At 44.3% G+C, this 144,179-nt stretch overlaps 7 protein-coding genes across 9 annotated transcripts in view; all 7 read left to right on the top strand.

Moving 5' to 3' along the window:
- Window positions 1–48,343, top strand: part of LOC124035683 (RNA-binding Raly-like protein) — an 80,555-nt gene extending 32,212 nt beyond the window's left edge. The window contains exons 2-7 of the mRNA XM_046349265.1: window positions 650–725; window positions 32,185–32,235; window positions 45,948–46,117; window positions 46,447–46,560; window positions 47,201–47,352; window positions 47,949–48,343. Coding sequence (XP_046205221.1) covers window positions 650–725; window positions 32,185–32,235; window positions 45,948–46,117; window positions 46,447–46,560; window positions 47,201–47,352; window positions 47,949–47,987 — 602 coding nt within the window. The 3' untranslated portion in view covers window positions 47,988–48,343. The remainder of the gene's footprint in view (window positions 1–649; window positions 726–32,184; window positions 32,236–45,947; window positions 46,118–46,446; window positions 46,561–47,200; window positions 47,353–47,948) is intronic.
- Window positions 48,344–50,621: 2,278 nt separating this feature from the next.
- LOC124035682 (5-hydroxyisourate hydrolase-like) lies at window positions 50,622–52,846 on the top strand. Its single transcript, XM_046349264.1, has 4 exons — window positions 50,622–50,834; window positions 51,057–51,196; window positions 51,489–51,624; window positions 51,809–52,846. Exons 1-4 carry the CDS (start codon window positions 50,760–50,762, stop codon window positions 51,896–51,898), a joined length of 441 nt encoding a protein of 146 aa, XP_046205220.1. The 5' UTR covers window positions 50,622–50,759; the 3' UTR covers window positions 51,899–52,846.
- A 148-nt stretch (window positions 52,847–52,994) lies between these two features.
- Window positions 52,995–62,524, top strand: LOC124035680 (programmed cell death protein 5-like). Of its 3 annotated transcripts, none has more exons than XM_046349263.1 (7): window positions 52,995–53,184; window positions 58,592–58,621; window positions 59,368–59,411; window positions 59,720–59,781; window positions 59,906–60,043; window positions 61,759–61,830; window positions 61,904–62,524. In XM_046349263.1, exons 1-6 carry the CDS (start codon window positions 53,119–53,121, stop codon window positions 61,797–61,799), a joined length of 381 nt encoding a protein of 126 aa, XP_046205219.1. In that variant the 5' UTR covers window positions 52,995–53,118; the 3' UTR covers window positions 61,800–61,830; window positions 61,904–62,524. The 3 variants fall into 3 exon arrangements, with proteins under 3 accessions (XP_046205219.1, XP_046205217.1, XP_046205218.1); XM_046349261.1 differs by having other exon boundaries at window positions 52,999–53,184; window positions 59,906–59,997; XM_046349262.1 differs by lacking the exon at window positions 58,592–58,621 and having other exon boundaries at window positions 53,000–53,184; window positions 59,906–59,997.
- An 814-nt stretch (window positions 62,525–63,338) lies between these two features.
- LOC124035037 (diphosphomevalonate decarboxylase-like) lies at window positions 63,339–69,236 on the top strand. Its single transcript, XM_046348442.1, has 10 exons — window positions 63,339–63,521; window positions 63,803–63,873; window positions 63,983–64,097; window positions 64,212–64,358; window positions 64,503–64,702; window positions 64,825–64,899; window positions 65,107–65,325; window positions 66,190–66,305; window positions 66,380–66,488; window positions 68,583–69,236. Exons 1-10 carry the CDS (start codon window positions 63,452–63,454, stop codon window positions 68,661–68,663), a joined length of 1,203 nt encoding a protein of 400 aa, XP_046204398.1. The 5' UTR covers window positions 63,339–63,451; the 3' UTR covers window positions 68,664–69,236.
- Window positions 69,237–73,549: 4,313 nt separating this feature from the next.
- LOC124035679 (cytochrome b-245 light chain-like) lies at window positions 73,550–76,720 on the top strand. The gene is made up of 6 exons (XM_046349260.1): window positions 73,550–73,822; window positions 74,326–74,395; window positions 74,652–74,726; window positions 74,885–74,968; window positions 75,163–75,244; window positions 75,710–76,720. The coding sequence occupies exons 1-6, from the start codon at window positions 73,765–73,767 to the stop codon at window positions 75,905–75,907; spliced, it is 567 nt and encodes a 188-aa protein (XP_046205216.1). The 5' UTR covers window positions 73,550–73,764; the 3' UTR covers window positions 75,908–76,720.
- A 773-nt stretch (window positions 76,721–77,493) lies between these two features.
- On the top strand, window positions 77,494–116,378 carry LOC124035678 (transcription factor 25-like). The gene is made up of 18 exons (XM_046349259.1): window positions 77,494–77,867; window positions 78,300–78,437; window positions 78,591–78,659; window positions 81,347–81,468; window positions 81,604–81,669; window positions 81,808–81,890; window positions 89,495–89,625; window positions 90,273–90,372; window positions 90,880–90,973; window positions 91,109–91,201; window positions 94,812–94,917; window positions 95,164–95,323; window positions 95,674–95,761; window positions 95,938–96,096; window positions 102,352–102,442; window positions 103,117–103,196; window positions 108,570–108,645; window positions 114,946–116,378. Exons 1-18 carry the CDS (start codon window positions 77,655–77,657, stop codon window positions 115,111–115,113), a joined length of 2,037 nt encoding a protein of 678 aa, XP_046205215.1. The 5' UTR covers window positions 77,494–77,654; the 3' UTR covers window positions 115,114–116,378.
- A 6,567-nt stretch (window positions 116,379–122,945) lies between these two features.
- On the top strand, window positions 122,946–127,449 carry LOC124035036 (melanocyte-stimulating hormone receptor-like). The gene has a single exon (XM_046348441.1). The coding sequence runs from the start codon at window positions 123,472–123,474 to the stop codon at window positions 124,486–124,488; it is 1,017 nt and encodes a 338-aa protein (XP_046204397.1). The 5' UTR covers window positions 122,946–123,471; the 3' UTR covers window positions 124,489–127,449.
- Window positions 127,450–144,179: the final 16,730 nt, after the last annotated feature.

Raw genomic sequence — 144,179 nt, 5'->3', positions numbered from 1 at the left:
CTCCCCCGTCACATCTCTCTCTGCAGCCGACTCAGTCACGCTTTAGTCCCCTCTCCCATCTGTCCATATTAGAATGGCCTCTCTTCTCTTCCCTCTTCTCTGAACCACCATCCCCTCTCACACGCCATAGAGGCAGAGTGGCTCTGGCATGTGCAATAATCAAGATGGCTCCTGTATAATTGAGCCACGGGGATGGTGTGTTATTGTGAGTGTGTATTTGTTTGTGTGTGTGAGTGTGTATTTGTTTGTTTGTGTGTGTGTGCGTGCGTGCGTGCGTGCGTGCGTGCGCAAATATGTGTGCAAGTCGGAATGACCAGTGCCATGTGTCTCAACGCCAGTGAGCTAATGTGCTGTGACAAGAGTCTCTTGATGTACCGACATGTTTGTTTCTGATGCTAAGTTGGTGCCAACAGAGACACAGTTAGTGTCCGTGTGTAGATAGACGGCATGGGTGCCAGTCTGTTTCTGCCAACCACTGTCGTTTTCATTGCCACATGAAGACAACAACCAAGTCAATTGCTAGAGTAAAAACAGAAAAGATATGGTTGCTTAAAGCAGAAACAGCCTGGTATTCGTAGTGCTGGAGCAAGTTATGCCATACTGTGCCATACCTTTTCACACCTGACTATGGTTGTGTTGTTCTTTACAGACATTAGCATGAGTGGAGAGCTGAAGTCCAGCCGTTCCAGGACCAGCAGCAAGAGACCCAGCAGCAATCCATACGGGTGAGTCTCATATCAGTTTATACACGTTCACATCACTTTAGACTGCCAACCTGCGTGTCACACACACACACACACACACTCTTCTCTCTGTTATGTGTGCCCTACAGCAGCACCCCTGTTGCCGTGGTAAATATCCCAGCTGGTGATTGGTTGTGGGTAAAGTATTAAGGTTGCTGCTGGGTGTGTATGCCCCTGTTGAAAAATGGGGATAAACCAGAGAAACACACACACACACACACACACACACACACACACACACACACACACACACACACACACACACACACACACACACACACACACACACACACACACACACACACACACACACACACACACACACACACACACACACACACACACACACATTTGCCAATGCAATATCTGTTATCCTATATAATCATTTATACCACTCGTTTCTGATTGGCTTGAAGGATATTTTAGAGCGTGCATTATTTCCCTATAAGGCATGGTATATTTGCACGGGAGAATTAAATGGCTTTAGTTCATTCTTACATGTTCTATGTTTGAAAGCAAAAGTCGCTTTGAAAACATTATTGGCATTGTTGATTTCGATTTTCCCAATAGCAAGCTAGGACTGATGGTTTAGTTGTAGCAGAATTTGGGGTGAGCTGTTGTAACTTCTCAAGGAACAGTTTCTGTTTTGAACTGTGATGTTATGCCTTGCGTAGACTCCTGTTATGTCGACACCCCAACACAAGGCCATTGTGTTCTGGAACTGTTGCTCTTAGAAAAGATCTGTTGCGTAAACGGTATGATTGTATTATGACCTCTCACTATATAAGGGGCATGAAACCATTTATTCTTTGAGTTGTTCCCTGTGGAATCAGAGATAGATCTCATTTTACATTTACATTTAAGTCATTTAGCAGACGCTCTTATCCAGAGCGACTTACAAATTGGTGCATTCACCTTATGACATCCAGTGGAACAACCACTTTACAATAGTGCATCTAAATATTTTAAGGGGGGGGGGGGGTGAGAAGGATTACTTTATCCTATCCTAGGTATTCCTTAAAGAGGTGGGGTTTCAGGTGTCTCCGGAAGGTGGTGATTGACTCCGCTGTCCTGGCGTCATGAGGGAGTTTGTTCCACCATTGGGGAGCCAGAGCAGCGAACAGTTTTGACTGAGCTGAGCGGGAACTGTACTTCCTCAGTGGTAGGGAGGCGAGCAGGCCAGAGGTGGATGAACGCAGTGCCCTTATTTGGGTGTAGGGCCTGATCAGAGCCTGGAGGTACTGAGGTGCCGTTCCCCTCACAGCTCCGTAGGCAAGCACCATGGTCTTGTAGCGGATGCGAGCTTCAACTGGAAGCCAGTGGAGAGAGCGGAGGAGCGGGGTGACGTGAGAGAACTTGGGAAGGTTGAACACTAGTCGGGCTGCGGCGTTCTGGATGAGTTGTAGGGGTTTAATGGCACAGGCAGGGAGCCCAGCCAACAGCGAGTTGCAGTAATCCAGACGGGAGATGACAAGTGCCTGGATTAGGACCTGCGCCGCTTCCTGTGTGAGGCAGGGTCGTACTCTGCGGATGTTGTAGAGCATGAACCTACAGGAACGGGCCACCGCCTTGATGTTAGTTGAGAACGACAGTTTGTTGTCCAGGATCACGCCAAGGTTCTTAGCGCTCTGGGAGGAGGACACAATGGAGTTGTCAACCGTGATGGCGAGATCATGGAACGGGCAGTCCTTCCCCGGGAGGAAGAGCAGCTCCGTCTTGCCGAAGTTCAGCATGAGGTGGTGATCCGTCATCCACACTGATATGTCTGCCAGACATGCAGAGATGCGATTCGCCACCTGGTCATCAGAAGGGGGAAAGGAGAAGATTAATTGTGTGTCGTCTGCATAGCAATGATAGGAGAGACCATGTGAGGTTATGACAGAGCCAAGTGACTTGGTGTATAGCGAGAATAGGAGAGGGCCTAGAACAGAGCCCTGGGGGACACCAGTGGTGAGAGCGCGTGGTGAGGAGACAGATTCTCGCCACGCCACCTGGTAGGAGCGACCTGTCAGGTAGGACGCAATCCAAGCGTGGGCCGCGCCGGAGATGCCCAACTCGGAGAGGGTGGAGAGGAGGATCTGATGATTCACAGTATCGAAGGCAGCCGATAGGTCTAGAAGGATGAGAGCAGAGGAGAGAGAGTTAGCTTTAGCGGTACGGAGCGCCTCCGTGATACAGAGAAGAGCAGTCTCAGTTGAATGACTAGTCTTGAAACCTGACTGATTTGGATCAAGAAGGTCATTCTGAGAGAGATAGCGGGAGAGCTGACCAAGGACGGCACGTTCAAGAGTTTTGGAGAGAAAAGAAAGAAGGGATACTGGTCTGTAGTTGTTGACATCGGAGGGATCGAGTGTAGGTTTTTTCAGAAGGGGTGCAACTCTCGCTCTCTTGAAGACGGAAGGGACGTAGCCAGCGGTCAGGGATAAGTTGATGAGCGAGGTGAGGTAAGGGAGAAGGTCTCCGGAAATGGTCTGGAGAAGAGAGGAGGGGATAGGGTCGAGCGGGCAGGTTGTTGGGCGGCCGGCCGTCACAAGACGCGAGATTTCATCTGGAGAGATCTCCCATGCAGCTGCTTGATTGAAGATTTTTCTATTATACAATTAATAAATAGTCTCTACCTTAATCTTTGGATCAAATTTTCCACAAAAGTTGAGTTAGATAAACTAGCAAGTCTGTTTGTTTGGTTACCAAGGCAACTACTGTAGCTATCTAGTAAACGTGCTACCTACTGCAGTGGAGATTGAACACATTTCTACCTGCAAATGAACACATTTTTAGCAGCAAATGTGTTAAATTATAGTCATGGTATAAAAGTGATAATCAAAGAGGGGCTATGCGTTCTCTGGAAAAGCATGCAACTCTGTGGAAGGTCAGTTCCACTCCGCTAACACGTTGTGGAGCACACCTTCCATGTCATTCACTATTTTCCATAGAACGTATAGCCCCTCATTGGTTATCCCTTACATACTGTGTGTTCTATCTGGGCTGTCTTAGTCAATGTTTTAATCAATCTGTTGATAAAGTGCATGCATGGGATTGGATCTGATTATGGTTAACTGTTAGCCATTGGATAGGCAGCGCTGCAGCTACACCAGAGTTACTGTGCTGAGATAGCTGGAGGAATATATGTCATATCAGCAATAGTATACAGTCATGGTCAAATACTGTATATTGCCACCCTTCACAATTGAGTGAAATGAAGCAGGATGTTCTGTTTTCTCTTTTTAAAACTGTATGGTTACTATGGTGATGCCAGTATTCCCTGTCCATCCCAGGGAGCTCCAGGGATCTCCCCAAGGATGGAAATCACCCTGGTGTATCGTTTGTGGTTATAGCAGGAATGTTCCGCCCACACCCCGCCCTTCAGGTGCCTTTAATCTGCATCACACCTCCCTCTTTCTGCTCTCTACCACACCCTCTCTGTCTGACCAGCCCTGACCCCAAACCCCTAACACTAGATTCAAGTCCACATCCCAGTTCAACCCTAGCCTCAACCACAACTCTAACCGTAACCGTAGCTTCTTGTCCAACTCCCCGTGCAACCTTAACCCTCAACCAAAACCCTAACCCTAGCTTCATGTTCACATCCTGGATTCAACCCTAACCATAGCCTCAATCACAACCCTAACCCTCAACCCGCTGTCCTCTCATACCAAAGGAACCCCTTTTCTTCCCATGCCCACCCCCTCCTACACTACCCCAGTCCCCTCCCCCCTGCACATGTCACCCTCACCTCTCTCCAACAGAGTGGTCTCCATTGATATGGACAAGACATGTAACACACCTGGGATAACAGACATAGATATGGCTTTGAACACAGCACAGGCACACATCAGTGATGGAATGTAGAAGAGAGTAAGATAGCAGAGAGACACCTGACATTCAGGCAGGCAGCATTCCCACCATGACACAGCTCATACATGTAGTCCAGTGTGACACTTCAAATAGAATGGACATCAAACACCTAGCAACACACCTGGTCACGCACATCACATCATATTATAGCCTCTCTCTTTCTCCATCTCTCTCTTTTAATTAAATTCAAGGGCTGTATTGGCAAAGCAATGGCTCTCTGTCTCTCTCTCTCTTGCTCTCCCTCTCTCTCTCTCATCTGTCTCACTGAGGACGGTGCTCTTGAATGACCCTGACAGTGGATGGGTTTTGTCATCGTTTGTTTCCTCCAGGGCTGCAGGCGGTGACAGGGGCTGTGTGGCTCGGCGTGGCCCAGCTGTGGGATGAGGGATGGGGGCACAGTTTCACACTGTTTGAGGCAGAGATACAGCTGCCATTGCCCGTTCGCACCAGTGCACTGCTACAAAAGCTCACTGTACTGTTTGTCCTGTACAAAGAGACTCAGGTGCTATGAAAGGCCAACAGTCTCTCTCTCTCTACACACATACACGCGCGCGCGCACACACACACACACACACACACATTCCCATGGCACACCGAGCTGGAGGTTTGAGGCAGCGCAGGGAGCATGTAAGCAGTAAATTATTGTATGAGCAAACAGCTCTTCTCTCTAATTGTGCTTTTATGGAACAGCAGATGATTTAGTTAGTGAGTTTATAAAGGCTGAGGAATGTGGAGAGTATAATAAGACATCTCTGTAGTTCAGAGCCCTGAATCACTAGGATGAAACAACTGCCCAGGGGAGTGAAGACTAACTACACTCCAAATGTGTCCTTGTTTTTTGCATAGAGCCACAAATGTTGCTTATTACCTCTCCCTACTGGAAATTCACACAATGAAAATTTTCCATTTGCAATTCTAACATGTTCCATGGCATGTAACATGACTTGATAACTTGTTTCCAATACATTTGTAACGTCTTTAGGAACCACAAATGCTCCAAACTATAGCTTCTCATGTGTTTGGGAAAGCAAAGATGAGTGGAATCAATTTGTATTACAATCACATTTGTTATTGTGTAATTATTGTACATGCTATGAGTTTTAACATGGACATTTACAGTAATAATTCCCTGCCTTTTCATCTGAGGGAGTCACTGCAACTCTAAACCCTCAACACTCATCAGCACTGTTCTGTGGCCATGTAAGCATTCACTTGTAAATATAAAGGTCCAGCTTGGACCCTGGAATTACACCGGCCATTACTGTCTGCTCCATTTTCCCTCAGTGGGGAGAATGAGATGAGGCAGGAGAGGAGGGTCTGACTGAACTCAGGGCAGTGTGTGCTAGGCATCTGATCCTATATATTTTCACTCTGCTCTCCCTCTATGCGTTCCATTCCTCTACTGTGGCATCATCTGTGTTCATTACTGGGGGGCTGGCCTTTGGATGGGGGGGGGGGTAATAATAGATCAGACCCATCTTTCACAGGCTCGGAAAGGGGAAGGGGATCAGGGTGGTGCGAGCAAGGAGGGCATAGGGGCAGCTGCTGGGGCCGATGGCCCACTAAAATACTACAGCTCCCTATTAGACTGGCTTGTTAGGGCCAGAGCTCTCTGGGAGGGCAGGGAGGGGGCACGGGGTAGGAAGGTTCCATGGGGGATTAGCGAGTGTGTTATTTGGGGATGAGGGTGGCCACTCTTGGCAAAAAAGGGAAGTAGAGGGGGCAGAGGAGGGTAGGCATGTGGTGGGTATAATATAATATAATATAATATAATATAATATAATATCTAGTGTGATATTAGGGAGGTGAGTGTGGTCACTCCCGGGATGAGAGAGAATAAAACCTTTAGTGTAATGAGGTGTCACATAGCGCTGGGTCCTGTTACTGTTCCACCCAGGCCTGGTGTCCAGGTTACAGTCTGATTAATAGAGTGGTGACAGGCTCTTATAGAGGCACCCAGGTGTGGAGGCTCCATTTCCCTGCAGGGACTCTGGCTGCATGGGCAACCCAGCCAAGGGCACACGCACTGGGCTACGGCTCATGAAATCAGCCCCATTCCCTGGTGGTCCACAAGCCAGGGGTGTAAGGTTAATCTCTGGGATTTGTTGTCTCAGTTTGTCTAGATTATGTATGGTCCTGACTGCTAACAGGGTCACGTTAATAGGTAAGTGAGGCCTCTCTGAGATCAGACAAGTGAACCATATCAGGTGGCCCAAACATTGTACACTACACTGCTCGGACACTGGTCTTCCTCCTCCTCTGTTCCATAGATGCAGCCTTCCTACTGTAATGTTCCACATCCTTAGACTGAGGGTAAAGGTCAGTGTTGTCTACAGTAACAGTCCCAGTCAGTTTTGTGGGTTCCAGAGGTGGTATGGAGATAAGGTCAGATAGAGGGTCTAGTTAGAGATAAGGTCAGGGTCGAGTTAGAGATAAGGTCAGGGTCTAGTTAGAGATAAGGTCAGGGTCTAGATAGAGATAAGGTCAGGGTCTAGTTGGAGATAAGGTCAGGGTCTAGATAGAGATAAGGTCAGGGTCTAGTTAGAGATAAGGTCAGGGTCTAGTTAGAGATAAGGTCAGGATCTAGATATAGATAAGGTCAGGGTCAAGTTAGAGATAAGGTCAGGGTCTAGTTGGAGATAAGGTCAGGGTCTAGATAGAGATAAGGTCAGGGTCTAGATAGAGATAAGGTCAGGGTCTAGATAGAGATAAGATCAGTATGTAGATAGAGATAAGGTCAGGATGTAGAAAGAGATAAGGTCAGGGTCTAGTTAGAGATAAGGTCAGGATCTAGATATAGATAAGGTCAGGGTCAAGTTAGAGATAAGGTCAGGGTCTAGTTAGAGACAAGGTCAGGGTCTAGTTAGAGATAAGGTCAGGGTCTAGATAGAGATAAGGTCAGGGTCTAGATAGTGATCAGGTCAGGGTCTAGATAGAGATACGGTCAGGGGCTAGTTAGAGATATAGGACGGAGGTTTCCATATGGTAATAACACTGGCCACTGGGCCAGAGAGTAGAGGCAGAGAGAGGGAATTAGAGGAACGGATGGGGTGAATGGATGGTGGGGTGGTAGGATGCAGAGATGGATGGGATGTATTGGTGGAAAGGATGGAGGAGTGGATATGGGGTGAAGGGAAGGAGGGATAAAGGGATGGAGATCGGTCTGTCCTGGGCCTGATGACTTAAGATAAGTTCAGAATGCAGTTGGGGTGACAGGCTAGGAGGTTGGCTGACCATGGTCACTTGGCTGGAGAGAATGGAACTGGCCTAAGCTATGTGTGTGTGTTTCCTTGTGCGTGTGTTTGTGAGGCCAGGGGGGTATCCATTCGTATTCTCTGTGGTCTGTGTGTGTGTACATTACCAAGCCAGATGAGTTATCTGTGGTGGCCTGAGGCTTATCACTCACAGGAGCTGGCCCTGAGCTAATGGAGTCATTCCTACCCCTACTGCTCCTCAGTCTGCCTGACACACACATACACACCCCGGAAGAGGGAGGGAGAGAGAGAGAGAGAGAGAGAGAGAGAGGGAGAGGGAGAGGGAGAGGGAGAGGGAGAGGGAGAGGGAGAGGAGAGGGAGAGGGAGAGAAGAGCAATGTAGGAAATGGGGAGAGTGATAGAGGATGAGAAAAAGATAGACCAGAAGGGAGGGAGAGAGGGATGAGGAGAAAGGGGGGAGTGTGACGGGAGGTAAAGAAAGCAAGTAAGGGAGAGGGAGAGAGAGAGCTGTGTGCCGTTTGCCCCCTGGCATGAACAATCCATCTCAAATTGATCTCCCAGCTCGGCCCAGCAGGGCATTCCGAATCAATCTCAAATTGATCTCTGTGCCAGAGGTCTGGAAAACTGTCAGCGGAGCTTATCAGAAATATAGTGGTGCTGGGAGGATCTGACAGAGAAACTTATCACACTGCACAATGGGAAATGGGCTCTAAAGCCCCAGGGCGGCAAGGGGACCCAACCAGCTCCCTGCTACACACACACACACTACACTGCATGCACACACACACACACTTAAGTCAACGCGAGCGCACACACATGATACACGTTGCTAAATGTTTCTCCATACATACAGATGTATATCTTGGCCCCAAATACAAAACACAAACACACACACAAACACACAGTACACTACACACTATAACCCAAAAACGCACACACCCAGGCGAAACAGACACAGAATCTCTCTCACGCACACTCCCTTTCCAACTCCACAAACCAACAGGCACATACACAACCCTGTCATCTGTACCCAACCAAAGACTACTTCCTGACAAGTTAGCAGGAGCGCTACATATGGATTTATGATGAGTCAGTTAGGTGTGATTTGAGACCTGCGGGCCTTAGTGTTGCTCTGAGAGAGGCCCGGGGTGCTTCTATTGTAGTATAACATGGAAAATCAAGGGAAGGCATTGAATATCAAGGGAAGGCATTGCACATAAAAGCCTGAAGATGAATACGCTCATACATCTCTCATCGTTATGTCAAGGACAAGAAAAGGAGAGAAAAGACACAGTCTAACCTTCCTGGGTTATAACAGCTTCAGGAGACTACTTCTGCTCCTGTTTGAACACTGTGGCAACAGCACCAGAGGAGGCTGGAGGAGCTAGAGGAGGAGGAGGAGCTAGAGCTTGTTTTGTCTTTGTTGTCAGATGTGCTTAGGTCACCAGAGTGGAGCTGACATGCTTTTTAAGAGTGCATGATCAGAAACGATAACACACTGAAAATAATGTCCAGTTCAATCCAGTGAGGGAGAGAGTGATGGAGGAATTGAGTAAAAGGGCAATAGAGGGAGGGAGAGAGTGAGACAGAGGGAGTTTGAGTGTGTCAGCGTTTGAGCGGCCTGTCCTGTAAAAGCTCCCAGTCAGCACTGTGGGGTAATGGGGGTGAATGTATGTGTGTGTGTTGTTGTGTGGTGCCAGTGACCCCATCAGAGATGTCAGGACTACAGTACTGACACCAGGGAAAAATCTAACCCTACATGCAGGCACACACACACTCACATGCTCACACACACACACACACACACACACACACACACACACACACACACACACACACACACACACACACACACACACACACACACACACACACACACACACACACACACACACACACACACACACACACACACACACACACACACACACACACGCACACACACACACACACACACACACGTCTGGTAATTGTGTGTGCATCTGGTAATTAATTCTGCAGGAAAATTAGGTTTGACCCCAGGTGATCTTTGGCCACCACAAAGGACACACACACACACTCTCTGTCTTCTCAAAGGCCCCCCCCGCTCTTCTGCTTCACACTCCATTTATTCCCACTTACAGACCTGAGGTGCCTACCAATGAACACATAGATGTCCTTCAGATAACACACACACTATGCACACTATCTGTATACCACTTGTACCCCCCGCAAAACCCCAAACACACACACTCATACACTCATATTTCTTCACAGTACATTTCCATATACAAAGGAAGAGCTGCAGTAGGGGTGGGCCATATCTGTGCCTTTAGTTCTGCTGCATTAGCCCTGAGACACTGTGCAGCTCTCTGTTAATGGCTGTTATTTGTTATCTGGCTCTGATAGCAGCAGGCCTCCTTGCTCCTCTGTATTCACAGCAGCTCTGTCTTTAAACCCACCCACCCCTTCTCTCTGTTGCTTTTTAGTCAGACTTCTCAGTGAAGGTGTGTTAGGACGTTTTGGCATTCAGTGAGTTTCTCTTAGCTCTAGGACTGCTTTTTCTCTTAGTTCTAGGACAGACTTGTGGTGTGTGTGTGTGTGTGTGTGTGTGTGTGTGTGTGTGTGTGTGTGTGTGTGTGTGTGTGTGTGTGTGTGTGTGTGTGTGTGTGTGTGTGTGTGTGTGTGTGTGTGTGTGTGTGTGTGTGTGACGGACGGACGGACGGACGGACGGACGGACGGACGGACGGACGGACGGACGGACGGACGGACACGGACAGACGGACGGACGGACGGACGGACACGGACAGACGGACGGACGGACAGACAGACAGACAGACAGACAGACAGACAGACAGACAGACACGGACAGACAGACAGACAGACAGACAGACAGACAGACAGACAGACAGACAGACAGACAGACAGACAGACAGACAGACAGACAGACAGACAGACAGACAGACAGACAGACAGACAGACAGACAGACAGAAGCAGCTTGAGCCCCACCCTATCAACAAATTGGCGCGGGCACTAGAACAGTCTGCTGCACCCAGCCTCAACATACTAGAATCTGAAGTCAAATGTCTGCTGTTTGCTGATGATCTGGTGCTTCTGTCTCCAACCAAGGAGGGCCTACAACAGCACCTAGATCTTCTGCACAGATTCTGTCAGACCTGGGCCCTGACAGTAAATCTCAGTAAGACCAAAATAATGGTGTTCCAAAAAAATGTTTAGTTCCCAGGACCACATACAAATTCCATCTAGACAACATCTAGACACCATTGCCCTAGAACACACAAACATCAGCGCCACAGGTAACAGCTACCCGTCTGCCCAGCAACATCAGAGTCGCCAGTCTGCCCAGCTCCACCTGAGCCACCGGTCTGCCCAGTGCCGCCAGTGCCACCAGTCTACAAGGAGCCGCCAGTGCCGCCAGTCTGCCAGGAGCCGCCAATGCCGCCAATCAGCCAGGAGCTGCCAGTGCCGCCAGTCAGCCAGGAGCTGCCAGTGCCGCCAGTCAGCCAGGAGCCGCCAGTGCCGCCAGTCAGCCAGGAGCCGCCAGTGCCGCCAGTCAGCCAGGAGCCGCCAGTCAGCCAGGAGCCGCCAGTCAGCCAGGATCTGGGCTGACTGGCGGCACTGGCGGCTCCTGGCTGACTGTCTCTGATTGGAAACCATATTTAGGTAGCCTGTTTTGTGTTGGGTTTTGTGGGTGGTTGTCTCCTGTGTCAGTGTTTGTACCACACGGGACTGTTTCGGGTTTTCATGTTTTCTTGTTTTGTAGTCTATTTCATGTACAGTTTCATTATTTAAAAAAACATGAATTATAACTACGCTGCGTCTTGGTCCGATCCCTGCTACACCTCTTCTTCAGAGGAAGAAGAGAACCGTTACACAACCTGTTTTTATGTTTATTTATTTTCCTTTTGTACTTGAACTATTTACACATCATTCCAACACTGTATATAGACATAACATGTCATTATGGGGTTCTGTAGCTCAGTTGGTAGAGCATGGCGCTTGTAACGCCAGGGTAGTGGGTTTGATCCCCGGGACCACCCATACGTAGAATGTATGCACACATGACTGTAAGTCGCTTTGGATAAAAGCGTCTGCTAAATGGCATATATTATTATTATTATTATTATTCTTTTGGAACTGTGTAATGTTTACTGTACATTTTTTATTGTTTATTTCACTTTTGTTTATTATGTATTTCACTTGCTTAGGAAATGTAAACATATGTTTCCCAGGCCAATAAAGCCCCTGAAATTAAATTAGAGAGAGAGAGAGAGAGAGAGAGAGAGAGAGAGAGAGAGAGAGAGAGAGAGAGAGAGAGAGAGAGAGAGAGAGAGAGAGAGAGAGAGAGAGAGAGAGAGAGAGAGAGAGAGAGAGAGAGAGAGAGAGAGAGAGAGAGAGAGAGAGAGAGAGAGAGAGAGAGGGAGAGGGAGAGGGAGAGGGAGAGGGAGAGAGAGAGAGAGAGAGTGTGTCAATACGTTTTGGGGAGCTCTTAGCCCAGGTGGATGTCTCCTCCTGTGAGGATCTCAGACTGCAGTGTGGGGTCGACTCAGCAAATGTCACACCTGTCAATCACAGCTAAACCCCTGACAGCTCTCCTGAGGTTGCTCTGATTGACAGCTTATTATTTGCTCTAGATGTTTTTTCCCACCTTTTTCTCCTCTAGTGTTGAGCTGATGCTTTACTGTCCTTCTTAAAGGGTCAGGAACGGAAGGAGCCGGGCTGGTTTCTGTCTTAAATAGGACGTGTCCTGTGTAGAGGGGTTCACAGATGGGCTCTCACCCTCAGCAGTTCACAGTTTTCATTCTGTGTGTGGTTAGTAAGTCAAGTTAGGAAGAGTTTTTCACTTTTCAAGTAGTGCTTTCATATTTTTGACTTGTAATTCACTGTGACAGATTTGGACATGGTCATAGACTAGGGTTGCCAGATCATTTGAGAACAATTTAGAGTGACATGAAAAAGATAAACTCTCCTTTGTCTGGGTATGCCATATTAAAAGGGCTAGTTGGATTAATTACAGACGCCAGTTTCTGACAACCTTTTCATTTAGCTTTTTTACTTTTACAGTGACATTTTAAGGTATCTCTAACAGAGAACATCCTGATCTCCCTGAACAGTATCCTCTGCTAGAGACAGAGATGTGGTGGGGGGGAAGGACACACACACACACACACCCCCCACTGCCACCCCCACTGTCACTCGTCACCTTACTACTGTCTAATGCTCCTAATTAACACTAACCATCCTAATGAATGCTGTTCATCTTTGAAATGTGCAATTACTGTTCTGTCCCTTGTTCCTGGGCTCAGACAGACCATAAAGGGACAAAGCTGTGACTGGGACTGGAGAGGAGGCTCACACACACACACACACACACACACACACACACTCATAATCTTCGCTGAAAATGACGAGGGTCATGCGTCACCATGGTTACAGCGGGGTCATACTATACCTGATTATTAAAAGTCAGTTGAATGTATGATGGTTTTGGACTGAGAAAGTGGTGGTTTGGAGAGAGAGGTGGGTTGTGGTGGGGTTCTCGGGAACAAAGACCTTTAGGATGCCATCTTAGGTACATTGTTTAGGACAGACAAGCAGTCAGAGATGTTGTAGACTGTGCTCCTCTTCCAGACATAGGGGGTGTTTTAGTGAGATGAATCTGGGGCTTTATCATTGTCAAATACAGTAATCATTCCACTTTCTCTCTCAGTGGAAGAGGGTACCGAAGCTCTGAGTGGCCAAAAAGCTCTCCTTCTTTGAATAAAGACGTCAACAAAGAGACTATAACTGGTTCGCTCTCTAGATTTAACAGTCCCTCTTCTGTGGCAATGAGCAAAAAAAAATGGATTCTTTGCCAAAGTTAGATGGCAATGAGCAAAGTTAGATGAAAAAAATGGAAATTCAAAGTTAGATTTGCCAAAGTTAGATGAAATGTGAAATTAGCTCAAAGTTATGAAATAGAAAGTTAGATGAAATGTAGCTCAAAGTTAGAAATGAAAGTTAGATGAAATGTAGCTCAAAGTTAGATGAAATGTAGCTCAAAGTTAGATGAAATGTAGCTCAAAGTTAGATGAAATGTAGCTCAAAGTTAGATGAAATGTAGCTCAAAGTTAGATGAAATGTAGCTCAAAGTTAGATGAAATGTAGCTCAAAGTTAGATGAAATGTAGCTCAAAGTTAGCCCGAGGATGTTGTGGGTTCTGTCTGCAGATGTCCAGATGGTCTCTAGCCATGCAGTCTATACTGGCCCATCCCACACCAAACGGCCCTCCGCCTCCAGAAAGATGAATCTAGTCTGTGAAAAACCAAAAGAGGAATGTCTCTGATACAAACAAACACACACACACACACACACACACACACGCCTTAAGATGTACTTCCTTTGTTGCGAGTGTTTAGAGTAAAGCACCCTCTTGTTTGCAGCCTCCTGTCATTCTCTCCTGTTTCACAAAGAGATTTGTTCAATCTATCATTTAATCTGATTACCTGCAGGTGTTTCCACCAGGAAAAGGCAGGATGGTATGCATATATCCCCCCCAGCCTCTCTCTTTCTCTTTCTCTTCCTCTCTCTCCTCCTCTGTCTCTCTCTCTCTCTCTCTGCCAGGAGCCTAAGTGAGTAATTATAATAATAGCGTTTGGTTGGTAATCACAGTAAACACCTGTAACCTGGGCTGATTTGAAAGGCAGATTAATGCTAATCTGTTGTTTAAACATGCCAGAGCTGTTGTTGCCCAGCATTCGTTCTCTCTCTCTCTAAAATATACTGTCATACACTGGACCACACTACTGCTTTGATACACACTATGGAGGGAGTCATTTGGACCTCTTGTTTCCTCTTCTTCTCTCCTTTTTGATTGAATTGTTTCTCTCTTTTCTTCTCTTATGTCCTCCTCTCTTCCTCGTCTCCTGTTTTCTTTTTCTATTCCCCCGTCCTCTTAATATTTTACCTCTGTAAAAAGCATTTGTTACATTGATATCTCACAAATCATATTTTATTCTAATACAATTGCCCAGAGGAAGAGATTTTGTCTAACAAGTAATATGTTTTTTTTTCCTCAAAAAGACATGGGTGAAAATGATTGCCACCCCTGTTCCAATACCTTTCAATACCTCACCTTGCGGGGATAACGATACTGTTGTATGAGATTGGAGTACACATTGGGAGGGATCTTAGACCATTCCTCCATGCAGAATCTTTACACATCCTTCATATCCTTTGCTCTTATGGACTGCCAGTTCAAACCACAGGTTTCCAATGGGGTTCATGTCCGGAGACTGAGATGGCCATTGTAAAATGTTGATTTTACTTCGTAAAGTTCATGATAGCGTTGACCTTAACAGGGGCCCCAGGACCAGTGGAAGCAAAATAGTCCCATAACATCAAAGATGAACCACCATATTTTACAGTAGGTACTGGTGTACATGGCCAAAGAGATGTATTTTTATGTCGTCTGACCATAGCACCGGTTCCAAGTGCCAATCTCGTTTAGCAAACTCTAGACATTTGTTTGATTACATGAAAATAGAGCCCTTTGGCCGCGCACACCAGTGGTGGGTTTTACGTGGAAATAAGGATGCAGAAGCAGTAATAGTCCTGCTCCCTCACAACACAGTAGAGTACAGCATTGAACGGGGAGTGACTGGTGAGATAGTAGCAGGTGAATGTCAGAGGAGCAGGGGGCAGGAGCTCCCACTGTTGACCATCAATACTCATACAGAGAGAGTGGACAATCTGACTCTCTGCACAAACACACACCCACACCACACTGGATGGTCAATCTCAGTTGGTTTGTCAGCTCATTCTCAGGAAACAGCAATAACCCCCCAAGGGGTTCGCGTGTGCGTAGGTGTGTCATGTGTCCCTGCTTGCTTACCTGTATTCTATGTTTAAGACCAAAACCCTACCGACAAATCTCTTATCCTAAACTCTTTCCTTTGTTCCTATGTGTTCTGTCTGTCTTTCTGTCCCAGTCTCCTGTGTTCCAGTGCACAGCTGTCGGCCCTATCTGTGCTGCTCCAGGCCCAGCGTTTACTCTAGCTCCAATGCCTTATCAATGCAGCACACTCTCATTTCACTCTATCAACCTCTTTAACTTCTCTTTTAGTTGTGCTCTTCTAGTCAAACTGTGAAGAGGCATCAGTCAGGCCTACTCAGTACAGAGCAGCAGACACAGGGTGCCTTGAGGTTTCATTTCATTCACTCAGTCTGGCTCTGAGTAGCTAATGATGAATACTGCATTTATCCTGAATGAATACATCACTTGCCTCTTGTGGTGCACTCCCTTACTCTCTCAGGGACAAATCGTCTCTTCAGATCCATATCCGTGTCTCAGTCTTTTGCATCAATCATGCACTGATGTAACAGGGAGATTTGCACCATGTACTAGAAGATGCTGCTGTGATCGTCCAGAGCCGATGTTCAGCAGCCTGACCACCCTGTGTCCCTCTGCTGCTGACCAGTGGGTCGGTCAGTAATGGATGTTGAGCACTAGATTACATGGCTCCCAAGTGGCGCAGCGGTCTAAGGCACCACATCTCAGTGCTAGAGGCATCATTACAGACCCTGGTTCGATTCCAGGCTGTATCACAACCAGCCATGATTGGGAGTCCCATAGGGCGGCGCACAATTGGCCCAGCGTCTTCCGGGTTAGGGTTTGGCTGGGGTAGGCCGTCATTGTCAATAAGTATTTGTTCTTAACTGACTTGTCTAGTTAAACAAAGGTTAAATAAATAAAAACATTGTGGCGTGTTATTGATTAGGCTCTGTAGAGGAGGTTCCATTGCTGTTTGTTTAAGTAGTGCCTCTCTCACTGGGAGTGGCTCAGACAGAGAGATTGAAAGATCTAAGGTTATGTCTCTCTCGGGACCTAATGTCTAGAATTGTAGACGTGCTGTGTCTCTGACTGTTCTCCTCAATATGGTGGGAAAATGTGTGTCTGGAGGAGGGAGGGATGAGAGAGAGTAAAGGAGAGAAGATGAGAGCGGGAGAGAGAGAGTGATTGAATGAGGGAGAGAGTAGATTAGCCTTGTCCGGAGGGTCTCCCCAGAGTGTGTCTGAAATCCCTTGCCTCACTGCTCTTTCCCTCCTCCTCCACCCACGCCTCTCCACCTATGTCTGGGTCATACTGACCTGTAGCTACCAGTATTTCATTTTCAGTATTTAGTTTTTTCTCCTTTTTTTATTTCTTTCCTTCCTTCTTTCTTTCGTGTTTAGTTCACATAATGTACCAGCCTTTCTCCAGCAGCATGTTTAGTTCACATAATGTACCAGCCTTTCTCCAGCAGCATGTTTACTTCACATAATGTACCAGCCTTTCTCCATAATGTACCAGCCTTTCTCCAGCAGCATGTTTAGTTCACATAATGTACCAGCCTTTCTCCAGCAGCATGTTTACTTCACATAATGTACCAGCCTTTTCTTTCTCCAGCAGCATGTTTAGCCTTTTCACATAATGTACCAGCCTTTCTCCAGCAGCATGTTTAGTTCACATAATGTACCAGCCTTTCTCCAGCAGCATGTTTAGCATGTTTCACATAATGTACCAGCCTTTCTCCAGCAGCATGTTTACTTCACATAATGTACCAGCCTTTCTCCAGCAGCATGTTTACTTCACATAATGTACCAGCCTTTCTCCAGCAGCATGTTTACTTCACATAATGTACCAGCCTTTCTCCAGCAGCATGTTTACTTCACATAATGTACCAGCCTTTCTCCAGCAGCATGTTTAGTTCACATAATGTACCAGCCTTTCTCCAGCAGCATGTTTAGTTCACATAATGTACCAGCCTTTCTCCAGCAGCATGTTTAGTTCACATAATGTACCAGCCTTTCTCTCCAGCAGCATGTTTAGTTCACATAATGTACCAGCCTTTCTCCAGCAGCATGTTTAGTTCACATAATGTACCAGCCTTTCTCCAGCAGCATGTTTAGTTCACATAATGTACCAGCCTTTCTCCAGCAGCATGTTTAGTTCACATAATGTACCAGCCTTTCTCCAGCAGCATGTTTACTTCACATAATGTACCAGCCTTTCTCCAGCAGCATGTTTACTTCACATAATGTACCAGCCTTTCTCCAGCAGCATGTTTACTTCACATAATGTACCAGCCTTTCTCCAGCAGCATGTTTAGTTCCATCTCCTTTTATCCATTTCATTCTTCATTCTATTTCATCCTTCATTGAAATAAATATCTAATTATTTCCTAAAGAGGGGACATTTATGTTCGCTTTGAGCAGGGACATCTCTTGGGTTATGTCCACAATCCGTACTTGCATTCTAAATAGTAGGGTGATTCGGTGTTTGAAAATATTATGTTTTATTCTATGTCACATTTCGATTGAATATGCTTTAAATACCAGGATGCCATACTCCTTTCAGATTTGTATCTAGAATAAATTGCCTGCATGTTATTTAGGAAGAGAATCGTCTTTTCAGACCCACGTGTGTTTGACAACAGCTGATGATCAGGTAAGGGGAGTGAAAACCAAAATGAACATATGGCGATAAAACAATGTAACTGTACATTAGAATACACATTCGAAGTATAGATGAAGCTAGTAAGTTGATATTTATTGCTTACTACATATATTTTTATTAAAGAGTACATTCTAAACACTATTTAGTACGATTAGTACAGTTTTAGTAAGTACAGTAGTAGGTAAAACAGATTTTGGACACGGACTGAAGTCACTCTGCAACTCAGACACAGTCAGACAGAAGCATTGAGGTTAGTGTAGTATTTAAGGGGGAATTCTTTATCCCTTAGCATGCACAGTACACACTGATGTTCATCTTTCTGTCTGTGTTAGAGAAAGACTCTGTGAGAGACTCTGTGAGAGAGACTCTGTGAGAGAGACTCAGTGAGAGAGACTCAGTGAGAGAGACTCAGTGAGAAAGACTCTGTGAGAGACTCTGTGAGAGAGACTCTGTGAGACAGACTCCGTGAGAGAGACTCAGTGAGAGAGACTCAGTGAGAGACTCTGTGAGAGAGACTCCGTGAGAGAGACTCAGTGAGAGAGACTCAGTGAGAGAGACTCAGTGAGAGACTCAGTGAGAGACTCTGTGAGAGAGACTCAGTGAGAGAGACTCAGTGAGAGAGACTCAGTGAGAGACTCAGTGAGAGAGACTCAGTGAGAGACTCTGTGAGAGAGACTCAGTGAGAGAGACTCAGTGAGAGACTCAGTGAGAGAGACTCAGTGAGAGAGACTCAGTGAGAGAGACTCAGTGAGAGAGACTCAGTGAGAGAGTCTCAGTGAGAGAGACTCTGTGAGAGAGACTCCGTGAGAAAGACTCTGTGAGAGAGACTCAGTGAGAGAGACTCAGTGAGAGAGACTCAGTGAGAGAGACTCCGTGAGAGAGACTCAGTGAGAGAGACTCAGTGAGAGAAACTCAGTGAGAGAGACTCCGTGAGAGAGACTCCATGAGAGAGACTCAGTGAGAGAGACTCCGTGAGAGAGACTCAGTGAGAGAGACTCAGTGAGAGAGACTGTGAGAGAGACTCAGTGAGAGAGACTCTGTGAGAGTGACTCTGTGAGAGAGACAGTGCATATTACTATGATGACTATTTGAGATTCAGAGCCTCTCTGGGAGGTTTTTCTCTCTTACCATTATCAGTACATTTCCCTTGTGGTTTGATGTATGGTGTTGGACGAGATGATGGAGATGGATAGAGGCTGAGGATATGACTGATAGAGAGAGAGAGCCAGGGGCAGATATACCATCTGAAAGAAGGCAGGAGAAATTGTAAGCTGCACTGGCAGCGCATGGATTCCTTTATGCTTTTTCTCTGAAATGGCAAAATAAGAGAGATATAGAGATAGAACGATGAAAACAGAGATTGGAGGAAAGCCGAGAGAAAGGGGCATATGAGGTGGGATGGGGGAGGGGAGATAGTGGTAGAGTTTAGAGAAAAACATTGAGTTGTAAAGAGGGAGAAAAATGGAGAGCATGGCAAAAAGGAGAGAATTACACAGAAAGCCTAGACTGAAAACACCTGGCCTTGTATAGCTCTGCAGCTGCATGCTTAGTTTAGTTGCAGCATGGTACTGATAATAATAGTGCTGGGCAGGGTGCACAGCCAGCACCACACAGAGCACTACCAGCCTGGGCCGGTCTCTTTCCCAATGCTCACAGTGGGGGATCAGGGGCTTACGAGGGACCATTCTTGGGCACATGGTGGAAAGTTGGAAAGGCCACAGCAGCAAAACAACAACTTTAGTCCTCTGGCTGTGGCTGATGATGTGGAGCTGTGCAGCTGTCTGTCTCTGTGTGTATCTGTCTGTTTGCCTGGAGTCTCTGGCTAGAATCAACAGATTATCAGATGAGTCAGTGTGAAATAGTTTGACTCTATTAAATGTTCTGCTAATCCAACTAGTGTCCATTAGGCCTGTCCCACAGATAGATATGCTGCAGAGACCATACTTGGGGAGAGGACGGGAGCAGAGGAGAGGGGGACGGAATGAAAGGGGGATAGGAGAGGGAAAAGTAGGGAGAGAATAGGAAAGGGGAGGATTGAGAGGAGATCACAGAGAAGGGATAAGAGAGGGGAGATTCGTGGATGGGGTGCGGTGTTGGAGAGAGAAGGGTAGGGAGAAACAAACAGAGTGGAGAGCTCTTATCTTTGAGCCCAACTCCGTATAGCTCTCACTGTGCTAAATTTGTCTTTTATCATACACAGAAAACGTGTGGGTGTTAAAAAATCTTGGTTTAAAAAAAAGTGGTCAAAAGTGTTGTGAGTGTTATATATGAGGGTGTTGATTCTGGTGAGGTTAACACCAGTGGGATTGAAATTGACACCACCTGCGGTGAATAAATTAAGTGTTATTTGAATCACAGTGGAATCAACACACGTTACTTGAATGTGTTTACTTAATTTCCGTTAACTCTCTCAGAGTGAAAAAGACATTGGAAGGGCCTCATTATCTTAATTCCCAGCATGCTTTGTTGCAGATAGATTTTTTTGAATATTTTGTCATAACATCAATGTTTCTGCATGCACATTGATTGATTAGTTGATCTTATACTACACACACATAAATAATATACATTTTTATAAACTTTTCCAATCTGTAAGTGGTTGGACTTATTTCACCCGTTATTGAGATGGTTCTTCCAGTTTCGATAGTTTAGGTAGTTGTCATGACGTTGGCCTGGGGGATAGGTTTATGACAGTCATAAATACCTCTTCCCCCTTTTTTCCTCTCTCTACCCTACTAAGGTTACATTTGCAAAACCCTTGGTTAACATAGAGATTCTGGGAACGTCAGAAGGTGGGGAGGGGGGGGGGTGAACTCTGAACAATTGAACATAGGTACTTAATGAATATGATATCAGTTCGGTTGTCATCTGAGACATTCTCATCAATGATAAGATGACATAAACTCCACAGTGGAAAGTCTATACATCAGAGTTTTCAGATTCACATGGAATTGTTGTTCAATTTAAATGTTTGAATTTGAAATTAATTGTGATGGGATGAAATGTGATTTTAGCTTCTAAAATGTGAGATTTGGATTTTCATCAAATAGGGCTGCTCAATTAGTGGCCCTCCCCTGTGAAGGGACAAAGGCTATAAAACTTATAAAACTTTTCAAACACACCCCCTCTTCCTTCCTATATAAGCTCTTGACTACAACATAACTATCTGTTCCCATGAGGTAGGATGACGATCCTATGTCCGAATGGTTCAGATAAAACTACAAGAACAAAGCCAACATCAGCATGAGCTTTGGTTGCGAATGGTATGAACTTTGAACTCTTATTCGCGACAGAAATTATACCTCCTAGCCGTTGAGTTAGCGATCGCAGCTGTAAACGCAGGTTAGGAAAGAACAGGCAGAGTATCCCATCTACTACACAACGACGTTACTACAATTTATCCAAGTGAACACCAGAGACATTCTTCAAAAGACAGAGGACTCGGTTTGGCAACACGGTCTCCCATCTACCACCAACCTACTGAAGCGTAACTCAGAGTAAATATTTATTGCATTTTCCTTTTCCAAATGGGCGGTAATTTTAGAATGCATAAGACACTGTATTTACGATAGCACAGCTTCGCCTCTGTTCCAGTGTCCTGCTCTTTCACTCAAACCCCGCCCCTTTCCCTTTGTGTAACAAGCTGTCATATCTGTTCCGCCCGCTAGGGACGTTTCCTATGACGTAAAGAATTATCCCGGTATAATTAATTCTTTGTGTTTGTTATTCTGTGTGATTCTGTAGTTAGATATTTAGTAAATAAATAATTAAACCCAATTTTGTATTGCTGATTCAACTTGTTAGACAGGATTCTTGCAGATAACCAAGAATTTACAACTTTCAGAATATGAGACTGAAGTCAGATGACAATTAATGTTGACTGCTGTTGATGTAAAATATTCGTAAGATAACAGCTCTATAAATATTATTTCGTGGTGCCGGACTCTCTCGTTAATTACAATTACATTTACCTGATTAGCTCAATCAGGTGATATTAATTACGGATAAAGTATTTTATAGAATAGCATGTCATAGCAATTAATCTGGCAGAGCCAAAGACACGACATAGTCTAATTTAAGAATCTTCCTTGACGACATAGTCTAATTTAAGAATCTTCCTTGGCAGTCATTCTAATGGCAGATTGTGGGTGATTAAAAGTTCCAATTGTTGGATATCTGAACTGGCTGGATTTCAATAGGAATTACAGTGCCTTCAGAAAGTGTTCATTCCCCTTGACTTATTCCACATTTTGTTGTGTTACAGCCTTTTTTTAAATCATCCATCTACACACAATAACCCATAATGACAAAGTGAGAGAATGTTTTTCCAAAATAAAATACAGAAATATCTCATTTACACACCCCTGAGTCAATACTTTGTAGAAGCACTTTCTGAAGGCACTGTGAATTACACAGCATAATATAACTTGCCAATGTGGCCTGCAAACCAGTAGTCTCAGACCACTGTGTTAGGGTAAAACTAGGCTGTCAAAGTATGATATTGTCAAAAAAAGTAATGTATTCTCATGAATAATAACATTTTTATGATCAAATATTAACTTAGGCACTCACCTGGTGAAGGCTACACGACTGAAAGCAATCAAATGCTAAAATGATGTCTCTGTCACTAGCAAACACTGTCATGGGTGGTACTGGTCCCTAGAAAATTCACTTAATAGGCAGCCGGTGAAATTATTATACAAATAAGGCATAACCACAGGTGTTAGAATCAGCTCTTATAAAGTGTTATATTTCAGTTGGAATTTGCAACACCCGTGGTGTTAGGGATCGAACACCCTCCAGGTGTTAGTTTATCAACACTCTGAAAAGTGTTACATTAAAACTATTTTTGTGGGTTACATATACACACTAAGAAAGTGTTAAATGGAACACTGTGGGTGTTTAAAATTCTGATCTCAAATATTCTGTGTAGGAGCCTATAGAATGCACCCACTTGGACTGTGTTCAGTACTAAACTGTATACAGTGCAAACATGTCAGTGTACCGTGCTTCACTGTGTGTACTGTGCTTCACTGCTTCACATGATACTCTGCCCCCTGCTGTGCGCAGTCTAATCTCAAAGTGTACAGTACAGATAGTTGTGCCCCAGCCAGAGCGCAGAGGAGCCCTACTAAATCCCTCGTTTATCAACGCAGGAGCAGTCAGCACTTTTCTTTAATAGCCCTCTAAACACAGCCCCAGTGGAGAGAGAGAGAGACATGGGGTGGGTGGAGAACACTCTCCCTGGTCTCTGAGGTAGTACTCAGGTAAACAGTCCCACCTGCCCCCCCCTGCCTTCTGGATTGGCACTGAGTTGAGCCTTGACCACGCTTCTACTCTGAGATGCGCGCTTCTACTCTCAGATGCCTTGACCACGCTTCTACACCCTTCTACTCTGAGATGCCTTGACCATGCTTCTACTCTGAGATGCCTTGACCACCCTTCTACTCTGAGATGCCTTGACCACCCTTCTACTAATGTAGGAGTTTTTCCCCCCTTAAACAGCCAGCTGTAGTGTTTCCCCCAACTCTATAACTTAGCCTGCCCGTACAGCACTGGACAAGCCACGGCAGTGAGATTGATGTCTCTTACCTCCACTACATCCACGTTAGTAGCAAGAAGCGGAAATGTCCTGCACGGCCAGCAGGAAAGGCTCAGTACATCAAAGAGAAATGTGGAGCTGGCAGAGAGCAGTGTGGAGCTACAAGCTCAGTAAGACACACCTGAGTTAAGGTTTCAGAGTGTTCCATTCCTCTATCACACTCTCCTTTCTGTGTCAGACTAGAGACTTGGACTGGGCTCTCTGGACGTTCTCTTGTAAGAGTTGAGTGTGAGCATGATTGTACGACTCTCTGACCGTTGGCAGTCATAACTCAGGGCTGATGCTCCTCCCCTGCGTTTAAGAGGCTAGTTTCATTCCCCTGCATTAGACTGATATGATTTACACCAGCACAGCACGGCTCAGGTCGGAGTGGGAACTTTATCAGAACATAAATCACCTGATACCTGCCTACTAGGGCCTCCGGGAGGAGAGGGACGGAGACAGCACTTCACAACTAATACACCGGGGAGGGAGGGGAGAGTGGGAATGAGAGAAGTGGAAGGAGGGAGGGAGGGAGGGAGGGAGGAAGTGGAAGGAGAAAGGGAGGAGGAGGTTGAAAGAGAGAGGGAGGAGGTGGTGGAAGGTGGGGGGGGGTGGAAGGAGGGAGGGATGGAGGGAGGGAGGGAGCAAACAGTGGAAGTTCTAAGAAATTAGTCCCTTTTGGGTAGTGTCACTTGGTGGGGGTAAATTTGTGTCACAATACAAATGAAATTGTTAAAACATTTCTAGCCTGTCTATGGGTAACAGGGTTGACGTGTTATGCTCGACCCACTCAGTTTTCCACCACAGAACACCAGAAAATGGCCCAAAAGAGTAGAACCAGCTCACCTGATTTTACACTAGGATCTGACTATTAGATGTTCAATGTTTCTTTCGATTTTGTTTTTAGGAATAGTTTCACCATGTTAAAACATATAATTTCATGCAACTGTAAGGACCGACGCTGGAGATGAGAAGCAGGTACAGAGAGTCAACATTTAATATAGCACAGACATTAAACAGGACAGGAACAGCATCGGCACTGTGTAACATAACGACATACGAACATTAACCTTGAAGCATTTGTATTGTGTAGAGGGATGTGTGAGTATATGCTGTGTGTCAACAGGGGGAAGTCTCAATGCTTACCACAGACAACACCGCCACCTTCCACATCTGCACGCACACACACACACATGCTATGCGACCAGCAAGGGGAGATGATTTGTAGCTAGCCATGTCTAATGGATTGCCGGGGCACTCAAGAAATAATGAAAAGAAATGAATCAGCCTTCAGTGACCCTGCACTGCCTTTTAACACACAGCTGTAACGATGTACAGTACAATGAGAGTCGGGAAGCAAGTTCAGGACATGAATACATTTCATAAATAAACAAACCCAACAAGAAACACAAACAGGCGCCAACATGACAGAGGGAGTGACATATAAAGGGCAGGTAATCAAGGAGGTGATGGAGTCCAGGTGAGTGTCATTATGCGTAGATGTGCGTAACGATGATGACAGGTGTGTGCGCCATAACTAGAGGCTGGAGAGGGAGCACACTGACAACAGCCCCATTCACTGAGCTTCCTCTCTCTCTCTTTCTCTCATGTTTCCACTCACAAACTCAGAGACCATTATGTCATTAAAGAGAACCAGTGTGTGATTGGTTTACTCAAGGTGGTTGTGTTGCTGTTGAACTAGGAAAAGAGAGCCTTAATCTTAGACTTGGGACCACACAGCCACTCCACTGTGTAGCAGGCTAATGATTGCTTTGCAATACTTGCAGTTAGCCACTTATTCCTTCCAAACCACTTATTGTTGAATTAGCGATTTCCAACTTGTTGTGTAATGTTTATGCCCAATGGCTGATGAGCACCGATATGTTGTATCTATAATTTCTCTTCATTATTTATCTTCATATGACAAGGATTAAAAAGGATTAAAAATGATTTGGCAGTACTTTGTCGACTTGATTCATGATGATGACTGCTAGCTAAGATCAGTCCAATCAAAGCCACTGTAGAAATAACGTGATTTGACGTCATTTTATCTGTGGCCAATGACCTTGAGCCTTCTTGAATGGGCGAGCTCTCCCTTTAGACTTGGTGGTGACATAGTGTCCTCCATGAGTGACAGAACACTGAGCCAATCACGGCGCAACGCTCTGTATTTTTTGTTGGCTTGCCCCACCACCACAGAAAGCACTGAGCTAGGCTGAAACACCTGCATTTTAGAGCTGCCTCACTCAAGAAAACAAAAAAGAGACCATGTTTGTTTTGTGGCTTTAGTAACTAAATGATATATTTTTTGATGCTGCATTGTTGGCAAACTAATATGTGACACGTATTAAAGCCAAAATCACATGCAAAACAGGGAAGCCTGTTTTTTAAAAATTTTTGCTAAATATGTGAGGTTCAAAACAGCCCCACCTGCCCTGAATGACGGGTCACCACTGTATGGGTAACAGGGTTGACGTGTTATGCTCGACCCATTCAGTTTTCACAAAACACCCCAAAATGTCCAAAAAGAGTGGAACCAGCTCACTTGCTTTTAAACTAGGATTTGACTATTAGATGTTCAATGTTTCTTTTGATTAAATTATTTAGAAAGGAATAGTTTCATCATACAGTATTAAAACAAGAGTTCAGTTCACATAACAGGGTTGACATTTTTTACATTTTTTACATGAACAAGAATCACTAATCACATGAAATAAATAATATTTTTCAGAAGGGACTTTGTCAGTGCAACAAAGCTTCCATTCCAGAGACCATCATGTCACTATAGAGACAATCCAGAGCGTGATTGGTTTACTCCAGTTGGTTTTGTTGCTGGATGAGTAGCGCTGAGCAATTAACCAACATTTTGCTAGGTATCTCTTTCTGAAAATACATGTTATAAGTGAGTGATAGCTGGTATTCAGCAGTCATAAAAGTATGCCTTATTTACTTTGAAAAACTCCAAAATAGTGCTTTTGTCAGACAGCATAGGCAGCAGCTCTATGGAGATGAGAGGATGACTTGGAATTAAATAATAAAGTCATCAAATAAAACAAAAGTAATATGCACAACTGAAATATTTTATTAAAGTAATGTGAATAAATGATGGTTAATAAGTGATAAGCAGTAATTGGCCCTCACTACCATCAGGGACTTGTTTTATTATCTATTGTTACAGCATTCAACCCACATAACGCATAGTGCAATTAATGAAAAAATATATCATTTGAAACCGAAATCAAAAACGGTAATTTTTTTCTTCTTCATAGAATCGAACCAAAACTAAACCGACCTCAAAAAGCACTAATCGCTCAACATTATGGTTCAGCGGGGACCCCATTTTTCAGCCAGAATTTCTGGGGACCCCATTTTTCCCTCCCAAAATGCCTAGTGAACCCACCCCATGCCAAATATATCCTTAAACATTAAAACCTTCAAATTGGTACATTTAAAAGTTTACATCAACAAATAACCTTCAATTCATTGCATTAAAAAAATATATAAAAAATTGGCTACCCCATTGAAGTTCCCCCGTGACCCCACTAGGAGAATAGCACTGATTTATGGTCTCCCAGCAGTCATTCTGGTCATGGTGACCATTCTGGAGCAGGGAATCTGTCTTTTCACCAGGCAGGTGGTGTTGCAGTCACAATGCCTCTCCGGAGTGCTCGGCTAAAAGGATGATGACACTGTAATGCACTATGTGGTCTCCTATGTTTTCAAACTGCAGAAAGGCACTAATACCTGACATATCTGTCTGTTTGTCTCAGACTTGGTAGAAGAGTTTAGCCACTCTAATAACAGAAGATGGCTTGGATAATGGAAGAGGAAATGGAAATTGTTTTCTGTCCTGACTCTCTCTCTCTCTCCTCCCAGTGCTAAATGACACAGATTACCAACTAGAACATTGCTGCAGGGAGAGAAAATGATCGAGAAAAAGAGGGAGAAAGAGAGTTAGAGTGAGTCAGTCTGTCTTAGTTTTCCTGCTGTGAGAGTTTGGCAAATAGTTGTTATTCTCTTCCGCTCGAGTTCCCCATTAGGACACAGAGCCCCTCATCTGTGCCGGGGCCCGTGGCGCTGTTCTCTCTCCCGATTGCTCACGCCGTCTCTCCTCCCTGCCTGAGCACAGAACTTCTGTTGGCCGCCAGATCTGTTAGCTCATGGTGTTCTGCTGAGTACAGGGAATCTGCGGGTAGAGGTTGAGAGGTTGTGTTGTGTTCAGGTGGGTCCTATTAGCAGACTGAGTGGAAAGGTTCTGTTTGAGTTCAGTTTCAATGGTGGCTAAGTAGAACGGTTTTGTCAGGGTCTTGGAACTGGCTAAGTAGAGTGGTTTTGTTTTGGTTCAGTAGTACAACGCACATGAACCCTAATCCACACAGCCAACCCTGGACTGTGCAGACCCACACACACATTTGGACATGGAAAGAAACCTACAACCAGAGTGTGCTCCCCTGCAGGAGATTGAGTTTCCATCATGTTGTTGTGTCTTTGGCTATGCCGGATCAAGTGATATGACATGCTATTCTATAAAATAATTTATCCGTAATTGATATTACCTGATTGAGCTAATCATGTAAATGTAATTAACTAGAGAGTCGGGGCACCACAAAATAATATTTATAGAGCTGTTATCTTCCGAATAAACTCTTAAAGACCTAGTAATATTTTACATCAATAGCAGTCAATATTAATCGTTATCTTAATTCAGTCTCATCTGAAAGTTGTAAATTCTTGGTTATCTGCACGAACCCTGGCTAACAAGTTGAATCAGCAATGCAAAATTGGGTTTAATTATTTATTTACTAAATACCTAACTAATCACACAGAATTACACATACACATAATTACATCATAACTTGATTACAAATTACGTCATAAAAGAAAACGTCCCTAGCAGGCGGAACAGATATGACAGCGTGTTACACAAAAGAAAATACAGTATCTTTTTTGTTGTTGTTGAATTTTACCACTTTTTCTCCCCAATGTCGTGGTATCCAATTGTTGTAGTAGCTACTATCTTGTCTCATCGCTACAACTCCCGTACGGGCTCAGGAGAGACGAAGGTTGAAAGTCATGCATCCTCCGATACACAACCCAACCAGCTGTACTGCTCCTTAAGACGGCGCGCATCCAACCCGGAAGCCAGCCGCACCAATGTGTCAGAGGGTACACCGTGCACCTGGCAACCTTGGTTAGCGTGCACTGCACCCGGCCCGCCACAGGAGTCGCTGGTGCGCGATGAGACAAGGACATCCCTACGGACCAAGCCCTCCCTAACCCGGACGACGCTAGGCCAATTGTGCGTTGCCCCACGGACCTCCCGGTCGCAGCCGGTTACGACAGAGCCTGGGCGTGAACCCAGGGACTCTGATGGCACAGCTGGCGCTGCAGTACAGCACCCTTAACCACTGAGCCTCCCGGGATAAATACAGTATCTTATGCATTCTAAATTACCGCCCATTTGGAAAAGGAAAATGCAATAAATATTTACTCTGAGCTGCGCTTCGGTAGGTTGGTGGTCGATGGAAGGCCGTGTTGCCCAACCGAGTCCTTTGTCCTTTGAAGAATGCCTCTGGTTGTCAATTGGATACATTGTAATAACGTCGTTGTGTGATAGACGGAATACTCTGTCTGTCCCTTCCTAACCCTCATTTGCAACGGCTATTGCTAACTCAATGGCTAGGAGGTATCACATCTGTAGTGAATAAAAGTTCAAAGTTCATACCATTCGCAACCAAAGCTCACGCTCACGCTCACATCCTCGGAACAGGAGGTTATATTGTCATCAAGGCTTTATATAAGAGGGAGAGGAGGGCGTGCTTGAAAAGTTTTATAGCAGATGTCCCTTCACAGGGGTGGGCCACTGATTGAGCAGAGCCCTACCGTATGAAAACCCAAATCTCTCATTTTAGAAGCTAAAATCACATTTCATCCCATCACAAATAATTTCGTATTCAAACATTTAAATTGAACAACAATTCCATGTGAATCCGATAACTCTGATGTGTAGACTTTCCACTATAGAGTTTATGTTATCTTATCATTGATGAGAATGTCTCAGATGACAACCGAACTGACATCATATTCATTAAGTACCACCACATATGTTCAATTGGTCGGATTACCAGAATATAGTTAATTTCCCCCCACCTTCTGATGTTCCCAGAATCTCTATGTTAACCAAGGGTTTTGCAAATGTAACATCAGTAGGGTAGAGAGAGGAAAAAGGGGGGAAGAGGTATTTATGACTGTCATAAACCAACCCCCAGGCCAACGTCATGACAATGTTAAATAGGGATAGCTGGAAACATAGATGTCTTCCATTTCACATGAAAGGCCTACCGGTATTTAGAATAATAGAAGTCTTTCTGCAAATTGATCAGACCTCGAGCTAAATCATAAAACACAGTTGGGGAAGAGCGTGATGAGATGTAAATGTTGACACTTATTACAGATTATTTGAAGATGGCAGAATATGGAGCTCAGAAAATCCAACTGTCTTCAGACGAGGGGAGAAAACCAGAAACAGTTTGGCTGCGGGTAGCTGGAGGAGAATTCATTAGGAATTCACACACATCTCAGGTACACAAACACACACTTTTATACCAACACTGCTAGCTATCTCAACACTTCAGAGACAGGGTTGCTACATTCTGAATCACATTTACATACAGAGTGAGCAATAGAAAGTGTGTGTGTGCAGCACATCTGTCTGTGTGTAATGTATGTTTTTAGCTGTGAAAAAGTGTTACGTTTAGTCTCCTGCTGTACTTCCTGACATGTTTACTGATACATCACTTTCCTCCAGTCAACAGCATGATTACAGCACTGAGACTCAGCCCCCTGCTGAGACAGATAGGACAGAGGGGCTTTAGGTGTGTGTGTGTGTGTGATGAGAGTGTGTTATGTGTCTGTCATTCATCTCTGTGTGTACGTGGGTGTGATTTTGTTTGTGTGTGTCATGTGTATGTCATGCATCTGTGTGTCTGTGTGTGTCTGGTTTGATCCATCTGTTTGAGAGAACGATGAACCATGCTGATACCATCTGTATCGCCCACGTACTGTATGCTACTCACCTTGAGGTGATCATGTATTACATTTAGTAGAAGCTATGCTGATCGTTCTATTTATACAGTGTATTAATATACGTGTAATAAATAGGAATTGGTATGGGTACATGAGTCACCTTTCAGGCACCTATAAATACAGTTCTTCTCTGGTTGAAAGTTTTACAGAAAGCATAAGTGGAGGGTATTTGCTGTGTGTGTGTGTGTGTGTGTGTGCGTAGACTTCAGGGCTGGGGTATCAGTGGTCAGGCAGGGATTAAACACACAGAGAAATGCTGAGCTCTATTTAACTACACACCAGCGTATGAGCTACTTACCATCAGGCTTAGTGTCACTCCTCTCTCTGCCCTGGTCTGCTCTACACACCAAACCGTATAGGGTAATCTATAAACTACAACCTACAGCAAACTCTGCCCATATATTGTAGGCAAAGGTGTGAGCAATTTGAGTCTAATCAAACACACACAGAGATGCACACACACACACACACACACACACACACACACACACACACACACACACACACACACACACACACACACACACACACACACACACACACACACACACACACACACACACACACACACACACACACACACACACACACACACACACCGACACAGGCACATACACAGGTGGGTGCATACACACCAACAACTGACAGTCCAACTTCACAGTAAATGAGCTGGAATATGTAGAAGCACATAGAGTGCGCAGCCTGTGGTCATTGGTGCATAACACAGGACAATTTCGATGGATTTTCCACCTTGGGTGCTGTGGCACAACAATTCCAATGTCTTTTTCCAGCTGGCTAGAAATCATGAATAGCATATTCCTTCCAGTTGCCAGAGCCCTGCTCTAACTATGTACACACTATTCCAGCAGCCTGCTTACAGAGTGGAATATCTCTGATGGCACAGTATATTTAGCTCACCTAATAAGGAACAGATCTGAAAGGCTGCTTGTATCATAGATAGATGTTGTTTGATCTCTCAGTTTTTCATCAGCCTGTCTTAACGTTCTGCTCTCACAGGGGATGGATGACTTTGTGTGTGTGTGTGTGTGTGTCGTGCGTGCGTGTGCCATGCATGCGTGTGCGTGCATGTGTGTCAGTAACACCTCTGTCAGTCAGCTGTGAAGATAGTTGTGAGCCTTTGTGTCAGGCCACTGTCAACTCACTGTCTCTCTCACTCTCTCCATCCCCCCCCCTCCTCTCTCTATCACCCTCTCTCTCTGCAGATCTGACTATGACCTGGACTATGAGTGCTATCAGGAGGACCTCTATGACAGGTACTGTCAGCCCGCTCTGCACAGCGCCTCTCACACAAAACCTGAATGTTCCGAGTCGGACAGAGGAAAAGTCTAAAACACACACTTAACCCTCCTTGTCTCCCCTGTCTCCTGCTGGCCCTCTCCCTCCTCCCCCTCCCCCTGTCTGTCACTGAGCTGTCAGTCATGTGTCTCTGCTAACAGAGCTGCCTGTTACTGCCCACTAATCGTACCTTGGTAAATCTTCATTCCACTCGGCCTGGCAGGCGTTTGAGGCACACGTATATGAACGAACAAACACACACACACATACACTACCATTCAAAAGTTTGGGGTCACTTAGAAATGTCCTTGTTTTTGAAAGAAAATGTAAAAGATTGTCCATTAAAATAACATGAAACTGATCAGAAATACAGTATAGACATCGTTAATGTTGTAAATGACTATTGGAGCTGGAAACGGCTGATTTTTAATGGAATATCTACATAGGCGTACAGAGGCCCATTATCAGTAACCATCACTTCTGTGTTCCAATGGCACGTTGTGTTAGCTAATCAAAGTTTATCATTGTAAAAGGTTAATTGATCATTAGAAAACCCTTTTGCAATTATGTTAGCACAGCTGAAAACTGTTGTTCTGATTAAAGAAGCAATAAAACTGGCTTTCTTTAGACTAGTTGAGTATTTGGAGCATCAGCATTTGTAGATTCTATTACAGGCTCAAAATGGCCAGAAACAAAGAACTTCCTTCTGGAACTCGTCAGTCGATTCTTGTTTTGAGAAATGAAGGCTACTATATGCAAGAAATTACCAAGAAACTGAAGATCTCATACAACGCTGTGTACTACTCCATTCACAGAACAGCGCAAACTGGCACTTACTTACCAGAATAGAAGGAGGAGTGGGAGGCCCCGGTGCACAACTGAGCAAGAGCACAAGTACATTAGAGTGTCTAGTTTGAGAAACAGACTCCTCCCAAGTCCTCAACTGGCAGCTTCATTAAATAGTACCCGCAAAACACCAGTCTCAATGTCAACAGTGAAGAGTCGACTCCGGGATGCTGACCTTCTAGGCAGATTTCTGTCCAGTGTCTGTGTTATTTTGCCCATCTTAATCCTTTCTTTTTATCGGCCAGTCTGAGATATGGCTTTTTCTATGCAACTCTGCCTCAACGAGGGTCCCCAGTCTGGGGCCCGCTACGAGGATCCCCAGTCTGGGGTCGGCGGCAAGGGTCCCCGCACCAGAGGTGCCACCAAAGTGGGGTGAGCCAGCGGTGGAGCGGGGTCTGTGTCCCGCACCTGAGCCGCTGCCGCGGATAGATGCCCACCCAGACCCTCCACGATAGGTTTAGGTTTTGCGGCCAGAGTCCGCACCTTTGGGGGGGGGGGGGGTACTGTCACACCCTGATCATAGAGATCCTTTTCATGTCTCTATTTTGGTTTGGTCAGGGTGTGAGATGGGGGGGGGCATTCTATGTTTTGTGTTTCTATGATTTTCTATTTCTATGTTTTGGCCGGGGATGGTTCTCATTCAGGGACAGCTGTCTATCGTTGTCTCTGATTGGGAACCATACTTAGGTACCCTTTTTCCCACCTGTGCTTGTGGGAAGTTGACTTTGTTTAGGGCACATAGCCTTTGAGCTTGACAATTTGTTTTTGTATGGTTTATTGTTTTTTGTCGGCATCATTTTTATAATAAAAGAAAATGTACGCTCACCACGCTGCACCTTGGTCCTCCTCCTTCAACATCCGTGACACACACAGAGAGTTGCTGTGTGGCCTCTATAATGAAACCAGTCAGGTTGTAAGCCACTCTAACCCTAGCTGAATCTCTAATAATTATGAGTCAGCTTAAACTGTTCTAAGTGCAGCAGCTTATATTACAAGTTCCATTAAAGCTCAGGTTAGTTTTCTGTGGCTCACAGCAGATGTTGGGCCATGGGTCAGGGTGGCTACATTACAGTAACTGAAGCATATAGAGAATTAACTGTAGGCTGGAAAACTGCCATTAAGTTCACTTTCCAGCGGTACAGTACTGTAGATGGTACTGTGTTTTGACATGGAGCTGTGGGGTGTTTTCACTACAGCTCCAGCCAAGAGATCATGACCTCAGTTCAGATTCCAAGCCAGAATTTGACAGTCAGTAACCCTAACCCTAACCCTTCAATACAATTAATTCAAGTTTAGTGCGGCCCTACCCATTTCACAGTTGAATCCTGTTTCAGTCTAATGATCTCTGATCCCGTCGGATTCTGTCCATATCAGTCCGGTTTAGTCCAGTTCCGCATGGCTTAACCCAGGTTAGTCCTGTTCAGTCTGACTCAGTTTTGCCAAGCCGAGTCCGGTTCTGTCTGGTTCGTCACCCAGGTCAGTCACTCAGGTAATTGCTGTGGGAGCTCTCCACCTCCCTCAGGCACACTGAAGGTGACATGGCTCATTCATAAACACAGCACTCAGCACATCTGAATAAAGAGTGCTCTCTCTCACACACACAAACACACACTGAACAACCTCGTTGTCCTCTGTGTGAATGCACTCTGTGTGAGGCACTCCGATGCTGTAGATGTGAGCATGCACTGAAGAGTTGAGGACATCCTCTGTGTTTGTGTTTCTATCTTCAGTTTAAACAAACATGCAGAAGGAAAATAAGAGGGTGTAAGGATGATGGTTAGAGAAACAGGCTGTCCAACATACAGATTACACATCCACCTCTCTCTCACTCACACAGTATTGTACAGCTAACCTTGTGGGGACACACAATTCAGTCCCAATCCTACTTTCCCTAACCCCTATCTCTAAACCTAACCATAACCCTAACCTGTACTCTTACCCTAACCCAAAAACCTAACCTTAATCCTAACCCTAAACCTTAGCTCCTGACCCTAAAACTAACCATAGCTCCTAACCCTAATCCTTAACGTAATTCTAACCCTAACTCTAATTCTAACCTTAACCCTCAACCCCCTAGAAATAGCATTTGACCTCATGGACGAACAAGGGACGAACAAAATGTCCCAAGTTGGTAAAATATTTGTTTGTTTACTATTCTTGTGGGGACTTCAAGTTAACACACATGTATGTACACACACACACACACACACAAACACGCACGCACACACACACACACACACACACACACACACACACACACACACACACACACACACACACACAAACACGCACGCGCACACACACACACACACACACACACACACACACACACACACACACACACACACACACACACACACACACACACACACACACACACACACACACACACACACACACACACACACACACACACACACACACACACACACACACACACACACACACACACACACACAGTACTGTAGCTGTGAGTTGACGCTGTCATCTTTTCCTTGCATTTTATTGTTTTGCCACGCTCTGCATTTTTCTGTCTTCACAAAGGAAAAAACCCTCACCACTGATTTTCAATTTGCTTCAAACACGGTACATGATTTTGCCCTACGTGGCTGGCTAGCTCCATCGACAGCTTGTGTGTGTGTGTGTGTCTGCATCTGTTTGTGTGCATATGAGAAAATGTCTGCCTCTACACACACAGATAACAGCTCTAGCAGAGACAAAGCCTCTCTTATAATATCTCTTCTAATCCACACACCAACACACGCACACGCACACACACTTACACAAACACTTAAACACACTCTCGCTCTGTTTTCTCTAATCCTCACACATCCACAGTCTCTCGTTGTCTGTTTCACGAGCTCCTATTCTCTGAAACTACACTTCAAAGTAGTTGTAGCAGCACACTGTCTATCTCCCTCTGCAAACTCCACTAAAGGACTTTAAACTCCCATAAGTCTTTAGTCTCCCAGCGTCTCTGCTGAAAGGCAACGGTCCCAGCCCTCTCACTACATTGGTGGCCAGTTGATATACTTCATGCACAGCGAGGTGGCTGTATCTGGTTAAATACTGGTAATACATTCTCCTGAGACAGGGGAACTGAAGTGTGAGATAGATTTCAGTAAAGGGGTAACACACGTTCCTCAACTGAACACTAAAGTATTGTCTCTCTCAGCGACTTACAGCTCAATCACTGAACCCAAACTGACATCACACCTCAAGGCTTCCCGACTGGCATCCTGTTTGCAGGTGGATTAAAGTGTGTTTCTCTCTCCTCAGCAGTCTGCCTGGAGCCTTACTGCAGAGACGGTGGCTATCTCCACACAGCCCTGCATGTGTAAAGGCCATTCAGGCTTACTTAGACCTGTAAATAAACACTAACCAATCTGTTCATGAGTCTCTGAGCCCTGCTCCGCTGTAGGCTACACTCAGGGCACAGGAGAACAGGGCTATGGTTCCTGGGGTGGGTTTTTGGAGGTGCAGGATCTTCTTGGTGTGTATGGAGGGTGATGTGTCCTTCTCTCTCTCTTGCTTTCTTTCTTACTTTTTTTCTCAGAACCTCCTTTCCCCTTCCTCCTCCCTCCTCTCTCTGTTTTTAAGAGCTGGAGCCAGTGCCCAGGTCTCTGTCTGTCTGGCTCTCAGCCCTAATTGCTCTCTGATGCTATAAGCAGATGCCATGTGAAAGGCATTCAGGTTGGAATGTGACTCAGTCAGTCCCGCAGGATTGAATTAGGTGGCAGAGCTTATTAAGAGGTTAGGATGAAAGCCCTTAAATACTGCAGACAGTAGCCAGGTAGGCAGTCCTTAAATACTGCAGACAGGAGCCAGGTAGGCAGTCCTTTAATACTGCAGACAGGAGCCAGGTAGGCAGTCCTTAAATACTGCAGACAGGAGCCAGGTAGGCAGTCCTTAAATACTGCAGACAGTAGCCAGGTAGGCAGTCCTTTAATACTGCAGACAGGAGCCAGGTAGGCAGTCCTTTAATACTGCAGACAGGAGCCAGGTAGGCAGTCCTTAAATACTGCAGACAGTAGCCAGGTAGGCAGTCCTTAAATACTGCAGACAGGAGCCAGGTAGGGAGTCCTTAAATACTGCAGACAGGAGCCAGGTAGGCAGTCCTTAAATACTGCAGACAGGAGCCAGGTAGGGAGTCCTTAAATACTGCAGACAGGAGCCAGGTAGGCAGTCCTTAAATACTGCAGACAGGAGCCAGGTAGGCAGTCCTTAAATACTGCAGACAGGAGCCAGGTAGGCAGTCCTTAAATACTGCAGACAGTAGCCAGATAGGCAGTCATTTAATACTGCAGACAGGAGCCAGGTAGGCAGTCCTTAAATACTGCAGACAGGAGCCAGGTAGGCAGTCCTTAAATACTGCAGACAGTAGCCAGGTAGGCAGTCCTTAAATACTGCAGACAGGAGCCAGGTAGGCAGTCCATGTATAAAGGTTCCTGTACTTCATTTCAGAGTGGAAGACTTTCATTAAAGCTGTGGTTATAGGGCCTACAGGTTAACATAGGTCCCAGTCAAGCCGAGACTAAATTGACGTATGGTTGTTATCTGATTGGAGTGCTGACTCCTGTAAGGTGTGTGGTGTGTGTGATTGGCTAGCTCTGACCCCTCGGAGGAATCTGATTGGCTGACTGTGCTCCGGTGACCCTTTTCGGGGTTCTTATTTGTTAGTTTTTAGCATTTACCAGTAGGTTGACATGTGTCCTTCCCCCTGGCTGATGATGGATGACCAGTGAGTGGTCAGGTCTCTCCAGGGAGGTAGTGGGGGAGGAGATCAATGACTCTCTTAATCAACATGATTAAAACACCACCTCTCACCACCTCACAGCCTCTGGCTGTGACACCCCCCACACACACACACACACACTCATAACATACACACACATAACACACACACACACACACACACACACACACACACACACACACACACACATAATATACACTCTCCCATTTTTCTGTAACTGCTATAAAGCAAGTGTGTGATACACTCTCTCCTGTCACCTGCTCCACTGTGCTGCCAGAGAGCTTTTGATTGGCCCTGACAGAACCAATTAGATTTATCTGTTGATAGGGATATGGAGCTAGGCGATGGGGGAACGAGGGAGGAGAGGGGGGGACTGACAGTGGAGACTGATCCAAATCTAACTTCTGTCACATAGTAGATCTCTCCCCTCCTCCTCATCTCCTCTCCTTCAATCCCTCCATACCTCTCCTCTCCTTCCAACCTCCACAACTCCCCTCTCCTTCAATCCCTCCATACCTCTCCTCTCCTTCAATCCCTCCATACCTATCCTCTCCTTCAATCCCTCCATACCTCTCCTCTCCTTCAATCCCTCCATACCTCTCCTCTCCTTCAATCCCTCCATACCTCTCCTCTCCTTCAATCCCTCCATACCTCTCCTCTCCTTCAATCCCTCCATACCTCTCCTCTCCTTCAATCCCTCCATACCTCTCCTCTCCTTCAATCCCTCCATACCTCTCCTCTCCTTCAATCCCTCCATACCTCTCCTCTCCTTCCATTCCTCGATACCATTCCTTTCCTTCAATCCCTTCGTACCTCTCCTCTTCTTCAAACCCTCTGTACCTCTCCTCTCCTTCAGTATGTTCAGTCATTAGTAGTTATTACACTCATTAGTCATTTGCAGTTTGTTTGTGTTTTGTCACATGATGTGGTGAGACTTCTTGTAGGGTAATACTATAATGGTTGTGTGAGGAGTACCAGGGGTCTACAACCTGTAGGGTAATACTATAATGGTTGTGTGAGGAGTACCAGGGGTCTACAACCTGTAGGGTAATACTATAATGGTTGTGTGAGGAGTACCAGGGGTCTTCAACCTGTAGGGTAATACTATAATGGTTGTGTGAGGAGTACCAGGGGTCTACAACCTGTAGGGTAATACTATAATGGTTGTGTGATGAGTACCAGGGGTCTTCAACCTGTAGGGTAATACTATAATGGTTGTGTGAGGAGTATCAGGGGTCTACAACCTGTAGGGTAATACTATAATGGTTGTGTGAGGAGTACCAGGGGCCTACAACCTGTAGGGTAATACTATAATGGTTGTGTGAGGAGTACCAGGGGTCTTCAACCTGTAGGGTAATACTATAATGGTTGTGTGAGGAGTACCAGGGGTCTACAACCTGTAGGGTAATACTATAATGGTTGTGTGAGGAGTACCAGGGGTCTACAACCTGTAGGGTAATACTATAATGGTTGTGTGAGGAGTACCAGGGGTCTTCAACCTGTAGGGTAATACTATAATGGTTGTGTGAGGAGTACCAGGGGTCTTCAACCTGTAGGGTAATACTATAATGGTTGTGTGAGGAGTACCAGGGGTCTTCAACCTGTAGGGTAATACTATAATGACAATAAGGGTACCAGGGGTCTACGACCTGTAGACCCCTGGTACTATAATGGTTGTGTGAGGAGTACCAGGGGTCTACAACCTGTAGGGTAATACTATAATGGTTGTGTGAGGAGTACCAGGGGTCTTCAACCTGTAGGGTAATACTATAATGACTATAATGGTTGTGTGAGGAGTACCAGGGGTCTTCAACCTGTAGGATAATACTATAATGACTATAATGGTTGTGTGAGGAGTACCAGGGGTCTACAACCTGTAGGGTAATACTATAATGGTTGTGTGAGGAGTACCAGGGGTCTTCAACCTGTAGGGTAATACTATAATGACTATAATGGTTGTGTGAGGAGTACCAGGGGTCTACAACCTGTAGGCTAATACTATAATGGTTGTGTGAGGAGTACCAGGGGTCTACGACCTGTAGGGTAATACTATAATGGTTGTGTGATGAGTACCAGGGGTCTTCAACCTGTAGGGTAATACTATAATGGTTGTGTGAGGAGTACTAGGGGTCTACAACCTGTAGGGTAATACTATAATGACTATAATGGTTGTGTGAGGAGAACCAGGGGTCTTCAACCTGTAGGGTAATACTATAATGGTTGTGTGAGGAGTACCAGGGGTCTTCAACCTGTAGGGTAATACTATAATGGTTGTGTGAGGAGTACTAGGGGTCTACAACCTGTAGGGTAATACTATAATGACTATAATGGTTGTGTGAGGAGAACCAGGGGTCTTAAACCTGTAGGGTAATACTATAATGGTTGTGTGAGGAGTACCAGGGGTCTTCAACCTGTAGGGTAATACTATAATGGTTGTGTGAGGAGTACTAGGGGTCTTCAACCTGTAGGGTTATACTATAATGGTTGTGTGAGGAGTACCAGGGGTCTACAACCTGTAGGGTAATACTATAATGGTTGTGTGAGGAGTACCAGGGGTCTTCAACCTGTAGGGTAGTACTATATTGGTTGTGTGAGGAGTACCAGGGGTCTACAACCTGTAGGGTAATACTATAATGGTTGTGTGAGGAGTACCAGGGGCCTACAACCTGTAGGGTAATACTATAATGGTTGTGTGAGGAGTACCAGGGGTCTACAACCTGTAGGGTAATACTATAATGGTTGTGTGAGGAGTACCAGGGGCCTACAACCTGTAGGGTAATACTATAATGGTTGTGTGAGGAGTACCAGGGGTCTACAACCTGTAGGGTAATACTATAATGGTTGTGTGAGGACCAGGGACCTGTAGGGTAATACTATAATGGTTGTGTGAGGAGTACCAGGGGCCTACAACCTGTAGGGTAATACTATAATGGTTGTGTGAGGAGTACCAGGGGTCTACAACCTGTAGGGTAATACTATAATGGTTGTGTGAGGAGTACCAGGGGTCTTCAACCTGTAGGGTAATACTATAATGACTATAATGGTTGTGTGAGGAGTACCAGGGGTCTACAACCTGTAGGCTAATACTATAATGGTTGTGTGAGGAGTACCAGGGGTCTACGACCTGTAGGGTAATACTATAATGGTTGTGTGAGGAGTACCAGGGGCCTACAACCTGTAGGGTAATACTATAATGGTTGTGTGAGGAGTACCAGGGGTCTACAACCTGTAGGGTAATACTATAATGGTTGTGTGAGGAGTACCAGGGGTCTTCAACCTGTAGGGTAATACTATAATGGTTGTGTGAGGAGTACCAGGGGTCTAGGCAACCTGTAATGGGTTGGTAATACTATAATGACTATAATGGTTGTGTGAGGAGAACCAGGGGTCTTCAACCTGTAGGGTAATACTATAATGGTTGTGTGAGGAGTACCAGGGGTCTACAACCTGTAGGGTAATACTATAATGGTTGTGTGAGGAGTACCAGGGGCCTACAACCTGTAGGGTAATACTATAATGGTTGTGTGAGGAGTACCAGGGGTCTACAACCTGTAGGGTAATACTATAATGGTTGTGTGAGGAGTACCAGGGGCCTACAACCTGTAGGGTAATACTATAATGGTTGTGTGAGGAGTACCAGGGGTCTACAACCTGTAGGGTAATACTATAATGGTTGTGTGAGGAGTACCAGGGGTCTTCAACCTGTAGGGTAATACTATAATGACTATAATGGTTGTGTGAGGAGTACCAGGGGTCTACAACCTGTAGGCTAATACTATAATGGTTGTGTGAGGAGTACCAGGGGTCTACGACCTGTAGGGTAATACTATAATGGTTGTGTGATGAGTACCAGGGGTCTTCAACCTGTAGGGTAATACTATAATGGTTGTGTGAGGAGTACTAGGGGTCTACAACCTGTAGGGTAATACTATAATGACTATAATGGTTGTGTGAGGAGAACCAGGGGTCTTCAACCTGTAGGGTAATACTATAATGGTTGTGTGAGGAGTACCAGGGGTCTACAACCTGTAGGGTAATACTATAATGGTTGTGTGAGGAGTACCAGGGGTCTACAACCTGTAGGGTAATACTATAATGGTTGTGTGAGGAGTACCAGGGGTCTACAACCTGTAGGGTAATACTATAATGGTTGTGTGAGGAGTACCAGGGGTCTTCAACCTGTAGGGTAATACTATAATGGTTGTGTGAGGAGTACTAGGGGTCTACAACCTGTAGGGTAATACTATAATGACTATAATGGTTGTGTGAGGAGAACCAGGGGTCTTAAACCTGTAGGGTAATACTATAATGGTTGTGTGAGGAGTACCAGGGGTCTTCAACCTGTAGGGTAATACTATAATGGTTGTGTGAGGAGTACTAGGGGTCTTCAACCTGTAGGGTTATACTATAATGGTTGTGTGAGGAGTACCAGGGGTCTACAACCTGTAGGGTAATACTATAATGGTTGTGTGAGGAGTACCAGGGGTCTTCAACCTGTAGGGTAGTACTATATTGGTTGTGTGAGGAGTACCAGGGGTCTACAACCTGTAGGGTAATACTATAATGGTTGTGTGAGGAGTACCAGGGGCCTACAACCTGTAGGGTAATACTATAATGGTTGTGTGAGGAGTACCAGGGGTCTACAACCTGTAGGGTAATACTATAATGGTTGTGTGAGGAGTACCAGGGGCCTACAACCTGTAGGGTAATACTATAATGGTTGTGTGAGGAGTACCAGGGGTCTACAACCTGTAGGGTAATACTATAATGACTATAATGGTTGTGTGAGGAGTACCAGGGGTCTTCAACCTGTAGGGTAATACTATAATGGTTGTGTGAGGAGTACCAGGGGTCTTCAACTTGTAGGGTAATACTATAATGGTTGTGTGAGGAGTACCAGGGGTCTACAACCTGTAGGGTAATACTATAATGGTTGTGTGAGGAGTACCAGGGGTCTACAACCTGTAGGGTAATACTATAATGGTTGTGTGAGGAGTACCAGGGGCCTACAACCTGTAGGGTAATACTATAATGGTTGTGTGAGGAGTACCAGGGGTCTACAACCTGTAGGGTAATACTATAATGGTTGTGTGAGGAGTACCAGGGGCCTACAACCTGTAGGGTAATACTATAATGGTTGTGTGAGGAGTACCAGGGGTCTACAACCTGTAGGGTAATACTATAATGACTATAATGGTTGTGTGAGGAGTACCAGGGGTCTTCAACCTGTAGGGTAATACTATAATGGTTGTGTGAGGAGTACCAGGGGTCTTCAACTTGTAGGGTAATACTATAATGGTTGTGTGAGGAGTACCAGGGGTCTACAACCTGTAGGGTTATACTATAATGGTTGTGTGAGGAGTACCAGGGGTCTTCAACCTGTAGGGTAATACTATAATGGTTGTGTGAGGAGTACTAGGGGTCTTCAACCTGTAGGGTTATACTATAATGGTTGTGTGAGGAGTACCAGGGGTCTACAACCTGTAGGGTAATACTATAATGGTTGTGTGAGGAGTACCAGGGGTCTTCAACCTGTAGGGTAGTACTATATTGGTTGTGTGAGGAGTACCAGGGGTCTACAACCTGTAGGGTAATACTATAATGGTTGTGTGAGGAGTACCAGGGGCCTACAACCTGTAGGGTAATACTATAATGGTTGTGTGAGGAGTACCAGGGGTCTACAACCTGTAGGGTAATACTATAATGGTTGTGTGAGGAGTACCAGGGGCCTACAACCTGTAGGGTAATACTATAATGGTTGTGTGAGGAGTACCAGGGGTCTACAACCTGTAGGGTAATACTATAATGGTTGTGTGAGGAGTACCAGGGGTCTTCAACCTGTAGGGTAATACTATAATGACTATAATGGTTGTGTGAGGAGTACCAGGGGTCTACAACCTGTAGGCTAATACTATAATGGTTGTGTGAGGAGTACCAGGGGTCTACGACCTGTAGGGTAATACTATAATGGTTGTGTGATGAGTACCAGGGGTCTTCAACCTGTAGGGTAATACTATAATGGTTGTGTGAGGAGTACTAGGGGTCTACAACCTGTAGGGTAATACTATAATGACTATAATGGTTGTGTGAGGAGAACCAGGGGTCTTCAACCTGTAGGGTAATACTATAATGGTTGTGTGAGGAGTACCAGGGGTCTACAACCTGTAGGGTAATACTATAATGGTTGTGTGAGGAGTACCAGGGGCCTACAACCTGTAGGGTAATACTATAATGGTTGTGTGAGGAGTACCAGGGGTCTACAACCTGTAGGCTAATACTATAATGGTTGTGTGAGGAGTACCAGGGGTCTACGACCTGTAGGGTAATACTATAATGGTTGTGTGATGAGTACCAGGGGTCTTCAACCTGTAGGGTAATACTATAATGGTTGTGTGAGGAGTACTAGGGGTCTACAACCTGTAGGGTAATACTATAATGACTATAATGGTTGTGTGAGGAGAACCAGGGGTCTTCAACCTGTAGGGTAATACTATAATGGTTGTGTGAGGAGTACCAGGGGTCTACAACCTGTAGGGTAATACTATAATGGTTGTGTGAGGAGTACAACCCAGGGGTCTACAACCTGTAGGGTAATACTATAATGGTTGTGTGAGGAGTACCAGGGGTCTACAACCTGTAGGGTAATACTATAATGGTTGTGTGAGGAGTACCAGGGGTCTTCAACCTGTAGGGTAATACTATAATGGTTGTGTGAGGAGTACTAGGGGTCTACAACCTGTAGGGTAATACTATAATGACTATAATGGTTGTGTGAGGAGAACCAGGGGTCTTAAACCTGTAGGGTAATACTATAATGGTTGTGTGAGGAGTACCAGGGGTCTTCAACCTGTAGGGTAATACTATAATGGTTGTGTGAGGAGTACTAGGGGTCTTCAACCTGTAGGGTTATACTATAATGGTTGTGTGAGGAGTACCAGGGGTCTACAACCTGTAGGGTAATACTATAATGGTTGTGTGAGGAGTACCAGGGGTCTTCAACCTGTAGGGTAGTACTATATTGGTTGTGTGAGGAGTACCAGGGGTCTACAACCTGTAGGGTAATACTATAATGGTTGTGTGAGGAGTACCAGGGGCCTACAACCTGTAGGGTAATACTATAATGGTTGTGTGAGGAGTACCAGGGGTCTACAACCTGTAGGGTAATACTATAATGGTTGTGTGAGGAGTACCAGGGGCCTACAACCTGTAGGGTAATACTATAATGGTTGTGTGAGGAGTACCAGGGGTCTACAACCTGTAGGGTAATACTATAATGACTATAATGGTTGTGTGAGGAGTACCAGGGGTCTTCAACCTGTAGGGTAATACTATAATGGTTGTGTGAGGAGTACCAGGGGTCTTCAACTTGTAGGGTAATACTATAATGGTTGTGTGAGGAGTACCAGGGGTCTACAACCTGTAGGGTAATACTATAATGGTTGTGTGAGGAGTACCAGGGGTCTACAACCTGTAGGGTAATACTATAATGGTTGTGTGAGGAGTACCAGGGGTCTACAACCTGTAGGGTAATACTATAATGGTTGTGTGAGGAGTACCAGGGGTCTACAACCTGTAGGGTAATACTATAATGGTTGTGTGAGGAGTACCAGGGGTCTACAACCTGTAGGGTTATACTATAATGGTTGTGTGAGGAGTACCAGGGGTCTTCAACTTGCTCAACTTAATTTCCGCATTCCCTATCTGGGATATCCTCTGCCTCACCTTATCACATACTATTTCTTATTATTTTCTCACTTGTGTACACATTCTGTATGTGTGTATATTCCCTCTGCTTGTCAGATCATATTACAACATCCTGTCAACCCTCTCCCTCTGTGTCCTTCATCATAGGAGACATACATTCACAAATACACACACCCACAGACACATCCATCCAACTAGGTGATAGACATCACTGTCCATACACGCAAACACACACACATGCTTGCCTGTTCACACACTCACTCACAAACATCCTGTCACTGTACTTTTCTGACATGCGTACACATACACATCTAGTCGCACTGACAATACTACACAAAGTACTAGTAGTTGGATGACAGTGCGTGTGGATGTTTCACTCTTCAGGATGTATGACTACCAGCGCGTGCCAGCTTCCCTACCTCCCCTGTCCCAGGGACCTAGCCTGGCCAAGCGACCCCGCTCCTCCTCCACTTCCTCTGGGCACAGACGCAGCCGAGACAGGCCCCCCTCCAAGAGCTCCAGAGCCCACTCCACCAGCTCCAACAGGGCCAAGTGTGAGTAATACACACACACTCACACACTACACTCAAGATGGTTCTCTCATTACAACACTTCTATAGCAGCCTCTTTCCTTAATGGATCCTAGCCAATCAGGTCGCATTATTAGCCCAAATCAACAGGGCAGAACCAATAGGCAGTGTATATGCTGTTCTAATACCCACCCTCATCACCTTGATAGTCCTTATTACCAACACACTCACAGAAACTTGCATTGGATTCTTTCCTTCCTTCTCTCCCCCTCTTTCATTCTATATATCTCTCTTCCCCCTTCTCGCTCCCTCCCTCAACCGCTCGCCCTCCCTCAACCGCTCCCTACTTGTAGTGAGAATGGAGGAGCTGCAGGTCATTAAGAGGGAGCTGACTCTGATAAAGACACAGATTGACGGGCTGCTTGACAACCTGGACAGGATGGACACACAGAGGCAGGACCACACAGGTGAGACAACAAATCAGAGAGAGAGACAGAGGAGTGGACAGGTGAAATAGGAGTAAAGCATGATAGGGGAAGCCACCGTGTGTGCTTTCACCTGTCCGGTTCTTACGAATCAGCGAAGAAGAATGACAGTGAGAAGTACAGAGATGGCGAAAGAAGGCTTATCGGAGAATAAATACAAAGTTGTAGCTGTTGTAGCTGCTGCTGCCCTCATGTGGCCACATGGACAAACTGCATCTTTGTCCTTTCTACGACACACATACTGTACCGACAAATAAAAAAAGAAATGTGTGTGTCATCTCATCCTTTCTCTTATCTCTTATCTGTACACATTGCCTTTGGGTGGTTGACTGATCTCATCTCCGCATTCATTTATTCCAATGTAAATTATGATCCTCCTCCACTACTGTACCTCATCTGTCCTTTCTGTCTCCCTCTCCCCTCTCCTATTTCTCTCTCTATCGCCACATCTCTCCCTCATCCTGTCATTCTTGTTCTCTCCTCTCGTCTGTCAAATCATGCATTGCAGTTGACCATCAATGGTTTAGATTGAAAGTGAGCACAGGCACACCAACACTGATCTGCCCTATAGAGGGAACTTGTGTTCACTCCTATTCACTCCCTCTCTCTCCGTGTTTTTTAGGGTCTCCCGTGAGGGAGGGCAGCCTGGCCGGGTCACCGTACTCCCCCTCCGCCAGCAGTGGTGAGCGCTCCCCCTCTCCCCTGTCCCCCCCACGCCGCTGCATCCAGAGAGAGAGCCCCGAACTGGGGGAGGCCAGCGACGATGATCACACGGTAACTGGCTTGATGTCTGTGTGTGGAGAATCTCTGAATGTGAGTGGGAGTTCTTTCTCCTTGTCTCAGAGCGACATGAGGGCCTAAGCATGTCCCATGGTTGGCTGTGATTTAGCAGCTGTCAGTGGGATTTGGCAAACAACAGAAATAGTGCTTATCTCCACACACAGAAACACACATAAACACACACACAAACACAAATACACACAAAGAGAACACTGACAAGAGTATCAAATCCATAGCCATTTTGAGTAATAAAAACAAATCAATAGCATGACACTTGAAGATCTCATTCTGGGTTCATCTCACCCACACACAGTTCACAATCATAACTGACATTCAACTCAAACACACAAAGAAAATCTGAGAGTAAAAGCAAGAGAGAGAAAGAAAGAGAGACTGAAAATTGGACAAACGAAAGCAGGACAGGATACTCTTACCCTGACAGATGAGTGGGTGTTTATATAGAAGACTATTATCCTCCAGACCTTCCTCATCACTGTGTATAATCACCCTGGAGAGGGGAGCCTTACCTGAACAAAACACTCTCTGGTGTTTTGACACACTGTTGCTGATTGAGTGTGTGTGTGTTACAGATGAATAACCACAGCTCTGACCCTGAGGACGAGATGTGAGGATGGAAACAGAGAAGAAATGGAGGAGCACCAGACATAGAGGAAGAGAATATCTGTCTTGTCAAGAAGTTACCATGCCAACAACTGATTCAGAGGCCCCACTCCTGTCGAACCAACCAGTTACATTGTATTCTACATCCACATATACATCAAACAGAAATACACTACTACACACACCACTTTGTGTTCAGAGTTAGCCTCTTTAGGTTCTAAATCATCTATTCCTCCTCTCTCTGTCTGGTAAGGGCAGATATTGTATGTGTGAACAGCACACACACACAGACACACAGGCACACACACACACACTGTAACTACAGTTTATCAGAAATCAACTCCGTGTATCTCCCTTGGCTATTCCCCACTGAGATCAGCTCAACACACACACACACACACACACACACACACACACACACACACACACACACACACACACACACACACACACACACACACACACACACACACACACACACACACACACACACACACACACACACACACACACACACACACACACATTTTATCTGTAGTGTAATTATTAACCAGCCAGAACAGGAAGGTTAAATAATTTCCATATTTATAATTTTCTTAAGCTCTTTTTAGCACGTCTTCATATTTTCCTGAAAAACATTCTGATTACCAATCCGTATAAATTTTACCTGCATATTGAGAGACTGTTTTTTTTATGAGCATACTATAGATGTCGCAATCATAGTTTTTCAGTGACTTGAGTTATTTTGTTATCTGTATATCATATCACTACCAGAGCATGGATTCATCAGTTTATACTTGTCCATCAGTTAAAATCCCTCCCCCCCTTATGTCTGTGTAATGTTATCTCCCTGCTGTATTACTACCTGTCTGTATTAGGTATGAGGAGACAGTAGCCCATCTCTTCCTCTATGTACCTGGCGCTATGAGCTGAGGAGAGGCCCCGGCCAGGTCCATGTGTAATATTGTGTATTACTGTAAAACTTTACTGTATTAGGTCAGCTGTACGATTTTAATCCATCATTTTGTTTTAGGGTTTTTTATTTGTTAATGTTTTTTAAAGCGAGAAGAAAACAACAATGATAATTGTTTTATTATAATTCCAGTGGTGTTAGATGTTTTGTTAGTTATGTTTGTATTCATGAAGAAGCCAAGTGGAAACACTACTCACACTGTCACAGTAGTAAAGGTATTTTCATATTGATTAAAAACACCTCTGGGAGTGTTTCCTTTATCATTGTGTGTGTGTGTGTGTGTGTGTGTGTGTGTGTGTGTGTGTGTGTGTGTGTGTGTGTGTGTGTGTGTGTGTGTGTGTGTGTGTGTGTGTGTGTGTGTGTGTGTGTGTGTGTGTGTGTGTGTGTGTGTGTGTGTGTGTGTGTGTGTGTGTGTGTGTGTGTGTGTGTGTGTGTGTTTGGTTTTACTATCCTTGTGGGGACCAGAAGGAAAATTTGGACAAGTGGGGACATTTTGCCAGTCCCCGCAAGAAAATAGGTTATTTTAGACATGGGGGTTAGGAGTCAGGTTTAAGTTTATGGTTTGGGGTTAAGGGTTATGGAAAATAGGAATCAGTTAGTTGGTTCCCGTGTCTGTGTGTGTGTAATAAAGGGAAACAGGATGAAAGGCAATGCTGTAGTGTGTGTAATGCTGACTGAACAACACACATTGTAAAGCTCAACATCAGACACAGCGGAACGTGTGTAAACTGTTTGTGTACAGTATGTGAGTGTTACAGAGAGGATGGGGAGAGCAAGATGCTTTTTATCTCTCAGAATCACCTTTATTCGCCAAGTACATTTACACATACTCAGAATTTTACTTGATGATATGGTGCTGCAGCTGCAAGTGATAGACAACATTTAGAGACAGAATACAGACAGTGTGGTTTCAACAAGGTTCACATACAGTACATTTGGAAAGTTTTCAGACCCCTTGACTTTTTCCACATTTTGTTACATTACAGCCTTATTCAAAAATGTATTAAATAAAACATTTCCCTCATCACTCTACATGCAATACCCCATAACGACAAAGCAAAAACAAATGTTTGTAGTGTCAAAGCTTGTAGTGTCATACTCAAAAAGACTTTAAACACTGTCAAAGGAGCTTCAACAAAGTACTGAGTAAAGGGTCTGAATAGTTATGTAAATGAAATGTTTTCGTTTTTATTTTTGCTAACATTTTACAAAAACTGTTTTTGCTTTGTCATTATTGGGTATTGTGTGTTGATTGATGAGGGGAACATCTAGGTAATCAATTTTAGAGTAAGGCATAACAAAATGTGGAAAAAGTCAAGGGATCTGAATTCCTCTGAATGCACTGTACATTATATACATCTAGCTTCTAAACTGGATTGAAAGGAAAATAAAGCAACTCATAGAGCAGACGTTTTTAAGCTTGCTCCCCTGTGTAGAGCAGTAGGCATATGTTATTCACCCTGACTGAAACGATGTTATGCTACACAAGTATGCTAATAATGACATTTAGGCCTACAATCCTCACTTTTATCATTATTAAGGACTTATCTAAAGTGTGCTAAAACGCACTTTAACCCAAGCCTGTTTCCAAAAATGTTAAAAGGCCAAATGTTACTGGGATGTTTGCATACTCTTAACCATTAACAAATGCTGATGTCCCTCCCAACGAGACATTTAAGTTGCAACAGCAAACAGCAGCCCTAGTCATATGAATATCCTCGTGAGTTTTGAACTTGTGCTTAAAATCTGTTACAGTTAATTCACCGTAAATGTCATACTTTTCACTAGAGGGGGAAACTGGTTTGGGATGACTTTGAAAGCAGCGCACATGAGTACCAGCCGATTACAGCACATAAAGGATCATCTTTTGGACGAGTACACGGTAGGCTAATATATTGCTTTTGATTTTCAGAAATAGTGTTTTAACTGAAATTATTGACACGTGACATAAGTGTTCAGCTAGGCCTAACTTATATTTTAACCCAAATAATAAATAATTTATAGGCTACAGTTAGCCTACAGCTTTCTGTATATAGTGTGCAAAATTATAGTAGCCAAATGTCCATAATGTTTACTCACTATGCTGTCGGTGTATGCGCTGTAGTGTGCAGAGATGGCAGCTCCATACAGCCCCCTGACCACTCACGTCCTGAACACCGGGATGGGCGTCCCTGGAGCCCACATGGCCCTCAGCCTGCATCGCATGGATCCCTCCACTTCACTCTGGAACCTTCTCACCACAGGGTAACCTCACCACAGAGAGTGCTGTAGCACCAGTTAACATAGACATAGAATGGAAATTAACACAATAATTTCTTAGCAGCTCCATAATAATCAACATAATAGACAAATACACATTTAGTATTTGTTTTATCAATTTCAGATTCACCCCTACAGCCTCTTTCAGTAGGGCTGCATAATATTATCAAATATGAATATATACCGGTAGTAATGTTAATGAGCCAAGGCTTATTTCAGGATCACATCAAACCAATGTCCACTGTATTTTATATAATTTTAAATCATTTCTTCTCAGGACTACTAATGATGATGGGCGCTGCCCAGGACTCATCACCAGAGAAACTTTCACTCCAGCAGTGTACAAGATGCGCTTTGAGACGGGCCAATACTGGGAGAGTCTAGGAGAGACCTCTTTCTACCCATACGTGGAGGTTAGTTGAAGACAGTCTTCAATGTTTTTATCATAAAGAATGTGTGCATTTAAATGTATGACGGTTGGACATATAAAGTTAGACATAAATGTGTCTTTACATCTACAGAATCAGCTTCTGTTTATTTCCTTGTCAGCTCTGCGAGTGCTAACTGAACACATTGGTGGTCTGTGTTTATCTGCAGATAGTCTTCACCATAACAGACCACAGTCAGAAGTTCCATGTTCCTCTGCTCTGCAGCCGCTTCTCCTACACTACCTACCGGGGGAGCTAGAGAGTCTGTCACTCACCCCCACTCACCATCTCTCACCTGGTCCACATTCAGTTGTCAAACGTTGTCTAATCTCGGTTAACCCAGAACTAATGTCTTGCGTAATTGTCAGATGCTTGATTAAGTTCCGGGTCCATATGTGTTAAGGGAAGAGATCGGAACCGGAACGAAGATCTCCACCCTTCTCTCTTTGCAAGCTACGGGCAAGTCTATGGTTCAAATATCCCCTCCCCTTCCAAAATGTGAAAGATGCTAACACCTGTGAAATCGTCATTAATCCAAATCACCTGAACTAATGCTGCTCATTATCTCACTCATCCCGTTTTATCATGCCAGATCTACAGAACCATTTATGTTTACGTAGTCTGTCCACGAGAGATTAAAAATTGTTGAACGTTGCAGATAGAAATTACATGACCAAAGTTGACATGATTCCTTGTTCTACATGTCAGATAGAAATATGTTATGAAGAATAAACATCTGAACGTTCCAAAACGTGGTGTCCTGCTGAACGCGCCCCTGGCTGACTGTGACCCGAGACCTGTCACCTGGGCCTATTCAGGTGGTTTAAAGTCATTCTTCAGTTATTGTAGGTAGAAATGTACCTAAGAAAGCACTCTTGTGTAATACTAGTTATACTGTTATATTTATTGAGTACAGAACACAAGAACAGTATCCTTTATGTGGTACATTTCTACCAGTAACAGTTGTTATCCTGTCATCCAAGGCTCTCAGAGATCCCAGTCATTTGTTTCACTTGCCTTTTTGGACCAATCGATGACAGCAAACACTTGTTTTAATGTTTGATCTGATATTAACAAAATGTCTAAGCTGTATTGGACAGTGGGGTTGTGATGTGTGCCATTTCCTTCAGAATATTGATTACCAATTTTTGTGTCCTGAAATTCATTTTGGAAAATCTAGATAGCAAAATAAACAATTACAATCTTATGTTTATGTATGACTAATTTAATTATATTTTATGTTGTAAGTGTGACTGGTTGATGGGCAGGCCTAAACTGTCCAGACAGATAATTTCTACGATATCATCCTTTTGTGACTCGATTGCTTTATTCTGGATGCATATTGTAGTATTCTGAGATCGATTACATTATACTGAAGCAGGGCCCGGCCCCTAACGAAACAGTTCCACAAGACTCGTGAAGTGACAGATTTTCTTATTTTACAATTGATAAGGCCTATTTTCTATCTATTCGAACACAATGGCAGACAACGAATTGGAGGCTATCAGGCGGCAACGCATGGCCGAACTGCAGTCAAAACACGGGGTAAGGAGAGAGCCTGAGGGGACCAAAAATGCATAGTTCCGACCATATATGAAGATCCACTGTTCAGTCTGTCGCTAGCTAGCTAGTGTTAGCCTTATAGCTCAAGTTTAGAGTATTTTAACCTATCACCATCTTTAACGAATTTTCTAATACTGTTCATTGCATGTTTGCATAGCAGCCAGATAATTCAGTACCTAGTTTACTAGCTAACGTAGTTCCTTATAAGATACTGTAGTGATAGCTAGCTAACGTTAGCTAGTAAACTCATGCCATAGTGAGACACGAGTTATACTACCAGTAGCTAGTAAGCTATGTGATGTGATTTAATCTATCTTTATGAATAGGCGAAACATACATGTAATTTATGAACAGGACAATGACTCGTTGACTTTGGCGCTCGCGTCTCTCAATCCTCTGGGGTTGAGAATCTTGTGCCCGCTCTACCGCTCCCCTGGTGCGCGTGCATGTGCCCAGGTGTTTTGGTGCACATGTGCGAGAGTAGTGTGAATGTCTGTTTTTCAGACCTAGTTTGAAGCAATCACTGAACATCATTGTTAGTAGCCCCACCCTCTGTCTGGATTATCTAGCAAGCCTGCTTGGCACTGATTTCTGAAGCTTCATTAAGCAAAACACTTTACTTAATAGATATACCTAGATTAGCCCAATATTGGACTAAATGAGCCTAAAATCACTCCTTTTAGTCCAAGGACCTTACATGTTCTGTTTAGAGGAGAGTTGGCTCTGGCAGCCAAAACAGCCATCAAATCAAATTTCAAATCAAATCATATGTATTTATATAGCCCTTCTTACATCAGCTGATATATCAAAGTGCTGTACAGAAACCCAGCCTAAAACCCCAAACAGCAAGAAATGCAGGTGTAGAAGCACGGTTGCTAGGAAAAACTCCCTAGAAATGCAAAACCTATGAAGAAGCCTAGAGAGGAACCAGGCTATGAGGGGTGGCCAGTCCTCTTCTGGCTGTGCCAGGTGGAGATTATAACAGGACATGGCCAAGATGTTCAAATGTTCATAAATGACCAGCATTGTCAAATAATAATAATCACAGTAGTTGTCGAGAGTGCAACAAGTCAGCACCTCAGGAGAAAATGTCATTTGGCTTTTCATAGATAATCATTGAGAGTATCTCTACCGCTCATGCTGTCTCTAGATAGTTGAAAACAGCAGGTCTGGGACAGGTAGCACGTCCGGTGAACAGGTCAGGGTTCCATAGCCGCAGGCAGAACAGTTGAAACTGGAGCAGCAGCACGGCCAGATGGACTGGGGACAGCAATGAGTCATCATGACAGGTAGTCCTGAGGCATGGTCCTAGGGCTCAGGTCCTCAGAGAGAGAGAAAGCATACTTAAATTCACACAGGACACAGGATAAGACAGGATAAATAATCCAGATATAACAGACTGAACCTAGCCACCCAACACAAACTACTGCAGCATAAATACTGGAGGCTGAGACAGAAGGGGTCAGGAGACACTGTGGCCCCATCCGACGATACCCCCAGACAAGGCCAAACAGGCAGGATATAACCCCTCCTACTTTCCCAAAGCACAGCCCCCACACCACTAGAGGGATATCTTCAACCACCAACTTACCATCCTGAGACCAGGCCGAATATAGCCCACGAAGATCTCCGCCACGGCACAACCCAAGGGAGGGCGCCAACCCACTTGAATCGATTTTCAATTGCGGTATGGTTCTAGAAACATAATGCCCTCAACTTTCATATCACATTAAAATACATTTTAAAACAGTTGCAGCTGACAGTATTTTTTCAGTGACAAAAGTTTTTGGTGTCCGTCTTCCGTTTACGCACAGGTGTTCGAAGCGCAAAGAGCTAATTAGTACAGTAAGTGCTTCTCAGATTTCTATCACCTGAAACATTCACAGAAGACAAAAATACATGCACGAGATGTGTGCGTACTTGCCGAGCTCGTGCATGTGTTTATATTGTTCTGCTCATGCTTCGTGATAATTCTGAACACATTACCAGTGCTTTGAAAAATGTATGTAATTATACTTTCCTGTGGATATATTGTTTCACATTACTACTGCCAAAAGGACCAACTGTACGTACAACCGGTTATGTACACAGTAATATTATTTTATTCAACATTCTGGCTTGTAGAGGTTGGTGGAGGAAACATTCCTGACTGAAATGCACATTTCTGCCCAACGTAGGATTCAATGCAATTCAATGTCCGGTTTCCAGGTAACTGCACGTCAGAAGTCAATGTATTTCTATTGATGACATTCTGTCTAATTTTCTTAACATAACCAAAGGAGTGCCACAAGGCTCAATACTAGGCCCTTTACTGTTCACTATTTTCATAAATAATGGTGGTTTGTCCCTGAATAATAATAACTGGTGCTTACATCTCTATGCAGATGAGTAATTTATTAATTTGCCCCCTCAGTGCAGCAAGCCATTCATGATCTTCAGCTTGGCTTTGATTCAATTAAAGAATTGATTACCGATCTTAAATGAATGTTGATAAAACCAAGTTTGTTTTTCTCCAGGTGTTGTAAAATTGATTTTAAAGACCTTGAGAGGAGCTCAAATTATGCTAGTTCTCCATTTATAAGTAGCTAGGCATTTGGATTGATGTTAAGTTGGCCTCTAAAACAAAAACGTTGCAAGTAAAGACTGATTTCCTTTATACAGTGGCGATTTTAGCATGTAAATCTTTGTGGGGCAAACTAATTATTAGAGGTTGACCGATTATGATTTTTCAACGCTGATACTGAATTATTGGAGGACCAAAAACCGATTAATCGGCAAATGTAACAAAAAAAATATTTAAATATATATTTAAAAAAATATATATATATATTTGTAATAATGACAATTACAACAATACTGAATGAACAATGAACACTTATTTTAACTTAATATAATACATCAATAAAATCAATTTAGTCTCAAATAAATAATGAAACATGTTCAATTTGGTTTAAATAATGCAAAAACAGAGTGTTGGAGATGAAAGCTGCTGCATACCACCGCTCAGTCAGACTGCTCTATCAATTCATAGACTTAATTATAATAACACACTGAAATACGAGCCGTAGATCATTAATATGGTCAAATCCATAAACTATCATTTCGAAAACAAAACGTTTATTCTTTCAGTGAAATACGGAACCTTTCCGTATTTTATCTAACGGGTGGCATCCAAGTCTAAATATTCCTATTACTTTGCACAACCTTCAATGTTATGTCATAATTACATACAATTCTGGCAATTAGTTTGCAACGAGCCAGGCGGCCCAAACTGCTGCATATACCCTGACTCTACGTGCAATGAACGCAAGAGAAGTGACACAATTTCCCTAGTTTAATATTGCCTGCTAACCTGGATTTCTTTTAACTAAATATGCCGGTTTAAAAATATATACTTCTGTGTATTGATTTTAAGAAAGGCATTGATGTTTATGGTTAGGTACATTCGTACAACGATTGTGCTTTTTTTTCCGCAAATGTGCTTTTGTTAAATCATCCCCCGTTTGGCAAAGTTGGCTGTCTTTGTTAGGAAGAAATAGTCTTCACACAGTTTGCAACGAGCCAGGCGGCCCAAACTGCTGCATATACCCCGACTCTGTTGCACAGAACGCAAGAGAAGTGACACAATTTCCCTAGTTAAAAGAAATTCATGTTAGCAGGCAATATTAACTAAATATGCAGGTTTAAAAATATATACTTGAGTATAGATTTTAAGACATTGATGTTTATGGTTAGGTTCACATTGGTGCAACGCTAGTGCTTTTTTTCGCGAATGCGCCTGTTAGCCTACCTCCCCAAATGGGTAATTTATGATTCAATGATAAATTAACAGGCACCGCATTGATTATATGCAGCGCAGGACAAGCTAGATAACTACACATGGTTGATGATATTACTAGTTTAACTAGTGATTATGTTAAGATTGATTTGTTTTTTATAAGATAAGTTTAATGCTAGCTAGCAACTGACATTGACTCCTTGCTGCACTCGCATAACAGGTAGTCAGCCTGCCACACAGTCTCCTCGTGGAGTGCAATGTAATCGGCCACAATCGGTGTCCAAAAATGGCGATTACCAATTGTTACGAAAACTTTAAATCGGCCCTAGTTAATTGGCCATTCCGATTAATCGGTCGACCTCTATTACCAACCCCTATGCTCAATATTTTCTGCTATCTGCCCTTCCACCACAGAAAGCACTGAGCTAGGCTGAAACACCTGCATTTTGGAGCTGCCTTAGTCAAGAAAGCAGAAAAGGGACCATGTTTGTATGCAGCTTTATTAAGACAATTTTTTAAAACATTGTTTCCAAACTGATGTGTGACAAGTGTAAACGCCACTGCCTGTATAGAAATAAATGTCTCACTTTTGAAGATAGGGGGAAGATTGTTCAAGCAACACTTCCCAGTAATTGACTATGGCGACTCAATCTTCATGCATACGGCAGCCTCTGTTAAAACCTCTAGATACAGTCTACCACTAAGCCTTTCGTTTTATCATTGTTAATCATTTCTGTACGCATCATTTAATCTTATATAGTTCTGTTGGATGGGAGTCTCTGAGTAACAGAAGGACCCAACATTGGCTAATATTAATAAATAAAGCACTCCCATACTACCTCATCTCACTTCTAAATAGGAAATCTGGTAAGTATAATACTCTATCTCAAGACTGGTTGGTACTAGAGATTCCATGGATCTCCTCTGAGTTAGGGAAGACTGATTTTAGTTATTATGCCCCTCCGTCCTGGAATGTCCTACAGGTCACTCTAAAACTTGATTCTTTGGTCCCAAAAGGTGAATTTACGGCTATAATAAAAAAATGTGACCAATGAAAACTGCACTGGTTTTGATTGATTGTATATATTTGTTTCTACTAACCTTTTGAATGTAACAATTTCTTTGAAATGTTGTAACTGTAACTTTGTAGTGATCATGCTGGAATTGTTGTTCACATTGCTTGAACTGTTGTTCTCAGGGCACCATTGGAATTGAGACCATGGTCTGGTTAAATAAAGGTTAATAATACAAATAAATAAATAAGGTGTGTAGTAATTTAACCTTTTATTTTGGGGGGATTTATTATTATTTCTCGCATATATGAAAGACACGTGACTTATGTTTCCAAAACTGTAACGCAAGTAATGCGTTAACATCCGTAACATCCGCAACGAGTGTCGGGGCTCTTAACAAAACTCCCCCAGCCAGAAGATACTATTGTCAATAGGCACTAAAGGTAGTTAGTGTTTATGAATGAGTTATACCTCAATATGAGTGACATGATGACAGATTATCAATCAAAAGATTGGGAATGGGATGGACATAGTCACACTAGGAATCCTTTCATCCAACAGAGATGTTGTCATTGAGTTTGAGTTGCTCATTTTTCAGAGTCTGTCTTGGAACCAAATGAGTCCGGGGGTAAGCTGCTGTACAGCTACTGTACTGCACATTGTGTGATGACGGTGACATGGCAAAAGGCTGTATAATTAATGACCTGGACTGAGCAATGCAGCATGTCTGGCAGTTGTGTCTGTGCTCCTTGAGTAATGTGACCCAAGTATGTTTGCAATAAAGGAATAGCAAAATGTTTGAATGCCAGGACCATGATGTATTGTGAATGGTTTGGGACATGGTTATCAAGCTTGAGTGAAGCTTATATGTTAAACTTACAAAATAATATATATATTTTTTTAAAGATTTGTATTATTTTTTTCTCCCAGAAACCTGTAAATATTCACTTTGTATTCTACTATACTACAGTTAATTGTGTCCCACTCCCTATCCCTGTCCCTCTTGAGGTAGGCTAGATTTGAAAGAACTGGGCAGATGTAATCAATACGGGGATGGCTCCACCCAGTCTACCAATAGGCTCTTTCAGATCTGCAAATTCCAAAGGAGTAGGGATAGGGGAGGGGGCAACGGGTTGTTTTCTGAACCACGTTTTGGTACAGTTTAAACTGTTGTTCAAAGATCTAGTCCCTTTGCCAAGGGTGTGAAAAATTCACATCAATATTAGGCTGCACTTCAAGAGAGAGCCGATGTGTGCGCTCAGCATGGCTGTGTGATACAGTAGCCTGTTCTCTTGTTGTTTAAAAATACCTATGTTTAAACAACTAAAGAAAGGAGTGGATTTTGACTGTCTCTTTTCTCCCCTCCCTTCCCAGGACTCTTCAAATGACCAGCAAGGGCAGCAGGAGGCCAAACAGAAGTTGGTCTTCATTATTTATACATCTAAACTTGTATTCCCGTCATGCATTCACAACTCAGCGCTGAGTATAGCTACATTTCAGAGACACAGATGTCTCCCCTGTTGTTGGTTTAGTTCACAGTAATTTGCTAATGTTGCATGTCTTGACCTGCACTTTGCAGCTCTGGTTTATGAAGAACGATGTGGCAGACTATATTTATAAATCTAGTCAATGTGATAAAACAATTGGCTTCATTTAACCCAACTGGGCTGCATGTGTAAACGTAGCCATTGTGTCCTAACTAATCTTCTGTACTGTCTTTTCACAGGGAAACAGAGATGAGGAACTCCATACTGGCTCAGGTTCTAGACCAGTCCGCCCGCGCCAGATGTAGGTCTTTCATATCCCCCTGGTTTGAATGAATCATTGATCTGATATTGGAACTTTCAGCACCTACACCTGGTTTAGCAATAGGTGGCTCCATTGCCTAAAAGCCTGCTATATTTTGTTGCAGTGAGTAACTTGGCTCTGGTGAAGCCAGAGAAGGCCAAAGCAGTGGAGAATTACCTCATACAGATGGCCCGCATGGGCCAGCTGGGAGGAAAGGTGAGAGAACTGGACCTAAAGCATATGTGGACATATATCATTGAACGTACGTTGAAACAAAATTGTGATTGTTAATGCTTAGGAAAAAATCCCTAACTGAAAAAAGTGGGGCTTAGGCTATGGGGGAGGTAGGGGGCGAGAACATTTTAGAGGCCCCCATCTTGGCGGTGTAGAGAAATTTGTCAAAAGTTCTCCATGGAGCTGAAATAACTTTTTGCCGTTTTAAAGCTCATTTCCTGCTATTTTTATTTGTAAGTTTACATACACTTAGGTTGGAGTCATTAAAACTTGTTTTTCAACCATTCCAGAAATGTCTTGTTAACAAACTATCCTTTTGGCAAGTCGGTTAGGACATCTACGAAGTAATTTTTCCAAACAATTGTTTACTGACCGACTATTTCACTTATAATTCACTGTATCACAATTCCAGTGGGTTAGAAGTTTACATACACGAACAATTTAGTGTATGTAAACTATTATTCTGACATTTCACATTCTTAAAATAAAGTGGTGATCCTAACAGATCTAAGACATGGAATTTGTACTAGGATTAAATGTCAGGAATTGTGAAAAACTGAGTTTAAATGCATTTGGCTAAGGTGTATGTAAACTTCCGACTTCAACTCTATATGTGTGTGCCCTAACATTAGAAAGACCTTCCTAACATTGAGTTGCACTCCTTTTTGCTCTCAGAACAACCTCTATTCATCGGGGCATGGGCTTTACAAGGTGTCAAAAGCGTTTCACAGGGACGCTGGCCCATGCTGACTCCAATGCTTCCTACAGTTGTCACGTAATCTTGATACACACAGGAAACTGTTGAGCGTGAAAACCCCAGCAGCATTGCAAAAATCTGGCACCTACTACCATACCCTGTTCAAAGGCATTTAACTTTTTTCTTGCCCAGTCACCCTATTTTTTAAAATTTTATTTAACCTTTATTCAACTAGGCAAGTCAGTTTAGAACAAATTCTTATTTTCAATGATGGCCTACCAAAAGGCAAAGGGCCTCCTGTGGGGACGGGCTGGGATCCATTGAAAAAAATATATATAAAAATATAGGACAAAACACACATGACGAGACAACACAACACTACATAAAACAACAACATAGCAAGGCAGCAACAAATGACAACACCGCATGGTAGAAACACAGCATGACAACAACATGGTAGCAACACAACATGGTAGCAGCACAAAACATGGTACAAAGATGATTGGGCACAGACAACAGCACAAAGGGCAAGAAGGTAGAGACAACAATACAACATAGAGACTGCGTCCCCTCTCATATGAATAACACACTGACACAATCCATGTCTCAATTGTCTCAAGGCTTAAAAATCCTTCTTTAACCTGTCCTCCCCTTCGTCTACACTGATTGACGTGGATTTAACAAGTGACATCAATAAGATCATAGCTTTCACCTGGATTCACCTAGTCAGTCAGTTATGGAAAGAGCAGCTATTCCTAATGTTTTTTACACATAGTGTATACTATATATATATTTTTTACACTGTTTGGACTTACGCGACCCGGGAAAAAAAAACACTTAGACAGCCTGACGGTTCTTTCTCTTCGCTAGTGACTGCATTGCCCCCGAGCAGTCAAACGCAGGACCATATTTTGCCCTGTGAATTCACATTCAATTTATTTTTTCATATTCAAATGTTTAAACATTAAAAACTATTCCCAATGAAAATCACTGACTTGACCCATCTGCTATTGGCTCTTCCTTACATTTGGATGGTCTCTTTTCAGATTTCAGAGACTGGTTTGATCGACATCCTAGAAAAAGTTAGTCAGCAAACAGAAAAAAAGACAACTGTCAAGGTGAGTTCACGGATCAAATACAGTATCACAATCTCAGACTTTTAACTGACTGCATCCCCTTTCCTCCCCTCAGTTCAACCGACGAAAGGTGATGGACTCTGATGAGGATGATGATTGATGCGTTGAAAGGAGCTCAGGAACCAGTCAGACGGCTGCCTTAGGGCGGGATTCAGGACTGGATAGGTTGGAGCAGGGCTCTGTTCGTTGGCGGCCGTCTTTGACTTGCCAAAGGCCCTGCCTTTGTCATGCACCCAGGGGTATCACATCAGCCCCTGTGTGCATCTGGAAGTCATTACTATATTCTCTCATATCCATTTTCACCACGTTTTACTTTTTCTCCACCACAAGAAGCAGAACAAAATTCAACTTAGGGTATATTGCTGCTGATGCATTTTTCTAGAGACTGCTTTGTGAACACTGTCTGCTGCTACTCAGTAAATAGTGTGAACATCAAGTTGGACAGAGCACATGGGTATATTCATTATTTTTTGTAAAATTTTGCTGACCTGTATCCAACAGTTTACATTTTAAAAATAAAAAAGCCTTACATTTGAATGCTTATTCCACAAATAATCAACAGCTTTATCATGATGATATTTTGTCTGTGAGCTGAGTGCTTGAAGACTCATTGATTGGTCATATGGGTTTGCACTACATTTGCTTTCATTAAAAAAGTATAATCCCTTAAGAGCAATGGTGTAAGAAAAATATAGTTTGTATTAAAATGTAGTCAATCTTCTTTACAAGGCCTCCTAGGTAGCGTCTTAGGCTATCCTAATGTATAGGCTGGCAATAGATAGTTGCTTTGACTCACTAGGTTCAAATACTCTATGCTGAAATGTATGCAGTATGTGCATTAAGAGGCTGAGACATGTATTTGTAGCAGGATTTGTTAAATGATCTCAATCGTTAGTCTACAACAGCACTTAAAGAACGTCCTGCTTCACTTACATTGAACAGGTGTCTGGTGAGACCACAGATATATGAATGGTTGATTCTATTGTTCACCTGCCACAGGTAATACTCAATATCTGACAGTACATTGATGTTACTAAATATTTGGAGATAAATTCATGGGAGATTTGGTTTCATGTTCAAAGCGTTCACTCCAATAAATCAATGTCAGCATTGATAAAGCAGACAAGGAGTCATTCTTCTTGATCATAAAACAAGTGTTCCTCTTATAATAACAATAATTATACACTAGATTACTGTTTTTTTCTTTCCTCCGAAACCATAATTTCATATAAAAGAAGAACATAACACAAGAGCTGTTAATATACGGTATATGGTCAAATGTACCCGGCACTCATTCGTAATATCCAGTCACTACTGCATTTCTGCCTGCGATCAAGATACGCCCCCTAAATGTGGCTCTGGCCTCATTTTCGGACGACCGTGGTCTGATCAAACGGATTGGCTGCCTTGTTTCAGTCACGGTACATGAGTGGCGCTGATTGGTGGGAGGTTTAGTCACGTGCTCTACCCCCTCCAATCCACAGACACGTCTTGTAAAGCTCTATGATTGTGCAGACGTTACTATATCGGTGGATCTCAAAATATTAGACAGTCTCGCGTTTATAGTATGTTTTGTTATTGCTCCTGATTTGACTTTATCGAAATGTCCAGCGGCAAAAAGCTCACCATGGTAACATGCAGTGCGCCTGTGAATATCGCGGTCATCAAATACTGTGAGTAATTGTATTTTCGTATAATCCACTACAGACATGTCAACCAAAGAACACTGTCAACCACATCTAGCTTAATGTAATGTAAAACTGTTAACATTTATTGAATCAATGAAACGCTTGCTTGCAACACTGTAGCTACTTCTAGCCACGCTTTGGTGTGTGTGCATTGGTACATGACAAATGAATTGACACAATGATGTGAAAGGAATGTTCTCTGTACACTCTTTGAAACTAACTATGTATTGAATTGTAAATGCTTTGTTGTTCTTGCTGTTTCAAAGGGGGGAAGAGGGATGAGGAGTTGATTCTACCTATAAATTCATCTTTGAGCGTCACATTACATCAAGACCAGGTAAGACTGTAATACTGTACACCAGACACTCGGCAAGTGGCTAAATATTACTGTTTTGTTAAAAGAACAAAAACTAACGATTACTGCCTTGTGTCCTTATTCCTCCCAGCTCAAAACAACCACAACAGTGGCGTGCAGCAGGTTGTTCCAGGAGGATCGTATCTGGCTCAACGGCAAAGAGGAGGACATAACCCAGCCCAGACTACAGTCCTGCCTTAGGGAAAGTGAGTCACTATATGCAATGATATGATAGAGGTAGAGAGTAGAGGGGGAAGAGTAAGAGAGCAAAGGGGGAGGACAAGCAATGATGTGTTGTTTTTGGTGGTTTCCTTCCTCAGTTCGGCGCCTGGCCCGTAAGCGACGTAGTGATGGGGAGGCTGATGTAGACACGGCCGGTTTGTCCCATAAAGTCCACATCTGCTCTGTCAACAACTTCCCAACTGCAGCCGGACTGGCCTCCTCTGCTGCCGGCTATGCCTGTCTGGGTAAGAGACTGTGTCCCGTCATAATGGTTTGTACCCAACACAGCATTAAATAGATCAAATTAAGTAAATGCTTGTGTGAAACTAGTTTTATGCTTTTTAAATGTTGGGAACTTAAGTACTCCTCACTCCACTCTCCTGTTCCAGTGTACACCCTGTCCCGGGTGATGGGAGTGGAGGGGGAGTTGTCTGTGGTTTCTAGGCAGGGTTCAGGCAGTGCCTGTAGGAGTATGTATGGGGGCTTCGTCCAGTGGATTATGGGCCAGCAAGGAGATGGCAAGGACAGTCTGGCCCAGCAGGTGGAGCCAGAGACTCACTGGCCTGAGCTCAGGGTCCTTGTACTGGTGGTAGGTCTCTCTGATCATTACTAAAGATGGCTTTTTCTGGAGCAAATGTTGGCATATACATTTCTCCCATTTCTTTAATAATCTCAACACCCCCATCTCTCTGTCTCTCTCTCTCTTTTTAGGTCAGTGCTGAGCGGAAACCAGTTGGCAGCACTTCCGGCATGCAAACTAGTGTAGAGACGAGCAGTCTCCTGAAGGTACACACACACACACACACACACACACACACACACACACACACACACACACACACACACACACACACACACACACACACACACACACACACACACACACACACACACACACACACACACACACACACACACACACACACACACACACACACACACACACACAAAGTTATTAACCCTTACCTTTAACCCTTGTGCTCTCCCCCTCAGCACCGGGCAGACTCTGTGGTCCCAGCCAGGATGAAGGAGATGATTGAGGCTGTACATAAGAGGGACTTTACTGCATTCGCTGAGCTGACCATGAAGGATAGCAATCAGTTCCATGCCACCTGCCTGGACACCTACCCACCCATCTTCTACCTCAACGACGTGTCGCGCCGTGTTATCAACCTTGTGCACCGCTATAACCGTCACTACAGGGAAACAAAGGTGAGCACCATCAGGGAGTTAGTTCTTTCATGGAAATGTGTTAGTCATATGGAACATTGACAGTTCTACAAGTGGTCTAAGCTAAGAAGCAGAACAAGGTGCAGTAATTGTTTATATTCTGAGATTATGAAATAGAGATATGAAACTGGTAGTATTTCTACAGTTCAAGAGGAATAGAAAATGTGTTAACAAGCCCAAGTATGGATGTGGTAAAGAAGTCAATGGATCTTGACCAAAACAGTGGAAATGCCATGGAAAGATCCAGAATCTCCTTATTTCCCCTAAGCGGAATTAGCCTACATTTAGGCTGTTGTTTATGTGTATTTCACACAATGTTGTGGTAAATCAGAGTATAATGTGTGTATTGATGTCAACTTCAATACATGTTCATGTCATCATCACCAATCAACTGCATTACAGTTAAAAAATGACTTTGACTACCACCACTGATTTCTCTATGCTACCAGCTTATATGAATGGGAGTTAGCATTTAGCAGTCACTTCTTCTAAACCTGAAATGTTATGCAGCGAAAACAGGATATCCAAATCAGACTTTGTAAACACGTTGTGGGCCTGTTACAATACATTGATCATGACGGATTTGACGAATATCCACTTTGTTAGATCAGATTTGTTGTGCACCAATCCGGCGTCCTTCTTCTATCCCCCATGGTCTGCGTTCTATTGACCTCTTTGCCGCGTCTATGACCTAGTACTTCTTCATGAGTCTCAGAGGACTAGTGAAGCATCACATCCCTCCTTCTGATGACTCTGTTATAACACTGCTGTAACAAAGCTATAACTTTGGTTCAGAGTTATTTTCATGAGTATAAGCAGTGACCAATGTTTTCTCTTCTCCACCAGGTGGCATACACATTTGATGCAGGTCCCAATGCAGTGATCTACACTCTTCAGCAGAATGTGGAAGAATTTGTCCAGGTGGTCAAACACTTCTTCCCACCAGAGACCAACGGAGGACAGTGAGTTTCTCACAAACACACACTCAGACAGTCAGACAACACTCCCTCCTGTGACTTTACCTGTCCCACGTCAGGTTTCTACAGGGTCTTACGGTTGCCCCAACAACACTATCTGAGGAGCTGAAGCAGGCCATTGGTATGGAGCCCATGGTGAAGGGAATCAGCTATATAATCAGCACCAAGGTACATACACACACACACACACACACATACACACATACAGTGCCATGCGAAAGTATTCGGCCCCCTTGAACTTTGCGACCTTTTGCCACATTTCAGGCTTCAAACATAAAGATATAAAACTGTATTTTTTTGTGAAGAATCAACAACAAGTGGGACACAATCATGAAGTGGAACGACATTTATTGGATATTTCAAACTTTTTTAACAAATCAAAAACTGAAAAATTGGGCGTGCAAAATTATTCAGCCCCTTTACTTTCAGTGCAGCAAACTCTCTGCAGAAGTTCAGTGAGGATCTTTGAATGATCCAATGTTGACCTAAATGACTAATGATGATAAATACAATCCACCTGTGTGTAAGCAAGTCTCCGTATAAATGCACCTGCACTGTGATAGTCTCAGAGGTCTGTTAAAAGCGCAGAGAGCATCATGAAGCCAGGTCGCAATTGTAAATGAGAACTTGTTCTCAACTTGCCTACCTGGTTAAATAAAGGTGAAATAAAAATAAAATGAAGAACAAGGAACACACCAGGCAGGTCCGAGATACTGTTGTGAAGAGGTTTAAAGCCGGATTTGGATACAAAAAGATTTCCCAAGCTTTAAACATCCCAAGGAGCACTGTGCAAGCGATAATATTGAAATGGAAGGAGTATCAGACCACTGCAAATCTACCAAGACCTGGCCGTCCCTCTAAACTTTCAGCTCATACAAGGAGAAGACTGATCAGAGATGCAGCCAAGAGGCCCATGATCACTCTGGATGAACTGCAGAGATCTACAGCTGAGGTGTGAGACTCTGTCCATAGGAAAACAGTCAGTCGTATATTGCACAAATCTGGCCTTTATGGAAGAGTGGCAAGAAGAAAGCCATTTCTTAAAGATATCCATAAAAAGTGTTGTTTAAAGTTTGCCACAAGCCACCTGGGAGACACACCAAACATGTGGAAGAAGGTGCTCTGGTCAGATGAAACCAAAATTGAACTTTTTGGCAACAATGCAAAACGTTATGTTTGGCATAAAAGCAACACAGCTCATCACCCTGAACACACCATCCCCACTGTCAAACATGGTGGTGGTAGCATCATGGTTTGGGCCTGCTTTTCTTCAGCAGGGACAGGGAAGATGGTTAAAATTGATGGGAAGATGGATGGAGCCAAATACAGGACCATTCTGGAAGAAAACCTGATGGAGTCTGCAAAAGACCTGAGACTGGGACGGAGATTTGTCTTCCAAAAGGACAATGATCCAAAACATAAAGCAACATCTACAATGGAATGGTTCAAAAATAAACATATCCAGGTGTTAGAATGGCCAAGTCAAAGTCCAGACCTGAATCCAATCGAGAATCTGTGGAAAGAACTGAAAACTGCTGTTCACAAATGTTCTCCATCCAACCTCACTGAGCTCGAGCTGTTTTGCAAGGAGGAATGGGAAAAAAATTCAGTCTCTCGATGTGCAAAACTGATAGAGACATACCCCAAGCGACTTACAGCTGTAATCGCAGCAAAAGGTGGTGCTACAAAGTATTAACTTAAGGGGGCTGAATAATTTTGCACGCCCAATTTTTCAGTTTTTGATTTGTTAAAAAAGTTTGAAATATCCAATAAATGTTGTTCCACTTCATGATTGTGTCCCACTTGTTGTTGATTCTTCACAAAAAAATACAGTTTTATATCTTTATGTTTGAAGCCTGAAATGTGGCAAAAGGTCGCAAAGTTCAAGGGGGCCGAATACTTACGCAAGGCACTGTACATGCATACATACATACATACATACATACATACATACATACATACATACATACATACATACATACATACATACATACATACATACATACATACATACATACATACATACATACATACATACGGTTGGCGTAGTGGAAGGTTTGGGGGAGCGAGCTTGATGCTCTCTCTAACCGGCTTACAGGAAATCACCAGGAATGCAGATCCTATAAACGCACACATTATGTATGGATCTGCTACATTTACATTTACATTTAAGTCATTTAGCAGACGCTCTTATCCAGAGCGACTTACAAATGTGATATTAAGTTGGTTTGTCTGAGGGATTATTTCTGATTTGTGTATAAGGCTGGACCTGGACCTCGCGTGGTGGAGGACCCTAGTGAGCATCTGCTTGGATCTGACGGGCTACCCAAGGAGAGTGCATGATACAAGCCAGCCTCCCAGCTGGGCAGAGACAGAACTCTTTGGTGAAAAGAAAGACCAGACATATTAACAATCAACAATTCCAATTCAATCAATTGGATACATATGCAAAGACTTAGTCATTGAAGGGGCAATCTGCAGTTGCTATATCAATTTTTGGACTTATAAATTAATTATATGTAACCATTGATTCTTGAAGAATATAACTTGTAAATACCTCATGAGCTTAGTTAAACTATCATACCCCATCAGAACTCAAAATATCAGCTTGTTTTACTACAATGTTTGTAAACAAAGTAAATATAACCATGTTTTAAATGTTTGTTTATGTTTGGTTATAACTATAATTTTGATATCATGCATGGTCAGTCCTTGTATCCATAGTTCTGTCTATAATTTTGAGTGGTTACATTTCTCCTGCCCCCATCCCTCAGCTTTTTACCAAAACTAAGGATTGCCCCTTTAACTGGAGTGAAACAACCACACACAGCTGAATACCTCTAACACTGTTGACTAGTGCTTCATTTGGACAATTTTCCTATTGCAAGTTTGGATTAAATGTTTTGTAATGTTAAAGATGAGGGGATGCCTTGTGAGAACGATCAGAAATATTCTAGTACTTTGATAACTGTAGAAAAATATTTCAAATTTTCTAAGTAGATGATGTACATTTTACATAATAGTTTAACAGTCACCTTTAGAGTGAGTGAATCACAAGACAATCTAATTCAAATTAAATCCCTTAAGGGATTATAAATGACAGTATTGAGAACAATGTAGGTGCTTTAGTATAAGAGCTGGATATATAGCCTACATGTCATCTTCAAAGGTGGCACCACAGGTCCCAGAGTGGTGGGGACATTTTTCTTCTCTCCTGACGGTAACCAGGTAAAACTACAAAAACTCTACAACCTAGTTGTATCAGGGACCTTAAGGGTTGCCCTGTTGCCTGGGGCAAGTGAACTGAGCAGTCGGCAAGTTGAGTCTGCTCTAAAGTTGGCCCAGCTAAAAATATTTGACTGAAAACAACGATACCGCAAGGAATTTCAATAGGCATAGCCTAAAACTGATCTTTCTGGTTCATCCCCCATTGTTTAAGTCAGGGTTTCCAAACATGGTCCTGTGCCCCTCTCCCCCAGCACTACACAGCTGATTCAAATAACTATCTCATCATCAAGCTTTGATTATTTGAATCCGCTGTGTAGCAGATTCAAATCATTTTCACCCAGTGGGGGCCCCAGGACCCAGTTTGGGAAACCCTGTTTTAAGTGCAAGTTGGACAATTTATATCAGCCGGGCAAGTTGAGCCTGCTCTATATTACAACAGCTGAACATTTCCCCATTTGACCAAATCATGTCAGGCAGCAAAGTTAGTTAAAGCAAAGATTATGGATAGACTAACAAGGGTGGCAGTCCAAACACTTAAAAGACACACCCTCGTCCACTTACCCTCGCCTTATGCCCTTGGGGGATTCCCCGTCGCCATCTTGGAGGGCGGTCCAAATGATTAGCCAAGCAAGAGACGTTTGCAACGTAAGCCCCTCAGCCCTCGTTTTAATCGGCTTTGCGAGTGTACAATTATGTTCACTCCGGGGCCTGAAACACCCCATAATTCAATTTGCGACTATTGTACGTCCGCTAAGAAAAGTCAGTGAAAACTTAAAAACAACATCAATGGAGAAGTTAACATACAAGTGTAAGTAAAAACGAATGCAAATAAGTTAGAAATTGTGCTACTCTTTTATATTTCACCTTTATTTAACCAGGTAGGCCAGTTGAGAACAAGTTCTCAACAAGCACCCCCATAGAGACTGCAAGAGATCTGGACAACAGGCCCTCTGATTTGACACACTGAACTCTATCTGAGAAGTAGTTGGTGAACCAGGCAAGGCAGTCATTTAAGAAACCAGGGCTGTTGAGTCTGCCGATAAGAATGCGGAGATTGACAGGGTCAAAAGCCTTGGCTAGGTCGATGAAGATGGCTGCACAGTACTGTCTTTTATTGATGGTGGTTATGATATCGTTTAGGACCTTGAGCGTGGCTGAGGTGCACCCATGACCAGCTTAGAAACCAGATTGCATTACGGAGAAGGTACGGTGGGATTCGAAATGGTCGGTGATCTGTTTGTTAACTAGGCTTTCGAAGACTTTAGAAAGGCAGGGTAGGATAGATATAGGTCTGTAAAAGTTTGGGTCTAGTGTCCCCCCTTTGAAGAGGGAGGTGACCGCAGCAGCTTTCCAATCTTTAGGGATCTCAGATGATACGAAAGAGAAGTTGAACAGGCTAGTAATAGGGGTTGCAACAATTGTGGCAGATAATTTAAGAAAGAGATGGTCCAGATTGTCTAGCCCAGCTGATTTGTAGGGGTCCAGATTTCGCAGCTCTTTCAGAACATCAGCTATCTGGATTTGGTGAAGGAGAAATGGGGGAGGGTTGGGAAAGTTGCTGTGGGGGGTGCAGAGCTGTTGATCGGGGTAGGGGTAGCCAGGTGGAAAGCATGGCCAGCCTTAGAAAAATGCTTATTGAAATTCTCGATTATCGTAGATTTATCGGTGGTGACAGTGTTTCCCAGCCTCAGTATAGTGGGAAGCTGGGAGGAGGTGCTCTTATTCTCCATGGACTTTACAGTGTACCAGAACCTTTTGGAGGTTGTGCTACAGATTGCAAACTTCTGTTTGAAAAAGCTAGCCTTTATTCTTTTGGAAACTTTGTTAGTGTAATGTTTACTGTTACTTTTGATTGTTTATTTCACTTTTGTTTATTATCTACTTCACTTGTTTTGGCAAAGTAAACACGTGTTTCCCGTGCCAATAAAGCCCTTAAATTGAATTAAAAATGAATATTGGTTCCTAACTTCCCTGAAAAACGACATATCGTGAGGGCTATTCAGTGCTAATGCAGTACCCCACAGGATGTTTTTGTGCTGGTCAAGGGCAATCAAGTCTGGAGTGAACCCAGGGCTAAATCTGTTCTTAGTTCAACATTTTTTGAATGTGGCATGCTTATTTAAGATGGTGAGGAAAGCACCTTTAAAGAACAACCAGGCATCCTCTACTGATGGGATGAGGTCAATATCCTTCCAGGATTCCCAAGCCAGGTCAATTAGAAAGGCCTGCTTGCTGAAGTGTTTTAGGGAGCGTTTGAGAGTGATGAGGGGTGGTCGTTTGACCGTGGACCCATTACGGACGCAGGCAATGAGGCAGTGGTCGCTGAGATCCTGGTTGAAGCAGAGCAGTGGTGCATTTAGAGGGCAGGTTGGTCAGAATGATATCTATGGGGGTGCCCGTGTTTACTGATTTATGGTTGTACCTGGTAGGTTCCATGATAATTTGTGTGAGATTGAGGGCATCTATCTTAGATTGTAGGAAGGCCGGGGTGTTAAGCATATCCCAGTTTAGGTCATCTAACAGTACAAACTCTGAAGATAAATAGGGGCCAATTAATTCACATATGGTGTCCAGGGCACAGCTAGGGGGCTGAGGGAGGTCTATAACAAGTGGCAACAGTGAGAGACTTATTTCTGGAAAGGTGGATTTTTAAAAGTAGAAGCTCTAACTGTTTGGGCACAGACCTGGATAGCATGACAGAACTCTGCAGGCTATCTCTGCAGTAGATTGCAACTCCACTCACTTTGGCAGTTCAATCTTGGTGGAAAATGTTGTAGTTGGGGATGTACATTTCAGAATTTTTGGTGGTCTTCCTCAGCCAGGATTCAGACATGGCTAGGACATCAGGGTTGGCAGAGTGTGCTAAAGCAGTAAATAAAACAAACTTAGGGAGGAGGCTTCTGATGTTAACATGCATGAAACCAAGACTTTTATAGTTAGAGAAGTCAACAAATGATAGTGCCTGGAAAATAGGAGTGGAACTGGGGTCTACAGGGCCTGGATTAACCTCTACATCACCAGAGGAACAGAGGAGGAGTAGGATAAGGGTATACAAACTGGTCATCTAGTGCATGGGGGACAGAGAATAAAAGGAGCAGATTTCTGGGTGTGGTAGAATAGATTCAAGGCATAATGTACAGACATGGGTATGGTAGGATGAGTAGTGGAGTTAAACCTAGGCGTTGAGTGATGATGAGAGAGGTTTCGTCTCTGGAGGCACTAGTTAAGCCAGGTGAGGTCTTCGCATGTGCGTGGGGTGGGACAAAAGAGCTATATAAGGCATTTTGAGCGGGACTGAGGGCTCTACAGTGAAATAAAACAATAAGAACTAGCCAAGACAGCAGTAGACAAGGCATATGCACATGACAGCACAAATAAACTTTAAAAGTAAATCTGTTTTTGTTTGGTTATCTTTTGGAAATTGTAGAAATAAAATACGTCATCAGAAGTGTCGACTTAATTTGAGGGCTGAGGGGATAGGGTGTGTCTTTTTAGTGTTTGGACCGTACTGGAGATACTTGTCTCTCTGCCCTAACAATGGAGTCATTGTCCACAAAGTGGTACAGATTAATAAGCATAGTTGGCTGTCTAGTTTCTGCCTATCCTCTCTTTTGATTGGTGGATACATCTCATAATTTAAAAAACGTTTGAATATTAGATTAGGGTTGTTGACGTAAACCGCCTTTATTCAATGGCGAGAGAGAAGCTGCTTGCTTCATGCATAACCATCTCGATACAACTCTGATATAAAGTTGCCGGGATGTCCTACTTATATCAGTACACTCATAACTTAAGCATTACGAAATTTCTATTTGATCAAATAAACCTCACGTAGCAAATAAGCCATTAAATTTTTTTGTGGACCAAATTCAACACGCTTATTGGCCTCCAAACAACAACTTGGTGAGCGAAAGAAACGAAACAACGTCACCTGCTTGTAATAATACAGATTTTGGGCCGAGTTGGTGCTCTCGCTTCGCCTCTTCCTCTCTGGTTAAGGGTTACTCCTCCCAGGTTACATCCCCAACCTTTTTTCCTATCGCTCCGCTCAGACGTTACGAGACCGAGGGCCAGACCAGGCGGCTGCTACCACCCACCTTTGTTCCTCCAAAACTTATACATTTTCACTTTCCATAATAATCGAACGTGACAACCGCGATCATTTGGATAACTTCCAAGCACAGAGAGGAGTTCTGTCGGTCCGAACGAAGACAGAATGGGGAAAATAGAATGGGCTATGTGGGCCAATGAACAGGCTCTGGCGGCGGGGCTCAGTGAGTAGAGAACTTTTGCCAAGTTTACATTACATTACATTTAAGTCATTTAGCAGACGCTCTTATCCAGAGCGACTTACAAATTGGTGCAATCACCTTAGACATCTGAGTTTGGTATTTGTATAATGGTATCAACTGTTAAAGGAATGTGTAATCCCATTAGTTATGCGTTATTACTGTATATTAATATATGTGTTTTTCCAGTATGGTATGCCTAACAAACATTGGTCATTAAAACCGACCAAAAACAAAATGTATAAATTGTTCCAGACAAAAATACTATAAGTCATTCAATTGTATTGGTAGTGAGAATATTTGAAAACATATCTGTATAAAACACTAAATCAAATCAACTTGGGGGGGGGGGGGTGGAACAAATTATTTGGGTCTTGGCACATTTCATATTTGAAAGTTACAGGATACAAAAAAAAGTGTCTTCATCTGTGACTTGCAGGAACTGTTGATAAACGAAATATGTTCTTCTTCCTACTTCCTCATTTCAGTTCTCCTTACTGGTGGTATAGTGGGGGTGGCCGGCCAGTTCAGGGACTGGGAGTTTGCTGCTTATTCTATGTATCCTTTCACTGGTGCAGAGCTGTCTCTCACAGTATAATTCCATGTACAAAAATGTATCTATTGTCGTGATTAAATGCTGATTTACCCTTGACACGTCACAAGGAAATGTTTGTAGATGCATTACAGGCATCTACACCATCATTTATCTTCTTTGTGCATTTATGTCCAGATGAGACCTAAATGTATATTTGCATTGTATAGTGAGGTCCACGTGTGCCTGTTGTTGTTGAGTAACCTTGACTGATGTGCCCAGAGCTGCAGGGGTGTTTGTCTGTCTACTAGAGTACCCGAGGGGCAAGAGAAACAAGGGAACCAGTGTAGAAAGGACGTGAGTACCCACATACACCATACCAAGCTAAAGTTTCTGTACAGTCACTCTAACAGTGATGCAACAGATATGATTGCACCAGTTGAAAGCAAGTCATAAGCAAGTCTTCATCACTGAAAGTTCTTGATAAATAACTCTTAATATTGTGATTCTTCCAGGGGTCAGTACTGTTTCACTGTCTGTGTGAAGTCATTCGGCCCACTGACCAGGAACTACTATGTCAGAGCGTTTCTACATGCAGCGTGAGTACATTCTGTGTCAGTCTAGTCAGAACTCTGGGCTGAGACAAGGTTGTGTCATTGTACACAGTCATTCTTGACACCATCTTCATTGTTTAAAAATCACATTGCATGTTATCAGTGCCTTGCCTTTGTAACACTCTTTTTCTCTGTGTGTGTGTGTGTGTGTGTCTGTGTGTCGGTGTGTGTGTTTATAGGATCTGCGTTCCTGGTGGTTTCATCCTTGCAACTGTTCTTGGCTGTGTCTGCCTCGGCATAGCTAGCCTCATCTACCTTGCGGTTAGTATTTAAAGTATTTGAAAGTATTTGACTCAAGTTAGGTGGTCAGACAACAACAAGGTAGTGTTGTTGTCTGACCGCCATATGAAGGTAGTGTGATAAATCTAATTGGTGCAATATACATTTACATTTACATTTAAGTCATTTAGCAGACGCTCTTATCCAGAGCGACTTATCAGCTGATGCTATCAGTTGATGCAACACTCAAGTTTCCTGTATGAACCTACTGCCCTTGATTTACAAGGAAGCGTTTGTTTGCCCTCTGGTATTTATCATTATTAGCTAGTTAAGAAACCCAGGCTGTCAGGGGAGTGACTTGGCTGTTATCACTTATTGTTGTTGGGAATTCACTGCATGCATGTCTGCATGCATGCTTCTAGAGATCAGTACCAAAGCAACCCATTTATCTATGTTATTGAGGGAGCCTGAATGATCTTTCGTCTATTGTGTCTGTATGTCTTCCAGGCGGCCATCCGAGGGGAGCAGTGGGAGCCCATCCTGCCCAGGAAGGAGAGTGCCCGTAAGCCGGTGGGAGAGAGCATCAAGCTCCCTCCCCAGAACCCTCCACCACGCCCACCCGCAGAGATGCGCAGGAAACGGGCAGAGGACCTGGAGGCGGCTGCCTATGTCAACCCCATCGCTGTCACTGCCAATGATGACTAGATCCCCTTACTTTCCTTCCTTCAGGCCTGTTGGGAGCTCACTCAGGGTCGCTTATGGTTCCACTGAGCCCCAACTGAAACAGATCTACAGTGGAGCCCCACCCAGGCCATGCTCTGTTCCAACTGCCATCGGCTGAGGGATGAATCCTAAATTGAAATAGATAAGCTTGCATAACTTAGGTTTTCTGTAAATTGGGCATTGGCGTCAATGGGAATTTGTTATGGATTGGTATCAAGTTAGGAATCAGGCCTCGGAGAGTAGAGGGTTGTGGAGAGGACACACTGCTGCTGATGTTTGATGATGTATAAGGGATTGTATTGAACTGAGATGTGGCTGTGCCTTAGTTACTGCAAAAGGTTTGTGTCCTATATCTCTGCACCACCTGCTACAACTCTTTCAGTTACAATAATTTTGGTCCCCAAAAGGCTTTGGAATGTAAGTGGCAAAGTTTGTATTCTTGTTGTGACAGTAACTTATTTTGTGAGTAATTGGATGAATAGATGTGGATGAGAATCAACCACATTTACTGGCACAGACATAATGAAATTATTTTAAAAGAGAATGAAGAGCTATTTATACATTTTGTATCCTCAAAATATACTGTATTATTTTACACTGGAATGTTAATTGTTTATAAGCAAGCACTGTTTTGCGTTATCTATTTCTCTTTTTGGTCGGTTTACTATGTCAGTGGTCAACTAGCTGTATTATGGACAGTTGTGTATTCACCTCTCTACAAAATAATGTATGTCTATGTTTTATGCTTGTTATGCTTTTGATACAATCTGAAAATAAACATAGTTATTCTAGTTATTTACAATGTGCATGTTTGCCATATAACTACAATGAATGTTTCTGTCTGTTTCATCATTGATGAACTGTGGGTTTGGAATGACAATTATGTGTCATGTCTCAAGTTTTACATTTCCTCCTTTCTAATAGTTCCTATGAACCCTATGCATTTAATGGGTTCCTTCTCACAGCGCAACACAAAGACGCTCACACACTTTATTACCACACATTGGAAATTCCTGCACTAATCAGATCATACACTGCCACAGAGATGTCATACATTAGTTATAACAGATTATGTTTATACACCCTAATGACGTGTACAGTTGTTGTGACATACACTTACATTTCTTTTCTCCATATGAAGCACTTCCTTCATTCCTATGGTCAATACAATGTGTGTTTCCTTGAGTGCTCTGGGTTTGGCAACCATTACATCATAACAGCAGCAGGAACAGGTGCAACTTCCTTATTTGTTTATCTCTCTAATGTATTCGTTATAATGGCCATTTATTGACACCATAACACATAAAAGTTATTGATAGACCCAGGGCAACCCTTGTTAACAACACAATTATGCATTGGTCATAAGCTTTGAAACCATTAACTGACTTTACAGCAACAGCCTTGACTGTGGTTGCCGCTCCTCCAGTATGCAAATAATAGTTGAAATGTTGAAAGTTGTTAGTTCCCTTTCGTGTTAACTTAATTTCAGGCATTTCCAGAGCCTTTGTCCTTACGCACTACTGCTCCCTAGTGGTACAAAGGTTAACGGCAGCGAACTGTGATTATCAAAACGAAAATAGTTGGCATGCACCAAGATTGTCTACATGGAGTACCCGTAGAATAAGCTCTTTGGCATGCGGATTTTGCTCTCATGTTGTTTATGGCTGTAGCTGGGTCAAATCCCAAATTAAACCATAGCCCATCTTCGTGACAACTCTGTCCCGGGAAGATGTCGAGTCGTGCTCTGAGGAGGTTGAAGGGGAAACAGCGGGGGCAGGAGGCCCTGGACCTCGGTGATCTTGTCCCAGGTGAAGAGCCAGAGGAGCAGGCTGCGGATGTTGAGGAAGAAGAAGAGGAACTGGAAGAAGCTGTTCTCCAGCCTGTTAAGAGCAGCATCAGAAAAACTAAGAACAAGAAAAACTTGAGCAACATTTACGAACTGGTGGAGTGTTTCTCCTTTTCTAACACACATTGCAAAATGTTTACGAAATGTCTTGTTAACTGCCACGTAGCTCCACCCCCTAGGCTACATAACTGTGTGACTAAGCTAGCTAGCTTGTTATGCTAGTCAATGAAAAAGCAGCAGGGCACATTGACATATGCAGACAGTGTAAGCAAATCAAACCAGAATTATACTGACTAACCGATTTTGCCTGGCCAGACAGGACTCATACAGTACAGCCCCTTGCCTTGACCATATGAATGTCACTAGGATGGGTTGGAATCCCAATGGCTTCCGCAAGAACGTGAAAAAAAGAGGCAGAGACTGACCAAAGATGAATTAAAACTATGTGCCAATGTTGAGATTTAGTCTCTGATAGACAACCTTAACCTGAGCCTTTCTGTCCTTCTTGCTGGAACCATGTCGCTGCAGATATGTGATGCAGAGAAAGCCACGACGGATGAAGACACAGTGAAGCCAGAAGAACAGAATGGTGATGAAAGCAAGGAGAAGAGTGACAGCGAGGAAACAGAGAATAGAGATGCACAACCTGAGACGGGAGCTGCGAAGGTGAGGAGAGAGACGGACGCCCTTGATACACTGTAGCCTCCACAGTATTATGGGGTATTGTCAGCCCCTTCCTCTTCAGTCTTGTTGTTATTATGCATGATTGATCTAGTCAAAATGTTTTGAAGAGTTGTTTAATAGTTTTTATGATGTCAGTCCGGAGATAAAGCGAGCAAGAAAAAGAAGAAAAAGAAGAAGAAAAAGAACACTACAGGAGATAAACAGGTATGCAGTCCATCTTGACAAATCACTTCAAAATCAAATCAAATGTGATTTGTCACATACACATGATTAGCAGATGTTACTGCTAGTGTAGCGAAATGCTTGTGCTTCTAGTTCTGACAATGCAGTAATAACCAACAAGTAATCTAACTAACAATTCCTAAACTACTGTCTTATACACAGTGTAAGGGGATAAAGAATATGTACATAAGGATATATGAATGAGTGATGGTACAGAGCAGCATAGGCAAGATACAGTAGATGGTATCGAGTACAGTATATACATATAAGATTAGTATGTAAACAAAGTGGCATAGTTAAAGTGGCTAGTGATACATGTATTACATAAGGATGCAGTCGATGATATAGAGTACAGTATATACGTATGCATATGAGATGAATAATGTAGGGTAACTAACATTTATTATATAAGGTAGCATTGTTTAAAGTGGCTAGTGATATATTTACATCATTCCCATCAATTCCCATTATTAAAGTGGCTGGAGTTGTGTCAGTGTGTTGGCAGCGGCCACTCAATGTTAGTGGTGGCTGTTTAACAGTCTGATGGCCTTGAGATAGAAGCTGTTTTTCAGTCTCTCGGTCCCAGCTTTGAAGCACCTGTACTGACCTCGCCTTCTGGATGATAGCGGGGTGAACAGGCAGTGGCTCGGGTGGTTGATGTCCTTGATGATCTTTATGGCCTTCCTGTAACATCGGGTGGTGTAGGTGTCCTGGAGGGCAGGTAGTTTGCCCCCGGTGATGCGTTGTGCAGACCTCACTACCCTCTGGAGAACCTTACAGTTGAGGGCGGAGCAGTTGCCGTACCAGGCGGTGATACAGCCCGCCAGGATGCTCTCGATTGTGCATCTGCAGAAGTTTGTGAGTGCTTTTGGTGACAAGCCAAATTTCTTCAGCCTCCTGAGGTTGAAGAGGCGCTGCTGCACCTTCTTCACGATGCTGTCTGTGTGAGTTGACCAATTCAGTTTGTCTGTGATGTGTATGCCGAGGAACTTAAAACTTGCTACCCTCTCCACTACTGTTCCATCGATGTGGATAGGGGGGTGTTCACTCTGCTGTTTCCTGAAGTCCACAATCATCTCCTTAGTTTTATTGACGTTGAGTGTGAGGTTATTTTCCTGACACCACACTCCGAGGGCCCTCACCTCCTCCCTGTAGGCCGTCTCGTCGTTGTTGGTAATCAAGCCTACCACTGTTGTGTCGTCCGCAAACTTGATGATTGAGTTGGAGGTGTGCGTGGCCACGCAGTCGTGGGTGAACAGGGAGTACAGGAGAGGGCTCAGAACGCACCCTTGTGGGGCCCCAGTGTTGAGGATCAGAGGGGAGGAGATGTTGTTACCTACCCTCACCACCTGGGGGCGGCCCATCAGGAAGTCCAGTACCCAGTTGCACAGGGCGGGGTCGAGACCCAGGGTCTCAAGCTTGATGACGAGCTTGGAGGGTACTATGGTGTTGAATGCCGAGCTGCAGTCGATGAACAGCATTCTCACATAGGTATTCCTCTTGTCCAGATGGGTTAGGGCAGTGTGCAGTGTGGTTGAGATTGCATCGTCTGTGGACCTATTTGGGCGGTAAGCAAATTGGAGTGGGTCTAGGGTGTCAGGTAGGGTGGAGGTGATATGGTCCTTGACTAGTCTCTCAAAGCACTTCATGATGACGGAAGTGAGTGCTATGGGGCGGTAGTCGTTTAGTTCAGTTACCTTAGCTTTCTTGGGAACAGGAACAATGGTGGCCCTCTTGAAGCATGTGGGAACAGCAGACTGGTATAGGGATTGATTTAATATATCAGTAAACACACCGGCCAGCTGGTCTGCGCATGCTCTGAGGGCGCGGCTGGGGATGCCGTCTGGGCCTGCAGCCTTGCGAGGTTTAACACGTTTAAATGTCTTACTCACCTCGGCTGCAGTGAAGGAGAGGCCGCATGTTTTCGTTGCAGGCCGTGTCAGTGGCACTGTATTGTCCTCAAAGCGGGCAAAAAAGTTATTTAGTCTGCCTGGGAGCAAGACATCCTGGTCCGTGACTGGGCTGGATTTCTTCCTGTAGTCCGTGATTGACTGTAGACCCTGCCACATGCCTCTTGTGTCTGAGCCGTTGAATTGAGATTCTACTTTGTCTCTGTACTGACGCTTAGCTTGTTTGATAGCCTTGCGGAGGGAATAGCTGCACTGTTTGTATTCGGTCATGTTACCAGACACCTTGCCCTGATTAAAAGCAGTGGTTCGCGCTTTCAGTTTCACGCGAATGCTGCCATCAATCCACGGTTTCTGGTTAGGGAATGTTTTAATCGTTGCTATGGGAACGACATCTTCAACGCACGTTCTAATGAACTCGCACACCGAATCAGCGTATTCGTCAATGTTGTTATCTGACGCAATACGAAACATATCCCAGTCCACGTGATGGAAGCAGTCTTGGAGTGTGGAGTCAGCTTGGTCGGACCAGCGTTGGACAGACCTCAGCGTGGGAGCCTCTAGTTTTAATTTCTGTCTTCCACATATGTCCCCCAATGTGAGGGCACTGTTGTGCACATTGCCATATTAACCACTGTTGTGCACATATTAAGTGCTTTAGCAGCATTTATTGTGTATTTATTGTGTATTGAGGCTATGGGGGTGCTGCCCTGACGCCATCTCACTCGGTCACATAGGCTCTGTCTTATGTGTGGTTGTCAGGAGGGAGCTGTGGATGACATTGACGCGTTGCTGGAGACCATAGAGCAGTCTAATGGACTGACCCTGCAAAGTGAGGGCTGTGGAGGCTCCGACAACAGGCCTGTGCTCTATGTGGAACACAGGTGAGTAGGTGCACAGCACAGCACAACATCAGGACTCTCAGTGGGGTAACGTCATCCAATCAGAATAAACATCATTTATGGCAGTCATTTATCAGTGACAGATTTTACTGGGACTTACCCTCTTTTGTTTGTTAGGAACCTGAATCCTGAGACGGAGTTGAAGAGATACTTTGGAGCTCGAGCAGTTCTTGGAGATCAAAGGTAAGATCTTCACAGAACTCCTTATCAGTGGGACTACTACTATTAAAGGTTACAGTGTAAGTCGCTCTGGATAAGAGCGTCTGCTAAATGACTTAAATGTAATGTAAATGTAAGGCCATCTCTTCATTCTTTCCTCAGACCTCGTCAGAGACAGAGACAGTTCCATCGCAGCACCTGGATGACCATCCCTAAAGACACCTGGCCACGCTTCAGTCGCCCAGGTCAGACCTACACTCAACCTCTCACACTCAGGCATCGCTCAGAATGCTGAATGCTTGTGAATATACAGTGGGGCAAAAAAGTATTCATTGCCAACAAAGGGTATATAACAAAGTATTGAGATCAACTTTTGTTGTTGACAAAATACTTATTTTCCACCATAATTTGCAAATACATTCATTAAAAATCCAACAATGTGATTTTCTGGATTTTTTTTCCTCATTTTGTCTGTCATAGTTGAAGTGTACCTATAATAAAAAATACAGGCCTCTCTCATCTTTTTAAGTGGGAGAACTTGCACAATTGGTGGCTGACTAAATACTTTTTTGACCCACTGTATACCATTTATGCAACATTTCATGGAAATATTTATGTGGATGCAAATGTAATTAAGTATCTCCCGTGACAGTCACAAAACATCGGTCGACCAAGAGTCGTCTGTTCTTTCGACAAATCGATTGGTCGAAATTTGAAAACGTGCATTTATCCATATATTTTGGGCTCCTGAGTATGCAGCGGTCTAAGGCACTGCATCTCAGTGCTAGAGTCATCACTACAGACACCCCGGTTCAAATCCAGGCTGTATCACAACCGGCCTTGATTGGGAGTCCCATAGGGCGGTGCACAAGGCCGTCATTGTAAATAAGAATTTGTTCTTAACTGAAGTACCTAGTTAAATAAATGTTAAAATATACACTGCTCAAAAAAATAAAGGGAACACTAAAATAACACATCCTAGATGTGAATGAATGAAATATTCTTATTAAATACTTTTTTATTTACATAGTTTAATGTGCTGACAACAAAGTCACACAAAAATTATCAATGGAAATCAAATTTATCAACCCATGGAGGTCTGGATTTGGAGTCACACTCAAACTTAAAGTGGAAAACCACACTACAGGCTGATCCAACTTTGATGTAATGACCTTAAAACAAGTCAAAATGAGGCTCAGTAGTGTGTGTGGCCTCCCCGTGCCTGTATGACCTCCCTACAATGCCTGGGCATGCTCCTGATGAGGTGGCGGATGGTCTCCTGAGGGATCTCCTCCCAGACCTGGACTAAAGCATCCGCCAACTCCTGGACAGTCTGTGGTGCAACGTGGCGTTGGTGGATGGAGCGAGACATGATGTCCCAGATGTGCTCAATTGGATTCAGGTCTGGGGAACGGGCGGGCCAGTCCATAGCATCAATGCCTTCCTCTTGCAGGAACTGCTGACACACCCCAGCCACATGAGGTCTATCATTGTCTTGCATTAGGAGGAACCCAGGGCCAACCGCACCAGCATATGGTCTCACAAGGGGTCTGAGGATCTCATCTCGGTACCTAATGGCAGTCAAGCTACCTCTGGCGAGCACATGGAGGGCTGTGCGGCCCCCCAAAGAAATGCCACTCCACACCATGACTGACTCACCGCCAAACCGGTCATGCTGGAGGATGTTGCAGGCAGCAGAACGTTCTCCACGGCGTCTCCAGACTCTGTGACTTCTGTCACATGTGCTCAGTGTAATCCTGCTTTCATCTGTGAAGAGCACAGGGCGCCAGTGGCGAATTTGCCAATCTTGGTGTTCTCTGGCAAATGCCAAACGTCCTGCACGGTGTTGGGCTGTAAGCACAACCCCCACCTGTGGACGTTGGGCCCTCATACCACCCTCATGGAGTCTGTTTCTGACCGTTTGAGTAGACACATGCACATTTGTGGCCTGCTGGAGGTAATTTTGCAGGGCTCTGGCAGTGCCTCTCCTGCTCCTCCTTGCACAAAGGTGGAGGTAGCGGTCCTGCTGCTGGGTTGTTGCCCTCCTACGGCCTCCTCCACGTCTCCTGATGTTCTGGCCTGTCTCCTGGTAGCGCCTCCATGCTCTGGACACTACGCTGACATCATCCTGGATGAGCTGCACTACCTGAGCCACTTGTGTGGGTTGTAGACTCCATCTCATGCTACCACTAGAGTGAAAGCACAGCCAGCATTCAAAAGTGACCAAAACATCAGCCAGGAAGCATAGGAACTGAGAAGTGGTCTGTGATCACCATCTGCAGAACCACTCCTTTATTGGGGGTGTTTTGCTAATTGCCTATAATTTCCACCTGTTGTCTATTCCATTTGCACAACAGCATGTGAAATGTATTGTCAATCAGTGTTGCTTCCTAAGTGGACAATTTGATTTCACAGACGTGTGATTGACTTGGAGTTACATTGTGTTGTTAAAGTGTTCCCTTTGTTTTTTTTAGCAGTATATATATATATATCATAGACACATCTTATGTGTTTTAATCAAATCAACTATATGCACTGAGCTTGTCTGATGCTTTAAGCCAACTGTTTCATGAAATATTTAAAACACACAAAAGACACACATCAACAGTGTGTTGCTGAAGCCATTTCTGACTGAAAAGTTATGTTACAGAAATCCCTCATTTGTTTTGGAAAAACATTCCCTATTCCCTCAACCCTTTCTATCTCTAAGTGACACATCTATGCTTCGCATGCACGTGACCAATAGGGCCTGACCTGTAGTATATCATCATCCATATATCCCCCCCCAAAATAATCAAATGTATTTATATAGCCCTTTGTACATCAGCTGTTATCTCAAAGTGCTGTACAGAAACCCAGCCTAAAACCCGAAACGGTAAGCAATGCAGGCGTTGAAGCACGTTGGCTAGGAAAAACTCCCTGGAAAGGCCAAAACCTAGGAAGAAGCCTAGAGATGAACCAGGCTATGAGGGGTGGCCAGATAATAACAGAACATGGCCAAGATGTTCAAATGTTCATAAATGACCAGCATGGTCAAATAATAATAATCACAGGCAAAACAGTTGAAACTGGAGCAGCAGCACGGCCAGGTGGACTGGGGACAGCAAGGAGTCATCATGTCAGGTAGTCCTGAGGCATGGTCCTAGGGCTCAGGTCCTCCAAGAGAGTGAAAGAAAGAGAGAATTAGAGAGAGCATACTTAAATTCACACAGGACACCGGATAGGACAGGAGAAGTACTCCAGATATAACAAACTGACCCTAGCCCCCCGACACATAAACTACTGCAGCATAAATACTGGAGGCTGAGACAGAAGGGGTCAGGAGACACTGTGGCCCCATCCGATGACACCCCCAGACAGGGCCAAACAGGAAGGATATAACCCCAATAATACAATATTACAATGTGTGTGTGTGTGTCTCTTCGCAGTCCACGTTGTGCTGTGAGGTGTTGTTTTATGTTTTTGAAATATGATTTTCCTGCTAGTTTGGGTTACCTGATGTGAGAGAGTTCAATGTAGTCTTGGCTCTATGAAGTACTGTGCGTTTCCCAACCTCTGTTCTGAACTTAATGCACGACTCTACAACCCTGTTCCTGGAGAGCTAACGTCTTGCAGGTTTTCACTCCAACCCTAATCTAGTACACCTGATTCTAATAATTAGCTGGTTGGTAAACTGAACCAGCTTATTTACAACTGGAGTTGGAATGAAAACCTACAGGAGGGTAGATCTCGGCAGCGTAGCCTAGTGGTTAGAGCGTTGGACTAGTAACCGGAAGGTTGCGAGTTCAAACCCCCGAGCTGACAAGGTACAAATCTGTCGTTCTGCCCCTGAACAGGCAGTTAACCCACTGTTCCCAGGCCGTCATTGAAAATAAGAATATGTTCTTAACTGACTTGCCTGGTTAAATAAAGGTTAAAAAAAATAAAAAAACATCTCCAGGAACAGGGTTGGAGACCCCTGCCTTAGGGACTGTGAAGAGACCCCTGGTGGCATGTCTTGTAGGATATGTGTAGGTATCTGAGCTGTGTTAGCTGTTGAACAGACAGTTTGGGGCTTTCAACACATCCATACCTCTCACAAAGACAAGTAGTGATGCAGCCAGTCTCTCCTCTGCTTTGAGCTAGGAGTGATTGACGGGCATGTTTTTGAAATGAGCTCTCTGTGTAATGTACATTTAAGGGCCAGACACACTATAGTGTAGCTCCAGTTCTCTGAAATACATTTTGAATGGCCAGTTTCTATTTATTAGGATTTAATCAATTATGCTAAATTTAATCGGACTCTAAGAATCCTGGTTCAGTTTGGATAGCATGTAACCAATCAAGAGTTGCAGCAGAAGAAAGTGCATGTTAACAGCAGTGGGCAGCCTGAAGCCTTGTTGACAGAGACAGCTTTTCTGGGTAGGATCACACTAAAGGCTGTGTTCTGTGGCTTTAAACATTGCCCTATGACGTCTTGTTAAAAAAAACAGTCCAATCACCACATGTCATTAATCAAATGCTGCCTAGCCCTCTGGCTCAAAGACTCTATTGATGTTTGGGAAAGACTCCATTGATGTTTGGGTCCATAGTGCCCCTGATGTTGTGGGATACTGGGCTGTTTAACCCAGAGCTGAAGTTGAAGAAGAATCAGAGTCTCTGTTATGTCAGTGTTAGCTACTCCTCAGGGTGTTAAAGCTCCCCCAAACTCAAGTCTTATGCAATCACCTGACTGGAGATTTGGTCTGGGAAATATCATTTCCCTCCCAAAATATAGATGGGTCATTTTTTTTTTTTTTTTTTTTTTTGAGTAGTCTCGATGCCTTAGTTTGTATGTGGTACACCATGACTGCTGTGTCACCATGAAATGCTTCCCTCTGAATCCACTTCTCCTTAGCCCAAAGTGTGTTCATTCAAATTCTAGGGTGCTATACTGTACAGATTGCAATGTTTATTCCACTTAAATATCTACAGTTCATTCGGAAAGTATTCCGACCCCTTGACTTTTTCCACATTTTGTTACGTTACAACCTTTTTCTCGTCAATCTTCACACAATACCCCATAATGAAAAAGCGAAAACAGATTTTTAGAAATTTATTGAAGATCAAAGACAGAAATACCTTATTCACATAAGTATTCAGACCCTTTGCTATGAGACTCGAAATTGAGCTCAGGTGCATCCTGTTTCCATCGATAATCCTTGAGATGTTTCTACATGATTGGAATTCATCTGTGGTAAATTCAATTGATAGGACATGATTTGGAAAGGCACACACCTGTCTATATAAGGTCCCACAGTTGACTGCATGTCAGAGCAAAAACCAAGTCATGGGGATGAAGGAATTGTCCGTAGAGCTCAGAGACAGGATTGTGTCGAGGCACAGATCTGGGGAAGGGTACCAAAACATTTCTACAATAAGGCTTTTATGGTAGAGTGGCCAAATGGAAGTACATGATAGCCCACTTGGAGTTTGCCAAAAGCCAACTAAAGACTCTCAGTCCATGAGAAACAAGATTCTCTGGTCTGATGAAACTAAGATTGGCCTGAATGCCAAGTGTCATGTCTGGAGGAAACCTGGCACCATTCCTATGGTGAAGCATTCTGGTGGTAGCATCATGCTGTGGGGATGTTTTTCAGTGGCAGGTACTGGAAGGCTAGCCACCAGAAAAATGAACGGAGCAAAGTACAGAGAGATCCTTGAAGCTCCAGAGCACTCAGGACCTCAGACTAGGGTGAAGGTTCACCTTCTAACAGGTCAACGACCATAAGCACACAGACAAGACACCACAGGAGTGGCTTCGGGACAAGTCTCTGAATGTCCTGTAGTGGCCCAGCCAGAGCCTGGACTTGAACCCAATCAAACTTTTCTGGAGAGACCTGAAATTAGCTGTGCAGCGACGCTCCCCATCCAACTTGACAGAGCTTGAGAGGATCTGCAGAGAAGAATGGGAGAAACTCCCCAAATACAGGTGTACCAAGCTTGTAGCATCATACCCTAGAAGACTCGGCTGTAATCGCTGCCAAATGTGCTTCAACAAAGTACTGAGTAAAGGGTCTGAATACTTATGTAAATGTGATATTTCTAAAACCCTGTTTTTGCTTTGTCATTATGTGGTATTGTGTGTAGATTGATGAGTCTGTAATGTAACAAAATATGGAAAAAGTCAAGGGGTCTGAATACTTTCCGAATGCACTGTATATCTATATCAAATTGACTTGTATTGAAGTCTTGTATTGACTGTATTGAAGTCACCGCGCAGCCATCTTGGTACTCCTCCTCAATTGTAAAAATGTTGGATTTTGGAAGCTATAGAAATGCATTTATTATTGTCTATATTCGTTTCTGATTTATTCTAATACAGACACTTTAATGCATACTTTTAAGTTGTATTATGTGAGCTAATACATAAAAATGTAAAAAATATATAACATTTTCCTTAAAGCATTTTATTTAGGGTACTAATGTTACTGTCTCCACTACAACAACCAAATATTTAAATACATGTAATTCTGGCCTTTTAATTGAAATAGTGTAGAATTCCATTCATTCCTGTGGAGGACTGCTCCTACTAGGGAAGGCCAATATGGCTGACTGGTGGCTTCAAATCACATTTTATTGGTCACATACACATGTTTAGCAGATGTTATTGCAGGTGTAGCGAAATGCTTGTGTTTCTAGCTCCAACAGTGTAATAATATCTAACAAGTGTATATATAACAATTTCACAACAATACAAACAAATTAAAGGAATGGAATTAAGAATATAGAAATGTCAGAGCGGCATAGACTAAGATACAGTAGAATAGAATACAGTATATACATATGAGATTAGTAATGCAAAATATGTAAACATTATTAAAGTGGCCAGTGATTTCAAGTCTATGTATATAGGCAGCAGCATCTAATGTGCTAGTGATGGCTATTTAACAGTCTGATGGCCTTGAGATTAAAGATGTTTTCAGTCTATCGGTCCCAGCTTTGATGCACCTGTACTGACTTCGCCTTCTGGATGATAGAGGGGTGAACTGGCCGTGGCTCAGGTGGTTGTTGTCCATGATGATCTTTTTAGCCTTCCTGTGACATTGTGTGCTGTAGGTGTCCTGGAGGGCAGGTCGTTTGCCCCCGGTGATGCATTGGGCAGACCGCACCACCCTTTGGAGAGCCCTGAGGTTGCGGGCGGTGTAGTTGCCGTAGTAGGCGGTGATACAGCCCGACGGGATGCTCTCAATTGTGCATCTGTAAAAGTTTTAGGTGCCAAGCCAAATTTCTTCACCCTCCTGAGGTTGAAGAGGTGCTGTTGTGCCTTCTTCACCACACTGCCTGTGTAGGTGGACCATTTCAGTTTGTCAGTGATGTGTATTCCGAGGAACTTGAAGCTTTCCACCTTTACCACTGCGGTCCTCTCTGTGGATAGGGGGGGCGCTCTCTCTGCTGTTTCCTGGAGTCCATGATCAGCTGCTTTTGTTTTGTTGAGTGAGAGATTATTATCCTGGCACCATACTCCCAGAGCCCTCACCTCCTCCCTGTAAGCTGTCTCGTCACTGTTTGTAATCAAGCCTACTGCTGTTGTGTCGTCCGCAAACTTGATGATTGAGTTAGAGGTGTGCATGGCCACGCAGTCATGGGTGAACAGGGAGTACAGGAGGGGGCTGTGTACGCACCCTTGTGGGGCCCCAGTGTTGAGGATTAGCGAAGTGTTGTTTCCTACCTTCACCACCTAGGGCCGGCCGTTCAGGAAGTCCAGGACCCAGTTGTAGAAACTTAGCCTCTGAATGGGCAATACATAGCATCAGTAATCCAGGGTTTATATACGTCATTGCAAGTAACTCACATAGAATATTACTGTTCGTAATATTTCCTCCCTCAGGTATCTCAATGACCCTACTGGAGTCCAGGGATGGTCTACAGTACTTCACCTTCGAGCACAGCCGAGACTACCAGCAGATTCAGTTCAAATTCCTGGACTCAGTGGAGTCCATGGATCCCAACAACATTGTGGTAAGGCTACACCCACGGTCTCAGGGAGATTCATCAGCAAAGCCGTGATGCATGTCTCAAATATCTAGGACAATTGATATGCATGAATTTAGATTCTAGATAAATCCTGACTAAGATTATAGGTCACGGCATGAGAAACTAGAGGTAAATTCAGTTTAAATTTCAGGTTGTGGACATACATTGTTTCTAATGTTTAGACAAACGGTGATCCTCCCCCCTGTGCCCCCCATAACTCCCCCACCCGTCTCCCTGTCTTCCCCACCTGTCCCCCCACCATTCTTCCCACCCTGCCCCTGTTCATCCCAACCTCCCCTTCTCCCCCATCTCCTTCACCCTCCCGGCTCCCCTACCCTCTCCCTGTTTCCCCATCCCTCCCCCATGTCCCCCTGCTCTCCCCAACCTCCCCGTCTCCACAACACCCCCTCTCCCTGTCTCCCCCTCCCTCTCCCTTTCTCCCCCACCCTCCCCCTGTCTACCTCAAACTCCCTTGTCCACCCCACCCCCTCCCTGTCTCCCTCACCCTGTCTCCCTCTCCCACTGTCTTCCCCACCCCCTCCCTGTCTCCCCCGCCCTGTCCACCCCACCCTACCCTCTCCCACTGTATTCTCCACCCCTGCCGTGTCCACCCAACCCTACCCTCTCCCCAGGCCCTGCTACAGATGAATCCCTACCACATTGACTCCCTGCTGCAGCTCTCTGATGTCTGCCGCATACAGGAGGACCAGGAAATGGCCAGGGACCTAATCGGTGAGTATCAGGGACCTGATTGGTGAGTAGGACTCCAGTCTTTGCTCTGGTTGGCAAGGAGGGTCATTCTCAAAGCTCTGATTGGTTAGTTGGGGATCCTCTCTGCTGTATCCTCTTGCTCAAGGTTTGTAAATGTGTCATGAGACCCCTTTGGTATGTTTCCCTTTGGTATACAATTGAATCTAGGTCCCAGATAAATAGTTGGAATAAGTTTATGCAACATTATTCTTGATAAACATCGGTGTCCTCTGGGCAGTACATGTTTAATAGGTTATTTCATACACAATATCTATACCACACACTCAAATCAACTGATTAAAGCAGCTATGGATTTTTAGATGATAGGTGTGTGTGTGTGTGTGTGTGTGTTGTGTGTGTGTGTGTGTGTGTGTGTGTGTGTGTGTGTGTGTGTGTGTGTGTGTGTGTGTGTGTGTGTGTGTGTGTGTGTGTGTGTGTGTGTGTGTGTGTGTGTGTGTGTGTGTGTGTGTGTGTGTGTGTGTGTTTCAGAGCGCGCCCTGTACAGCTTTGAGTGTGCATTCCACCCTGTGTGCAGCCTGACATCAGGAACCAGCAGACTGGACTACCTGCGACCAGAAAACAGGTTAGATAATACATCTCTGCTATACAGGTCAATCCACAAACGCTGTTATGCAAGGGTCTTTCTCTTAAATTTCCATTGAATTTATAATTTTACAGGGTTTATGATCCTTTGTCTGTATATTTATCCTCTCTGCAGGGCATTCTACTTGGCTGTTTATAAGCACATGATGTTCCTGGAGAGGAGGGGATGCCCCCGGACAGCCCTGGAGTACTGCAGACTCATCCTGAGGTACATGGGAGACTGTGTGTGTATGTGTGCGCACAGTGTGCACCCCAGGTGTCTGGGGTAGAGGGAAGGTGTGAATCGCATAATGGAAAGAAGTATAGCGATGGACTGTTTTTATTTATTTGCACAAGAAAGATTAATAGTGCAGATAAAGACAAAAAGTGTGTGGATTTATAAAAAAACATTTTTTTTAAATGTATGTAGATTAGGTCCTAATACATTTATTTCAATTGACTGATTTCCTTATATGAACTGCAACCCAGTGAAATCTTTGAAATTGTTGCATGTTGCAACAGGTGTATAAAATTGAGCACACCGCCATGCAATCTCCATAGACAAACATTGACAGTAGAATGGCCTTACTGAAGAGCTCAGTGACTTCAACATGACACTGTCATAGGATGCCACTTTTCCAACAAGTCAGTTTATAACATTTCTGCCCTGCTAGAGTGGCCCCAGTCAACTGTAAGTGCTGTTCTTGTGAAGTGGAAATGTTAACAGCTCAGACTCAAAGTGGTAGGCCACACAAGCTCACAGAACAGGTCCGCCAAGTGCTGAAACTGCTATGGGTTTCCATAGCAGAGCAGCCACACACAAGCATAAGATCATCATGTGCAATGCCAAGCGTCGGCTGGAGTGGAGTAAAGCTCATGCCATTGGAGCAGTGGAAATGCTTTTCTCCGGAGTGATGAATCATGCTTTACCATTTGGCAGTCCAACAGACAAATCTGGGTTTGGCGGATGCCAGGAGAAGGCTACCTGCACCAATGCATAGTGCCCACTGTAAAGTTTGGGGAAGGAGGAATAATGGTCTGGTGTTGTTTTTCATGGTTCGGGCTAGGCCGCTTCGTTCCAGTGAAGGGAAATCTTAACTTGCTTCCAACTTTGTGGCAACAGTTTGGGGAAGGCCCTTTCCTGTTTCAGCATGACAATATCCCTGTACACAAAGCGAGGTCCTTACGTAAATGGTTTGTCGAGATCGGTGTGGAAGAACTTGACTGACCTGCACAAAGCCCTGACCTCAACTCCATCGAATACCTTTGGGATGAATTGGAACGCTGACTGCGAGCCAGGACTAATAGCCCAACATCAGTGTACAATCTTACTAATGCTCTTGTGGCTGAATGGAAGCAAGTCCCTGCAGCAATGTTCCAACATCTAGTGGAAAGCCTTCTTAGAAGAGTAGAGGCTGTTATAACAGTGAAGGGGGGACCAACTCCATATTAATTCCCATGATATTGGAATGGGATGTTTGACAAGCAGGTATTCACATACTTTTGGTAGTGTTTTGTGTGTGTGTGTGTGTGTGTGTGTGTGTGTGTGTGTGTGTGTGTGTGTGTGTGTGTGTGTGTGTGTGTGTGTGTGTGTGTGTGTGTGTGTGTGTGTGTGTGTGTGTGTGTGTGTGTGTGTGTGTGTGTGTGTGTGTGTGTATAAAACAGATTGTTCAATCAGTTAAATTAAATATATTAATTATGTGATATTGGTAGTTTATTAAATGGCACAAATCTGTGTGCTAATATGTGCCCGATCCCAATTGTTATCTAAGATTTCCTCTTAAAAATATTCCTTCTCATATATTATAATAATAAAGGTCTTACCACACTTCACATCAACTAAACAGACATAAAACCTGAGTCAGATGTCCATATCGTACCCAGGAATGACTCTTCTAAATGGACCAGGGTGACTGCATTCCATTACTTGTCATAAACCTGTCTAAGCAGTATGACAGAACAACACCCATGGGACAGGCCACACACTATTATTACACATTCGCATGCCTTCGCCCTGTGTCTTAGGCCTTTAGCCTTTATGTTATCTAGGATGTGGTGGTCATGGTGTACAAAACATTATGAACACCTGCTCTTTCCATGACATAGACTGACCAGGTGAAAGCTATGACCCCTTATTGATGTCATTTATTGTAGGGGATTAGACAGGTTAAATAATGATTTTTAAGCCTTGAGACAATTGAGACATGACTTGTGTGTGTGCCATTCAGAGGGTGAATGGGCAAGACAATATATTTAAGTGCCTTTGAATGGGGTATCGTAGTAGGTGCCAGGTGCGCCTGTTTGAGTGTGTGAAGAACTGCAACACTGCTGGGTTTTTCACGTTCAACAGTTTCCTATGTGTATCAAGAATGGTCCAACACCCAAATGACATCTAGCCAACTTGACAAAACTGTGGGAAGCATTGGAGTCAACATGGGCCAGCATCCCTGTGGAACACTTTCAGCAAAAGCGGGTGCAACTCAATATTAGCAAGGTGTTTCTACTGTTTTGTATACTGATTTGTATTCTGATTTCCGTCAAACACTGGCTTCCTCCCCTCATGGTGGTGTGTGTCTGCTCTGTATAAGCATCCACGGTGGAACACGTTGTGACGGCTGTCCCTCTCAGGCCTGCTGTGTTATGATTAGGAGGACCTTATCTCTGCTTCAGTAGATGACTGATAGGAATACCAGATGAACGGCCCTGCCGCCCGCAGCAGCTCTGTCATATACCACATAGAGGGCCCTGCTTTTTGTTGCGGAAATGGACGCACTGTGCTTTTACCGATATTTCCAGTGTTATCCAATAGTGTTGGGAGGTAGAAAACCATAGTAAATGTTGTTTAATTGACACAAGCTGTCTCCAATCAATATCTGAATGGGACTCGAACCCGGGTCCAGCGACTGCCAAGCCAACCCCTTCACCTGTTACTCCCAAGAGGTCCGAACCCCGAACCTCTTGATGAGCTCGCTGAGTGTTGGGTTATTGTTGCTTCACTACCCCCTTCCTTCGGGAGAGCGTGTCCCCAAGCTATACCAACTCCCTCACGAGTACATGCCACTCGGATGGCCTCATGGGAACCATCCCACTTCTGACACCAATGTAGTGAATTTGGAGGGTAGCCCCGACCGGGACTCAAACGCAGATCCACAAACCCAGATCCAGTGACTGTCAAGCCAACAGGTGTTGATTTTATAGTTGCTGGATCCGGGTTTGAATCTGTTGGGGCTACTACCCCCCGAATTACATACAGTGTATTTCAATGGTTGGTTTCATTTAATCAACCCTTTAACTGCACCCAATTTACCAATTTTTAGCTACAACTTCCAAGTCTGTTGGAGAGGATCAGCTTGAGCAAAATAAGGTGTAGAATCACTGATCTACAAATATAATTCCCTGCCAAATGATAGTAAATAATAATATCACACGCACAACCAGACATTGATTGGAGACGGTGTCAATTAAATTACATTTCCTAGGATTTTCTACCTGCGGCAACACTAGTGGATAAAGCTTGAAATACCAGTAAAAGCACAGTGCCTCCACAGTGCCTCCACAGTGCCTCCACAGTGCCTCCACAGTGCTTCCATTTACATGATGTATAGTGTCACTGTATTTAGGATCCCCAGGATATTGAGTGTTTCCAGCAATGGCACCCATTCTGGTCACGGGTTGTCATGGGTCCACTTCTAATAAAGAAACCATTTATTTTATTTCTGTAATGTTTATTTATATAATAGTTATGTGGTCTAAGTTATGTAGGCGAAACTGAATGAAGTATTCATTGAAGAAGAGGAGCTGTTGTGTGCTTTATTCCGTCATCTCCTTTCTCTCCCAAGTCTGGACCCCGACAGCGATCCCCTCTGTATGCTACTGCTCATAGACTTCCTCTCCCTGCGCTCACGAGAGTACAACTTCCTCCTCCGGCTATACCAGGATTGGGAGGTGAGACGAGTGTGTGCGCCAGATTTTCCCTGTGTGTGTGACCTCATACCCGTGTGTGTGTGTGTGTGTGTGTGTGTGTGTGTGTGTGTGTGTGTGTGTGTGTGTGTGTGTGTGTGTGTGTGTGTGTGTGTGTGTGTGTGTGTGTGTGTGTGTGTGTGTGTGTGTGTGTGTGTGTGTGTGTGTGTGTGTGTGTGTGTGTGTGTGTGTGTGTGTGAATTGTCTGATTCCTGTGTGTGTGTTTCCCAGGTGCACAGGAACCTGTCCCAGTTGCCAAACTTTGCCTTCTCTGTGGCTCTGAGCCACTTCCACCTGAGTCAGGAGGATCAGACTGAGTCAGAGGAGAGGGAACGGCTCAAACACAAGGCTGACCTGCTGCTGCAGGACGCTCTCATCATGTTCCCTGGAGGTTAAAGTCACACACACACACACAGGCCTGAGAGGGACAGCCATCAGAATGTGTTCCACCATGGATGCTTATATAGAACACACACACACACACAGGCCTGAGAGGGACAGCCATCAGAATGTGTTCCACCATGGATGCTTATATAGAACACACACACACACACAGGCCTGAGAGGGACAGCCATCAGAATGTGTTCCACCATGGATGCTTATATAGAACACACACACACACACACAGGCCTGAGAGGGACAGCCATCAGAATGTGTTCCACCATGGATGCTTATATAGAACATACACAGACAGACAGAAAAGAGACCAATGCCTGATATCTGTTTGTTTGTGTTCCCCAGTGTTGATGCCTCTGTTGGACCTGTGCACAGTGCAGCCAGACGCTGCTGTATTGTCACATGACTTCTTTGGACCCAGAAGCCAGTTGGGGTAAAACATCTGCTTCAACCCAGGCATCATGTCTTCCTGTCTGTCATGTCTTCCCTTTATGCACATCTTCTGTGTCAGTCAGCCTAATGGAATTGAATCATCATTTACTGGCATGAAATTGTATTAGAGTGACAAATGTAATTGTTCCTTCCTCCCATCTCTTTCCCTCTTTCTAGGCAGTCTCCTGCCCTGGCTGAACTGGTGTCTCTGTACGTGGGGCGGACGCACACCCTGTGGAGGGAGGGAGGGGTCCTGCTGTGGCTGGAGGAGTGTGTGAGGGAGGTGTTACAACGAGTCGACGCTAAAAACCCTCTGGTGGAGGACTGCCAAAACAAGTAAGAGCCCCTTGGACTCTAGACCACTGGCATTATTACCTTTCCAACCGGGCAAACTGTTTCTCGTTAACCCATTCGCCTCTATCCTCAAATTCGCACTGAGTATTTCTGTTCAATAAGTAATATTCATTGATTCAGTAGAGCAGTGTTCAGTGTGGATTCCAGGCTAGTTCACCTCCAACATTCCATGCCTAGTGAAGGTCTACTTACCCTTTGCACAGTTTACAAATTTTGCAGCCTTAAAATGAAATACAAAAATAGATTACATAGTTTTTCTACCATTGGTCACAACCTACTCTACACTTCCAACGTGAAAGAAAAATTATAGAACATTTTCCAAATTAATAAAATAAGATGTCTGGATTGCATATGTCTTCACACCCCAGGGTTAATACGTGGTGGAAGCACATTTGTCAGCCATTACAGCTGAAAAAAACATTTGGAATAGGAATCTACCAACTTTGCACAGATGTTAGAGCAACATACAGTGGGGCAAAAAAGTATTTATTCAGCCACCAATTGTGCAAGTTCTCCCACTTAAAAAGATGAGAGAGGCCTGTATTTTTCATCATAGGTACACTTCAACTATGACAGACAAAATGAGAGGGAAATAAATCCAGAAAATCACATTGTAGGATTTTTAATGAATTTATTTGCAAATTATGGTGGAAAATAAGTATTTGGTCAACAACAAAAGTTTATCTCAATACTTTGTTATATACCCTTTGTTGGCAATGACAGAGGTCAAACATTTTCTGTAAGTCTTCACAAGGTTTTGCTGGTATTTTGGCCCATTCCTCCATGCAGATCTCCTCTAGAGCAGTGATGTTTTGGGGCTGTTGCTGGGCAACACGGACTTTCAACTCCCTCCAAAGATTTTCTTTGCTTCTTGCGAAGCCACTCCTTCGTTGCCCGGGCGGTGTGTTTGGGATCATTGTCATGCTGAAAGACCCAGCCACGTTTCATGTTCAATGCCCTTGCTGATTGAAGGAGGTTTTCACTCAAAATCTCACGATACATGGCCCCATTCATTCTTTCCTTTACACGGATCAGTCGTCCTGGTCCCTTTGCAGAAAAACAGCCCCAAAGCATGATGTTTCCACCCCCATGCTTCACAGTAGGTATGGTGTTCTTTGGATGCAACTCAGCATTCTTTGTCCTCCAAACACAACGAGTTGAGTTTTTACCAAAAAGTTATATTTTGGTTTCAATGAATATGACGTTCTCCCAATCTTCTTCTGGATCATCCAAATGCTCTCTAGCAAGCTTCAGACGGGCCTGGACATGTACTGGCTTAAGCAGGGGGACACGTCTGGCACTGCAGGATTTGAGTCCCTGGCGGCGTAGTGTGTTACTGATGGTAGGCTTTGTTACTTTGGTCCCAGCTCTCTGCAGGTCATTCACTAGGTCCCCCCGTGTGGTTCTGGGATTTTTGCTCACCGTTCTTGTGATCATTTTGACCCCACGGGGTGAGATCTTGCGTGGAGCCCCAGATCGAGGGAGATTATCAGTGGTCTTGTATGTCTTCCATTTCCTAATAATTGCTTCCACAGTTGATTTCTTCAAACCAAGCTGCTTACCTATTGCAGATTCAGTCTTCCCAGTCTGGTGCAGGTCTACAATTTTGTTTCTGGTGTCCTTTGACAGCTCTTTGGTCTTGGCCATAGTGGAGTTTGGAGTGTGACTGTTTGAGGTTGTGGACAGGTGTCTTTTATACTGATAACAAGTTCAAACAGGTGCCATTAATGCAGGTAATGAGTGGAGGACAGAGGAGCCTCTTAAAGAAGAAGTTACAGGTCTATGAGAGTCAGAAACATGCTTGTTTGTAGGTGACCAAATACTTATTTTCCAACATAATTTGCAAATAGATTCATTTAAAAATCCTACAATGTGATTTTCTGGATTTTTTTTCTCTCATTTTGTCTGTCATAGTTGAAGTGTACCTATGATGAAAAATACAGGCCTCTCTCATCTTTTAAAGTGGGAGAACTTGCACAATTGGTGGCTGACTAAATACTTTTTTGCCCCACTGTATATCCATAGTATTTTTTCCAAATTTGCTCAAGCTCAATAAATTTGGTTGGAAGTCATTGATGGACAGCAATATTCAAACCTTGTGTCTGATTTTCAAGCAAATTTATATTAGAACTGAGACTGGACCATTCAGGAACACTCAACACCTCTTGCAAAGCCATTCTGGTGTGTCTTTGGCATTACACATACGGCATTACAATTTGTGTAATTGTCCTGCTGTAATATAAAACTCTATCCCAGGGTTATGTGTTCAGAAGACTGAGACAGGGTTTCCTCTAACTTTTTATCTGGGCTTTGCTCCTTTCATATTTCTTTTGATTCTGACAAACTCCCCAGTCCCTGCAGGTGACAAGCATAACCATAACATGATGCTGCAAGCACATAACTTTGAAAATACAGAGGATAAACCACATTGCATTCACTCCACATATCTGACATGTACGACAAAGTGAAAATAATTAAACCTGTGGTACAGTCCACTTCGGCAGGGCTTGGAGAGTTTGTTAGGATCAAAAGTAAATATGAAAGGAGCAAAGCCCAGGTAAAAAGTCTGAAAACCTAACCCTGGAATAAAATGTACACCCCCAATCTCTCTAAGCCTACCCATCATCTCCACCACCCAGTAGGATCCACCATTGTAGTCCAATCAATCATCTACCTTTGCCTCAAATGGGCCTTATCCCCCAACCTTTACTCTTAACCCCTCTTAACCCTTTCTCCTTCCCCTCGCTCATCCCTACTTAACCCTCTCCCACGTCTCTCCTTTTCCTTCTCTCACCCGACATATCCCTTTATTTTTCCCCCCCTCTCTCACCCTGCTTAACGATCTCTCAATCGATTTCTCCGTTTCCCACTTGCACCTCAGGCTGTCGAGGTTAGGGTCAATGTTTGTACTGTATGTCTGTTAACCCCATGTTAATCAGAGTCATCTGACTGACCCCTCACGAGTGGACAAGAGAGAGGTTACATAGAGAGATTACATAGAGGTTACATAGAGAGGTTGCATGGAGAGTTTACATAGGGAGTAGAGGTCGACCGATTGATCGGAATGGCCGATTAATTAGGGCCGATTTCAAGTTTTCATAACAATCAGAAATCGGTAATTTTGGATGCCTATTTTGCCAATTTTTTAAATTATTATTATTTTCTTTTTTTTACACCTTTATTTAATATTTTTTTAACTAGGCAAGTCAGTTAAAACACATTCTTATTTTCAATGACGGCCTAGGAACGGTGGGTTAACTGCCTTGTTCAGGGGCAGAATGACAGATTTTTACCTTGTCAGCTCAGGGATTCAATCTTGCAACCTTACGGTTAACTAGTCCAACGCTCTAACCACCTGCCTCACGAGGAGCCCGCCTGTTACGCGAATGCAGTAAGAAGCCAAAGTAAGTTGCTAGCTAGCATTAAACTTATCTTATAAAAAATAATCAATCAATCATAATCACTAGTTAACTACACATGGTTGACGATATTACTAGTTTATCTAGTGTGTCCTGTGTTGCATATAATCGATGCAGTGTGCATTCGTGAAAAAGGACTGTCGTTGCTCCAACGTGTACCTAACCATAAACACCAATGCATTTCTTAAAATCAATACACAAAGTATATATTTTTAAACCTGCATATTTAGCTAAAGGAAATCCAGGTTAGCAGGCAATATTAACCAGGGGAAATTGTGTCACTTCTCTTGCGTTCATTGCACGCAGAGTCAGGGTATATGCAACAGTTTGGGCCGGCTGGCTCATTGCGAACTAATTTGCCCGAATTTTACGTAATTATGACATAACATTGAAGGTTGTGCAATGTAACAGGAATATTTAGACTGATGGATGCCACCCGTTAGATAAAATACAGAACGGTTCCGTATTTCAATGAAAGAATAAATGTCTTGTTTTGGCGATTAGAGTTTCCAAATTCTACCATATTAATGACCTAAGGCTCGCATTTCTGTGTGTTATTATGTTATAATTAAATCTGTGATTTGATAGAGCAGAGTCTGACTGAGCGATGGTAGGCACCAGCAGGCTCATAAGCATTTATTCAAACAGCACTTCCGTGCGTTTTGACAGCAGCTCTGCTGTTTATGACTTCAAGCCTATCAACTCCCGAGATTAGGCTGGTGTAACGATGTGATGTGAAATGTCTAGCTAGTTAGCGGGGTGCGCGCTAATAGCGTTTCAAACGTCACTCGCTCTGAGACTTGGAGTGATTGTTTCCCTTGCTCTGCATGGGTAACACTGCTTCGAGGGTGGCTGTTGTCGTTGTGTTCCTGGTTCGAGCCAAGGTAGGAGCGAGGAGAGGGACGGAAGCTATAGTGTTACACTGGCAATACTAAAGTGCCTATAAGAACATCCAATAGTCAAAGGTATATGAAATACAAATGGTATAGAGAGAAATAGTCCTATAATTCCTATAATAACTACAACCTAAAACTTCTTACCTGGGAATGTTGAAGACTCATGTTGAAAGGAACCACCAGCTTTCATATGTTCTGAGCAAGGAACTTAAACGTTAGCTTTCTTACATGGCACATATTGCACTTTTACTTTCTTCTCCAACACTTTGTTTTTGCATTATTTAAACCAAATTGAACATGTTTCATTATTTATTTGAGGCTAAATGGATTTTATTGATGTATTATATTAAGTTAAAATAAGTGTTCATTCAGTATTCTTGTAATTGTCATTATTACAAATACATTTAAAAAATCGGCCGATTAATCGATATCGGCCTTTTTTGTCCTCCAATAATCGGTATCGGCGTTGAAAAATCATAATCGGTCGACCTCTAATAGAGAGTTTTTACATAGAGACGTTACGTAGAGAGTTTACATAGAGAGTTTACGTAGAGAGTTTACGTAGAGAGGTTACGTAGAGAGGTTACGTAGAGCGGTTACGTAGAGAGGTTACGTAGAGACGTTACATAGAGTTTACATAGAGACTTTACATAGAGAGTTTACATAGAGACAGGTCATAACGTGCTCTTTGCGCTCCAGGGGTCCTAATGTTTATGGGTTGTTTTCTCACTGTCAGAAGTCCTGATACCTATACTACAAATGTAGTTTGAGGAGTTGGCGAGGTAACTTTGGTCTGAGTTGAATTTGGGATTACCAGTATTACAAATGTGGCTTACCTTTTAGCCAGGTACATTTCTATGGCAACCAATCCTTCAGATCTAACTTGCTCCAAGGCAGGCTAACTCAGGGCTAACTACATTTATCCTGAATGGAGTGTCTGAGCTGCAAGTTGAGGACCAATGAAATCAGATTCCCTCCCTCTCTCAAAGATTACTTCATCATTCACTTCATTTGAGACAGACAACTAATTAAAGATTTTATTCATCAAATGTGTTTTTGTGTGTGAAAGAAATAGTAATGGTTAAAATACCTATCACATTACACATAGTAATGACCGATGCATTCGAAACTTCACGCAAAGTAAAACTTTTGTATGACCCAATACAGTTGTTTTATTATAAGAGGAAAAAGATGCTCATGCATTGGTAACCACACCAAAGTAATTCAATAAAGACTGCACTTAGAAGTCTATTTCACACCATAGCCTGCTGAATTTGCCAGATAACTTTTCTTTCATTTATGCACAAATGAAAATGTGGCACTGACTTGCCCATGGATTGATGTTTTAGTATTGTCTCAATGAAGAGTTGGGTGTTGGACTAGCAGATTACCCCTATTCCTTAGATTAAATAGCATGCTTTAATGGAGAATCTCCTTGGAAAGTGCTTTTTAGTCTAGGAACAGGCTTAATCTAGGTCTGAGAAACCATCCATAATTCCACGACAAATCTGCAAAAGTTATTGTTTCATAAGTGTTGAGGCAACACTTTTAGATTAAATATAGCAATGTTACATTTTGATGTCAGGAAGAAATCAAAGGAACCTCCTGAAATGAGGCATATTGGCTTATGTCTCTTTTTATTTGATTATTATTATTAATATATATTTGTTGTACTTTTACCCCTTTTCGTGATCCCGTCCGGCTAACCCCTCCCCTAACCTGGACGAAGCTGGGTCAATTGTGTACCGCCTCATGGGTCTCCCGGTCACGGCTGGCTGTGACACAGTCTGGATTCGAACCCGGGCTTGTAGTTACGCCTCAAGCACTGCGGTGCAGTGCCTTAGACTGCTGCACCGCTCGGGAGGCCCTGGCCTATGTGTCTCTGACTTTGGTTTCCCCTCCTGTCTCCTCCGTCCCCCTAGGAGGAAGCAGAGGTACCAGAGTGCCCCCCTGAACATCCATCGCCACGTCATCCTGTCTGAAATCAAAGAGGCCACCTCCACTCTACCGCTGGTGAGAGACTCAGGCAACAGCCACTCTACTATACCCTGGTCACCAGTTCTGTTTCTGATTTAGCCCAGTAATCCATTGTCATGCTGTTTGTCATTTGTTCAATCAGAAACAGATTTGGCAACCAGGTTTACTCTATTATTAAGTCTGTGTCTCATATAGCACCCTATCCCCTTATATTGCATGACTTTTGACCAGCCATAACCCTGGTCAATAGTAGCACACAGTATATAGGGGAATAGAGTGAATTATCTAATCATAGTATAATTTCCTTACTGCTTTATCACATGATAATGAATGGTTGTATTCATTCATTATGTACACTGTATATCCTGTATGTTTATAACATGAAATGTCCCACAGAGTAAATGTTGTTTGCAGGAGAGTAGCGTACACATACACAACCGCTACAGTACAGAGCATGCCAAATTATGCTGAGAATGTAGTCCTCTAATTCAAAGAGATAAATAACAACTGGCATACGGCTTCCTTATTGGTTCCATGAAGAACCCAATCAAATATAATGATTGGACATCCTCATCAAGAGGTCCTCATAACACAAACGAGATCAACTTGATGTTTTGGATGCATGACAATTACATCAGTAACAGAGTGTTAGTGAGGATAGGCCTTCAATATGTTTACTGTAATGGTGAATTGTGTGTGTTCTCTCCCAGGAGGTGACCACTCAGTCGGTGATGGGGTTCGATCCTCTCCCCCCGCTGGACTCAGTGGTCTCATACACCCGGCCTGAGAGGTAACCCTCCAAACATGTCCTAACTTGTGTCATTATACATATCTTGTGCAAGGTAGGGTATGTACCAGTGCAGGTTTTTACATAGTACACAAAATATAAACACTACCGTTCAACATTTTGAGGTCACTTAGAAAATGTCCTTGTTTTTTTAAATAAAAGCAATTTTTTTGTCATTTAAATAACATCAAATTGATCAGAAATATAGTGTAGACTGGCAGCTTCATTAAATAGTACCCGTAAAACACCAGTCTCAACGTCAACACTGAAGAGGCGACTCCGGGATGATGGCCTTCTAGGCAGAGTTCCTCTGTGTTCTTTTGCCCATCTTAATCTCTTCTTTTTATTAGCCAGTCTGAGATATGGCTTTTTCTTTGCAACTCTGCCTAGAAGGCAAGCGTCCCGGAGTCGCCTCTTCACTGTTGACGTTGAGACTGGTGTTTTGCGGGTACTATTTAATGAAGCTGCCAGTTGAGGACTTGTGAGGTGTCTGTTTCTCAAACTAGATACTCTAATGCACCGGGGCACTCCTCTTTCTATTCTGGTTAAAACCAGTTTGCGCTGTTCTGTGAAGGGAATAGTACACAGCGTTGCACGAGATCTTCAGTTTCTTGGCAGTTTCTCGCATGGAATAGCCTTCATTTCTCAGAACAAGAATAGACTGACGAGTTTGAGAAGAAAGTTCTTTGTTTTCTGGCCATTATGAACCTGTAATCAAACCCACAAATGCTGATGCTCCAGATACTCAACTAGTCTAAAGAAGGCCAGTTTTATTGCTTCTTTAATCAGCACAACAGTTTTCAGCTGTGCTAACATAATTGCAAAAGGGTTTTCTAATGATCAATTAGCCTTTTAAAATGATATACTTGGATTAGCTAACACAACGTACCATTGGAACACAGGAGTGATGGTTGCTGTAAATGGGCCTCTGTACGCCAATGTAAATATTCCATAAAAAATCAGCCGTTTCCATTTACAACATTAACAATGTCTACACTGTATTTCTGATCAATTTGATGTTATTTTAATGGACAAAAACTTGCTTTTTTTTAACAAGGACATTTCTAAGTGACCCCAAACTTTTGAACGGTAGTGTACATATATTATATATACAGTGCATTCGGAAAGTATTCAGAGCCCTTGACTTTTTCAACATTTTGTTACGTTGCTGTTTTTCCTCGTAAATCTACACACAATACCTCATAATGACAAAGCAAAAACAGTTTTTTGACATTTTTGCAAAAGTATTAATTTTAAAAAAGTATTCAGAACCTATACTCAGTACTTTGTTGAAGCACCTTTGATTACAGCCTCGAGTCTTCTTGGGTATGACGATACAAGCTTGGCACACCTGTATTTGGGGAGTTTCTCCCATTCTTCTCTACAGATCCTCTCAAGGTCTGTCAGGTTGGACGGGGAGCGCCGCTGCACAGCTATTTTCAAGTCTCTCCAGAGATGTTTGATTGGGTTCAAGTCCAGACTCTGGCTAGGCCACTCAGGGACATTCAGAGACTTGTCCCGAAGCCACGCCTGTGTTGTCTTGGCTGTGTGCTTAGGGTCGTTGTCATGTTGGAAGGTGAACCTTCACCCTAGTCTGAGGTCCTGAGTGCTCTGGAGCTTCAAGGATCTCTCTGTACTTTGCTCCGTTCATTTTTCTGGTGGCTAGCCTTCCAGTCCCTGCCACTGAAAAACATCCCCACAGCATGATGCTACCACCACCATGCTTCACCGTAGGGATGGTGCCAGGTTTCCTCCAGACATGAATCTTGTTTCTCATGGTCTGAGAGTCTTTAGGTGCCTTTTGTTGGAGAGCTGCAGAGATGGTTGTCCTTCCGGAAGGTTCTCCCATCTCCACAGAGGAACTCGGGAGCTCTGTCAGAGTGACCATCGGGTTCTCGGTCATGTCCCTGACCAAGGCCCTTCTCCCCCAATTGCTCAGTTTGGCCGGGCGGTCTGCTCTAGGAAGAGTCTTGGTGGTTCCAAACTTCTTCCATTTAAGAATGATGAGACCTGTGCCTCGACACAATCCTGTCTCGGAGCTCTACGGACAATTCTTTCGACGTCATGGCTTGGTTTTTGCTCTGACATGCACCTTATATAGACAGGTGTGTGCCTTTTCAAATCATGTCTAATCAATTGAATTTACCACAGGTGGACTCCAATCAAGTTGTAGAAACATATCAAGGATGATCAATGGAAACAGGATGCACCTGAGCTCAATTTGGAGTCTCATAGCAAAGGGTCGGAATACTTGTGTAAAGAAAATTTACTTTTTTATTTTTTTAAATAATATATAATGTGCAAAAATGTCTAAACCTGTTTTTGCTTTGTCATTATGGAGTGTAGTGTGTCAATTGATGAGGAAAACAATTAATTTAATCCATTTGTGGAAAAAAGTCCAGGGGTCTGAATACTTTCCGAATGCACTGTAGCTAGTTATAGAATGTGGCTCCTTCAGGGCCTCCCGGGTGGCGCAGTGGTCTGGGGCACTGCATCGCCCAGGCTCTGTTGCAGCCGGCCGCGACCGGGAGGTCCGTGGGGCGACCCACAATTGGCCTAGCGTCGTCCGGGTTAGAGAGGGTTTGGCCGGTAGGGATATCCTTGTCTCTTCGCACACCAGCGACTCCTGTGGCGGGCTGGGCGCAGTGCACGTTAACCAAGGTCGCCAGGTGCACGGTGTTTCCTCTGACACATTGGTGTGGCTGGCTTCCGGGTTGGATGCGCGCTTCGCCTCTCCCGAGCCGGTACGGGAGTTGTAGCGATGAGACAAGATAGTAATTACTAACAATTGGATACCACGAAATTGGGGAGAAAAGGGGGTAAAAATCTAAAAAAAGAATGTGGCTCCTTCAGATTGCTAGGTTCTTCTCTATAGTTCTACTTGGATCAGCAATCCTGTCAGTGCCTCTGGACTGAAAACCAAGAGTCAGGACAGTATCTGCTTGTGTTTTCCTAAGCAGAACCAATACAGCTTGGTTTGTTTCAGTCTACCTAAGGCTGTCTGGCCCACTGGCCACTGACTCCATTGAGGATCTCTAATGAAGGTATATTAGAGTACAGTGTAAGGGGATGGGGGTGATCCATTTGTAATGTTCAGGAGTGTGGACATTAGAAAGGCACACGGTTATGTAGACCGGGGGAGGTGAGTTAACCCTCTCTCTGTCTTTGCCAATGGTGACAAACGCCATTGATGTACATTTGGCATAAGGGAATAGCCTTGATTTCACCACCTTGCATCTCTCTTAATGGTCTATCCCTGACACACCCTTCCTTCTTTCTCTCCCTCCCACCTATCTCTCTCTTCTCCCCTCTCGCTGTCATCAGTTTCTCTGAAATAGCATGTGGTTACAGGAGTGTTGTGGGTTCCTGACTGAGGCCTCTTTCCTCCCATCTTGTGATAGCTGTTAACCAGCAGAGTCAGTGGTGGATAGTAGGGAGGCATCAAACCATCAGACAGGCGAATACGGTGACAATTAAAAACATGACAAATTGACTCCTAGTCAAGGGAAAGTGTAGCATTTGTTTTAAGTGGGGAAGAGCTCCTAATGTTCCTGAGGGCTGTTGTGTGGAGCACACTGTCCCCTGTCCTGATGATCTCTGGTGAGAACTACTTAGAATGACAGCCCACCCATATATCTGAGGACAGCCCACCCATGTCTGAGGACAGCCCACCCATGTCTGAGGACAGCCCACCCATGTCTGAGGACAGCCCACCCATGTCTGAGGACAGCCCACCCATGTCTGAGGACAGCCCACCCATGTCTGAGGACAGCCCACCCATATGTCTGAGGACAGCCCACCCATGTCTGAGGACAGCCCACCCATGTCTGAGGACAGCCCACCCATGTCTGAGGACAGCCCACCCATATGTCTGAGGACAGCCCACCCATATGTCTGAGGACAGCCCACCCATATGTCTGAGGACAGCCCACCCATATGTCTGAGGACAGCCCACCCATATGTCTGAGGACAGCCCACCCATATGTCTGAGGACAGCCCATCCATATGTCTGAGGACAGCCCACCCATGTCTGAGGACAGCCCACCCATGTCTGAGGACAGCCCACCCATGTCTGAGGACAGCCCACCCATATGTCTGAGGACAGCCCACCCATGTCTCAGGACAGCCCACCCATATGTCTGAGGACAGCCCACCCATATGTCTGAGGACAGCCCACCCATATGTCTGAGGACAGCCCACCCATATGTCTGAGGACAGCCCACCCATGTCTGAGGACAGCCCACCCATGTCTGAGGACAGCCCACCCATGTCTGAGGACAGCCCACCCATGTCTGAGGACAGCCCACCCATATGTCTGAGGACAGCCCACCCATGTCTGAGGACAGCCCACCCATGTCTGAGGACAGCCCACCCATGTCTGAGGACAGCCCACCCATGTCTGAGGACAGCCCACCCATATGTCTGAGGACAGCCCACCCATATGTCTGAGGACAGCCCACCCATATGTCTGAGGACAGACCACCCATATGTCTGAGGACAGACCACCCATATGTCTGAGGACAGACCACCCATATGTCTGAGGACAGCCCACCCATATGTCTGAGGACAGACCACCCATATGTCTGAGGACAGCCCACCCATATGTCTGAGGACAGCCCATCCATATGTCTGAGGACAGCCCACCCATGTCTGTGGACAGCCCACCCATATGTCTGAGGACAGCCCACCCATGTCTGAGGACAGCCCACCCATATGTCTGAGGACAGCCCACCCATGTCTGAGGACAGCCCACCCATGTCTGAGGACAGCCCACCCATGTCTGAGGACAGCCCACCCATATGTCTGAGGACAGCCCACCCATATGTCTGAGGACAGCCCACCCATATGTCTGAGGACAGCCCACCCATGTCTGAGGACAGCCCACCCATGTCTGAGGACAGCCCACCCATGTCTGAGGACAGCCCACCCATGTCTGAGGACAGATCTACAGTGAGGTCCAAAAGTACTTAGACAGTGACACTTTGTTGGAATGGTTAATAATACATTATCATGTATTTCTATTGGGCACATAATCTGAAACACAACCAAAACAAACTGCAAATGCATCCAACAAGTTTGGAGTATTACAAGCTTGTTGTAGTCGGGACCAAATATATGGGACCAATTACTAAACTTTTGACTACTTTAATACACATATAGGTACATTTGCCCAATACTTTTGGTTCTCTAAAATGTGTTGACTATGTACAAAGTGCAGGAGTACAGAGTGAAAACAACAAAACATGGATCTCACTGTATATGATGGTTGGTATAATTTATGGTCATGGGAGAATCCTTATCAGCAGAAGAGTGTCAGAAACGTACTGTATGCTTGTGTTATCCTGTTAGCTTTCTCACTTGTCTCTGTGTTTGCAGGCAGAGTGGGGGAGCCTCCAATGAGAGCACCCTGTCACTGTTCTTCCGCTCTCTGCTGCCAAACTTCAACCTGCAGGTAAGTGAGTGAGCTACAGTAGACTAGGGGTATGCAAGCATGGTCCTCGGGAGCTGCAGTGTCAGGCAGATGGCTTGGGTTCTTTCATTCAAGTCCGTGTCTGATTTATTTAGATCTGGAAAATTCTGATTCCAATCAGTGACATTAATGGATATGGATTTGACAAAGAAGTAGCAGAGGAAGAGGACATCAGCAGACACTGTGGTCCCTGAGGACAGAGCTGCATGCCCCCAAGCATGGCAAATCTAAGAAAAGGTCCTCTACATCATAGAACATCATGACTGCTTGTCCTTTGACCCCAATGTCCCATCTCCTGTTGATGACCTCATAAACCAACGTGTGTGTGTGTGTGTGTCTCTGTCTGTCTGACTGTATTGTGTGTTTTTTAACATAGGGCAGGGACCTTGAATAAGATGGCATGTGAAACACAGCCTCATAACGATAATATAGTTAGCATCTCCACTGTGCATTTCCCAATGGGAGACCAATAGGGAACATCAGCTGTTGAGGCATATGACCTCCCCACACACGGAAGAGTGTAAAAACAAATATATAAAGATCACAGGATATTTCAGTTGGCACGTTGCTGCAGCAGACAATGAAAACATTCATAAAGTGTACCGAGAGTCAAAGAACCTGGTCTGTCGCCTCCTCGGGGCTCCCAGATTCCTCACATACACTAGCCCACGCTGTTGCTAAGCCACGGTCAGCGGGATGAGACGTCATCATAATAATCTCAAAACATTTGTGGGAGTGCTGAGCTAATGGAGACATCCTGGGCTACTGTTGGGCTGAGCTAATGGAGACATCCTGGACTACTGTTGGGCTGAGCTAATGGAGACATCCTGGGCTACTGTTGGGCTGAGCTAATGGAGACATCCTGGGCTACTGTTGGGCTGAGCTAATGGAGACATCCGGTGCTACTGTTGGGCTGAGCTAATGGAGACATCCTGGGCTATTGTTGGGCTGAGATAATGGAGACATCCTGGGCTACTGTTGGGCTGAGCTAATGGAGACATCCGGTGCTACTTTTGGGCTGAGCTAATGGAGACATCCTGGGCTACTGTTGGGCTGAGCTAATGGAGACATCCGGTGCTACTGTTGGGCTGAGCTAATGGAGACATCCTGGGCTACTGTTGGGCTGAGCTAATGGAGACATCCTGGGCTACTGTTGGGCTGAGCTAATGGAGACATCCTGGGCTACTGTTGGGCTGAGCTAATGGAGACATCCTGGGCTACTGTTGGGCTGAGCTAATGGAGACATCCTGGGCTACTGTTGGGCTGAGCTAATGGAGACATCCTGGGCTACTGTTGGGCTGAGCTAATGGAGACATCCTGGGCTACTGTTGGGCTGAGCTAATGGAGACATCTGGTGCTACTGTTGGGCTGAGCTAATGGAGACATCCTGGGCTACTGTTGGGCTGAGCTAATGGAGACATCCTGGGCTACTGTTGGGCTGAGCTAATGGAGACAGACATCTGGAGACATCCTGGGCTACTGTTGGGCTGAGCTAATGGAGACATCCTGGGCTACTGTTGGGCTGGAGACATCCTGGGCTACTGTTGGGCTGAGCTAATGGAGACATCCTGGGCTACTGTTGGGCTGAGCTAATGGAGACATCCTGGGCTACTGTTGGGCTGAGCTAATGGAGACATCTGGTGCTACTGACATCTGGTGCTACTGTTGGGCTGAGCTAATGGAGACATCATGGGCTGAGCTGTTGGTGCTGAACTAATGGAGACATGGAGACATCCTGGGCTACTGTTGGGCTGAGCTAATGGAGACATCCTGGGCTACTGTTGGGCTGAGCTAATGGAGACATCCTGGGCTTCTGTTGGGCTGAGCTAATGGAGACATCCTGGGCTACTGTTGGGCTGAGCTAATGGAGACATCCTGGGCTACTGTTGGGCTGAGCTAATGGAGACATCCTGAGCTACTGTTGGGCTGAGCTAATGGAGACATCCTGGGCTACTGTTGGGCTGAGCTAATGGAGACATCCTGGGCTACTGTTGGGCTGAGCTAATGGAGACATCCTGGGCTACTGTTGGGCTGAGCTAATGGAGACATCCTGGGCTACTGTTGGGCTGAGCTAATGGAGACATCCTGGGCTACTGTTGGGCTGAGCTAATGGAGACATCCGGTGCTACTGTTGGGCTGAGCTAATGGAGACATCCTGGGCTACTGTTGGGCTGAGCTAATGGAGACATCCTGGGCTACTGTTGGGCTGAGCTAATGGAGACATCTGGTGCTACTGTTGGGCTGAGCTAATGGAGACATCCTGGGCTACTGTTGGGCTGAGCTATTGGTGACATCCTGGGCTACTGTTGGGCTGAGCTAATGGAGACATCCTGGGCTACTGTTGGGCTGAGCTAATGGAGACATCTGGTGCTACTGTTGGGCTGAGCTAATGGAGACATCATGGGCTACTGTTGTGCTGAACTAATGGAGACATCCTGGGCTACTGTTGGGCTGAGCTAATGGAGACATCCTGGGCTACTGTTGGGCTGAGCTAATGGAGACATCCTGGGCTTCTGTTGGGCTGAGCTAATGGAGACATCCTGGGCTACTGTTGGGCTGAGCTAATGGAGACATCCTGGGCTACTGTTGGGCTGAGCTAATGGAGACATCCTGAGCTACTGTTGGGCTGAGCTAATGGAGACATCCTGGGCTACTGTTGGGCTGAGCTAATGGAGACATCCTGGGCTACTGTTGGGCTGAGCTAATGGAGACATCCTGGGCTACTGTTGGCACAAAGGGTTCTGACAGGATGGAAGGGAACATTGATTAGCTGGAGTTTAGGTAGATATTCCCTAACCCTCTGGATGTTTCTGAATGGATTAACCATACAACTCATTTCATGCCTATTTACTCCATGGCCAAGCCTTAGAAAGTGCTTCTGAGTAGCTTCCTACTCCACTAGATCTACTGCAGCTTATCCACATTAAGTCTACAGTAGTGTAACTTTGCCACAGAAAAACAGGTTCCTATGTTGGAACTAACCAATATGGCCCATGAAGAACATGCTCTTGAAATAGTGTTTTCTGGTGCGTTTTGGACATGTCCGAACAATGTTGACCCATTGATGTTATGTAGTGTCTGACTCTGACCTCTATCTGATGTCCAATAACACAATCTGATCACAATCTACAACCAACACTTTGTGACAGTTGGCATCGGAGGCCTAACAAAGTTTAGCTTCATCATTTGATACAGCACAGATCGTGGAGAAAGATTGACGAGGCAAACTTGGCTTTTGGTACAAGAACTCTTGATTGACTCCGTGTTTTGCATGGGCTAACTTGATTTGAAACCATTTACTGCTATGGATTGGCTAGCCTCTCTTTGATGCACTGTTTTTAATGGTGCGTTACTTGAGTCCTGTTGAAGCAGAACAGACAACTGTTGCATTTCAAGAGAGAGTCTTGATTCCTCTGACTCAGTGTTGTCCATGGCATCCAACGAGTTGGCATGTACTGTCCGCCCCATTGCCCCCTGCTTCTCAGGCAGAGTGGAGAGGAGGTAAAGAGTGGGCAGTGTCACACAGGGTGAAATACACAAGAGACAGATGGTGACAAACACCCCTGGAGAGGAGAGGATAAGCACTCAGCAGCCTGGCACCAGCAACCAGAGGATAGCCTATATTTACACACCACATTGTCTCTCGTCATGTTGACCTACTTCAGAACATTCCTTTGTCTATAAAAAAAGATCCACATGATCAAAACATCAATGGACAGTATACATGTGTGGGAGTGATTTTTATATTTGATGAGGTGTCCTACACTGACTGGCAGTGTGTTGCCATGTAACCTTGTGCAGTGAGATGCAACATGGTGTGAAGGAAGCAAAGCATCGTCTCCTATTATAGTTACTCTCCGATGTCCATGCCAGTTCGGAGTGTAGCTAGCCACGCTAGTGATCAGAGGACATGCGGCTAATTGTAAAGATAATCACTAATGTGGACCACCAACCTGGGCACTCCAGTGTCCTCAGGTCCTCCTGTGCCACAACTGACCATGCAAGTTCCAGAAACACCCACTGACCAAAAGCGTTTTAACCAAGAGGGACCACCTTTTTTTATGCAGCTACTTTTAAACCATCTTCAGACTTATCTGATTAGGAAGAGGAAGAGATGCAATTACGATAAGAATGAGACAGTTTAGGAGGAAGAGATGCTGTCTGCTTTCAGTTGTTTTATTGCACTGTTAGAATAGCTACAGTGTTATCCAACAGGTCTGAAATCACAATTTAGGTGTGTTGGAAATTAAAGGAATCTAATAAATGTATGTTCTGTGTGAAAATCCCAAAAAACATAGACACAAAACACTGACATACTTGTATGTCACCTAGGGTCGTACAAAGCTCCTGTTTGTCTCTTAAAATTCATTTGTTTCCGCGTGATACCTTATTGCAAGGTTTGAAACATTTTGAACCTGAGTGAGACAGGAGAGAATAATGTGGTGTTCTTAAGAGATGGTATTGTGCTTTTCCTGGTGAATTTAAGCAACACATACACATCCAGTGTATTCGGGAAGTATCCAGGCTCCTCGACTTTTTCAATTTTGTTACATTACAGCCTTATTCTAAAATGGATTTAATTACATTTTATACACACAATACCCCATAATAACAAAACATTTTTGTTGTTGTCATTTAAAAAAAAAGTATTCTCACCCTTTGCTATGAAATTGAGCTCAGGTGCATCCTGTTTCCATTGATCATCCTTTCTTTTTTTTTACCCCCTTTTTCTCGCCAATTTTGTGTTATCCAATTGGTAGTTACAGTCTTGTCTCATAGCTGCAACTCCCGTACGGACTCGGGAGAAGCGAAGCTCGAGAGCCGTGCATCCTCCAGAACACAACCCATCAAGCTTCTTGACACAATGCCCTCTTAACCCGGAAGCCAGCCACGCCAATGTGTCGGAGGAAACACAGTATACCTGGTGACCGTGCCAGCATGCCCTCCACAGGGGTCGCTAGTGCGTGCTGGGCCAATTGTGCGCCGCCCCATTGGTCTCCCGGTCGTGGCCGGCTGCGACAGAGCCTAGACTCGAACCCAGGATCTCTAGTGGCACAGCTGGCACTGCGATGCAGTGGCTTAGACCACTGCGCCACTCAGGAGGCCCCTCCATTGATCATCCTTGAGATGTTTCAACAACTTGGAGTCCACCTGTGGTAAATTCAATTGATTGAACATGATTTGGAAAGGCACAAACCGGTCTATATAAGGTCCCACAGTTGACAGTGCATGTCAGTGCAAAAACCAAGCCATGAGGTCAAAGGAATTGTCTGTAGAGCTCCGAGACAGGATTGTGTCGAGGCACAGATCTGGGGAAGGGTAGCAACATTGTTTTGCAGCATTGAAGGTCCCCAAGAACACAGGGGCCTCCATCATTCTTAAATGGAAGAAGTTTGGAAACACCTAGACTCTAGAGCTGGCTGCCTGGCCAAACTGAGCAATTGGGAGAGAAGGGCCTTGGTGAGGGAGGTGACCAAGAACCACCAATCAGGCCTTTATGGTAGAGTGCCCAGACGGAAGCCAATCCACAGTAAAAGGCACATGACAGCCCGCTTGGGGTTTGCCAAAAGCAACTAAAGACTCTCAGACAATGAGAAACTAGATTCTCTGGTCTGATGAAATCAAGACTGAACTCTTTGGCCTGAATGCCAAGCGTCACGTCTGGAGGAAACCTGGCAGCATCATGCTGTGGAGGTGTCTTTCAGTGGGAGGGAGTGGGAGACTAGTCAGGATCGAGGGAAAGATGAACGGAGCAAAATAAAGAGGTCCTTTATGAAAATCTGCTCCAGGGTGCTCAGGACCTCAGACTGGGGTGAAGTTTCACCTTCCAACAGGACAACGACCCTAAGCACACAGCCAAGACAATGCAGAAGTGGCTTCGGGACAAGTCTCAATGTCGTTGAGTAGCTCAGCCAGAGCCCGACTTGAATCCGAGGTATACAAGTGTACCAAGCTTGTAGTGTCATTACCAAGAAGACTCGAGGCTGTACTCACTGCCAAAGGTGCTACACTAAAGTACTGAGTTAAGGGTCTGTAAATGTGATACTTAAAAAGATATATAACTTTTTTTGCTTTGTCATTATGGGGTATTGTGGGTAGATTGATGAGGGGGGAAATGATTTATTCCATTTTAGAATAAGGCTGTAATGTAACAAAATGTGGGAAAAAGGAAGGGATCTGAATACTTTCCGAATGCACTGTAGACACATACACACACTTCCGTATTGTCATGTTCAGTGATGATTAGAATTACTGCTCACACTCTAGTCACTGTCTCTGCAGGGTGAGCCGATGCCGCAGGATGACCTGGAAGTAGCTCAGGCAGGTCGGGAGCTGAACCAAGAAGTAAATCGTCTGATGGTGGCCATGAGGGACATGCTGGCCAACATCCAGTTTCAGGAGCCACCTAGAGAGGACAACCCTGACAGAGATGAGGGGGAATGGGACTGAGATGAGGAGGATACAGAGAGAGGTGGAGTGAGACTTGAGGGAGGGGTACATAGAGATGGGAATGGATAGAAGAAGATAAAAGGTTGATTAAGATGAATGGAGTTGGAGTACAGCAGGGTGGTAGGAGGATGAAGAGTGAGTGAGGGAATAGATTCGGTGAGGGTAGCAGTAACAGATGTACTGTAACCTTAAATAAAGAAATGGTAGGTCATCTATATGACCCAAACATCAAACAAACTCTCCCTTTCTGATATAGGCACAGTAGTATCACCTCTTCCTCCTGTCATCGTCAAGACAGTCCACCAGCCCTCTCTCCTTCCTCATGTTGTCCCATTCTCTTTCCTCAGGACAGTTGTTCTTACTGATCGAGAAGATCAGGAGGCTGCGTTCATCAAGACAAAAACTCCCTCAGTTTTTTTTAAAAGAACATTGCTTATCAAAAAAATGAATATTGTGTTTCATCGGAAGGATAATGATGCCCTCCTGCTACAGTATATCTGTAGTGGAATTATTTATGATTGAAAAAATCCCTATGGTGGTGTCTTAGCAACCAAACGTCGTACACACATTGACAGTCTACTGCCATACGAGTTGATGAGAGTCAGGATAAAGGTTAATGAGTGTCTGATAAAAGTCAGAATTATACAGTAATTCACCTTGTGAGTGGAACAAATAGACTTAACCTCTTATTCCATTTTTAATATTGGCCATAACAACTTTGATTTTTAACTTCAACTCCCAATTAACCCTGTTCATCATTGAATATAAAATGCTGTTGTCTTAGAAATCTGATTTTGAGGATAAAATTCAAACTGATCAGGATATTTTTCTGTTGTGATTCTCTATAAAGAGGTATTTTTAACCTTACCTGAAATCAATTCTAGGCTGTTTATTAACTAGGGCCCGAAGTTGGTCCCAATGAGGTCATGTTGGCAGGAAAAACTACTGGCCCAAGTCATCTGTTAATGTCAGGAAAGGATTGCATGATATCCAACCCACTACTGTAAATACTCTGCTTAGAAATCATTTATTACACAAGCTAATGTAAAGACAATAAACTTGATGTTCATATGGTTCAATACTGACTTGAGTAAAAATACATATTTCATAATTAATCTCTTTCCAGGCCAATAGGGGGTTCATTCTGTGTCTTGGCCTCCCAAGCCGCCTGATCATGAGTGTTTGCTGCACGGTGAGTGGTAATCAGTCTAGAAATTACAAGGCTATCTGTGTCTACCATCCAAAAATAAATGTCCTTTCACTTATCTTGAAGTCTTTGATGCTGAGAAGATTAACTGGTAGGTGTTAATTGATATGTAGTCAGTCAGTTGTTGCTAATGCATCTGCCATTACTCAATCTGAGGACACTGCCTCTCAGGTTCCCGTTATAATAGAGCAGTGTTTCCCAAACTTGGTCCTCGGCACCCCAAGGGATGCATTGTGGTTTTGCCCTAACACTACACAGCTGATGCAAATTATCAAAGCTTGATGATTAGTTGATGATTTGAATCAGCTGTGTAGTGCTAGGCGGGAAAACTAAACGTTCACTCCTTGGGGTTCCGGGGACCATGTTTGGGAAACCCTGCAATAGAGAGTCTTACGTACAGTTGAAGTAGGAAGTTTACATACACTTAAGTTGGAGTCATTAAAGTCATTTTTCAACCACTCCACAAATTTCTTCTTAACAAACTATAGTTTTGGCAAGTCGGTTAGGATCTACTTTGTTCATGACACAAGTAATTTTTCCAACAATTGTTTACAGACAGATTATTTCACTTATAATTCACTGTATCACAATTCCAGTGGGTCAGAAGATTACATACATAAAGTTGACTGCTTTTAAACAGTTTGGAAAATTCCAGAAAAATGATGTCATGGCTTTAGAAGCTTCTGATAGGCTAATTGACATAATTTGAGGTGTACCTGTGGATGTATTTCAAGGTCTACCTTCAAATGCAGTGCCTCTCTGTTTGACATCATGGGAAAATCAAAAGAAATCAGCCAAGACCTCAGGAACAAAACAATTGACCTCCACAAGTGTGGTTCATCATTGGGAGCAATTTCCAAATGCCTGAAGGTACCACGTTCATTTGTACAAACAATAGTATGCAAGTATAAACACCATGGGACCACGCAGCCGTCATACCGCTCAGGAAGGAGACTCTGTCTCCTAGAGATGAACGTACTTTGGTGCGAAAAGTGCAAATCAACCCCAGAACAACAGCAAAGGACCTTACTACTTGAGTAAAAGTCTAAAAGTATTTTGTTTTAAATAAACTAAAGTATCAAAAGTAAATGGAATTGCTAAAATGTACTTAAGTATCAAAAGTGAAAGTATTAATTCAAGCTCCTTATATTAAGAAAACCAGACGGCACAATTGGCAAAAAAATGGAACATGGTCCAATTCACACACTTATCAAGAGAACATCCCGGGTTATCCCTACTGCCTCTGATCTGGCGGACTCACTAAACACAAATGTTTCGTTTGTAAATGATGTCTGAGTGTTGGAGCATGCCCCTGGCTATCTGTCAATAAAAATAAGAAAATGGTGCTGTCTGGTTTGCTTAATATAAGCAATGTGAAATGATTTATACTTTTCCTTTTGATACATAAGTATATTTAAAACCAAATACTTTTACTAAAGTATAATTTTATTGGGTACTTTTTCCACCTCTGTCCCATATTACTTTTGATGTTTTATTTCCTCCGTATTTTTGTTGTGTGTCATTGATTCTTCCAAGTAATTTGATAAGTGATATGTTGCCCAGGGGTTTAAAAGAGTCCAAGTTATTGTTCTTGAAAGACCATCTGGCAAAAAGAAGAGACCATCCCATGATACTCATTTGCGTAATTGCCTAGTTTTCATTCCCTTGAAATAGTCCAGGAATATGCTGGTTCCTATCAGAGGATGTATAAATGAAAGCAGAGTGAAAGGGTACAAAGCTGCTCACACACACACACTCAAAACCGTACTCGCTTAAAAGACACCCACATCAACAACACACATACATCCTCTCTCTACTGTTTTTGAAAAGAACCACATGGTGTAATGCTGTGGGTGCAGTTGGTAGACTGCTGTTCAAACGAGGGCCTTGTTCCAGAGTTTACCTGGAGCTACTGCAGTGCCTGGGTCACGAGGGGTGTTCATGTGAGGTCTACCCTCTTCCCTGCTAAGACATGTCCCCACGAGCAAATGGTCGGTAGTGTTCACTGTGATATGAAGTACATTCCCAGCTCTATGTGAACCTCGGTGTCAGAGGAGGATGGGACTATCAGAGACATATACTACTCTCAAAAGTTTTGGGACACTTACAATGGTCCTTGTTTTTAAAGAAAAGCACATTTTTTAACCATTAAAATAACATAAAATTGATTACAAATACAATGTAGACAGTTAATGTTGTAAATTGCTATTATTGCTTGAAACAGCTGATTTTTAATGGGATATCTACATTGGTGTACAGAGGCCCATTATCAGCAACCATCACTCCTGTGTTTCAATGGCACATTGTGTTAGCTAATCCAAGTTTATCATTTTAAGAGGCTAATTGATCATTAGAAAACCCTTTTGCAATTATATTAGCACAGCTGAAAACTGTAGTGCTGATTAAAGAAACAATACAACTGGCCTTCTTTAGACTAGTTGAGTATCTAGAGCATCAGCATTTGTGGGTTCGATTACAGGCTCAAAATGATGGTTGCCTCTGTACGCCTATGTAGATATTCCATTAAAAATCAGCCGTTTCCAGCTACAATAGTCATTTACAACATTAACGATGTCTACACTGTATTTTTAATCAATTTGATGTTATTTTAATGGTCAATAAATGTGCTTTTCTTTCAAAAAAACAAGGACATTTCTAAGTGACCCCAAACTTTTGAAGAGTAGTGTATATCTATAACTTGTCAAATAAATCTCCCTCTGGGCAAGACAAAGGTTCTTAACATTCAGAATTAACTGAAGGCCTACATCACAGTACATCGAGAAATCTAGAGAATTCTATAATGTGGGTAAATATTTCTCTACTGGATTAGATAAACTACAGAACATTCAGAACTGTAAATAACTAAATCCGGGGAAATCGATAAATTCAGTATCTTCTTTCTCCTTGAAACCTTCTCCATATTGCTTTCTTCTGTCAACTGTGGGTAGAAAAGTTTAAATGATTTATACATATGGTCCTTTTCACCTATAGTTATGTAGACAGGTGATAATTATTATGTTTTACTAATGGTTTGTGAAGCATGCAATAACGGTTTATTATAAGCATGGGGGAAATTGTGGGGAATGTTCTGGAAAGTTTCCAAAGTGAAATCATTTTGTTTTGTGTGTGTGTGTAGGGCGGGGTTTACAACGGTGAGTTCCCAGACTTCTTCCATCTCCACCCCTGATTGTAAGTGTTTAGAATTATAAAGTTAAAGCTGGTAGTTTTGCCTGCTGGGATGTACTATTATATGGTTAGTTCAAAGCCACTGTAAAATAACTATATTTGGTTATGAGACATTGCTTTAAGAAACACCCTGTGAAACAGCAGGAGCATTGGTCAGCACTTGTAATAGACCTTTAACAGTGTATTGAGGTTGAACTGGGGTTAATGTACCGGTCAAAAGGTTTAGAACAGCTTCTCATTCAAGTTTTTAAAATTATTTTTACTATTTTCTACATTGTAGAATAATAGTGAAGACATCACAAATATGAAATAACAGATGGCATCATGTAGTAACCAATAAAGTGTTAAACAAATTTAGAATATATTTTATATTTGAGATTCTTCAAATAGCCACCCTTTGCCTTGATGACAGCTTTGCACATTCTTGGCATTCTCTCTGTGCTGTGCTCACTTGAACAGGAAGGTTGCGTGGCGGTCCTTCGTGGGCAAATGTTGTCATTAAAGTCTGACATTCTCTGGATTATTGGTGCTTTCAAGACAACTGGGAACTTGAAAAAAAAAACAGATTGAATCATGATGACGTCAGTGATCTTCAGGTCGGAGCTCTAGAAAGAGGCCCGAGTTCCCGACATGCAATTCCGAGTTGGATGACCGTTCAAAGCAGAATTCATTATGGATTGACAGCATGGCCAATGTTGAATGTTTATCCTTTTAAGCTTGGAAAAGAGCTACTGGATGGGCAATTCTAATGTAACTCTATGGCAGTACCCAAGGGGGGTTGAATTTTCGAGCTCTCCCCGAAGATTTTGTGGTGACGTAGTGTCCCCATGAGTGACAGAACACTGAGCCTATCACGGCTCAAATAGAGAACATTACCAACCCCTAAGCTCCATATTGTCCGGTGGCTGCCCCACCACCACAGAAAGCACTGAGCTAGGCATTTTGAAGAGACCATGTTTGAATGCAGCTTTATTAACTCAAGTATTCTTTTTTCTTTCTTTTAAAAAAAAACATTGTTTACATTTTTACATCGTATTAATGCCAAAATAACATTCAAAACAGGTGGGGCTCTGCTCCACCTGCCCTAAATGACAGGCCGCCACTGGCCACATCACTTGTCATCTGTCCTATTGGGTCCCCCCTACCCCATCCAACCCCTCTTGTGTCTCTCTTTGACAGACAGAGTGACAGTCCAGACACACATATGGTAGTTGGATGCCCCTTTTGCAGACTGAGTGTGATCGGCCCAGATGTTGAGTCGGTCTGGTTAGGTCTGAAGTTGTAGTCCCAGGTAGGAGTGGTGCTCCTCAGCTAGAGGCTGATACAGATCTGTGTCTGGCCCTGAGTAAATGGGGGATTCTCCCACTATCACACTCGAACTATGGACAGTCTGGCTGCTTACAGTTGACACTGCTGCTCTCCACAGGTGAGAGAATGCTGCCTTTTGCACAAACTGCAGTTTGTGTGTGTTATATCTCCCATGTAATCGCTAGAGGAAGAGGCTGGGTATGCAAGCACTGAGAAGGATTGTTTCAAAGGCTGGAGCCATAACACTTGGCACTTTGTTCAGAACTCTTTATGTGGTTTCCTCCAGCAGTGAGTATTCACTTCTCAGCTGTCACAAGGTTTAACAAATATATCTTGTTTTGGACATATTTTATGAACATTGTCAACTAAATTATATATTTAATTTTGTTATGGTTTGGTTTGGTTTAAAGTGATGTTGCTTCATGAGTCCAAAGTCTGTCCTGAATGGATCACTGTGTATTGTTATTGGGTGGCTGGGATGAGGTTCAACACTCGAACTCAATTTGTCCATGTGTAGGCAGGCTACTGTAGCCTGCGTGGGCAGCTTCTTGCGTCATCATTAACTTGAGGCTCCGCTTGTAGTGTTGCGAAGGGTTTCTGAAGTTGGGAAAAAAAACGCTTTCTTGATTGCTCAACTACACGGTATAAAAATATTTCATCAAATCGAGATTGTAATGAATAAGAAAAAACCATCCGATTCAATGCAGCGGAGAAAAGAGCCCGCCCTTCTGTTATAATCGGCTCGGGACGCAGGACAGGTAGTCCCCCCCACACACATACACACACAAGACCTGTCAAAATGCCAAGTGGCTCTGCTGCAACTATGTCACTACAAAAACCCTCATGCGTAATGGACCAACCCATTCAATCGGGTTTGTCTATCCAAATCCCCTCCCATTTGTGTTGGGTAATAGCTCGCGTTACCGCTGTTTTGGCAGACAACAAACATCATGTTTGCGAGCCTTTATAATCTTTATTGTAATTACAAATGTATTTCGCAATTATATCCAAGAAGAAAAATACTGCAACAGTTTGAGCCATAATCATGAGTTCATTTACAATTGTGCACTGTGCGTAAAGTTCCCGTCCAAATACAGATACATGAGCGTAGCGTGTCATTTTTAAAATGAACTGATCATTGTTGTCGGTTGCCATTAAGAATCCCTTTCCTAATATTGATCTGCACCTCCTTTTGCCATCAGAACAGCCTCAATTCTTAGGGGCATAGACTTACCAAGGTGTCAAAAGCGTTCCACAGGGATGTTGACTCCAACGCTTCCCACAGTTGTCAAGTTGGCTGGATGTCCTTTGGGTGGTGGACCATTCTTGATATACACGGGAAACTGTTGAGCGTGAAAAACCCCGCAGGGTTGCAGTTCTAGACACACTCAACCCGGTGCGCCTGGCACCAACCACCATACCCGCTCAAAGGCACTTAAATATGTTGTCTTGCCCATTCACCCTCTGAATGGCACACACACACAAGACATGTCTCAATTGTCTCTCAAGGCTTAACAATCCTTCTTTAACCTGTCTCCTCCCCTCCTTCTACACTGATTGAAGAGGATTTAACAGGTGACATCAATAAGGGGTCAAAGCTTTCACCTAGATTCACCTGGTCAGTCTGTCTCATGGAAAGAGCAGGTGTTCCTAATGTTTTGGACACTCAGTGTAGACCATGACCACCACATCCTAGATAAGATACACGGCTGAGGCAGATGCATGTGTAATAATAGCCCTTCCATAGTGTCTGGAGTGTCCCATGGGTGTTCCTAATGTTTTGTACACTCGTGTATTTGAGGCACATGAAGTATGCATTGTCTAAATCAATTGGTCACATCAGTTGTGCACAGTGCGCGGTAAATTCCATTTTAGTGCTGGGGAACATGTTCTCAACTATGTATTTGAATTACTTAATTAATTACTATTATGCTCTGCTCAGGCGATTAGTACACTCTCTCCATCCAATTTACTCCCTAATCTTGTAAAATACTTCCATGCGGGATCACGCGTTCATTACAGTTTGTGTCAGTCTGAGAATCATGCGGTTGGCTTTCGCTATGAGAAAGGAGGAGTTAGAAAGGCGGTGGACCCTTTTAAGAACACACTGTCACTTTGTGCGCCTGAGAGCTCACTTTGATAGGCTTCATTTCACGCATTAAGATTGCTTGGAGCCTACTTGGACGTCCCAATGGTAGAGGATTTTCTCTCATGCGATCCAGCACCAAGGAGCTGTTTTCAGACTCAGACTAGGATTCTCATCACTTGGAAATACTATACATGGACTATGTGCAAAATACAGTTGGATAAACCTTTGAATCTAAACAGTTACTTGGGAGAGAGACAATTTCACATGGATGATTCTCCACTGTGAGCATCTGGGCTCTTCACTCCGTGTTAAAGTTCGTTCTGGAGACCTCCGTTTGTGGGAAAACATCACTCCAAATTCAGGGTTGCGACATAAACGTGAGCTAAACTACCTTCACCTCACACATTCTGTGCTCTTTTTTTTCCTGCGGTCACAGTCCAGTTGAAAAGGATAGGATGTCTATAGAATAACTAGTTAATTCTGTTACACTATAGAGACCAAAGAAAATATTTTAAGGCTTTTTCTTTCCACCTCATCCAATAGCCTACAACAGCAGAGAGCAGCAGACATGATGGACAATACGTCTCAACATAACTTCATCATGCACCACCACATGGAGCTGAGCACCCTCACCGTGTACAGGGAGAACAGCACCAACAACACCGGCGCCAGGGAGCAGAACTCTACGACCTGCTCGCTCCGCATTCCACAGGAGCTGTTCCTGACGCTGGGCCTCATTAGTCTGGTGGAGAACATTTTAGTGGTGCTGGCCATCATCAAGAACCGCAATCTGCACTCGCCCATGTACTATTTCATATGTTGCCTGGCCGTCTCCGACATGCTGGTCAGCGTCGCCAACGTAGTGGAGACCATAGTCATGTTGCTCACCGAACACGGGCTGCTAGTGGTCACACCTGAAATGCTGCGGCACCTGGACAACGTCATCGACATCATGAACTGCAGCTCGGTGGTGTCATCACTGTCCTTCCTGTGCACCATCGCCGCGGATCGATACATCACCATCTTTTACGCGCTGCGTTACCACAGCATCATGACCACGCAGCGCGCCGTGACCATCATCGCAATGGTGTGGCTGACCAGCATCACCGCCAGCATACTTTTCATCGTCTACCACTCGCACACCGCCGTCATTGTATGCCTCGTCACCTTCTTCTGCATCACTCTTGTCTTCACCGCTGTGCTCTACATGCACATGTTCATCCTGGCGCACGTGCACTCGCGGCGCATCATGGCCATCTACAAGTCTCGCCGCCAGGGCACGAGCATGAAGGGCGCCATCACGCTCACTATCCTGCTAGGGGTCTTCATCCTCTGCTGGGGACCCTTCTTCCTCCACCTTATTCTCATCCTTACCTGCCCCACGACCCCCTTCTGCACCTGCTTCTTCAGCTACTTCAACCTCTTCCTCATCCTCATCATCTGTAACTCGCTCATCGACCCGCTCATCTACGCCTATAGGAGCCAGGAGCTGCGCAAGACACTCAAGGAGCTGCTCTTCTGCTCCTGCGTCACCTTTCGATGCGATTCCATACTTGAGTGTCTATTTCCATGGAAGTTCACGTGACTGCAGGATTTGTTCAGGAATAACAGATTATTTGATATTTGCGGCACTATTAGGCGAATGCCTGCCGTTGCTGTTGAATTAACTGAAATACATAGTTAATAAACTATGAGACCTCAGGTTGGATTGCGCAAAACGGCACAGTGCTACGTATGGGACATTTTACCAACCCCTGGCCTCTTCCATGTTGCAGGCCAAGCCATACATATATGCCATACTTGCGTGTTGAACAAATGCTTGAACCATAATCTAAAGCATCTATATCTAATTATACACAGCAAATGTGTGATCAGAATTGTAACTCCCACAGTGTTAAATTTATCACTTTCTTAGAAATCATATGTAACCATCTCAAATAGCCTAGTGTTAAACTAACACCTTTTAAAAGTGTTGATAAACCAACACCCCAAAAGTGATTGGTCCCTAGCACAATGGGTGTTGCAAATTCCGACTTAAATTAACACCTTATAAGAGCTGATACTGTTACACTTTCTCAGTGTTAGCTAATTAACACGTGGTGTTACAGTAACTCATTTGGAGTGTTGTTTTAACATTTTTGGGTGTAACTACTGCATATTTATTTCCCAGGGTTACTTTTTTGCTGTATGTTTGTTAGTGACAGAGACATGAGTGTTGCATTCGATGGCTTTTAGTCATCTAGCCTTCACCAAGTGAGTGACTAAGTGAATATTTGATTTGATTCCACCAGAATCAACACTCAGATATAACACTCACAACACTTTTTACCTCAACACCGTGATTTTAACACCCTCAAATTTGCTATTTAGTTATCATCTCCATATAACAGCAACTGACATAACTTTTTCAAAGATGCCAATGTGTGTAAAGGCTGCGGGTCCAGTTTTCTCAGGCACCAAGAAACTTTGGTATAACAGTACATTACTGTAAACTTTACAGTAATGTACCACAGTAATGTACTGTTAAACCAAAGTTGCTTTGGAATTTACGGTAACATACTGTACATTTTTTTACAGTAATTTACAGGTAAATGGCTGCCAGTAAAGTAGCATAAAAACATGATTATTTTACAGTGTACTATGTAGGACAAATAGTAATTTGTGCTTTAATTGTATAGCCGACACTGGAAATAGACTTTAAATAAGATATAGCAAGTGTTCTGTCTAAAATAGGAATGAATTTCCCAGAATGTTGTTGGGAAGAGGATGTTGTTTGAAAGAGGCTATTGTTGAAGAAAAAGATCAATGGGCATACTGATATACACTAGCCCTAATGCTTTGTATGGAGTCAAAGAAAGATGCACAAATATGAGTCATTAAGTTGTGTTTTGTACAAGAAAACAATTCTGTCACGTTTTGATTAAATACAATTAGTGTATTGTGAAGTCCAATAATAGCCTAATTGGTCTATATAGAGAGTTGCATTTTTATTTATTCACTCATTATTTGTTTACATACAACTTCCAAGTATGTACAAAGACGTTTCACAGTATGATTTAGGCCTAACTTAGCCCACTTAGGCCTTTGACAAAAATGACCTATACATTGAAATAAAACTTTTGGAATACAAATATTTACATCAAATCCAATCTTGAAACAGATCAGACATTTTAAGATTATCCTCACCATTTTAATGCAAATAATAATGTATGCATAGACAGAAACAAAATGTTTATTTCAATGTTTATTTTACAAGTAGCCCATGTAATGTAGACTAGCCATGTTTTTTAATTGTGTTATGTATGTACTGAATAATTAGAATGTTTCAACATATTTATAACATTTTCAAAAGCCTCGAGGGTATCAATATTCATCCCTTTAAACAATCCATGCTATTGTATGGCTGTGTGTCAGAACCAAGGCTCAAACTTATCTCATTGTAAATGTGTACATTTGATTACTTTTTACTGTATTTCAACATATTGCTATGGTCAAATTGTACTAATATATACCGAACAAAAATATAAATGCAATATGCAACAATGTCAAAGATTTTACTAAGTTACAGTTCATATAAGGAAATCAGTCAGTTGAAATAAATTCATTAGGCCCTAATCTATGGATTTCACATGACTTGGCAGGGGTGCAGCCCACCCACTTGTCATCCAGGCCCACCCACTGGAAAACCAGGCCCAGCCAATCAGGGGTGAAGCCATAGGTGGGCCTTAGAGAGCATAGGACCAACCATTTGCCAGCCAGGCCCAACCACCAACCAGGCTGGATGTGGAGGGGTTGGTGTGGTTACACGTGGTCTGCGGTTGTGAGGCCGGTTGGACATACTGAAAAATTCTCTAAAACAATGTTAGCGGCAGTTTATGGTAGAGAAATTGACATTAAAGTATCTGGCAACAGCTCTGGTGGACATTCCTGTAGTCAGCATGCCAATTGCATGCTCCCTCAAAACATGAGACATCTGTGGCATTGTATTGTGTGACAAAACTGCACATTTTAAAGTGGCCTATTATTGTCCCCAGCACAAGGTGCACCTGTGTAATGATCACGCTGTTTAATCAGCTTCTTGATATGCCACACCTGTCAGGTGGATGGATTATATTGGCAAAGGAGAAATGTTCACGTACAGGGATGTAAACAAATTTGTGCATAACATTTGAGAGAAATAAGCATTTTGTGAGTATAGAACATTTCTGGGACTTGTTATTTCAAGCTCATGATGGTGTATTATTTAATAACAGCATCAGTAATGAGGACAGTGATAGTACGCATGATAACAATATAATTATAACACTATTGTTGTCATGATATCATTTGTTGCTATAATATTGTTGTAATATTGATAATTAATCATTACTAGTATTATTGCAATAATAATAATAACATAATTAATCCTAAAATATTTATTGTTCTTGTTATTTTATGTACAGTGTACATATTGCATGTCATACATTTCTTAATCATGTAATGTTTGTTGATGTCAATCCTCATTTCTTTTAGTCAGTATGTGATCCTGTGGATAAAAATGTTTTTCATAAAAAACGATTTTGGTCCAGAAGTGTAATTTCAATCTTTCTCATGCCACAAGTGATGTTATGTGAGAATTAATTTAGTCCCCTTTTAAATATTGTATGTGTCTCTCTTGTCCATATAAAGGCCCACAAGCTCTCTGTCCTCAGTGTAACCTGGGCTGACCATCTGTCTAACTGCCTCCTCTCTCAGACAAGAGGAGAGGTCTATATCGAGGCCTACAGTTCACTGCTCTTCTAAGTCCTCCAAATAAAGTTTCAATCACGTTTAATATATTATTAAATCATTTTGAAAGATAATAATTACTTCCTTTTTCTATTTCAGGTATCAATATATTTGAAGACACTATTTTGAATACAAGAATACAATTACAGTGGGGCAAAAAAGTATTTAGTCAGCCACCAATTGTACAAGGCCTGTAATTTTCATCATAGGTACACTTAAACTATGACAGACAATTATTTGTATTTTTTTTCCAGAAAATTACATTGTAGGATTTTTAATAAATGTATTTGCAAATTATGGTGGAAAATAAGTATTTGGTCAATAACAAAAGTTTATCTCAATACTTTGTTATATACCTTTTGTTGGCAATGACAGAGGTCAAACGTTTTCTGTATGTCTTCACAAGGTTTTCACACACTGTTTGTAATGGCGTTCGTTTGTCGAAAGAGAGTTGGACCAAAATGCAGCGTGGTTGTTACTCATGTTCTTTAATGAATGATCGCAATACATGAAATAACTTATAAATATACAAAACAACAAACGGAACGTGAAAACCTATACAGCCTGTCTGGTGAACACTAACACGGAGACAGGAACAATCACCCACGAAATACACAGTGAAACCCCGGCTACCTAAATATGGTTCCCAATCAGAGACAACGAGAATCACCTGACTCTGATTGGGAACCGCCTCAGGCAGCCAAACCTATGCTACACCCCTACTCAGCCGCAATCCCAATGCCTACAAAACCCCAATACGAAACTCAACATTTAAACCCATGTCACACCCTGGCCTGACCAAATATATAACGAAAACACAAAATACTATGACCAAGGCGTGACACTGTTGCTGGTATTTTGGCCCATTCCTCCATGCTGCTGGGCAACACGGACTTTCAACTCCCTCCAAAGATTTTCTATGGGGTTGAGATCTGGAGACAGGCTAGGCCACCTTGAAATGCTTCTTACGAAGCCACTCCTTCGTTGCCCGGGCGGTGTGTTTGGGATCATTGTCATGCTGAAAGACCCAGCCACGTTTCATCTTCAATGCCCTTGCTGATTGAAGGAGGTTTTCACTCAAAATCTCACGATACATGGCCCCATTCATTCTTTCCTTTACACGGATCAGTCGTCCTGGTCCCTTTGCAGAAAAACAGCCCCAAAGCATGATGTTTCCACCTTCATGCTTCACAGTAGGTATGGTGTTCTTTGGATGCAACTCAGCATTCTTTGTCCTCCAAACACAACGAGTTGAGTTTTTACCAAAAAGTTATATTTTGGTATCATCTGACCATATGACATTCTCCCAATCTTCTTCTGGATCATCCAAATGCTCTCTAGCAAACTTCAGATGGGCCTGGACATGTACTGGCTTAAGCAGGGGGACACGTCTGGCACTGCAGGATTTTAGTCCCTGGCAGCGTAGTGTGTTACTGATGGTAGGCTTTGTTACTTTGGTCCCAGCTCTCTGCAGGTCATTCACTAGGTCCCCCCGTGTGGTTCTGGGATTTTTGCTCACCGTTCTTGTGATCATTTTGACCCCATGGGGTGAGATCTTGGGAGATTATCAGTGGTCTTGTATGTCTTCCATTTCCTAATAATTGCTCCCACAGTTGATTTCTTCAAACCAAGCTGCTTACCTATTGCAGATTCAGTCTTCCCAGCCTGGTGCAGGTCTACAATTTTGTTTCTGGTGTCCTTTGACAGCTCTTTGGTCTTGGCCATAGTGGAGTTTGGAGTGTGACTGTTTGAGGTTGTGGACAGGTGTATTTTATACTGATAACAAGTTCAAACAGGTGCCATTAATACAGGTAATGAGTGGAGGACAGAGGAGCCTCTTAAAGAAGAAGTTACAGGTCTGTGAGAGCCAGAAATCTTGCTTGTTTGTAGGTGACCAAATACTTATATTCCACCATAATTTGCAAATAAATTCATTAAAAATCCTACAATGTGATTTTCTGGATTTTTTTTCTCATTTTGTCTGTCATAGTTGAAGTGTACCTATGATGAAAATTACAGGCCTCTCTCATCTTTTTAAGTGGGAGAACTTGCACAATTGGTGGCTGACTAAATACTTTTTTGCACCACTGTATATACAGCTGTATTAGCTTGGCTGATACAAGACCAGGAAGAGAGGAGGACAATTTGTTTTGAGCCAGGCTATACAGCTGTATACTTGCTATTATGGGATTGACAAATCATGTTTTCAAGATATTTTAAATATGGAGAGATATGTATGCAAAATGCATTTATTTTTAGTTAAGCTGCCCACTGAGACACAAGGTCCATTCAACTAGCTGACCCCGGAGTGCTTTTTAATGGGAGGAGACATTTTTAAACTGATGGGGGAAATTTAAAGCTGTTTATGGGCATCTTAATTCAGTTGGATAATTTTCTGATCCCCGTTTTAAATCAAAGCCTTTGAACCATAACCTTCACAAATCACTCAGTTCCTTTCCTTCGGGGTGAAATGAAAAGCGTGTTTGTCTGTGAGCTTTCTAGTTTTCCTTTGCACTATTGTTTGTTGAATGACTTCAATTGGCAACCAAAGTCAACTAAAGTCAACCAAAGTCAACCAAAGCCATATGCTGTATGCAAAAATGTGACAGGAGCTTTCTATCAAATAAACAGAAAGTGGTTGAGCAGCATCTGAGATTAAGAGTGTGCTGATGATACTGTAACCTTTGGAACTTTGTGGATATGTTTGTTTGGATGGACATAGTATCCTAACATCCTCATTAGAAGTAGGAGACAGAGCCAGAGGGCCACGGACTTCAGCCTGCTCTCCCCCCGTCCACCACGTGGTAGCCGGTCGTTGTGGGCCCTGGGGTAGGCTGTGTATTTTTGGAGGACTGAGCGCCTGGAATGCACTGTAATAACAGAGGGCTTTCATATCAACAAACATTTTCTTGTTTTGGCCCTTTATTAGGCATCAAATAGGAATTCCTGTCACTTCACTGAAGCATTAGGGTGGAGGGGGCTGACACTCAACTGGTGTCTTCTCCATTAGCTCTGCTGCACAAAGCTGCTCTGTTCACATCTTCCACTGCTTTGGTTTGAAGAACCAACATGCTTGTCGTCATTGTTGCAACCCAAGGGAGGAAACTTAAACCCCTTCTTGACAAATGAGTCCTATAGATTAAGATTATTTCCTCTACAAACTCAAATTCATCATAGTGCTTTATAATAGTTTTGGTTTTGGTGTAGTACAATGTAGTACATGATGAAGTCAATGTGGACATAGTGTAACCTCAATCATGCCCCTGTTGACCTTGGGTGCATTCCAGGTACACAGGTTCTATGCAGGTCTGTGCAGATTATCAATACAATGACAGTAGAAGTGCAACATTTCAAGAACCACATACACATGATATAAGGGTCTATGCAGAAAACTGCTCAGAAAATGTGTATTTGGAACACACCCCTTATGTACGTGTGTCTCTGCATGTACACAGTCACCCTGCCTTGCCTCTGAGGTCACCACATCCAATCGGAGAACATCGATAGAGGCGATTAGGCATGTAGGGGTTATGGATGGATGACTGAGGTTGGGATGAGAGGGGTGCAGTAATCACTTAGTGGCTGGCATCCAAATGAGAGCTTGAAATCCTGACAAGGACCTGATTGTACAGGCTTCATTGTACGGCTCCATACTGTGCGTGTTTTCCACAAGAAAGTCTGGTCTGAGCCCAATGTCTCCTAGTCACACTAGAATCAAATTAGGTAACCAACATTCTTACTTGCCTGTTGATGCCTTCTGCCTAACCCTGTATAGGTTATATTTTCAACAATGGTCTATACAATGAACTGTACATAAGTATGAACTGTACACTGTATGACACAGCCCCAATCAAAAAAAGAACACAAGTATTTCTGTGCATGGAAGCTTCCATGAAAATCTAACTATAGTATTATCTTCAGCAATATGCTCATTTTTAAAGAGAGGTTAGATAAATGGCAGTTTGAAACACTTAGGAAGACAAACTGTTAGGTATGGGGTCATACCAAGTGCCCAGTTTAATTGTGTTTGGGTGGGTTTCAAAAACTCCACATTCAGTCTCTTTCTGAGATGAGAGGTTGTTTCAGACTTATTGGTTTACAATTTATTTCCCTCCGGACATTCAAAATACTTCTCAGAGATGATTTTGTCTAGAAGAAGAGAGGTCCCGACCAACAAATTAAGTGAGTCGTAAACTCACTTAAGGCCTTTCAAATATGGATACTGTCTCGTCAACAGTGCTTCATGATGTGAACTGCCATTTTATAATGGTTGACCAGATAACCCTGTCATCAAGTCAACTGATGCCGTGTGAATCATCATGGCAATCCTCCTCTCTAACCTTACTGGCATAATGCAGAGTCAGAGAAGGATAGATAAGTTATGAGATGCCTGATTTAATAATTTTGAAGGAGGGTTACATGACAGTAGCATCAATTTGATCAGCTTCACCACACTCTGTGCCACTATTGGGGCCCTTTACATCAGACATGTTAGAGAGGCTCTGGCAGTTTCTGACCACTAGATGGCCATATTGGCTTTTAGACATGGGAAGGGCGGACAAGCAACTCTTGACCAGTGCTGGCAAAAAATATAGCTTCAGTTTTTCTCATTACCCCCAGAATTGGCAGTGCATAGGCCAGTGTTCTACAGACCCACAGGATGTGGAGACTTTGGGGATTTTATTTAACTAGGCAAGTCAGTTAAGAACAAATTCTTATTTTCAATGATGGCCTAGGAACAGTGGGTTAACTGCCTTATTCAGGGGCAGAATGACATATTTGTACCTTGTCAGCTCAAGGGATTTGAACTTACAACCTTTCAGTTACAAGTCCAATGTTCTAACCACTAGGCTACACTGCCAGGCTAAAGAACAGGGACATAATCCATGATTCAACTCTCAACCTCAACAGAGTCATAGCAGACTACCATAGTAGCAGACTACCAGTAACCCAGAGCAGTGAGAGTAGGACTACTATTCACAATGTCTAATTAAAGTACCATCTCAGAATTTTCTAACCCAGTGAGATTCCATACAAAATCCCTCTAATCTAGTTTTCCACTCCCAAGTCTATGGCAGTGTGGTCAATAGCGTAATCATTGGTGTTAGTGTGATCTTTAGAGGGACACTATGGTTTATTGATGTTCTAACAGGTGAACGCCCCTCTGCTAAAGCACAGTTATCTCAGCTGTATTAGCAGACGAACAGGAAATCAACAGCTATCCCACACTGTGTGGCTGATTAGCGATGGAGGCTCGCTCACATTGTGTAGATCTAGTTGCTAAGCAGCAGTGGTTGGCAGACACTGAGGGGGCAGAGAGGAGGGGGATGTGGTGGCTGCCTCATACTGGTTTCTGTGCTCTGAGCAGAGGTTCCTCAGCTGTTGGTTTCACGGGTGTTGGCTTGTCATCCTCTCCACAGGCTCCGTGTGAAGACAAAGCAGGCCCAGACGTCCAAAGAGACGAATGGCCCATCACAATCGTGTTTCTGGAAATCAGAACACACGGCTACTGGAACAGACACTACTTACAGTGTGAGATGTACTGTATGCATGTACTGTAGATGTCTCATACACACACGTGCACACAAACACAAACAAGTACACAAACAGGACCTGCTTCATAGGCAGACCATCTGTGTCATGTTTTGTCATTTATTATCTTGTCTTGTCCCTGTGCTTCCCATTCTATTCGTTTCCCTCTGCTGGTCTTATTAGGTTCTTTACCTCTTTCTATCCCTCTCTCTCCCCCTCCCTCTCTCACTCTCTCGCTCTCTCTTCTCTCTATCGTTCCGTTCCTGCTCCCAGCTGTTCCTATTCCCCTAATCAATCATTTAGTCTTCCCACACCTGTTCCCGATCCTTTCCCCTGATTAGAGTCCCTATTTCTTCCTTTGTGTTCCGTTCCTGTCCTGTCGGTTCCTTGTCTAGAATTCACCGTGCTGTGTTTGTGTATCGCCCTGTCGTGTCGTGTTTTCCTCAGATGCTGCGTGGTGAGCAGGTGTCTGAGTCTGTCTGGTTCAAGTGCCTTCCCGAGGCAACCTGCTGTTCACCTGCTGTTCAAGATCGAGTCTCCAGTTTGTCCTCGTCATTTCGAGTGAAAGTTGTGTTTTTTGTTTGTATTTACTTTACTGGATTAAAGACTCTGTTTTCGCCAAGTCGCTTTTGGGTCCTCTTTCACCTGCATGACAGAAGGAACCGACCAAGGAATGGACCCAGCGACTTCAGACGCTCGTTACACTGCCGTCGAGATCCAAGGAGCCATGCTCGGCAGACACGAGCAGGAATTGTCTGCTGCTCGCCATGCCGTGGAGAACCTGGCCGCTCAGGTTTCCGACCTCTCTGGACAGTTCCAGAGTCTACGTCTCGTGCCACCTGTTACTTCCTGGCCTGCCGAGCCTCCAGAACCTAGGGTTAATAACCCACCTTGCTACTCCGGGCAGCCCACTGAGTGCCGCTCCTTTCTCACGCAGTGTGAGATTGTGTTCTCTCTCCAACCCAACACATACTCTAGAGAGAGAGCTCGGGTTGCTTACGTCATTTCACTCCTTACTGGCCGGGCTCGAGAATGGGGCACAGCTATCTGGGAGGCAAGGGCTGATTGCTCTAACAAGTTCCAGAACTTTAAAGAGGAGATGATTCGGGTTTTTGACCGTTCAGTTTTTGGTAGGGAGGCTTCTAGGGCCCTGGCTTCCTTATGCCAAGGTGAACGGTCCATAACGGATTATTCTATTGAGTTTCGCACTCTTGCTGCCTCTAGTGAGTGGAACGAGCCGGCGCTGCTCGCTCGTTTTCTGGAGGGACTCCACGCAGTGGTTAAGGATGAGATTCTCTCCCGGGAGGTTCCTTCAGATGTGGACTCTTTGATTGCTCTCGCCATCCGCATAGAACGACGGGTAGATCTTCGTCACCGGGCTCGTGGAAGAGAGCTCGCATCAACGGTGTTTCCCTGCTCCGCATCGCAACCATCTCCCTCCTCTGGCTCAGAGTCTGAGCCCATGCAGCTGGGAGGGATTCGCATCTCGACTAAGGAGAGGGAACGGAGGATCACCAACCGCCTGTGCCTCTATTGCGGAGTTGCTGGACATTTTGTTAATTCATGTCCAGTAAAGCCAGAGCTCATCTGTAAGCGGAGGGCTACAGGTGAGCGCAACTACTCAAGTCTCTCCATCAAAATCCTGTACTACTTTGTCGGTCCATCTACGCTGGACCGGTTCGGGTGCTACATGTAGTGCCTTGATAGACTCTGGGGCTGAGGGTTGTTTCATGGACGAAGCATGGGTTCGGAAACATGACATTCCTTTCAGAGAGTTAGAGAAGCCTACGCCCATGTTCGCCTTAGATGGTAGTCATCTTCCCAGTATCAGATTTGAGACACTACCTTTAACCCTCACAGTATCTGGTAACCACAGTGAGACTATTTCTTTTTTGATTTTTCGTTCACCGTTTACACCGGTTGTTTTGGGTCATCCCTGGCTAGTATGTCATAATCCTTCTATTAATTGGTCTAGTAATTCTATCCTATCCTGGAACGTTTCTTGTCATGTGAAGTGTTTAATGTCTGCCATCCCTCCCGTTTCTTCTGTCCCTACTTCTCAGGAGGAACCTGGCGATTTGACAGGAGTGCCGGAGGAATATCATGATCTGCGCACGGTCTTCAGTCGGTCCCGAGCCAACTCCCTTCCTCCTCACCGGTCGTATGATTGTAGTATTGATCTCCTTCCGGGGACCACTCCTCCTCGGGGTAGACTATACTCTCTGTCGGCTCCCGAACGTAAGGCTCTCGAGGATTATTTGTCTGTGTCTCTTGACGCCGGTACCATAGTGCCTTCTTCCTCTCCGGCCGGGCGGGGTTCTTTTTGTTAAGAAGAAGGACGGTACTCTGCGCCCCTGCGTGGATTATCGAGGGCTGAATGACATAACGGTTAAGAATCGTTATCCGCTTCCCCTTATGTCATCAGCCTTCGAGATTCTGCAGGGAGCCAGGTGCTTTACTAAGTTGGACCTTCGTAACGCTTACCATCTCGTGCGCATCAGAGAGGGGGACGAGTGGAAAACGGCGTTTAACACTCCGTTAGGGCATTTTGAGTACCGGGTTCTGCCGTTTGGTCTCGCCAATGCGCCAGCTGTTTTTCAGGCATTAGTTAATGATGTTCTGAGAGACATGCTGAACATCTTTGTTTTTGTCTATCTTGACGATATCCTGATTTTTTCTCCGTCACTCGAGATTCATGTTCAGCACGTTCGACGTGTTCTACAGCGCCTTTTAGAGAATTGTCTCTACGTAAAGTCTGAGAAGTGCTCTTTTCATGTCTCCTCCGTTACTTTTCTCGGTTCCGTTATTTCCGCTGAAGGCATTCAGATGGATTCCGCTAAGGTCCAAGCTGTCAGTGATTGGCCCGTTCCAAGGTCACGTGTCGAGTTGCAGCGCTTTTTAGGTTTCGCTAATTTCTATCGGCGTTTCATTCGTAATTTCGGTCAAGTTGCTGCCCCTCTCACAGCTCTTACTTCTGTCAAGACGTGTTTTAAGTGGTCCGGTTCCGCCCAGGGAGCTTTTGATCTTCTAAAAGAACGTTTTACGTCCGCTCCTATCCTCGTTACTCCTGACGTCACTAGACAATTCATTGTCGAGGTTGACGCTTCAGAGGTAGGCGTGGGAGCCATTCTATCCCAGCGCTTCCAGTCTGACGATAAGGTTCATCCTTGCGCTTATTTTTCTCATCGCCTGTCGCCATCTGAGCGCAACTATGATGTGGGTAACCGTGAACTGCTCGCCATCCGCTTAGCCCTAGGCGAATGGCGACAGTGGTTGGAGGGGGCGACCGTTCCTTTTGTCGTTTGGACAGACCATAAGAACCTTGAGTACATCCGTTCTGCCAAACGACTTAATGCCCGTCAAGCTCGTTGGGCGTTGTTTTTCGCTCGTTTCGAGTTTGTGATTTCTTACCGTCCGGGTAGCAAGAACACCAAGCCTGATGCCTTATCCCGTCTGTTTAGTTCTTCTGTGGCTTCTACTGATCCCGAGGGATTCTTCCTTATGGGCGTGTTGTCGGGTTAACAGTCTGGGGAATTGAAAGACAGGTTAAGCAAGCACTCACGCACACTGCGTCGCGCGCGCTTGTCCTAGTAACCTCCTTTTCGTTCCTGTTTCCACTCGTCTGGCTGTTCTTCAGTGGGCTCACTCTGCCAAGTTAGCTGGTCATCCCGGTGTTCGAGGCACTCTTGCGTCTATTCGCCAGCGCTTTTGGTGGCCGACTCAGGAGCGTGACACGCGCCGTTTCGTGGCTGCTTGTTCGGACTGCGCGCAGACTAAGTCGGGTAACTCTCCTCCTGCCGGTCGTCTCAGACCGCTCCCCATTCCTTCTCGACCATGGTCTCACATCGCCCTAGACTTCATTACCGGTCTGCCTTTGTCTGCGGGGAAGACTGTGATTCTTACGGTTGTCGATAGGTTTTCTAAGGCGGCACATTTCATTCCCTCGCTAAACTTCCTTCCGCTAAGGAGACGGCACAAATCATTATCGAGAATGTATTCAGAATTCATGGCCTCCCGTTAGACGCCGTTTCAGACAGAGGCCCGCAATTCACGTCACAGTTTTGGAGGGAGTTCTGTCGTTTGATTGGTGCGTCCGTCAGTCTCTCTTCCGGGTTTCATCCCCAGTCTAACGGTCAAGCAGAGAGGGCCAATCAGACGATTGGTCGCATACTACGCAGCCTTTCTTTCAGAAACCCTGCGTCTTGGGCAGAACAGCTCCCCTGGGCAGAATACGCTCACAATTCGCTTCCTTCGTCTGCTACCGGGTTATCTCCGTTTCAGAGTAGTCTGGGTTACCAGCCTCCTCTGTTCTCATCCCAGCTTGCCGAGTCCAGCGTTCCCTCCGCTCAAGCGTTTGTCCAACGTTGTGAGCGCACCTGGAGGAGGGTGAGGTCTGCACTTTGCCGTTACAGGGCACAGACTGTGAGAGCCGCCAATAAACGCAGGATTAAGAGTCCAAGGTATTGTTGCGGCCAGAGAGTGTGGCTTTCCACTCGCAACCTTCCTCTTACGACAGCTTCTCGTAAGTTGACTCCGCGGTTCATTGGTCCGTTCCGTGTCTCCCAGGTCGTCAATCCTGTCGCTGTGCGACTGCTTCTTCCGCGACATCTTCGTCGCGTCCATCCTGTCTTCCATGTCTCCTGTGTCAAGCCCTTTCTTCGCACCCCCGTTCGTCTTCCCTCCCCCTCCCGTCCTTGTCGAGAGCGCACCTATTTACAAGGTACATAAGATCATGGACATGCGTTCTCGGGGACGGGGTCACCAATACTTAGTGGATTGGGAGGGTTACGGTCCTGAGGAGAGGAGTTGGGTTCCGTCTCGGGACGTGCTGGACCGTTCACTCATTGATGATTTCCTCCGTTGCCGCCAGGATTCCTCCTCGAGTGCGCCAGGAGGCGCTCGGTGAGTGGGGGGGTACTGTCATGTTTTGTCATTTATTATCTTGTCTTGTCCCTGTGCTTCCCATTCTATTCGTTTCCCTCTGCTGGTCTTATTAGGTTCTTTCCCTCTTTCTATCCCTCTCTCTCCCCCTCCCTCTCTCACTCTCTCGCTCTCTCTTCTCTCTATCGTTCCGTTCCTGCTCCCAGCTGTTCCTATTCCCCTAATCAATCATTTAGTCTTCCCACACCTGTTCCCGATCCTTTCCCTGATTAGAGTCCCTATTTCTTCCTTTGTGTTCCGTTCCTGTCCTGTCGGTTCCTTGTCTAGAATTCACCGTGCTGTGTTTGTGTATCGCCCTGTCGTGTCGTGTTTTCCTCAGATGCTGCGTGGTGAGCAGGTGTCTGAGTCTGTCTGGTTCAAGTGCCTTCCCGAGGCAACCTGCTGTTCACCTGCTGTTCAAGATCGAGTCTCCAGTTTGTCCTCGTCATTTCGAGTGAAAGTTGTGTTTTTTGTTTGTATTTACTTTACTGGATTAAAGACTCTGTTTTCGCCAAGTCGCTTTTGGGTCCTCTTTCACCTGCATGACAGAAGGAACCGACCAAGGAATGGACCCAGCGACTTCAGACGCTCGTTACACTGCCGTCGAGATCCAAGGAGCCATGCTCGGCAGACACGAGCAGGAATTGTCTGCTGCTCGCCATGCCGTGGAGAACCTGGCCGCTCAGGTTTCCGACCTCTCTGGACAGTTCCAGAGTCTACGTCTCGTGCCACCTGTTACTTCCTGGCCTGCCGAGCCTCCAGAACCTAGGGTTAATAACCCACCTTGCTACTCCGGGCAGCCCACTGAGTGCCGCTCCTTTCTCACGCAGTGTGAGATTGTGTTCTCTCTCCAACCCAACACATACTCTAGAGAGAGAGCTCGGGTTGCTTACGTCATTTCACTCCTTACTGGCCGGGCTCGAGAATGGGGCACAGCTATCTGGGAGGCAAGGGCTGATTGCTCTAACAAGTTCCAGAACTTTAAAGAGGAGATGATTCGGGTTTTTGACCGTTCAGTTTTTGGTAGGGAGGCTTCTAGGGCCCTGGCTTCCTTATGCCAAGGTGAACGGTCCATAACGGATTATTCTATTGAGTTTCGCACTCTTGCTGCCTCTAGTGAGTGGAACGAGCCGGCGCTGCTCGCTCGTTTTCTGGAGGGACTCCACGCAGTGGTTAAGGATGAGATTCTCTCCCGGGAGGTTCCTTCAGATGTGGACTCTTTGATTGCTCTCGCCATCCGCATAGAACGACGGGTAGATCTTCGTCACCGGGCTCGTGGAAGAGAGCTCGCATCAACGGTGTTTCCCTGCTCCGCATCGCAACCATCTCCCTCCTCTGGCTCAGAGTCTGAGCCCATGCAGCTGGGAGGGATTCGCATCTCGACTAAGGAGAGGGAACGGAGGATCACCAACCGCCTGTGCCTCTATTGCGGAGTTGCTGGACATTTTGTTAATTCATGTCCAGTAAAAGCCAGAGCTCATCTGTAAGCGGAGGGCTACAGGTGAGCGCAACTACTCAAGTCTCTCCATCAAAATCCTGTACTACTTTGTCGGTCCATCTACGCTGGACCGGTTCGGGTGCTACATGTAGTGCCTTGATAGACTCTGGGGCTGAGGGTTGTTTCATGGACGAAGCATGGGTTCGGAAACATGACATTCCTTTCAGAGAGTTAGAGAAGCCTACGCCCATGTTCGCCTTAGATGGTAGTCATCTTCCCAGTATCAGATTTGAGACACTACCTTTAACCCTCACAGTATCTGGTAACCACAGTGAGACTATTTCTTTTTTGATTTTTCGTTCACCGTTTACACCGGTTGTTTTGGGTCATCCCTGGCTAGTATGTCATAATCCTTCTATTAATTGGTCTAGTAATTCTATCCTATCCTGGAACGTTTCTTGTCATGTGAAGTGTTTAATGTCTGCCATCCCTCCCGTTTCTTCTGTCCCTACTTCTCAGGAGGAACCTGGCGATTTGACAGGAGTGCCGGAGGAATATCATGATCTGCGCACGGTCTTCAGTCGGTCCCGAGCCAACTCCCTTCCTCCTCACCGGTCGTATGATTGTAGTATTGATCTCCTTCCGGGGACCACTCCTCCTCGGGGTAGACTATACTCTCTGTCGGCTCCCGAACGTAAGGCTCTCGAGGATTATTTGTCTGTGTCTCTTGACGCCGGTACCATAGTGCCTTCTTCCTCTCCGGCCGGGGCGGTGTTCTTTTTGTTAAGAAGAAGGACGGTACTCTGCGCCCTGCGTGGATTATCGAGGGCTGAATGACATAACGGTTAAGAATCGTTATCCGCTTCCCCTTATGTCATCAGCCTTCGAGATTCTGCAGGGAGCCAGGTGCTTTACTAAGTTGGACCTTCGTAACGCTTACCATCTCGTGCGCATCAGAGAGGGGGACGAGTGGAAAACGGCGTTTAACACTCCGTTAGGGCATTTTGAGTACCGGGTTCTGCCGTTTGGTCTCGCCAATGCGCCAGCTGTTTTTCAGGCATTAGTTAATGATGTTCTGAGAGACATGCTGAACATCTTTGTTTTTGTCTATCTTGACGATATCCTGATTTTTTCTCCGTCACTCGAGATTCATGTTCAGCACGTTCGACGTGTTCTACAGCGCCTTTTAGAGAATTGTCTCTACGTAAAGTCTGAGAAGTGCTCTTTTCATGTCTCCTCCGTTACTTTTCTCGGTTCCGTTATTTCCGCTGAAGGCATTCAGATGGATTCCGCTAAGGTCCAAGCTGTCAGTGATTGGCCCGTTCCAAGGTCACGTGTCGAGTTGCAGCGCTTTTTAGGTTTCGCTAATTTCTATCGGCGTTTCATTCGTAATTTCGGTCAAGTTGCTGCCCCTCTCACAGCTCTTACTTCTGTCAAGACGTGTTTTAAGTGGTCCGGTTCCGCCCAGGGAGCTTTTGATCTTCTAAAAGAACGTTTTACGTCCGCTCCTATCCTCGTTACTCCTGACGTCACTAGACAATTCATTGTCGAGGTTGACGCTTCAGAGGTAGGCGTGGGAGCCATTCTATCCCAGCGCTTCCAGTCTGACGATAAGGTTCATCCTTGCGCTTATTTTTCTCATCGCCTGTCGCCATCTGAGCGCAACTATGATGTGGGTAACCGTGAACTGCTCGCCATCCGCTTAGCCCTAGGCGAATGGCGACAGTGGTTGGAGGGGGCGACCGTTCCTTTTGTCGTTTGGACAGACCATAAGAACCTTGAGTACATCCGTTCTGCCAAACGACTTAATGCCCGTCAAGCTCGTTGGGCGTTGTTTTTCGCTCGTTTCGAGTTTGTGATTTCTTACCGTCCGGGTAGCAAGAACACCAAGCCTGATGCCTTATCCCGTCTGTTTAGTTCTTCTGTGGCTTCTACTGATCCCGAGGGGATTCTTCCTTATGGGCGTGTTGTCGGGTTAACAGTCTGGGGAATTGAAAGACAGGTTAAGCAAGCACTCACGCACACTGCGTCGCGCGCGCTTGTCCTAGTAACCTCCTTTTCGTTCCTGTTTCCACTCGTCTGGCTGTTCTTCAGTGGGCTCACTCTGCCAAGTTAGCTGGTCATCCCGGTGTTCGAGGCACTCTTGCGTCTATTCGCCAGCGCTTTTGGTGGCCGACTCAGGAGCGTGACACGCGCCGTTTCGTGGCTGCTTGTTCGGACTGCGCGCAGACTAAGTCGGGTAACTCTCCTCCTGCCGGTCGTCTCAGACCGCTCCCCATTCCTTCTCGACCATGGTCTCACATCGCCCTAGACTTCATTACCGGTCTGCCTTTGTCTGCGGGGAAGACTGTGATTCTTACGGTTGTCGATAGGTTTTCTAAGGCGGCACATTTCATTCCCCTCGCTAAACTTCCTTCCGCTAAGGAGACGGCACAAATCATTATCGAGAATGTATTCAGAATTCATGGCCTCCCGTTAGACGCCGTTTCAGACAGAGGCCCGCAATTCACGTCACAGTTTTGGAGGGAGTTCTGTCGTTTGATTGGTGCGTCCGTCAGTCTCTCTTCCGGGTTTCATCCCCAGTCTAACGGTCAAGCAGAGAGGGCCAATCAGACGATTGGTCGCATACTACGCAGCCTTTCTTTCAGAAACCCTGCGTCTTGGGCAGAACAGCTCCCCTGGGCAGAATACGCTCACAATTCGCTTCCTTCGTCTGCTACCGGGTTATCTCCGTTTCAGAGTAGTCTGGGTTACCAGCCTCCTCTGTTCTCATCCCAGCTTGCCGAGTCCAGCGTTCCCTCCGCTCAAGCGTTTGTCCAACGTTGTGAGCGCACCTGGAGGAGGGTGAGGTCTGCACTTTGCCGTTACAGGGCACAGACTGTGAGAGCCGCCAATAAACGCAGGATTAAGAGTCCAAGGTATTGTTGCGGCCAGAGAGTGTGGCTTTCCACTCGCAACCTTCCTCTTACGACAGCTTCTCGTAAGTTGACTCCGCGGTTCATTGGTCCGTTCCGTGTCTCCCAGGTCGTCAATCCTGTCGCTGTGCGACTGCTTCTTCCGCGACATCTTCGTCGCGTCCATCCTGTCTTCCATGTCTCCTGTGTCAAGCCCTTTCTTCGCACCCCCGTTCGTCTTCCCTCCCCCTCCCGTCCTTGTCGAGAGCGCATCTATTTACAAGGTACATAAGATCATGGACATGCGTTCTCGGGACGGGGTCACCAATACTTAGTGGATTGGGAGGGTTACGGTCCTGAGGAGAGGAGTTGGGTTCCGTCTCGGGACGTGCTGGACCGTTCACTCATTGATGATTTCCTCCGTTGCCGCCAGGATTCCTCCTCGAGTGCGCCAGGAGGCGCTCGGTGAGTGGGGGGTACTGTCATGTTTTGTCATTTATTATCTTGTCTTGTCCCTGTGCTTCCCATTCTATTCGTTTCCCTCTGCTGGTCTTATTAGGTTCTTTCCCTCTTTCTATCCCTCTCTCTCCCCCTCCCTCTCTCACTCTCTCGCTCTCTCTTCTCTCTATCGTTCCGTTCCTGCTCCCAGCTGTTCCTATTCCCCTAATCAATCATTTAGTCTTCCCACACCTGTTCCCGATCCTTTCCCCTGATTAGAGTCCCTATTTCTTCCTTTGTGTTCCGTTCCTGTCCTGTCGGTTCCTTGTCTAGAATTCACCGTGCTGTGTTTGTGTATCGCCCTGTCGTGTCGTGTTTTCCTCAGATGCTGCGTGGTGAGCAGGTGTCTGAGTCTGTCTGGTTCAAGTGCCTTCCCGAGGCAACCTGCTGTTCACCTGCTGTTCAAGATCGAGTCTCCAGTTTGTCCTCGTCATTTCGAGTGAAAGTTGTGTTTTTTGTTTGTATTTACTTTACTGGATTAAAGACTCTGTTTTCGCCAAGTCGCTTTTGGGTCCTCTTTCACCTGCATGACAATCTGTCCATGAGGAGCGCCACTGGAGTCTTCCTCAGAGCACTTAACCACAACTGCTACCTGACTCAGCAATCAATACATATCTCAGCGGGCAGAGACTGCAGAGAGTTGAGGCATAGATAAAACATCCTTGGACCAGACTATTCACTGTATATTGATTGCAGTGTTCATGCTAATAAGGGCCACAGCAAGGTTGTGGTCATCAGTGTTCATGCTAATAAGGGCCACAGCAAGGTTGTGGTCATCAGTGTTCAACGTGCTCTACTCTTCTTCCTCCCTGAATCTGCTGATACTGAATCATGTTTCTGAGATTACAAATATGGGACTCGCTTTGGGCAAAAATATTTTGCTGTCAGAAATGGTTCATCTCTGTCATTAAAATATGTAGGTGTGAGTGATCTCCTAGTCTATAGAAAAAATGCACCATGCCACAAGACTATGTGCACACAGAAAAATAATCAGTAACACTGTTCAGTGTTTAAGATCATTTTCTCTCCTCTCTCATCACCCTGACATCTAACTAAGCTGTGTTGTTGCTTTCACGTGACTCTGGGATTTTTCAAATGTTGGTGGTTGTGGTCATAGTGTTGGTGGTGGTGTGGTGTTTCTAACCAGCATCCCTTTGACAGCCACGACTAGCCAAAATCTATTACTGACCCTTACCACCTGTTAAGGATCCACCCCTTTTTTCAATT

The sequence above is a fragment of the Oncorhynchus gorbuscha genome, linkage group LG05 (assembly GCF_021184085.1).
Source record: "Oncorhynchus gorbuscha isolate QuinsamMale2020 ecotype Even-year linkage group LG05, OgorEven_v1.0, whole genome shotgun sequence".
NCBI lineage: Eukaryota > Metazoa > Chordata > Actinopteri > Salmoniformes > Salmonidae > Oncorhynchus > Oncorhynchus gorbuscha.
The sequence above is the reverse complement of the archived record's forward strand: the minus strand, read 5'-3'. Positions and strand labels throughout refer to the sequence as shown.

What these genes read in the sequence shown, in the direction of transcription:
- LOC124035682 (XM_046349264.1), top strand. Translation starts at nt 50,760, where the DNA reads ATGACTTTGAAAGCAGCGCACATGAGTACCAGCCGATTACAGCACATA. An exon ending in TGGAACCTTCTCACCACAGG is followed by an intron (nt 51,197 to 51,488) that starts GTAACCTCACCA and finishes ATTTCTTCTCAG; the next exon opens with GACTACTAATGATGATGGGC. An exon ending in CTTTCTACCCATACGTGGAG is followed by an intron (nt 51,625 to 51,808) that starts GTTAGTTGAAGA and finishes GTTTATCTGCAG; the next exon opens with ATAGTCTTCACCATAACAGA.
- LOC124035680 (XM_046349261.1), top strand. Translation starts at nt 53,119, where the DNA reads ATGGCAGACAACGAATTGGAGGCTATCAGGCGGCAACGCATGGCCGAA. An exon ending in CAGCAGGAGGCCAAACAGAA is followed by an intron (nt 59,412 to 59,719) that starts GTTGGTCTTCAT and finishes GTCTTTTCACAG; the next exon opens with GGAAACAGAGATGAGGAACT. An exon ending in TGGGCCAGCTGGGAGGAAAG is followed by an intron (nt 59,998 to 61,758) that starts GTGAGAGAACTG and finishes GTCTCTTTTCAG; the next exon opens with ATTTCAGAGACTGGTTTGAT.
- LOC124035037 (XM_046348442.1), top strand. Translation starts at nt 63,452, where the DNA reads ATGTCCAGCGGCAAAAAGCTCACCATGGTAACATGCAGTGCGCCTGTG. An exon ending in TATCGCGGTCATCAAATACT is followed by an intron (nt 63,522 to 63,802) that starts GTGAGTAATTGT and finishes GCTGTTTCAAAG; the next exon opens with GGGGGAAGAGGGATGAGGAG. An exon ending in ACAGTCCTGCCTTAGGGAAA is followed by an intron (nt 64,098 to 64,211) that starts GTGAGTCACTAT and finishes TTCCTTCCTCAG; the next exon opens with TTCGGCGCCTGGCCCGTAAG.
- LOC124035679 (XM_046349260.1), top strand. Translation starts at nt 73,765, where the DNA reads ATGGGGAAAATAGAATGGGCTATGTGGGCCAATGAACAGGCTCTGGCG. An exon ending in AGAGCGTTTCTACATGCAGC is followed by an intron (nt 74,969 to 75,162) that starts GTGAGTACATTC and finishes GTGTGTTTATAG; the next exon opens with GATCTGCGTTCCTGGTGGTT. An exon ending in CTAGCCTCATCTACCTTGCG is followed by an intron (nt 75,245 to 75,709) that starts GTTAGTATTTAA and finishes TATGTCTTCCAG; the next exon opens with GCGGCCATCCGAGGGGAGCA.
- LOC124035678 (XM_046349259.1), top strand. Translation starts at nt 77,655, where the DNA reads ATGTCGAGTCGTGCTCTGAGGAGGTTGAAGGGGAAACAGCGGGGGCAG. An exon ending in GCCACGCTTCAGTCGCCCAG is followed by an intron (nt 81,891 to 89,494) that starts GTCAGACCTACA and finishes TTCCTCCCTCAG; the next exon opens with GTATCTCAATGACCCTACTG. An exon ending in TCATACACCCGGCCTGAGAG is followed by an intron (nt 103,197 to 108,569) that starts GTAACCCTCCAA and finishes CTGTGTTTGCAG; the next exon opens with GCAGAGTGGGGGAGCCTCCA.
- LOC124035036 (XM_046348441.1), top strand. Translation starts at nt 123,472, where the DNA reads ATGATGGACAATACGTCTCAACATAACTTCATCATGCACCACCACATG.